This window comes from Leucoraja erinacea, chromosome 12, assembly GCF_028641065.1.
Source record: "Leucoraja erinacea ecotype New England chromosome 12, Leri_hhj_1, whole genome shotgun sequence".
In the NCBI taxonomy this organism is placed as follows: domain Eukaryota; kingdom Metazoa; phylum Chordata; class Chondrichthyes; order Rajiformes; family Rajidae; genus Leucoraja; species Leucoraja erinaceus.
In genome coordinates this window covers 12,487,334-12,631,239 of record NC_073388.1, presented here as the reverse complement: position 1 = coordinate 12,631,239, position 143,906 = coordinate 12,487,334, and the positions used below count along the sequence as shown (strand labels likewise).

General features: G+C 42.7%; 2 protein-coding genes across 2 annotated transcripts; one reads left to right on the top strand and one right to left on the bottom strand.

Moving 5' to 3' along the window:
• Nucleotides 1-23,978: 23,978 nt before the first annotated feature.
• Nucleotides 23,979-61,613, top strand: las1l (LAS1 like ribosome biogenesis factor). Its single transcript, XM_055643593.1, has 13 exons — nt 23,979-24,221; nt 25,883-26,008; nt 28,768-28,837; nt 32,050-32,131; nt 34,830-34,979; nt 36,448-36,494; nt 38,163-38,272; nt 43,569-43,654; nt 44,842-45,054; nt 48,110-48,257; nt 53,275-53,612; nt 56,115-56,265; nt 61,074-61,613. Exons 1-13 carry the CDS (start codon nt 24,055-24,057, stop codon nt 61,162-61,164), a joined length of 1,779 nt encoding a protein of 592 aa, XP_055499568.1. The 5' UTR covers nt 23,979-24,054; the 3' UTR covers nt 61,165-61,613.
• Nucleotides 61,614-62,711: 1,098 nt separating this feature from the next.
• zc3h12b (zinc finger CCCH-type containing 12B) lies at nt 62,712-143,579 on the bottom strand. The gene is made up of 6 exons (XM_055643592.1): nt 142,935-143,579; nt 76,625-77,409; nt 73,848-73,987; nt 71,650-71,884; nt 70,690-70,796; nt 62,712-69,340 (listed from the first exon to the last, which is right to left on the bottom strand). The coding sequence occupies exons 1-6, from the start codon at nt 143,103-143,105 to the stop codon at nt 67,989-67,991; spliced, it is 2,790 nt and encodes a 929-aa protein (XP_055499567.1). The 5' UTR covers nt 143,106-143,579; the 3' UTR covers nt 62,712-67,988.
• Nucleotides 143,580-143,906: the final 327 nt, after the last annotated feature.

The following is a 143,906-nucleotide window of genomic DNA, read 5'->3' as shown; positions in this document are numbered from 1 at the left end:
GCAATCAAAAAAGAAATTAAATCAAGTAAATAAAGTCGACATCTTACTGGGTATCAAAGGCCACGGAGAAGAGATGGGTTTTAAGAAGTGATTTAAAAACAGCCAGAGAAGAGGCCTGTTTAATGTGGAGAGGCAGATCGTTCCACAATTTGGGTGCCGACACACCGTCCAATGCCAAGGTAGTATCTAAATATATTATATGAACTAGTTTATTTGGGCTCACAATGGAAAAAAACACACTTGATTCCATATCAAAAACTCCAATACCTGTACCTGCAAAATGTATATTGCTTTTCTTAGAATAATTTTGGATCTAGAATCATGGACAACATAAATATAAGGCTTCCATTTTAGCCTTTATGCTAAATAGCCAAAAATGACACTGGATATGTGCCTAGACGAAAGTATGTAATGAAAAAATTACCTTCTAGCCTCTTTCATCTCCTCAGTTCTGGTGAGAGTCTTTAACCTGAAGCAGTAACTTTGTTGCTCTTCCTACAGATGTGCCTGACTTGCTGAATATTTCTAGCAATTTGCAATATTTCCAGCATCTGCAGTATTTTTGTTTTTCACTTTGTTTTGTGTTTGTGAATGAGCAAAGCATGCTTTAATGAAGAAAGTTTCACAAGGAGAGGGAAGCTGCTGAGCCTGGCACCTACGCATCTCCAAGGTCCGGAGAACTTCTTCCTGCGAATGAAACATAAACCAAAGGAATAGTTAGATCGCAAGCCGGGTGGGTTTTTTTTTAAATTTATTTTATTAGAAGCAATTATACAGGAATAAGGCAATCGACATGACAGTTATACATCTACTTTTTAAACAAAAGTTTATAAGGTTAGGAATTGAGTGGGGATTGATCTTGTTTGAGCAGAGAGGCGAATTGCTGAAATACCATTGATCTCCTGCAGGAGATTAATTGGAGATGAAGTGGTGGGTAAGGGGAGGGGAATAAATAGTGTGTGATGGGGGTCACGGTAGTGGTATAGTGGAAGACGGCTAGTCAACTTAGGATGATGAATCAACTGTTCTTTATGTGCTCTGCATCTTTGACAGAGAGGAAGAAAGAAAATAGGTCTTACAGGAAGCAATGATTTAATTTTTCATGAAAGCAACTCCCGACCAGCCATGGGCATGCCCTGACACCAGGCCTGGCTCATCCGCCATGAAACTGGGAACCTGCCTGGAGAGGGAAGCTGCTGTGCCTGGCACCTACGCATCTCTAAGGTCCGGAGAACCTCTGCTTCTTCTTCTTGCGAATGAAACACAAACCAAAGGAATAGTTAGATCGCAAGCCGGGTGTTGAGCAGCCAGGTTGTTGTCTCTGCGTCAATGTCTGCCAGGCCCTGAGCTCCATTTGTTGAGTGATAGAGCAGCCACCCAGAGATGACATGGAGGGTTGAAGGTGTCGGCAGTGGTGGCGGACACTGGAACAAAGTGGCGGTAGGAAGAAGCGGGGGGGCTTACCATCGCGCCCTCATGGTCGGCTGCTGGAGGCACCCCAGGGACAACAAAGCTAATGGTGGCCGGGCGAGGAGAGGGACGATAGTTTGCGGGATGATCCGGACTGAGGCAACGGCTGCAACGGACCTTTATGGTCCGCTGAGGCTGAGACTTTGAAAATGGCACCAAAACCTGGCGACACTTGCAAATAGACTTGCCGTGGGAACTTCAGCTGTTTCACCAGTTCTACAGAAAGCTGCCAGTCCTGCGCAGTCGCCAGGATTCCTGACAGATTCCTGGCTGCTGTGGTTCTTGGCAGCTGCACTACGGCCTTCACGAAGACGATCATCTGGGTGGTGGGGCGTGCTCGTCTGCAGCTGCTGATTCCCATGCTGATGGCTTCTGCAATGGGTTTAAGAACCTGGTTGTGACACCAAGTGTATCAGCCCTGCCCAAGAGACTTTGGGCAGCAGCTCAGGATGTGTTCCAACGTCCCCTTGCCTGAGCATTGCGGCAATCCGGAGAATCCGCTTTGCCCCAGATGAAAAATCTTAGAAAGTAATTAAAATCATTTTCTGCTGTATGTTTCTGGAAGTATTGATTTTGTGGGACATATGTCTCATACCTAAAAATAGTGGCCACCCTGTTGTGTGAGCTTCACATTTTCTTAATATCTTTGGTAAAATTGCAGGGTGGAACTTTGGCAGCTGATCACATTTTCCAGCAGTTACAAGGGACTAGTTACTGTTGAAATGGCTGCAGACAGAAATTCATTCAGAAAGCTGGAGGTGCATTCAGACCCTTGCAAAAATAGGCCAACCACCCTTATGGAAAGGGGAGAGGGTAATTTTATTAATGATCAGGGCGTGAAGAATCTCAGAATCTGCAATAGTGATCATATTGGAGGCTCCCCGAGGTGTCATGGGCCTAACTCAATGAAACACCAGTGAAGGGAGGTGTCCATTTGATAACCCCAATTATATACTTGTATCTACATGATTAGTTTTTTAAAATATGCTTGTTAACATATAGGTAGCATATTATTGCATATGGAGTTAGTTATTGCCCTTAACATAAGTTTGTGTAATCCGTTTAGATAGTACGATGGCTTGGTTTTCTTGGTTGAGTGCTTATCCTGGTGTTATAGCACAAGTACTTTGTGTTTTAAATGTAATCAGGTAGGTTTTGTAACATACCTACAATTATATACTTGTATCTACATGATTAGCTTTTTAAAATATGCTGTTACATAAGGTAGCCATAAAAAAATCGCGTTTTAAACCCGCCCCCTCCAAACAGCGCCAAAATCGCGGCCAAAACAAAGACCAAGACATCAGAGCAGTGAAAAACTTGGGTTTAAGTCTCTGCAATTGAGTGTAAGGGCCCAAGGTACACAATATTTAGTCATGAGCCTTGTTATTACAAACTATTACTAAGTTTGATGCATTGACTTTGCTGTTGATTGTGGCAGTTCAGCAAACCAGTGCAATCTCGGTACATGAGGAAGACACTCTTGAGTTGCATGGATTTCTCAAGAATGTCCTATGTTAGGGTCTATAAGATGCTGGTAAGGCTGCATTTGGAGTATTGTGAGCAATTTTGGGCACCATATCTGAGGAAGAATGTGCTGGCTTTGGAGAGGGTCCAGAGGAGGTTTACAAGAATGATTCCAGGAATGAGTAGGTTAACCAAAGATGAGTGTTTGGCAGCACTGGGCATGTTCTTGCTGGAGTTGAGAAGAATGAGGGGGGACCTCATTGAAACATAAAGAATAGTGAAAGGCTTGGATAGAGTGGATGTAGAGAGGATGTTTCCACTCGTGGAGAGTCAAGGACTAGAGGTCATTGCCTTAGAATTAAAGGACTTCTTTGAGGAAGGAGATGAGAAGAAATGTCTTTAGCCAGAGGGTGGTGAAACTGGAAATCGTTGCCACAGAAGGCTGTAGAGGCAAAGTCTGTGGATATTTTTAAGGCAGAGATGGATAGATTTTTGATTAATACAGGTGTCAGAGGTTATAGGAAGAATGCAGGAGAATGGGGTTAGGAGGGATAGATTGATCAGCCTTGATTGAATGGTGGAATAGATGATGGTGGAATAGCCTAATTCAAGTTCAAGTTCAAGATCAAATTCATTGTCACATTCACCAATTAAGGTACAGTGATATTTGAGTTACCATACAGCCATACTAAGCGAAAAGCAACAATACACACATAAAATAAATGTAACATAAACATCCACCACTGCGGAATCCACATTCCTCACTGTGATGGAAGGTAATAAAGTTCAATCATCTTCCTCTGTGTTGACCCGTGGTCGGGACCGTTGACCCCTCCACAGTCAGGTCCGATGGCCGAAGCCCTCGCGTCGGGATGATCGAAACTCCGGCGTTGTGACGGATTGGAACACTTCGCGGCATGGTGCTCCCTGATTGGCATCTTCTCACCGGAGACCGCGGGTTTCATGGTGTTAATGTCCACAGGCCCCGCGGTTGGAGCTCTCCACAATCCTCGGCAAAGGATCACAAGCTCCACGATGGTAAGTCTGCGCCCGCGGCTTGAAGCGCCAGACCGGCCAGGAAAGGCCGTACCACTCCACGTTGTTAGGCCGCGTGGGGGGGGGGGGGGGGACACACACGAAGATACGATACGGAGAAAAATCGCATCTCCGTCGAGGTAAGTGAAAAAAATTCTCCCAATTCCCCTCCACCCCCACATAAAACAGACCATGAAACACTAAAACATACTTTTAAAACATACTTAAAATAATAAATACAGAGAGGGGGCAGACAGGCTGTTGGCGAGGCAGCGGCTGCAGTAGCGCCACCCGGTAATACTACTCCAAATCATTTACGACCTTCAACAATTTTAAGGCAGGATATAAAACCAGAAGACATTTGCCATGCAAAATACATGGGTGTGAAATGTTACCAACATCATTGGACTGATTGATATCTTAATCTCAAAAGACGTCCTTTGTTCTGTAACTTGACTGTATTAGCAGCATGTTGGGATAACATTTTATGAGCATATGGAAATAATTTTAAGGGTAATAGTGTTAATTGTTTGGAATGACTATTGGCTATAAATACAAGGACAAGTTTGCCACAACTCGCGTTACTGACAATGCAGAATGTCGGTATATATTTCTCAAGATGACCATTTATTATGGTATGTTTATAGTGATTATGTTTGCAAATTTCCTCTCTCAGAACAAATTGTAAAGACTTTACTGGTTAGCAGTAAGACAGCTTAAAGGCAAAGAACACAAAACATAAAATTATGAGAGGCATAGATTGTTCAAGTTCAAGTTCAAGTGAGTTTATTGTCATGTGTCCCTGATAGGACAATGAAATTCTTGCTTTGCTTCAGCACAGCAGAACATAATCGGCATTGACTACAAAACAGATCAGTGTGTCCATAGACCATTATATAAATATATACACACATGAATAAACTGATCGTGCAAAAAACAGATAATGGGCTAATAATGTTCATAGTTTTGTCCGAGACGAGTTTAATAGCCTGATGGCTGTGGGGAAGTAGCTATTCCTGAATCTGGTTGTTGCAGTCTTCAGGCTTCTGTACCTTCTACCTGAAGGTAGCACGGAGATGAGTGTGTGGCCAGGATGGTGTGGGTCCTTGATGATACTGCCAGCCTTTTTGCAATAGATCCCCTCGATGGAAGAGCCGATGATGGACTGGGCAGTGTTTACTACTTTTTGTAGTCTTTTCTACTCCAGGGCGCTCAAGTTGCCAAACCAAGCCACGATGGAACCGGTCAGCATGCTCTCCACTGTGCACCTGTAGAAGTTAGAGAGAGTGCTCCTTGACAAACCGAGTCTCCGTAATCTTCTCAGGAAGTAGAGGCGCTGATGAGATTTCTTCATAATTGCATCAGTGTTCTCGGACCAGGAAAGATCTTCAGAGATGTGCACGCCCAGGAATTTGAAGCTCTTGACCCTTTCAACCATCGACCCGTTGATATAAACGGGGCTTTGGGTCCCCATCCTACTCCTTCCAAAGTCCACAATCAGTTCCTTGGTTTTGCTGGTGTTGAGGGCCAGGTTATTGTGCAGGTACCATATGGACAGTTGCTCGATCTCTCTTCTATACTCTGACTCATCCCCATCAGTGATACGCCCCACAACAGTGATGTCGTCAGCGAACTTGTTGATGGATAATGTTTGTTTGTTTTTACGCATATGTGTGTGTATGTGTGTGTGTGTATGTGTGTGCGTACACACATACGCATAAAAACAAACAATAATAGTACAAATGGACAAAACCAATGTCCCCAAGTTTATAGGTACACAAAAATGCTGGAGAATCTCAGCGGGTGCAGCAGCATCTATGGAGCGAAGGAGATAGGCAACGTTTTGGGCCGAAATCCTTCTTCAGGCTTTATGGAGTTTAAATTATAACTATTCTAAACACCTGATTTTGCTTCTTCATTCTGTGGTATTGTGTGTTGATCAATTTGATCCATTTTAAAATAAGGCTGCAACATAAAAAAATGTGGAAAAAGTGAAGGGGTCTGAATACTTTCTGGATGCACTGTATGTAGTATAACTATGTAGTATTTTTATAACTATATAGTAATATAGACCAAGTGCAGACCCGTTGGGTCTGTTCCCCCAACATGCGGTTGTGGGGGGGGAGGCGGCATGCAGCGTCACACACACTAACTATCCCCCCCCCCCTCCCCCCACCCGGCACTCACGCTAATTACCCCCTTTGATATTATATTAATATTATTAATTTGCTCCTTTTACCCCATAACCACCCTATTTACTGACGCATAGCCCCCAACTTGCAGTCACTTCTAGAGAGGGGGGGGGGGGAGTAGAGAGTGAGGGCAGAGAGAGAAGGGGCAGAGACACAGAGAGAGGGGCAAGAGGGAGAGGGGGGTGGCGAGGAGGAGAAGAGGGAGGGTGGGTTCCCTTCCCCCCCTTTTGCCCTCTGGGGGGGAGAGGGAGAGAGAGAGGGAGAGTGAGAGAGAGTGTGAGTGAGAGAGGGTGCGTGGGAGGGAGAGGGAGAGAGAGGGGGGGGGGGAGGGGGGGGGGGGGAGGTGAGGGGAGGGGGAGGTAAGGGGAGCAGGGAGGGTGGAAGGGAAGGGGGTAGGGGGGTGTGGAGGGGGAGGGGGGTTTAGGGGAGGGACGGTGGGAGGGGAGGGGGGAGGGAGGGGGAGGAAGAGGAGAGGGGGGAGGAAGAGGAGAGGGGGGAGGAAGAGGAGGAGAGGGGGAGGAAGAGGAGAGGGGGGAGGAAGAGGAGAGGGGGGGAGGAAGAGGAGAGAGGGGGGAGGAAGAGGAGAGGGGGGGGAGGAAGAGGAGAGGGGGGAGGAAGGGAGAGGGGGGGGAGAGGGAAGAGGAGAGGGGGGGGGAGGAAGAGGAGAGGGGGGAGGAAGAGGAGAGGGGGGAGGAAGAGGAGAGGGGGGGAGGAAGAGGAGAGGGGGGAGGAGAGGAGAGGGGGGGGAGGAAGAGGAGAGGGGGGGGGAGGAAGAGGAGAGGGGGGAGGAAGAGGAGAGGGGGGGGAGGAAGAGGAGAGGGGGGAGGAAGAGGAGAGGGGGGAGGAAGAGGAGAGGGGGAGGAAGGAGGAGAGGGGGGAGGGAGAGGAGAGGGGGGAGAGGAGGAGGGGGGGAGAGGAGAGGGGGGGGAGGAGGGGGGAGGGGGGGAGAGGGGAGGGGGGGGGGGGGGAGGAGATGGGAGGAGAGGGGAGGAGGGGGGAGGAGAGGAGAGGGGGGGAGAGGAGAGGGGGGGGAGAGGAGGGGGGGGGGGGGGGGAGGGGAGGAGAGGAGGGGGAGGAGGGGGGGGGGGGGAGGGCGGTGGGAGGGGGGGGGAGGGGGGGGGAGGAGAGGGGGGAGAGGAGAGGAGGGAGCGAGGGGGGTGTGCAGAGAGGGGGGTGAAGTGAGGGGAGGGGGAGAGGTGGGGAGCAGGGAGGGGGAGGGGGAGGAGGGTGGAGGGGAAGGGGTGTGTGCACATGTGTGGAGGGGAGAGGGGTTAAGGGGAGGGTGGTGGAGGAGGGGATGGGGGAGGGGGAGAAAAAGAGGGGAGGGAGAGGGGGGGAGTGGAGAGGAGAGGGGGAGAGGAGAGGGGGAGGAGAGGGGGGGGGAGGTGGGGGGGAGAGGGGGGGAGGGGAGGGTGGAGAGGGGAGGAGAGGGGAGGAGGGGGGGGGAGAGGAGAGGGGGGGGAGAGGATGGGGGGGGAGAGGAGAGGGGGGAGAGGAGGGGGGGGAGGAGAGGGGGGAGGAGGGGGGGGGAGGGGGGGGGGGGGGGGGAGGGGGGATCGGAGAGGGGGGGGGGAGGAGAGGGGGGGGGAGGAGAGGGGAGGGAGAGAGAGGGGAGAGGAGAGGAGAGGGGAGAAGAGGGGAGCGGAGGAGAGGAGAGAGGGAGGGGGGGAGGAGGGGGGGGGGGGACGAGAGGAGAGGAGAGGAGAGGAGCGGAGAGGAGAGGGGGGGAGAGGGGAGGGGGGGGAGAGGAGAGGGGGGAGAGGAGAGGGGGGGAAAAGGGGGGGGAGGGGGGGAGGGGGAGGGGGAGGGGAGAGGGGGGGGGGGGACAGAGAGGGGGGGGGGGGAAGAGAGGGGGGGGGGGGGGGGGGGGGAAGAGAGAGTGCCTTTTTATTTCAACCCAAACCCCCCAAACAACCATTTGCAGGCAGTGCTTTTTTACTTTAACCATATTTTCATTTTCAAACCACATTAAGGGTACTTACTCACAGTTGTGTGGACATGTGTTCAGTGTTATTCACAGCTCAGAGAAACGTGACCCTCTGCCTTCCTCCAGCTTGCAGACTAATTGAGGCACACCACTTCCTGGTTTTATAGTCCATCCCCCCTGCCGCCAGCGGGGGCAGCAGAGAGAATGGGGAATTTTGTAAAATCATTAATATCTCTGTCATTTTTCATCGACTGGAAAAATCCTCGGCACACATGCGGCGGAGGGGGGCTCTGAGCGAGGTGGCCAAAAATGACGGCCGTAGGTGGCGGCGTTCTCTCGGAAATCGCAGCACAGATCGCCAAAACCGGTCAAGATCAGACGTTTAGTAATATAGATATTAGATAAGTTTTATATATATATATATATATATATATAAAACTTATCTAATATATGACTATATAGTTATAAAATATATATATATATATATATACAGCCATACTAAGCGAAAAGCTTAGTTTTAGGAGTGGCTAAATTATACATCAGCCGCAACCTTTCTCAGAATCCCAAAATTGCAGGATTCACCCTGACCATCCAGGGATTAGACACAGTGGTTTGTGACAGTGATATATTCCACGATGATTCTGGACACATGATGATTCCCTGTCCGTGGAATGACAAAAAAAAAAGCCTTCAAAGGATAGAGCAGGAACCACAAGTCTCCTCAAGTCTCATGTTGCTGAAGGGAAAAATTGTTCGATATTATATTAAACTTGATAGCTTGTGCTGACATGCTTATTCATGAGACTTGCATTATTCACCTTTTACAATTTCAGGGAAAGAATTCTCTTCCCATTTATGACATCGATGGAAAGTTTAGGTATCACCCTTAAGCCACAAGCGTGAATAATAGCACCCTGCACCTGTGAGAGGTTGGACATTTAGGGGATATTAAAGTGTTTCAATCCTGCACTTTCTGTGCTGCTGGGTCCATGTGCTGAAATGAACTTGGAAACTCACCCAAACAATGCAACTGTGACGTGCCTAAAACCACAATGAATTGCTTACTGATTCATCACCACTAGAAGCTGCCAGAAAGATTCAGATTGCAATATAGACTATCTTTAGAAGGTTTAGGAAACTCAATATGTCCCCAACAATTCTCACCAACTACTACAGAAGTGGCATAGAAAGCATTTTATCGGGATGCATCACTGCACCATCCAAGACCGCAAGAAGAATTGAAGAGAATTGTGGATACAGCCCAGACTACCACACAAACCAACCTCGCTTCCATTAATAATAATAATAATAAATTTTATTTATGGGCGCCTTTCAAGAGTCTCAAGGACACTTCCATTGACTCCATTTAAACCTCACTGCCTCGGAAAGGCATAATCAAGGATGAGTTGCCCCCCCGGACACTCCCTCTTCTCTTCTCTCCCAACGAGCAAAAGGTATAGAAATGTGAAAACGTACACCTCCAGATTCTGGGGCAGTTTCTTCCCAGCTGTTAACAGGCAATTGAACCATCCTACCAGAGGCGGAAATCCCGGAGGGGCAGAGGTTTTGAGAGGTGGGGGACATCCCCCCCAAATTTTTCTCCGCTTTCCGCAAGACAGTGGGGGTGGGACTGCTGATCGAGGACGCCAATTGGACGAGAGAGACATCGGTCAGCAGGCAATGGGGGCGGGACTTGATGATTCAGGGCGATCATTGGAGGAGGGAGGTGTCGGTCAGAGGCAGAAGTAGTGGGGGTGGGAGTGAGGATAGAGCGCGGTGATTGGAGGAGGGAGACCTGCCCAGGTCATAGGGTCACAACGGCAGCCCTGGACACCAAAGATCTTTGCTGGAAACAGACCTGTGCCTCATCCACAGCCAGGATCGATCCCGGCCGGCTCTCCGGCACTGCAATCGCTGCGGAACCTCCATTGGATCATCCCTGTCCCCACCCGTCTGCCACCCCCCCCACGCACGGGGGTGGCCGGAGACGTCGGGAATCAGACGGGCGCGGTGCCCACAGCCAGCGCAGAGGAGTAGCGCTAAACCCAGCTCAACTCTGCCTGTCCCTCCCTGCCTGGACTTAAGGGAAATATGGCCCAGGGTTACAGCCAGTGCGGAGAAGCAGCGCTAGCTCCACGGCTCCGGACTGGTGTCCCGTCAGTCCAGGCAGGGCTGTAGGTTAACCCGGCGAGACAGGCAGAGCTGAGCTCTATTTAGCGCTGGGTTGAGCCCCCGAAGCCTTGCGTGTGTGTGTGTGAGTGTGCGCATGTGCTCGTGCCGCCAGGAAATTCTGTCCCCCCCGTCCCCTCCATATTTTGATAGCGATTTCCGTCACTGCATCCTACCAACAACTAGATTGATGTCCTGAGCTACTATCTACCTCATCGGAGACCCTCGGACTATTTTTGATTGGACGTTACTGGACTTTATCTTGCACTAAAAGCTATTCACACTATTCCCTTTATCATGTACACTGTGGATGGCTTAAATCTAATCTTGTATTGTTTTTCCACTGACTGGTTAGCTTGCAACAAAAGCTGTTAATTGTACCTTGGTACATGTGACAATAAACTAAACTCAAACTAGTGCTACAAAATACAAAAAATGGCAGCAAAGGTTATGGGGTGAAAAAGCAGGAATATCGCATTGTAATATTGCATATTGTATCTCCCTATGACTCCATGGGTTTTCCCCGGGTGCTCCAGTTTCCACCCACACCACAAAGACATACAGGTTTGTAGGTTATTGGCTTTTTGGTTAAAATTGTAAATTGTCCCTAGTGTATGGGATAGTGCTAGTGTATGGGAACGCTGGTTGGCGTGAACTTGGTGGGCTGAACAGCCTGTTTCTGCACTGTATCTGTTCTGTAAACTAAACTAAACTAAACTAAACTAAACTAAAATGACCAGTTAGTAATTGGCAATGGAAGTCATGGAGTCTTAGAATTATATAGTACAAAAACAGACCCTTCAGTCCACTGTGTTCATGCTTACCATCAACTTCCCTGATGCTAGTTTCTTGTGTCAGTCAAGAGGCGCTGAGCATTGCTCAGCAGATTCTTCAAATGTGACATTGTTCCAACTTTGGACATCTAACTGTTTAATTGAGCAGTGCAATTGCCAATTAAATCATCTGGAAATCATCCCTCCAGGAAATGTAAACCAACGACATTAATTAATCGTCACACCTACTCCCTACATATAAACATGGTGGTGCAAATGAAAAAGGCAATTACTGGATGAACTAATGATCTAGAGTACACTGGGTGTGTTTTTTGTCTAGCCTTTGTTAATCATTGCATAGTTTTGGACACCCACGTAGTTTACTCCAATGAAAATGACATCTATCGCTGAGAATTGCTATGAACATACAGCCGGGTCTGACTAATGTGAAATAAATTCAACTCGAGTAGCACGCTGTTAGCTTGGTGTCACGCTACTGATTCACCCCAAATAGAGAACTTCATCTCCAATGGAAATGTCGAGCATTGTTGATAACAACATATGATTTAAATGCAAATGTGTTGAGGTGATGAAATGGAAAGTATGAAGAACTAACTGGATTTAAAGCAATCACTTTCTGCAGGCATTTATTCATGAAATATTCCTGAAAAGTGCTGTAAGGATGGGAATCAATTCCCTATAAACAAAGAAATAGATTATCACACACCTTATTTTGGTAGTAGGTTGAAGACGTTATGGAGGAATATTAGTTTAGTTTAGTTTAAAAGATCATAAAGTCATATGTGATAGGAACAGAATTCGGCCATTCGGCCCATTATGTCTACTCTGCCATTCAATCATGGCTGATCTATCTCTTCCTCGTAACCCCATTCTCCTGCCGTCTCCCCTTAATCCTTGACACCTGCACTAATCAGGAATCTATCTATCTCCGCCTTAAAAATATCCATTGACTTGACAGCTTTCTGTGGCAAAGAATTCCACAAATTCACCACTCCCTGACCAAAGAAATCCCTCCTCATCTCCTTCCTAAAGGAACGTCCTTTAATTCTGAGGCTATGACCTCTAGTCCTAGACTCTCCCACTAGTGGAAACATCCTCTTCGCATCCACTTTATCCAAGCCTTTCACTTTTATTGCCACATGTACTGAGGTACAGTGAAAAGCTTTTTTCTTGATGAATGATGAATCTGAAATAAATACCTAAATGACAGATTATAGGAATGTAGTTGCTGTTAGCCTGACATTTACCAGACTGACGTGAGTTCTGTTTGATTTTTTTTAAAGGGCATTTGTTTGTGGCTGAGCGATTTGTGGCACATCCCTTGTTGACTTGGTTACAAAAGATGTGGCAAGGCCTGACTAACCTGATAACATCGTGGCTTGGTTAAGATTGCAGAAAGTTGTGACCACTGCCCAGTCCATCATCGGCTCTGACCTCCCCACTATCAAAGGGATCTAGCGCAGACGCTGCCCCAAAAAGGCTGCCAACATCATCAAAGACCCACACCATCCTGGCCACACACTCATCTCTCCGTTGCCATCGGGAAGAAGGTACAGGAGCTTGAAATCTGGAACATCCAGGTTCTGGAACAGCTTCTTCCCCACAGTCATCAGGCTATTAAACTAACCGTCATACAAACTCTGAACAATAACAGCCTATTGCACTTTATCTGTTTATTTTTTGTGTATATATATGGTTTATGGTAGGTAGACACACTGAACTTTTATCTCCTGTTCTGTATTATGTTTACATACTCTGTTGTGCTGCAGCAAACAAGAATTTCATTGTCCTATCTGGGACACATGACAATAAAACTCTTGACTCTTGACTTGGCATGAACAAGTGGAGATGCGATTGTTCAGCAGGCACCACCCATCCCTGTTCACAATCACATCCAGCTTTCAAAAGTCTCATTTGTTTCCTCTGTGATGACAATTGTCTTGCAAATCGAGTGGTGGCGTCATCGGGTGTGGCTGCCTCGCCTGCAGCTGTCTGTCCTCTCATCCTTTTTGTTGTTTTTAGTCTGTTTTAAAGTTTGTTTTTAGAGGTCTTTAGTCTTTTTTATGTGAGGGAACGGGGTGGGGAAGGGGAAACCGTTTTTCTTAGTAACTTCCTGGTCGAGGAATGCGTCTTTCCTCCGTGCCACATCTTCGCCCCCTCCTCGCGGCCTACCATATGGATTGGCGTGGCCTTTCCTGCTGGAGACCAGCCAGAGCTTCAGCTTCAGCTGCGGAATGAGCGATGCCTTACCGGGAATTGCCGTGTTGGAGCTCCGGAGCGCTGGGACTACCGACTTTAACACCGTGGAGCTGTGTTCTGTGGAGCTTCCAGCTGCGGGCGGCGGAGTTTCCAGCCGCGGGCGGCACTGATTTTAACATTGCGGAGCCCTGGGATCTCTCGCCAAGGTCGCCAGCGTTGAATCTCCGCCTACCTCGGCCTGTGGACTTCGGCAGCCGTGGTCTCCGGTAGGAAACGACCGATTCGGAGGCTCCGGGCCTCTGAGAGTGTTCTTCCGTTCAAGGGCCTGGATCATCGGGCCCCGTAGGGGTGACTGAGGAGGCCGCAATAGGCCCCGACCACAGGTGAACAGAGGAAGAGGACTGAACTTTGTTGCCTTCCCTCACAGTGGGAAACGTTGGTTCTGCTGTGAGGGGATGTTTTTTATGTTTTATGTTAAATTCTCAAGTGTTGTGTTTATCTTATTTGTGTGCTGCATGGTAACTCAAATTTCACTGCACCAATTGGTGTATGTGACGATAAATGTCCTTTGTCCTTTGTCCTTTGACTTAGTCCAAAGCTGGTATTAAAAACAGCACGTTTTGATCACAAATACTGCTGAGTGCAGGCTCACTCACTGAAGATTGAACAGCACAAACAACTAAAACAAGAAAATAGCTATCATTTTAGATTTGGGCACATTGCGTTTTCAATTGTGTGCTCAGAGTAGAAAACTTCATTGAATTCTAGGGCGTTATGCATGGTCCATATGGATGAATTATAGTTTTCATTTGAGGAGAGGATAATTGGATCAGAATATCAGTTGCCATATTGCAGTCACCAAATCTGTTCCTGATGGGAGTAGCCTTGACTCTATCTCGCAGCATGCTGATCATTCCTATCTCACTACAACCCAGATCTACAAGAAGTTGAAAAGGCCATCTGACAACTAAAATGCAACAGGATCTCGGTTCCTGTTCAAAACGCAACCATTTGGCAGAGAGGAACTTTTATCAATTAATAGACTGAACTCCCATACCTGGCAAGAGGAAGATATGGCAACTGTGGCACAGAGTATTTGATGATTAAGATCTCAAACCTGGCACAAAGCTTCTGGTTAACTGGGCAACAGTGATCCCTGTCTTCCAGAACACTGCTGAGACTTGGCCTAGGCATCTCAGGCACAAAGCACCAGATTTTCCACAAACCATTTCTGCAAAATCCAACCCTTCGGCCCACCGAGTCCGTGCTGACCTGGGATCTCCACACGCAAACACTATCCTACCCACTAGGGACAATTTACAATTTCACTATGCCAATTAGTTTACAAATCTGCACGTCTTTGGAGTGTTGGAGGAAACCAGGAGCTCCTGGTGAAAACCCACGCAAGTCACGGGGAGAACCGGGTCTCTGGGGTTGTAAAGCAACAACTCTACCGCTGTGCCAACGTGCCCCCTTAAATGGAGATCTCAGACTCCATTGGGCTCCAATGTGCAGATCACGTTATACACCAACCCAACAGCAGGACCTTGAAACAAACACTCTCCTTTGAAGTCCCTGATGGCAACAGGTTTGTAAAAGGATAACGGAAACAAATCAAGGATGTAACATCCTCACAGAATCATTAGACAACGATTGCTGAAAATGGTTGAAGAGTATTTTGGATAAGGGCGTAGAGCCTCAATTCCATTCACCTGCAGCACCACCTGTCTCTCAAGCTCAGTGCCTCTCAGTCCCTTCACCTTCTTATGCAATTTGACTAATTTCTCTCTCAATCCTCACACACTTTGATCTCTCAATTCGTTCTCTCAGACCAGCAGTTGCTTTTAATCCCAAGACTCTTTGTTCCCCCTCACAGTCGTATGTCATTTTAGTTCATTTCTGTATTTTTGTCTTGACCACTTACAATTTTCAAACTGTCCACTACCTGCAGTTCTCAGAATTGCCTTCCATACCATCCATCTTTCTCAAAACTTGTGTATCATATGCTTTCGAACAAGGGTTCCCAACCTGGGGTGAATTTACCCCCAGGGGATAAATTTGATGATTCTGGATTTGTACATATTTTTTCTCATTGACTAACTGTGTTTGGTTCTGGTATATCGGTATCTGTTCATCATGAGTTGTTCAGAAATAAGTGAAATAACATTGTTATGTGCTAGTAAAGTTGCCAGGGGTAAATGGGATGAAAAAGGTTGGGAACCTCCGCGTTAGAATGTATGTTCCAGTAAAGATGATAAGCAATTAGCCTTTCGATGAGACATAGGTTAGTTAAAGCCCTGTCCCACTGTACGAGTTCATTCAAAGAGTTCTCCCGAGTTTGCCTTGATTCGAAGTCGGAGATTTACGGTAATGGCTGCTCGTCGGTACTCGGGGCTCTCGTGGACATTTTTCAACGTTGAAAAATCTTCACGAGTCTTCCCGAGCTTACCGCGTTTCCCGAGTACCTGCCGTTAGCGTTACGAGCCGCTAAGAGACATCCCCAAGCTCCGACGTACCCGCTACGTTCATTCTACGTGCTTACCATGAATTTGATTTTTTTTTAAACTCGGGAGAGCACTTGAATGAACTTGTACAGTGGGACAGGGCCATAACATTTTAATTCTCTCCAGATATGACTAACCATTAAGTAACCATTCTCTCTCGCTATCTTTTCCATTTTTCTCAGAGATCATCCCTTCCGTGGCCTAATTTTTCCTTTCATAATGCAAATACTGAATTATTTTGCCATTAATATTTCCCCCTCACTTTCTACAGTTACATTGCCATACTCCCTGTCCTCTCCCCGAGCAAAGGTCCACCTCATTCAACCCCTGTGAACAGGGAGCTGCAATGTCCTGATCATTCCGAGTGACAGATTCCTGATTACTTAGCCCAGACAGTCCAGGGCACTCACCATCTCTTCCTCCAGTCTAGGTAATATCTCAGAATGCTGATCTCACTCCCCTCAGGCTTCATCCTGATCATCATCCCCTCCCACACACAGCTCTGAGCCGTTCATTTCCCGCAAACACCCCCTCAGCTCCCAGCCCAGCCCTAGTTCTGATTGGTGACTTTACTCAGACAACCCTGCCCTCAATCCTCTTCATGCCAATGAATCCCCATCCTGACTGTTGATCCAATCCCCTCCCACCAGTTCTTGACCGGGACCTTAATCACTGCTTCTCTGAATATATACATAGAATATATGGGTAGGAAGGAACTGCAGATGCTGGTTTAAACTGAAGATAGACACAAAAAGCTGGAGTACCTCAGTGGGTTAGGCAGTATCTCTGGAGAGAAGGAATGGGTGACATTTCGGGTCTGAAGAAGGGTCTCGACCCGAAACGTCACCCATTCCTTCTCTCCAAGATGCTATCTGTCCCGCTGAGTTCCTCCAGCTTTTTTGTGTCTATCTTAGATAGGATATATGTTGAGTACCTTGGACTGACTGAGCTTAGACTCATCCGAGACTTGGAATTTTCATGAGATTGGAGTCTAGACACACCTCCCCTGTTCACTTGGGCTGAATGAGGGGTGGGGTGGACTTTTGGTCAGGGAGAGGGAGGATAGTGTGACAGCGTGATGGAAAAATAATTCAGAATTCGCAATATTGAAAGGAAAAAAGGGGTCAAGGGAGTGATAATCTCTGAGAAAAATTGAATAAATAATAGTGAGAGAGAACGGTTACTTAGTTAGTTCTCCCCCCCTCCCCCCAAACTGAACCAACCTCAGTTTTGGATGTAACATTTTCTTTGCCCCTTCCACAGCTTGCAGTCAAATAAATGTTTAATGCACCCATGATGGCTCTCTCCGGTTTCTGTCCCCTATCTCTGATATCTGGTTGACATGCAGATGAACCTGAATTCCATGGGAGTAGATTGCCAAACGATGATCAGGTCCAGCCAGTCCACTGGTGGAGAAAGCGTGAGTCACCCTAACAACATCCACAAGAAAGAGGTAATTGTTACAGAAATAATCTAGCACTGTGGAAGATATGCCTCATATGCCTCTGGTCTTGACTTGCTGTATGCCTTTACTATTCTGACCTCATGTCTCTTTATGTTGCTTGGCAGCAACTTTTCTCTGTTAGTTCATTTTAATGTACTCCTATGAATTACCTGGGAGATTTTTTTGACACAATATAAGAGAAACTTGTTCAAAAGTCTGAAGAGACACACTTTCTAAGTGCGGTAATCCTGCATCTGGAATGTCTTGAAATTAACCCTTTCAATTACATGATCTGACCAGGTGTACCATTGCTTCCACTGAGGGCAATAGAAATTATTCCCTCCTAATCAAGGAGAATCAAGAGAGAGAGGACATGAGTTTAAGGTGAGAAGGGAACAATTTAATAGGAACCTGAGGGGCAACTTTTTCACACAAACGATATTGGGTATATTGAATGAGCTGCCATAGAAGGTAGGTACACAAAAATGCTGGAGAAACTCAGCAGCAGCATCTATGGAGCGAAGGAAATAGGCAACGTTTCGGGCCGAAACCTTTCTTCAGACTGATGGTGGGGGGGGGGGGGGAGGGGGGGGAGAGGGGGGGGGGGGGGGGAGAAGAAAGGAAAAAGGAGGAGGAGGAGCCCGAGGGTTGAGGGAGAGAGAGAGAGAGAGATAGGAAGGGGAGGAGGCAGCAAGGGGCTTGCAGTTGAGGTTGGTGCTATCATAACATTTAAAAGACATTTGGACAGGTACATGGATAAGAAAGGTTTAGAACATATAGGCCAAACATAGGTAGGTGGGACGAGTGGAGACACGGCATTTTGGTCGGCGAGAGTATGTTGGGTCTAAGGGCCAGTTCCATGCTGTACGAGTCTATGACTAATCATAAGTTGTGATACAAAAAGCATTGCAGATAATTTCAGGAAGGATTAATTGATGTAGAAAGATCGGCTTGATCGGCCTAGAAGCTCTGTCCTGATTCTAAAAGTGGGCAGATGTTCAAAAGTAATCTTTTCTACATGTTTAGAATCTCATCTCAAACTCTTGCCAGGCTATCGATGTTTCCATTTTTTAGAATTTTAATTTAGACTGCCCTCAAGTGGTTCTATGCTGAAACAGCAAGGGCAGGAACTGCCAATGGGAACATTTTCCAAGCTTGCATCTTTTTGAGAACAAGTACCTATTTGTTCAAAAATGAATTGCATTGCGAACAAATCATAATGGTGAGGGTTTAGGAGCATACACTGCCAAAAAATTCCTGGGATCAGTATTTATGCCACTTTGTATTTCAATATTTCAAAATCGTCACCCTCTTCACCATACACAACTGACCACAATTTAAAAGCTAGGTTTCTGTTTGATCTACACTGTAGATCACTATGATTAAAGAAAGGTTTGGCGCTGCAAATAGTCCATCAAAAGTCATTAAAAATCTACGGGGAATGGTGTAACCAATGCTGAAGAACCTATGGAGACACAAGAGACTGCACATCGGTCATAGTGCTTTACAGTATGGAAACAGATCCTTTGGCCCATCTTGTCCATGCCAACCATTGACATTCTGGGCACATCTCATTTACCTGCATTTGTCCCATATCCCTCTAAACCCTTCCTATCCTTATATCTGTCTAATAATGCCTTTTGAGCATCAGTCTAAAGAATTATGCCAACTCCAAAAAATCACTTATCCGTGTTCTCCAGAGATGCTGCCTGACCTGCGGAGTCACTCCAGCATTTTGTGTCCAAGAGTCATAGAGTGAAACAGTGTGGAAACAGGCCCTTCGGCCCCACTTGCCCACACCGGCCAACAATATCCCAGCTACACTAGTAGTCCGACCTGCCTACACTTGGTTCATATCCCTCCAAACCTGTCCTATCCATGTACCTGTTTAACTGTTTCTTAAATTATCGAATCGTCCCACCTCCAACTACCTTATCTAACAGCTTGTTCCAAACACCCACCACCCTTTGTGTGAAAACGTTACCCCTCAGATTCCTATCAAATCTTTTCCCCTTCATCTTGAACCTATATCCTCTGGTCCTCAATTCCCCTCCTCTGGGCAAGAGACTCTGTGCATCTATTCCTCTCATGATTTTGTACACCTCTATAAGATACAAGACAAGATAAGATACAAGATACAAGATACATTTAATTGTCATTTGGACCCCTTGAGGTCCAAACGAAATGCCGTTTCTGCAGCCATACATTACAAACAAATAGACCCAAGACACAACATAATTTACATAAACATCCATCACATTGCTGTGATGGAAGGCCAAAAAAACTTATCTCTCCACTGCACTCTCCCCCCCCCCCCCCCGATGTCAGAGTCAAAGTCAAAGCCCCCGGCTGGCGATGGCGATTGTCCCGCGGCCATTAAAGCCACGCCGGGTGGTGCGAGGTCGCACACCGGGTCTTGGTGTTAGAGCCCCCGGCGTGCGCTCGCAGAGTCCCGCGGCCATTCCAAGCCGCGCGGGGCGGTGATGTCAGGCCCCGCTCCAGGAGCTCTTCGACCCCGCAACTCGGGCGGGAGAAGTCGCCGTTGCGAGAGCCCTGAAAAGCGGTCTCCCTCCAGGGACCCGCGGGCTCCCGGTGCCGCCGTCCACCAGACCTGCAGTTGAAGCCTCCGACTCTCCGGTCGGGCCGCAGCAGCAGCAGCAGCAGCAGCACTCCTCCACCACTCCACCCGCTCCGGACTCGGCCAGCTCCGCGACGGTGACGTGAGTCGGCACCAGAGTCCCCGGTCTCTTCCTGTTGGAGGCCGCTCCTCATTGCAGCCCCAACGATAACGGAGACCCGACGAGAAAAGGTCGGGTCTCCCGTGCAGGGAGAGATTTAAAATTTTCCCTCTCCCTCCCACCCCCCCCCCCCCCCACACACACACACACACACCCCAACAGAAAATAACAAAAAACTACATAGAAACATAGACAAAAAATAATAAAACGTGGACGGGCTGCAGAGGCCGCTGCTGACAAGAGTCGCACCGCCCACCGGAAGTATTGACGATAAGACCACCCCTCATCCTCCTACGCTCCAAGGAATAGAGACCCAGCCTACTCAACCTTTCCCAATAGCTCACACCCTTGTGATTTACAAGGGTGTCCTGGTGACACCCTTGTAAATCTTCTCTTAACCCTTTCAAGCTTGAGAATATCTTTCCTATATCATAGTGCCTAGAACGGAACACAATATTCTAAATGTGGTCTCACCAACGTCTTATACAACTGCAACATGACCTCCCAACTTCTATACTCAATACTCTGACTGATGAAGGTCAATGTGTCAAAGGCCTTTTTGACCACCTTATCTACCTGCGCCTCAACCTTCAAGGAACCAGGAACCTGCACTCCTAGATGCCTCTGCTCTACAACACTCCCAATTCACCGTGTAAGTCCTGCGAAACATAATTTGTCCATTTCCTTCCACAGATGCTGCCTGATGCGCTGAGTCCTTTGAGCAATTTGTTTTTTGCTGAAGAACTAATAATAATTTCAGAAGGTAGACAAAAATTCTGGATAAACTCAGCGGGTGAGGCAGCATCTGTGGAGCGAAGGAAATAGGCAACGTTTCGGGTCGAGACCCTTCTTCAGATAATTATAATTTCAAGTGCCAATTTGTGATACATACCTGGGTAGGTGCTCAAACAGGAATTTAAATGTGTGCAGTTGTTGGACTTGTTCAGCCTACTGTTATTTGGGAAGGGAGGACAAAATACAATCAGCTTTCTCTCAAGAACATCAGAGACTTCTATTACCCAAGACTTTGGATGGAAGAGGAAGGTGATGGAGCAGGAGATTCACAGATTATATTAGATGTAGTTTATATTAGTTTTGGATTAGTTTAATTTCTTGTCACATGCACCAGGGTGCAATACAATTCTTTGTTCACATAAAGCTCACTGAGTAAACAGTATACATACAACAATGATAAATACAAAAATAAATACCACAAATGTAAAACAGCAGAATGTTAGAAGATTATTGTGCACTCTGAAATTGTGCATGTGGTAAAGTACAATAACGGAATAACCAAATGCAGTACTGATAGCACTGTTGCAGAATGATACTTAAGTATGGATGCCTATGCTTTCAAGCTCTTCTATCTTCTCTCAGAAGATAGAATACTGAAAAATAAAAGACAGATTCTTGATTAGTACAGATGTCAGAGGTTATGGGAGAAGGCAGGAGAATGGGGTGAGGAGGGAGAAATAGATCAGCCATGATTGAATGGCAGAGTAGACTTGATGGGCCGAATGGCCTAATTCTACTCCTATTCCCTATGCCCACGGTGGTAGACATCCTTGATGATATTTCTAGCCTGCCTGATGGAACGCACCGTGAAGATGGACTGGAAGTGGGATGGTGGGGAGAGGATAATGGGAGAGGGACTGTCTACCCTATCTATGCTTCTCATAATTTTATACACTTCCATCAGATCTCCCCTTTGCCTCTCACATTCCAGAGAAAACAATAAAAATTTGTCAGACCTCTCCTTATCACCTCTAGCCTTTGTCACTTACTCCACCCATTTGACAATGATCCCCTAACCTGCATTCATCTATCACTAAAGATCGACACAAAGTGCTGGAGTAACTAATCGAGTCAGGCAGCATCTCTGGATGAAAAGGATAGATGACATTTCAAGTCGGGACCTTTCTTCAGACTCCAGTAGTCCAGACATGATACATCACACATCCTTTTTCTCCAGAAATGCTGTCCAAACTTGCCGAGTTACTCCAGCACTTTGTGTGTAACTGGTATAAACCAGCATTGCATGGGTCATGACCCGGAACGTCACCGATTCCTTCTCTCCAGAGATGCTGCCTGTCCTGCTGAGTTACTCCAGCTTCTTGTATCTATCTTCAGTGTAGACCAGCATCTGCAGTTCCTTCTTACACATCTGCAGTTCTTTGTCTCTTCACCTATCACTTGCCAGACTTTGTCCCACCACCACCTCTGTTCCATCTTTCTCAGTCTGAAAAATGGTCCAAAACTAAAACATCACCTGTCCATTCCCTCCAATTATGCTGCCTGATGCAATGAGTTCCTCCGGGGCTGTGTTTTGCTCAGTTGTGCTGCTGCAAGTAAGAATTTCAGATACAGCATGGAAACAGGCCCTTCGGCCCAGCAACTCTGCGCCGACCAACGATCATTAGTACACTAGTTCCATCCTACACACCAGGAACATTTTACTAGAAACCAGTTAACCAACAAATCTGCACGTCTTTGGGAAGCGGGAGGAAACCGGAGCAACCGGAGAAAACCCACACGGTCACAGGGAGAACGTACAAACTCCGTACAGAGAGCACCCAGAGTCAGGATCAAACTTGGGTCTCTGGCGCTGCAAGGCAGAAACTCAACCACTGCACTACCATGCCACTTACATAGAAACATAGAAAATAAGTGCAGGAGGAGGCCATTCGGCCCTTCGAGCCTGCACCGCCATTCATCGCGATCATGGCTGATCGTCCCCTATCAATAACCCGTGCCTGCCTTCTCCCCATATCCCTTGACTCCACTAGCCCCTAGAGCACTATCTAACTCTCTCTTAATTCCATCCAGTGACTTGGCCTCCACTGCCCTCTGTGGCAGGGAATTCCATAAATGCACAACTCTCTGGGGGTGAAAACGTTTTTTTCTCTCCTCAGTCTTAAATGACCTCCCCTTTATTCTAAACTTTATTTTAAATGATGCTGTGAATTGGCCCCAGTGTGTAGGGTTAGAACTAGGGTACGGGTGATTTGCTGATTCGGGACATATGACAAATAAAACACTCTTGGCTTTTGATTCCAGTACTGTGTCAATCTCCCCTGTGTCTCGACCTTTCTATCAAACAAAGGAAATGGAATGAAGAAGCAAAATAAGGTGTTTAGAATAGTTATAATTTAAACTACATAAAGTCTGAAGAAGGGTTTCGGCCCAAAACGTTGCCTATTTCCTTCGCTCCATAGATGCTGCTGCACCCGCTGAGTTTATCCAGCATTTTGTTTTGTGTACCTGAGGATTGTTCTTGTTTGATAGAAAGGTCGAGACACAGGGGATTGTCACAGTGCTGGAATCAAAAGTCAAAAGTGTTTTATTGTCATGTCCCGAAAAAACTTTTTCAGCCAGAGAGTTGTGAATTTGTGGAATTCCCTGCCACAGAAGGCAGTGGAGGCCAAGTCACTGGATGGATTTAAGAGCGAGTTAGATAGAGCTCTAGGGGCTAGTGGAGTCAAGGGATATGGGGAGAAGGCAGGCATGGGTTATTGATTGGGGACGATCAGACATGATCACAATGAATGGCGGTGCTGGCTCGAAGGGCCGAATGGCCTCCTCCTGCACCTATTTTCTATATTTCTATGTAAGTGGCATGGTAGTGCAGTGGTTGAGTTTCTGAGAGAGTTAGATAGAGCTCTAGGGGCTAGTGGAGTCAAGGGATTATGGGGAGAAGGCAGGCACAGGTTATTGATTGAGTTCTTTTCTTTTTTCTCTTTTTTTGTTTTTATGGATTTATTGACATTTGATCTGTTCAATTAATTTAATCAATCTCTGGAAAGCACTTTGGTTCAAATACTGGTTTTGTTGAAAAGTGCTATATAAATAAAGATTATTATTATTATTATTATTCTTTTGTCTACCTTCGATTTTCCAGCATCTGCAGTTCCTTCTTAAACAAGAACAATCGTCATCAGCCCCGGAACCTTCTGTCTCCGACAACTGCGTCCACATCGGACCCATCTCGGTGCAACACCGCGTGGCCGTGCAGAGACCACCCTCGCCCCTGTCCCCCCGTCTGCCTGCCTCGTTGGCGCTGGGCCGGGCCGGGTCGGGTCGCACCCCCCGCTGCCGCTGCTGCCGCTGCTGCTGCCATGGGAGCGAGAGCGCGAGCGAGGGGAGGAGGAGGCGGCGGGAGGCCGGAGCAACTGGTGGCCTGGATCAACCGCGCCGAGTGGGACCAGGTCATCGAGTACCTGTACTGCGGCGACAGCAAACTGCAGCGGCAGGCGCTGGACAGGATCTCCGCCTGGAAATGCAGGTGCGGGAGGCTCGGCTCGGCTCGGTCAGGTCACTCCTGTGGTGATGGAAGGCACGGGCTGGGAGAGAGAAGACTCCGTTAAGTCGGGGTGACTTGGACCTAAACCCACACAGATCATTTTGCAGGCTGATCACAAGTGATAGGAGCAGAGTTAGGCCATTCGGCCCATCAAGTCTACCCCACCATTCATATCATGGCTCTCATATAAACATAGAGAAATAGGTGCAGGAGCAGGCCATTCGGCCCTGCACCGCCATTCAATATGATCAGGGCTGATCATCCAACTCAGTATCCCATCCCTGCCTTCTCTCCATACCCCCTGATCCCTTTAGCCACAAGGGCCACATCTAACTCCCTCTTAAATATAGCCAATGAACTGGCCTCAACTACCTTCTGTGGCAGAGAATTCCAGAGGTTCACCACTCTCTGTGTAAAAAATGATTTTCTCATCTCGGTCCTAAAAGACTTCCCCCTTATCCTTAAACTGTGACCCCTTGTTCTGGACTTCCCCAACATCGGGAATAATCTTCCTGCATCTAGCTTGTCCAACCCCTTAAGAACTTTGTAAGTTTCTATAAGGAGACAAAAGTAGAGGGGGAGAAGGGGATGGGTGACGTTTCGGGCGAGACCCTTCTTCAGACTGAAGTTTAAAGTTTGAAGAAGTCCATCTTTGGTTTAAACCAGCATCTGCAGTTCCTTCATACACACTAATCTATCTCTCCCTCCCAACCCCATTCTCCTGCCTTCTCTCCATAACCTCTGACACCTGTATCTTTGGATGTGCTGAGCCTTGCACATGCAAGAAGGGCCTCGACATGAAACGACACCCATTCCTTCTCTCCAGCGATGCTGCCTGTCCTGCTGAGTTACTCCAGCAGAAAACAATTCTGAAGCTAAATTTCTCGTTTAAAAAAAGTCGCAAACCATACGTGGGTTTTGAATTACATTTTACTCGGATGCATGCCAAGGAATGGCATAATTGTTAGCTGTTAATTGGACATAATCAACCTCAGCAAATTGACAATATCTTTGAAAGGGAGTTGGTGTTTAAGCTGTCAGGACATTTTATTATTTGCCAAAATATACATCTCAATAGCATAATGATAGAAAACTTACTTTTCCATATACTCGACCAATTTGCTCACGCCGAGTTGGTGCAGCCCGGGGTTGTCTGAGTTACTTAAAAGAGATAAAAGAACTGTATCATCTGAGTACATTAGAATATATTGATTCGGTGTATCTGTACGACAATCATCAGTATAAAAGGTAAACGGCATAGCTGAGCTCACACAACCCTGGGGTGCCCCGACGTTGGTTGTGATGGCAGATGAAAGGGTGTGCGCAGAGAAATGGCAGATGAAGTTTAATCCGGCCAAGCGCGAGGTGTTACTCTTTGGATGGTCAAATGTAAAGGGAAATTATACAGGTCATGGTAGGACCCTTAACAGCATTGACACTGATGTACAGTTAAGTACTGTAACTCCCTGAAAGTAGCCATCTGAGTGTTAAAGATGATGTATGGTATGCTTGCCATGATCGGTCGGGGCATTATAAGAATCAGAATGACACGTTGAAGATTTACAAAACTTGAGTTAGGCTGTCATTAACATTGGCAACTTATTTTATGACTCTTGATGGCAGTTCACTTTTTATTTCTTCAGGTATGGCAATAGCACCCCACTTGCTGTGGAATGCACGGCAAACCTAATTCTTTGCAAGCTTCATGATCACGCAGGGGAAACTGCATCCAGTGAACTGGTACTCTCGTATGGGCTTGCTCTTGTCAGGTAACATTTGTTTTTTTTCCCAAATGGAGGTTTTTAATCTTTTTGATATAACCTTTTTTACAAGTTGTCTGCTCTTCCATTTTCTCTGCTGTACACATTGTTTCCTTGCATGGGGTAAATTTTGTCAGTCCCAATAACCATTCGGTAATTTTCCCACTGATCTTTCTTCATTTGAGAAAGTCTTTACAGAAAATGGAGACCGGTCATTTTCCATGATGAACATCTCAGTGGATGGTGACTTTGATCTTGCCTTTAGGTTTAGGCTTATTATTGTCATGTGTACTGACGTACAGTGAACAACTTTGTTTTGCATGCTATCTAAACAGATCAAATAACTCGAAATACACTCAAGTCAAACAAGTCAAGTACAATATATGAAACAAAAGCAAAGATAAAATGTGCAAAATATGGTTCTCAGCATTGAGGCACATCAGTTTCTTAGAAAAAGTCCAATGTGATAGAAGTGAATTGAACAGTACCCTAATGTATGTAGATAGGGTGGTAAAGAAAGCTTTTGGTGTGCTGGCCTTTATAAATCAGAGCATTGAGTATAGAAGTTGGGATGTAATGTTAAAATTGTACAAGGCATTGGTGAGACCAATTCTGGAGTATGGGGTACAATTTTGGTTGCCTAATTATAGGAAGGATGTCAACAAAATAGAGTACAGAGGAGATTTACTAGAATGTTGCCTGGGTTTCAGCAACTAAGTTACAGAGAAAGTTTGAACAAGTTAGGGCTTTATTCTTTGGAGCGGAGAAGGTTAAGGGGAGACTTGATAGAGGTCTTTAAAATGATGAGAGGGATAGACAGAGTTGACGTGGATAAGCTTTTCCCACTGAGAGGAGGGAAGATGCAAACAAGGGGACATGACTTGAGAATTAAGGGACAGAAGTTTAGGGGTAACATGAGGGGGAACGTCTTTACTCAGAGAGTGGTGGCTGTGTGGAATGAGCTTCCAGTGAAGGTGGTGGAGGCAGGTTCGTTTTTATCATTTAAAAATAAATTGGATAGTTATATGGACGAGAAAGGAATGGAGGGTTATGGTCTGAGCGCAGGTATATGGGACTAGGGGAGAATACGTGTTCGGCACGGACTAGAAGGGTCGAGATGGCCTGTTTCCGTGCTGTAATTGTTATATGGTTATATGGTATGGAAGAACCATCTAGACGCCTGACAACAGAAGGGAAGAAGCTGTCCCAGAGTTTGGTGGTGCATGCTTTCAAGCGTCTGTACCTTCTGCTGGATGGGCGTAGGGATACCAAGTAGTAATCGGAGTGGGACAAGTCTTAGATTATGTTGTCTGCTTTTCCAAGGCAGCTTGAAGTGTAGATGAAGTAAGTGGTGGGATACTGGTCTGTGTGATCGACTGGGCTGCACCTGCAACTCTCTGCCATTTCTCGCAGTCTATTGACATTTGCCGTTATCATCCATTGTGTTACGAGCAAAACTTGATTGTCGTATCTTCAAAACTTTCCCCCCCCCCCCCCCCCTCCCCTCGTATCCCCCATACTTTCCCCCCCCCCCCCCCCCCCCCCCCCCCCTTCTAGCAAACAAATTCTTGGGATTATTTTTAACCCAGAAGCTTTGATCAGTTAACCTCATTCAGACAATGAATCAAGAATGAAATTTGTTGATCAATATGATTTGGTTATGCTTCTTTAGAATTGGGCAGGACTATTAATATTGTTTTTGTGTGTTTTACTGTAGTCTTTTCTAATTTAAAATTAAGTTCATATTAAGGTTGAAGTGGATGACTCGGTGCCAATTTAGATGTGCTCCATATTTTTTATCTCGTGTATGTTCGTGAAAATAGATTGGTTCAATAGAACGGCTTAATTTCAGAATACTTTGGGCTGGGATAATTCGGGGGTTGTCATGGTTTGTGGAGACGTAAAAGTCGAATCTTGAATATGTCCATAGAAAATTTAATGTTCCATTCCTCTGCCAACTAACGCTGGAACAGAGCGTTATAATGTTCAGGATTTCTAAACGTAAACAGTGTTACCAAAGTAATAAAAGGTCAGATTTCTTTTGTACTTCTCCATAGTATTTGTACATGATTTTAAAATTAAAAATGTCTTTAATTGCTTCCAAACTGGCTGAGGCATCTGTCTATTGAACCTGCATTGTTAGGGTTCTTTGGGATAACTTGCATTGCAGCCTAGTATAAACCAAACAGAATGTGGAATGTGGTTGTAACATTCACCACCAAATTCACTGGTGGGCTTTTTTAAGCTGTATCCAGTAGCTAAGAATGCTGCTGCTCAGTCTAGAAGCACGTTCAAAGTAAATTATTATTTTTTACATGAGCAATTGTATAAGAATTCTGTATTTGCTGCTACCCAAGTTCATATGTTCTAGGAGCAGAATTAGGCCATTCGGCCCATCAAGTCTACTCCGCCATACAATTATGGCTGATCTATCTTTCCCTCTCAACCTCCTGCATTCTCTCCATAACCCTTGACATCCTTACTGTCAATCTCCTCTCCACCTTAAATATATCCATTGGCAGTATGATTTTAAAAATTGGGCAATTGAATTGTGAGTGTTATTATGGGACAGGTGGGGATGGCAAAATGTAATTGGTGAAAAGCTTTTGGTTCCAATTTATTTGGTAATGCTAATTTAAGCATTGATTGGCACATCTGCATGATGATTGTAAGGACTGATCACAAAACTTGTCGCTGCAGTAGAATTTTTTAGACCATTTTACTAATTGTTTAGAATGGTTAACCAAATTTGGATAATTAATTTGTAGGTTTGTTAATCTGATTACTGAAAGGAAGCAGAAAAGATTTGTTGTGCCTTTGAGACGTTTGGCAAATGAGGTGAGTAATGTGATTTTGTATACATTTCATAAATATCACTAAATGTTTGTTTCTCTTGAGTCTGATTATTTTAACTAGTATTCTGTAGCCTGGCTTCAATATAAAACATAAAAAATAGGCAGTGGAGACTTCATGCCCAGTCCATCGTTCAATTGAATCATAAGTGATCTTTTATTTCAGTGAAACGTTTCCTATATTTGTTGATTCCTTCAATATGCAAAAATGTGGCTTTTATCATGAAAATTCTCAGCTAAATGAGCCTCCTCATACACCTTGGACAAATAATTCAAAAGATTGATTGCCCTCTGTGAAGAAATCTCTTCTCATCAGAGTCCTGAATGACCAATCATTATTTTGAGACTGAGTCCGTGTTCCAGATACTCTACTGTAGCTGCAGAATGTGTTCGCTTTATCATTCCTGTTAAGCCCCGCAAAAATAAAATTGTTCCAAGAAGAAATCTCTGATTCTTTTCCTCTTGACTCCAAGCATTGGCCCAGTCTGCTTAACTCTGCACAAAGACAACAATTTGTTAAACAAGGAATCAGTCTTGTGAGCCTGTGCTGCACTACCTCCAGTCTTTAAGTAGGAACAACTTGAATGTACAGTGCCCTCCATAATGTTTGGGACAAAGACCCATCATTTATTCATTTGCCTCTGTACTCCTCAATTTGAGATTTATAATAGAAAAAAAATCACACGTGGTTAAAGTGCACATTGTCAGATTTTATTAAAGGCTATTTTTATACATTTTGGTTTCACCATGTAGAAATTACAGCTGTGTTTATACATAGTCCCCCCATTTCAGGGCACCATAATGTTTGGGACACGTAGCTTCATAGGTGTTTGTAATTGCTCAGGTGTGTTTAATTGCCTCCTTAATGCAGGTATAAGAGAGCTCTCAGCACCTAGTCCTCCAGTCTTTCCAACACCTTTGGAAACTTTTATTGCTGTTTATCAACATGAGGACCAAAGGTTGTGCCAATGAAAGTCAAAGAAGCCATTATGAGACTGAGAAACAAGAATAAAACTGTTAGAAACATCAGCCAAACCTTTGGCTTACCAAAAACAACTGTTTGGAACATCATTAAGAAGAGAGCACTGGTCAGCATACAAATCGCAAAGGGACTGGCAGGCAAAGGTAGACCTCCACAGCTGATGACAGAAGAATTTTCTCTATAATAAAGAAAAATCCCCAAACACCTGTCCGACAGATTAGAAACATTCTTCAGGAGTCAGGTGTAGATTTGTCAATGACCACTGTCCGCAGAAGAATTCCTGAACAGAAATACAGAGGCTACACTGCAAGTTGCAAACCATAGGTAAGCAGCAAAAATAGGATGGCCGGGTTACAGTTTGCCAAGAAGTAACTAAAAGAGCAACCACAGTTCTGGAAAAAGGTCTTGTGGACAGGTGAGACGAAGATTAACTTGTATCAGAGTGATCGCAAGAGCAAGTATGGAGGAGAAGGAACTGCCCAAGATGCAAAGTATACCACCTCATCTGTGAAACACGTTGGTGGGGCTGAAGGAACTGGCTCACTTATCTTCATTGATGATACAACTGCTGATGGTAGTAGCATAATGAATTCTGAAGTGTGTAGACAAATCCTATTTGCCTCAAAACTCATTGGCCGGCGTTTCTTTTATATGCTGCAGAGAAAACTGAAGGGGAATAGCCCCCAAAACAAGCATAAACTAAAGATGGCTTTGAAACGCAGACGTCCATGAATCACAAACGTCAAGCAGTCATTGCATGCAAAGGATATGCAACAAAATACTAAACATGACTACTTTCATTTACATGACATTGCTGTGTTCCAAACATTATGGTGCCCTGAAATGGGGAGACTATGTATAATCACTGTTATAATTTCTACATGGTGAAACAAAAATGTATAAAAATGTTTTTTATTAGAATCTGACAATGTGCACTTTAAGCACGTGTGATTTTTTTTTTTCTATTATAAATCTCAAATTGTGGAGTACAGAGACGGATAAAAAAAATGATGGTACTTTGTCCCAAACATTATGGAGGGCACTGTATACAATATTGCAAGTACGGTCAGATTTGGACTAGTTTAGTGTCATACATGAGGGCGTAATGAAATTCTTTGTTCACACGAAGCTTGTATAATATACAAACACACGAATGATAAATCCAACAATAACTAAATGAGTACAACACAGCAGAATGGTGCGATGATTGCTGTGCAGCCTAATGTAGTGCAATCAAATACAAAAGTATATTAATGGAAGGACTGAATGAGATTGTTAAGACTAAGGATCTGTGGCAGCATCTCTGTGAAGGGGACGTGAAAGGGATTAATGGTTAGGAAATCGGATAATAGAGTGGAAGAAGCTGTTCTTAAGTCTGGACATGTAGGCTCTCGGGCTCCTGTACTTTCTCCCAGAAGAGAGAAGAGAGAAAAACTAATTGTAAAGGTGTCAGACATTCTTGATGATGCTTCCAACCGCCCTGTTGCATGTAAAAGTGAATGATAGACTGGATGGGAGGAAGTGATGAGCATATGATGGGCTGTGCTGATTTCAGGCAGTCAAGATGCCTTACTTGGACGTGGATCCCGTTAGCAAACACTAGCAAACCTGTAAACGTTTGAGGGAATCCTCGCGGACATGCCAAAATGTTCTCAGTTGCTCAAGAACATAAATATGCTGATGTGCTTACTTGATCACTGCACCAATCTGAATGGACCAGGTCTGCTGGTGATATGAATGCTAAGGAACCTGAAAGAACCTGTCTACCATCCTTGTAGCAGATCTGTTGATGAGGACAGGGTTATATTCATCACTCCATGTCCCCCCCCCCCCCCCACCTCCCCATCTATCCACTTCCTTAGGTCAATGCTGACATTAAGGCCTAGGTTGTTCTACCACCATGACAGATCTCTTTCCCATCATTGTTATTGATCTGTCCAACAATAGAGGTAACTTGCTCTTGTCCCCATTGCTTTAATGTTTACTAATATGAGTGCTGGATGGTGTAGTAGGTTACTGCAGATGCTTGGGATTAAAAATTAAATCCTGATTTAATAGGTTTGATGATATTTCTGGTTAACCACATTATTATGGATACTTTCCACCTAACGTAGACAATGTGAACAAAATTTTGTTTTTAATTTAACATTAATGAGTAGGCTGAAGTGAAATTGATCATAGCAGAAATGTCTACCTTTTTTTTTTTTAACTTTTAGATGAATATACCAGAATGGATAGTAAATCTCCGACACGAACTAACACACAGAAGACTGCCCACATTAGGGTGGTGCAGGAAAGGTAATAACATTTTCAATGTTTTTCATTTGCTGAACATGGCACTGTTTAAACATGTTTGGAGTGGCAGGTGGATACTGAAGAGTCAACAGGAGTCAGGAAAGTGTGTAGATAGTAGTTTCTGGGAAGTGGTCACATTAAAGATTCAGTTGGATAGATTGGTGACTTTCAGCAAAGGCAGACACGTAGTGCAGGGAAGAAGGACACAAAGTGCTGGAGTAACTCAGCAATTCAGGCAGCATCTCCAGAGACAAAGGATGGGTGACGTTTTGGGCCGGGACTGAGTAATTCTGAAGAAGAACCCTGACCCGAAATGTCACCTATCCACGTTCTCCAGAGATGCTGCCTGACCCGCTGGGTTACTCCAGTATTCTGTGTTTATCTTTGGTACAAATTAGCATCTGCAGTTTTTTGTTTCTACTAGGTAGAGTGTTCTGCGGCTATCTTCCCTCTTAAACATACAGTGCCCACCATAATGTTTTGTACAAAGACATATCATTTATTTATTTGTCGCTGTACTCCACAATTTGAGATTTGTAATAGAAAAAATCACATGTGGTTAAAGTGCACATGGTCAGATTTTAATAAAGACTATTTTTCTACATTTTGGTTTCACCATGTAGAAATTACAGCTGTGTTTATACATAATTCCCCCCCATTTCCGGGCACCATAATGTTTGGGACACGGCAATGTCATATTAATGAAAGTAGTCATGTTAGTATTGAAGCCAGTACCTTCAGCAGCCATAAATGCCCAGGCACCGTGTTTCACAAATGAGGTGGTATGCTTTGGATCTTTGGCAGTTCCTTCTCTCCTTCATACTTTGCTCTTGCTATCACTCTGATATAAGTTAATCTTCATCTCATCTGTCCACAAGACCTCCTTCCAGAACTGTGGTCGCTCTTTTAAGTACTTCTTGGCAAACTGTAACCCGGCCATCCTATTTATGTGGTTAACCAGTAGTTTGCATCTTGCAGTGTAGCCTCTGTATTTCTGTTCATGAAGTCTTCTGCGGACAGTGGTCATTGACAAATCCACACCTGACTCATGAAGAGTGTTTCTGATCTGCAGGACAGATGTTTGGGTTTTTTCCTTATTATATTCTTTGACTTTAATTGGCACAACTTTGTTGAGTCCTCATGTTGATAAACACCAATAAATGTTTCCAAAGGTGATGGTAAGACTGGAGGAAAGACTAGGTGCTGAGAGCTCTCTTATATCTGCATTAAGGAGGCAATTAAACACACCTGAGCAATTACAAATGCCTGTGAAGCCATGTGTCCCAAAAATTATGGTGCCCTGGAATGGTGGGGGATTATGTATAAACACAGCTGTAATTTCTACATGGTGAAACCAAAATGTATAAAAATACCCTTTAATAAAATCTGACAAAATGCACTTTAACCACATGTGACTTCTTTTATTACAAATCTCAAATTGTGGAGTACCGAGGCAAATAAATAAATGATGGGTCTTTGTCTCAAACATTATGGAGGGCACTGTATAGAAACTATGATCCTGGTCCTACAAGTCAGTTTGAACAATTATTTAGAACAAAATGTTTAAGAATTTTGTCCCTAAATGTAAGTTGAAGGTTCAAGATTTAAATTTCCATGTGGTCTGTCTAATGTTTAGTTTATTATCATTGTCCTGTGTACTGAGGTCATGTGTGTTGTCCAATCAAGGAAAAGACTACACATGATTACAATCAAACTGTCCACAGTGCACATATCCAGGATAAAGGGTATATCATTTAGTGCAAGATAAAGTCTAATTAAAGATGGTTCAAAAGTCTTCAATGAGGTAGATGGGAGTTCAGGACCACACTCTAGCAGGTGAGATGACAGTTTGGTTGTCTGATAGCAGCTGGGAAGAAACTATCCCTAAATCTGGAGGTATGCGTTTTCAAACTTCTGCACCTCTTGCCTGATAGTTGGGGAGAAAAAGGAGTAAGACAGGTCCTTAATTATGCTGGTGGCTTTGCCAAGGCAGCTTGAACTGCAGATAGAGTCCATGGACGGGAGCTTGGCTTGCATGATGGTCTGGGCTACGTCTACAACTCTGCATTTTCTTGCGGTCTTGGATGGAGCTGTTCCACAATAAAATGCTTTTGAAGGCATATCTGTAGAAGTTGGTGAGGGTTGTTGGGGACATGCCAAACTTCGTAAGCCTTCCAAGGAAGTGAAGGCGTTGTGTGTGTTCCTGGCCATTGCTTCAATATGGGTGGCCCAGGACGAATTACTAGTGATATGTTTTCATCAGAACTTGAAGCTTTCGATTATCTCTACTTTGGTGTTATCCATCCATACTGGGCTGTGTGTACTGCTTTGTTTCCTCAAGTCGATCGCAATCTCCTTTGTCTTACTGACATTGAGGGCAAGGTTGTTGTTTTGGCACAAGGTTACAGAGTTCTCAATCTCCCACCTGTACTCTGTCTCATCATTGTTTGATATCCGGCCTACTATGGTAGTGTTGTCTGCGAACTTAGAAATTGAGTTGGATTGGGTATTTGGTTGCACAGTCATGAATATATGAGGAGGAGGTTGAAAACACATCCTTGCAAGGCACAGTGTTGAGGATTATCGTAGAGGATGAAATGTCAACTATCCTCACTGAGTGGTGTCTAATAATGTATATTTTTTATAATGTATAAATTTTAATGATTTTTCGATGATTTTGTTTTTTTTATTTCTTCCTGAGGTTGTGAGTTTGTTTTGGAATGGCTGCGGCAGCAATATTGGAATCAACAGTTGGGGAATAATATTGTGGACACTTGGATCTTGGACTCGCAAGAAGAGGAAGATGATGAAGTACAATTACAGGAACAACTGAAACAGAAAGAGTTTTATGGTTTGTATTAAATTTTTAATTTTTTTAATAATTATTATAATTGCCCAGATTTCTTAATAGATTTTCCCCAATTTGTTTAATGACTTGGTACTCGTGCATTATGCAAAACCTAAATCAATTTAATTTAGTTTATTATTGTCACATGTACTGAGGTACAGTGAAAAGCTTTTTTGTTGTATATTATTCAGTCAGCGATAACTCTACATGATTACAATCAAGTTGTTCACAGTGTACAGGTACTATTTCAACTGTCCAGGCTCTCTTCTAAAATGGGTATTCTAATTTTTTCTATTTTTCACCTATTCCTACATTCGGCTGCCCCACCTAGACTCCAATTTCTCGCCTCATCCACCACCTATATTCCTGCCTCTGGCTTCACAATTTGCAACCCTTCAATCCCTTTGTTGCACACCTTTTTTTTCCATCTCTGGCCTTTGTCTAACCATCAAAACCAAAGATCCTATAGGATCTTTGATCAAAACCCCCCTTGCTTCTATTAACCTATTACCTGCTATGCTTTGCCCTGCCCGTGTTAGCTTTCTTCTCCCTCCCCCCCCACACACAATCAGTCCGACGAAGGGACTCGACCCAAAACCTCACCCATTCATTCTCTCCAGTGATGCTGCCTGTCCCTGCGAGGTACTCCAGCATTTTGTGTCTACCTTCCCAATTTCCTCCAAGCTGTTATCAAGTAACTGAATCATCCTACCACAACTAGAGAGCAGTCTATAACCACTACCGCATTGGTGACCCTTGGACTATCATTGATTGGATTTTACTGGCTTTACCTTGCACTAAACGTTATTCCCTAATCTATACACTGTAAATTGTAAGCATGTATTGTTTTTCCGCTGACTGGATAGCATGTAACAAAAGCTTTTAACTGTACCTCGGTGAACCTGACAATAAACTAAACTGTAAACTGTAAGTATGTGCACAGAAGGAAAATAACATTTTATCTTTAAATAATTGAGATTTCAGAATTTTTTTTTTTACACTGAAGTAAACTTGGCACTTACGCCAGCCATCACTTGGAAATACGAAATATTTTATTGATTTAAAAAAACATTGAATATTCATATCATCTTGCAGCCAAATCAGATGATGACTTGTTTTGGACCAGTTACCCAATGGCCCACAATATTCGATTTGTGTTGTGTTCAGCACAGAATTGTTTGGTTGCTGAGAGTTCACAGATATCTAAATTTCCTTTACCTAAGTTAAAGATCTCCCCCTCTGGGCTATAAATTTGGGCAAGCAATTTATTGATGAGGTAGATGAAGGCTGGAATGTGCTCTTTTCTCCCTGGGGTGAGAAAACATTCTAATTTGACAAATTTTCAATGTAAACAATAAATTTGAGAACTTGAAATTGCGATAAATTAGTGAAATATTTAATTTTAGAAAAATGCTTCTATTAAGTGTAATACATTTACATATCTAATAATTGTCCTTGTTTCTTTTCTTAGATAAAATCAGAGAGCTACTGACTTCCTATGAAAAAGAACAGTTCCAGGTATGATATTAATTAGAGAAGATTTGTATTTTCAATTAGATTTCAATAACTAAACTTTGCAAAACCTGGTAAAGTTAGATGTGGCTTTGCTTCACTTAAAATTGTATTTTTAAATACGTAAATGTTTTCTTGGTTCTGGGTACTTCTTGGTTTCTTGGTCCTCCAAAATATTCCAAATGGAGGTGGTGAATTTCAATTGGTTTAAAAGCTATTTATGTGACATAACTTTCACCTGGGGAGTTCTCCCATCTTCATGGAAATGAACTAATGACAACAAACTAATTTTTGTGAAAACAAACTTGCCTCACTCCAGATCTTTTGTTCTCCATGTGTTGTAAATATTTAGCTGAGGATTATTTGAAATGGGCAGGCAAAACATCTAATTGGTATATCCAATGCACCGTATTAGACACTAAAATGTTAAAGGTACACAAAAATGCTGGAGAAACTCAGCGGGTGCAGCAGCATCTATGGAGCGAAGGAAATATGCAACGTTTCGGGCCGAAACCCTTCTTCAGACTAAAATGTTAACCTTGATTCTGACTTCACCAATAACCAGAGATTGGGTTAGCTGAGCCAAGAATGTCGGAGGATTTTTTTTATCCCTTGATATTATACATGTTAATATTCCCAAAGCATTTCAAAAACAAGTGGAATATAAGAATGGAAATAAATTAGATGTTTTGTCTCTTTGTGGATGAAGGCACAAAAATATTCCAGAAATAATGGTGAACAAAAAATCTGGAGTGAGGGAAGTTCAAAGAAATTAGGATTTGTTTAAAGGGAAAAATAATCGGAGAAATTAACAAAGCTAAAATCAATTGGTCTAAGTCCTGTTAAATATGACTTAAGTTTCCACTTTCTCTGAACCATGGGTTAGGAATTGGTCCTTCTAAAACCCATGATCAATGATGACTATTCCCTTTTTAAATTCCTTTTTCTAAACTGCTACACGATTCTATCACTAATTTGTGGCATTCTGTTTACAAATTTGACCTACAGTAAAATGCTGACACTATCCGCTCATTAGGAAATCCTTGTGCTTTGCCATCTGGATCATTCTATAGTTGGGAATGTGAGCCAGTGGTCCAGAGGGCAAAGCAGGTATTTGGTCAGAGTTGAGGTCTGGAGTGCTGGCTGTGTCTGTGGTTGGAGCCAGGGTGGGGGTTGTGGAAAACCAACAGTCAGGAATGTGGGAACATGATTGATCAGGAATGTGGTTAGGTTTGCAGCTGGCAAAGAGCACAGAATGATTTTTACATTACCCGCTGTTTAAATTAATCGGACAATATTATTCTACTGTGTAATATGTAAAAAGCACATTTGATTATTAATAAGATTCGCATCCATTAGTCTGAAAATCTGCAAGACTGGATACAACCAAAATCTCAAAGGTGCCAGATTATCGATTGCAAGAAATGCTGCTTTGTATTTCTGTTGTTTTTTCAATATTCTCTCCAATTTTAAAATCAGATTAGTATTACCATCATTTAATATGCCAGCTGATGTACATTTATTGCTTAGTAGCGAATTAAATGGTTTTGGTTTGCAAAAGCAGTGACAGTCATAACATTTTACCAACATACCAATTAACAGCTACTTTGAGAATTTTAGTTGCACTGCATACTGATGATAGTCCTACTGAAATTGTGGAATTCTGTTTCACAGGTTTTGACAGATCAGAAATTAGTCTCCAAAACAAAGACACTTTGGAATACCTTACCGTCTGAAGTTGAATGGATTTTGTCACAAGTTAAAAGACTTGCCTGGGAAAACAGGTACTTAAAAATGAGATTGGGTTAAGGTTCATAAAAGAACAAATCATATCGTAGTCACTCTACTTTTAAAATGAAATGCATCTTGCAAGTTAAAGAGGATATTGTGCAGAAAGAGGTCACTGATGCCACATGCCTCCCCCGCAATCCATATACCTGAAGTATTTTTTAACTGTGTGCACTTTAGTAAAACTTGATTGCTCTTTAAAGAAATAAGAACAGTTATTTATCAGCCCAATGTGATTGTAAATTGCCCTGAGATTGGTTAGTGACCACCAGAGGGAGTTTCATCACAGAAAGATGCCAGGTTAATTGGAAATCCTTTCAGAAAATCTGGAGTAAAATTTCTCACTGAGCTTTAAGAACCAAGCGGGTCGCTTTGGTTGAGTATTTTCTGCTCCACTGTGGTGGGTGTTTTTATTTTTTGGTGTTTGTACAAATACATTTCCAGCTTGGGTGTCTATTAAGAAAGTCAACTTACATTTTGCTGTTCCTGGTGGAGTTTCTGCCTGTTGTCAAAAAAAAACAACATGCAGCAACATGGGTGATAGTAATGCCCCTGTCCCACTTGGGAAACCTGAATGGAAACCTGTGGAGACTTTGCGCCCCACCCAAGGTTTCCGTGCGGTTCCTGGAGATTTTTGTCAGTCTCCCTACCTGCTTCCACTACCTGCAACCTCCGGGAACAGCACGGAAACCTTGGATGGGGTGCAAAGTCTCCAAAGGTTTCCGTTCAGGTTTCCTAAGTGGGACAAGGGCATAATAGACACATTGTTTCAGTAGCTCTACTCATCCATAGTCTGTTCAAGAGACTTTGCTCCCTATTACTGTGTGCAAGTTTGGTTTTCAATAAAAAAAACTAATTATTCGAAAGATGGAGGGGCATTTGAGTCAAAGTCATACAACAGTGTGAGGAGATATAGTGTTAATGAGGAGAATTGTAGTAGGAAATAAGGAAAGCATGGGGTAATACAAGGATGAAAGGTCTGGGAATTGTCTTGCTGAGACCTTGATGCATACATTAAATGTAGGCCATTAGGGATATAATTGAAGGATTTGAGATGATAAAATTATTTGAATTGATAGAAAATACCAAGTGTAATCTATTCCAAGTATACTGATGAGCTTTATTTGCATGTCTTTTTTCTGAAGTTTAAAAAAAAAACCGTCTTAGCTTGTATACCAAAACCACAACTGCCTATGCTTTAATTACAGAAAAAAAACACCTCTGAAGAGATGCTTATCATCTTTACATTTTAATTTGGGTTAAATTTGACGCTTCACTATTTCCTGTGTTTTCTTGTTTTGTAAAGAGAGTTAGTAAGTTCAAAGGAGTCTAAGGCAAAGCGGTGATCTAATTGAAATCATGTAGACAGGCTGTTACTGGCTAAAGAGTGGGACCATGAGACATAGATTCATGCATAGACATTAGGGACAGATACAGAGAACAATTTTTTAATGAAAAGTGCGACTGCTGTCCAACTCTTTACCTATGAGGCTTGTGGATACTCAAGGATGTGATTCTTACGTTTTGGGGCACTAAGAGACAGAACATATTGGAAGACAGATGATTATGAGACACAGCACTAACTAACTAGTCAGGGACTAGTTAGTCAGTCAGGGACTAACTACAGAACGTTTTTCCTTCCATTATTTATTATGTAAAAGAATATGTGTGTTATGATTGTGTTTATAATTTGTTTGGTTGTTTTGTTGTTTGTCTTCCAAAATCCAAAAGGAGTCGTGTAGATTTAAAACAAAAGCCAAGCATTGACTCCTCATAAAGGTGATACAAGGAAGCATTACATGAATGTTGAAAATAATGGAATTTCTCACTCTAAAATTATGCTTATGTAGACTAAAGGGATAAAGCATTTCATTTGGAAAAATTGTAGGGAAGCAATATTAAGAGTTAATTAACACAAATTCATAGATAAAGTAAAACAACTTAAAGCCATCTAACTGAAGAAGGGTTTTGGCCCGAAACGTTGCCTATTTCCTTCGCTCCATAGATGCTGCTGCACCCGCTGAGTTTCTCCAGCTTTTTTGTGTACCTTTAATTAAATAGCAAAGTAGGTTTGAGGCCAATGTGACCTGTTTTTGTTTCCATGGTTCTTACTGGATTATTATATTACACTTTTTTTCCTGGCTCTATTGTTAATCTAAAACTTTTAATAATGCTGTAAAAAAAAAAGGTTCCATATTAAATTACTAAACTTCCAACTATTTGAAATGCTAATTTTAGGGCCAGCACAATGGCGCAACTGGTAGAGCTGCTGTCTCACAGCGCCAAACACTTGGGTGCTGTCTGTGTTAAGTTTGCACATTTTCTCTGTGACCAAGTATTTCTCCTCGGTGCGACGGTTTCCTCCCACATAGCAAAGATGTGCAGGTTTGTAGGTTAATTGGCCTCTGTAAATTGCTCCTTATGTGTAGAGAGTGGATAAGAAAGTAGGGGTAACAAAACTGATGTGAACAGGTGATCGATGGTCAGCATAGGCTAGTTGGGCTGAAGGGTCTGTTTCCATGCTGTATCTGAATTCTAATCTTTACTTGCATGTCCTTTTCATGTTGATCTTAAACCACATAGTTTTATGTCAAAAACGTAATTGACTGTACTGATCAAATACCTTATTTTTTAATGTAGTGATTAATATTTTGATGTTAATATTAAGATTTTGAAATATTAGAAATTAATTAAAAATATTTAAAATTATAATTTGAGAAGGAAGACACAAAAACTGGAGTAACTCAGCGGGACAGGCAGCATTTCTGGAGAGAAGGAAGGAATGGGGGATGTTTCGGGTCGAGACCCTTCTTCAGAGAAGGCATCTCAGTTTGGCATGTTAGTACAATTGAATGGCGGTGCTGGCTCGAAGGTCCGAATGGCATACTCCTACACCTATTGTCTATTGTCTATTGACCTCGGTGATAAGTCCAGTGATGGAACAGTGAGTCAGCTCAGTTGGAACAATAAATAAAAATGTAAGAGTCACCACGCAGGTCAGGTAGCAGCTATGGAAAGAGAGTTAATGTTTCAGGTCAATGACCCTTTATCAGAAATCGGAGAGAGAGATAAAACAAATTGTGTTTTAAATTGCAATGTGTGGAATGAATAGCTAAAAGAAAGGGAATACTTCTGATGATTGAGGATAGGACTGATGACAAGCTAATGAAGATGTGCAGTTGATATCTTTAACATGCAGATAACTTCAATAGCTATCCTTGCACCAACATTTGTCCTGGTGTATCTGATATATTCCCTTTGTCCTCTTTCTCCACCCTTCCCCCATCCTATTTGTAGATTCAAAGTTTTTCTCTGTGTTCTGGCAAAGAGTCTTGGCTCTTTTTCCACCTGCAGATGCTGCTGGCTGTTTCCAGCATATGGTTTCTGATTATCAGCATCTGCAATTTTTCTTCTTTGTGGAACTGCTGGCCAGAGTCTAGAATGAATTGGCCTAATTTCCCTTTATAGAAGAATGTTTGTTTAACCCAGTTCTTCTGCAAAATACAATTTGCTGCTCATGTAATACTTTAAATTTATCTATGATATTTCTACTTTTACCACCAACACTTAACAGAAGCATCACACAGATCATATGCTGTCCCACTTGCAACCTAAGTTGAAAGGAAAGGAAATCTACTTCACTGCTTATTTTGACGGTTGTGGTGCCTATTTTTACATTTGCTTCATCATGGAATTCCCCTTTATTAAGTTTCAAGTTATATCTCAATGTGATATAATGGAAAAAAGGTGCAGCTTACCACTGGTTTTGATGCACGTATACTTCCTTTTCCGTTTTTATTTCAAACCACGGGATTATTAAAAAATGTATATAGCCAAAGGTTTATATATACATATATAATGTTTTTCCTTGTTACAGTCATGGGCTTTCTTTGACAATGATTGTTGAGGAAAATGTTGCTAGGGAATTGTTATCTGGTGAATTTCATTTTGTTAGCAACTTGTGCATTAATTCAAACACATAAATTGCAGTAAATTCTTGATTCTTTTATCTCATGAGGTAGATTTAATTAAATAAAAGGTACTGGTCAAGTGGCTGTCTATTTGGTAAAGGAAATAATCGTCATTTTGCCAATGCAGAAATTTGCGCTGAAGAAAACTTGAGTTATTAATTTGTTCCATTTTTAATTTTTCAATATCATAATTATTAACAGACATCATGAAGTTTATATTTAAAGATAATTAAACATTACTCCATTTTATGAGTTCTTTTGGTAGATGTTGGGGAATGACAGGGGAAGTTGATATCCTAACCTGTAACATGCTGCTTACACACCTCCGTGATTTTCCTACATGTCTGCTCCTTTATTTCTTGCTGACTGGAAAGGTGCACGATAGTGAACACCCTTTTTTAAATTCTAATGCTGTACCCACATGGCCTCATTTAAAGAACCTCCTAAGGCATCCTCCCTTATTCTGAAGAAGGGTCTCGACCTGAAACGTCACCCATTCCTTCTCTCCAGACATGCCTTTTCCTCTGAGTTACTCGAGTTTTTTGTGTCCATCTTCCCTTATTACTACAATGATCATCAACTTGATCAGTAATTTGGAGCCTGCTTTTCCGTTACATCATGCACAAGAGCATTCAAAATTAATGCGGTTGGGTTTTCAGTTGAAAGATTTTAAAATGTCATGATTCTGTTTTACAAAATGATTAAAATTGCCATTAACCCACCACTTATTTCTTAATCATGACATTTTTTTCTTTCAAGTTTAATTTTTCTTGTTTTGACTACCAAGGTTTTTGTCATCAAACCATAGATCGATGATTAATTAAATGTTTAAAAGCAAATCACTTTATTTTGCCCAGTCTTGGAACATGGGGAGAAGGCAGGTACGGGATACTGTTGGATGATCAGCCATGATTATATTGAATGGCGGTGCAGGTTCGAAGGGCCGAATGGTCTACTCCTGCACCTAATTTCTATGTTTCTATGTTTCTATATATACACAGTTTGAATTAAGTATTGTGTTAGTAGCTGCATCTGTGTTCAAACAATAAAAACATATTTGATTGCAATTAAATTGTATTAATTTGGTTGTGAATAGAATGAAGTGACTGGCATTGAGACTTTATGAGGAGGTTGCCGGACGTGGTGGGAAGCTTGCAGAATTTCTAGTGTGTGGAAAAAGCTGATTGCCTATTTGCATCAGATCTTTTATGTTAATTTATAAGCACTGGCCTATGTTTTAAAATTGGCTATTTGCTCTCTGGACAGGAACACATATGTTCAGTGTCATTAATCATAACATTGTTTTCTTCACAATTTACAGAGAGATGGTAGTGGAAATTCTCCTGGATGATGGGTTTCTTATTCCTACAGAGGAGCAGCTAAAATCTTTAAACATTGAATGTCCAGGTAACAGAACAGCTTTTGTAAAGCTGGTTGCAATCGATTGCATGTCCTATTGAAATAAGGTTTCAATTGCTGACCACCAGTTGCTGGCCACCAGTTATCCTAAAACAAAAACAGTACTTACAGTACCAGGAAGCAAATCAGTTCTTACTGTCCCATGGAGTTATTAACCACAAAGATGATAAAGTCCTAGTTCACAATCCCATTCTTACTTTAGTAATAAGCAATGGCGTGCGTGGACCAAAGGCAGGGTTTTTTTTCCCCCGTCGCTATGACTGTCTGTTAATGTAATTTGAAGATACAAGATATTGCAGATGCTGACAAATTGAGCAAAAAACAGACTGCAGAAAGAACTCAGCAGGTCAAATAGCATTTGTGGAATGAAATGGATTGATGATGTTTCGGGTCAAGATCCTTCAGCCTGAAGAAGAGTCCTGACCCTTAACATCACCTGCAGGTGCAGCCTGATCTGCCGGGTTCTTCCTGCAGTTTAAAAAAAATCAAAGATATGTAGCTTATTCAAGGTAGTTTCCTCAGAGTGAAGAAATCACGATGTGGGCTGTGAACAAAATTAATTTTGGTCGGTACTGTGGATAAACAGGTGACTGATGCCTAATGATAGTCAACCCCATCGGTGTTGTGGTGGGGGCGCAGGGGGGAGGAGATGTGGGGGAGAATAGTGAAAACAAATTAAATCCTGCTTCTTGTAATTCACTGGTGTAGTACGGTGTGATTACCTTCAATTTAAAATGTTTGGACCTTGAGAGGCGAAAGATTCATATTATCTCACTATATTACATTTTTTGTTCTTGATATTGTTCACCCTTTGGAAAGAATGTTACACATGACGTCAAAGAAGATGTTTCTTTAAATTTGTACAATACGATGTTTTCCTTTTGAGATTCCACCGGCTGCTCCAGTATCCTGGCACAGCTTGCCGATGTGCTTTGAGGTTAATTGGTTATTGTAAATTACACCAGTTTAGCTAAATGGCAAATGAATCAAAGGAGCATTGATGAGCATGTAAAAGTGAATAACTTGTGGGATTACAGGGAAATATGAGTGGGAAGTGTTCTGATGGGTTATTGCCAGGGATGGGAACCAGTATGACCGGATGGCAGAATGGTTGTTTCCTTTGTGTTAAAGTTATGCATATTTTAACTCGGAAATGTTGAATTTTTGTTTTGAAGGAGAGTTTGTAGATTTATCAAATCCTGGAATTCCTTCAACATTTTGTCGCTTCTGGCAACCTCTTTTAAAGTGCCTACATTCTCGATACTTCACACCATTACTGCTGGAGAAGCTGTTTACTGAGCTGAAGCATTGCTGTGATTCTTCAGGACTAAGGATACAGTACGTTACAGGCTGGATCACAGAGATACTTGCAGCCAATGCAAAAGCAGGTACGTTCCTATGTAAAAAAAAAAAGGTTCTGGAAAGACTTAGCAGGTCAGGCAGCATCTGTGGAGGGAAATGGTTAGTATTTTGGGATGAGTTAAGAGAAAAAACATGTTTAAATTGTTGAGAAAGAGTAGGAAATTGTTGAAAATTGGGTGAAGGAAACAATATGTGCGATAGAGTGCAGAAAAATAAATAGGTGGACATAACTTGATATTTGCCGAGAATACGAACAAACAAATCAGGCAAAAGTGGGCCGCTTGGCTCTTCAATCTTGCTAATGGCAGCTGATTGCTCTGAAGATGTAAATAAAGTGAGCACAGAAACTCAATAAACAAACATTACTTGAATAGTGAGGTATAGAATACTGTATTTGATGTAAATCTGAAATCCCCAGTGGGGCAGGTAGAATCTGTAGATGAGAAAAACTGACAACGTTACAGTTCAGTGAATTTGCATCAGAAATGGTCAGATATCGCTTAGTAAAAAAACACAAGAGGCTGGAAATTTGAATCACAAAGTGCTGGAAACACATAGCAGGCCAGGTGATATTAGCAGAGAGAGTAAAACGCAGCCTAATTCCCAGGTTGAAGATGTTCAAGTTTACTGTCATATACACAAGTACAGACAGGCGCAGGTACAACGAAAAATTTGCTTGTCGGCACATAATCTCGAGCAAACACTCTCCACCGGCGATCCACCAATAAAAACTGGAGATATTCACAAAATACTTGCGGAATAGGTGATGTTTCAGGTTGAAAACCGTCTTCAGACCCTGAAGAAGGGTTTCTACACAAAATGTTACTGATTCCATTTCTCCAGAGATGCTGTCTGATCCGTGGAGTTATTCCAACATTTTTTTGTCTTATCTTCGGTGTAAACCAGCATCTGTAGTCCCTTAGGTAGAAGGAATGGGTGACTTTTTGGGTCCAGACCCTTCTTCAGACTGAGAGTCGGGGGAGAGGGAGACCCAGAGATAAGCAAGTCTATGGTTGAAATTGAGACATCACAAGAGATGTGGTTCATGGAAAATGTAGAATAGATCATTGTTAGCTAGGAGAAAGTGACAACAAAGGAAACAAATTAAAACAATTCATTATAGGGACAGTCAGACTGATCAGGGAACTAGGAAGGGGGATGGAGAGAGGGAAAGCAAGGGGTTACTTGGTTAGGTAAATCAATATACTGCTGGGGTGTAAGCTGCCCAAGCGAAATATGAGGTGCTGTTACTCCAATTTGGGCTGGGCTTCACTCTGACAGTGTAGGAGGCCCAGGACAGAAAGGTCAGTGTGGGTATGGGAGGGTGAGTTAAAGTGTTTAGCAACATGGAGATCAGGTAGGTTTAGGCAGACTGAGCGGACATGACAACGAAACAAACATCATAGAATCAAAGACATACTGCAGTAGGATGTGCTGTGCTGCTGCAGCTGACCTCGACTAGAGCATAGAGAATTACACAGATTACAGCCCAGTGCCTCGTGTGCAGTACCTAAGAACAGCGTTGGACTGAACTGTGTTACTCTCTATTAATAAATGGCTTGGTATTCATTGGGTTCACTTGTCAATCAAATCAACATAATTGGTAACAGAAGAAATGTCCCATTGTCATGGAATTTAGGAGTGGCAAGTGCAGTGAGAAACTTGACCTGAATTTTGTGATGCACCATATTTGTAATGCTGTTTGATATGTAAAATATTATGAAATGTCTGAGTGCAGTTACTTGATCTTTTTGATGAGGGTTGCAGGTCTTGGAAATATGCATTATATTCCTGGGAAATCCTTTCAGAAAAATCTGTTTTAAATAAAGCTGGAATGAAGCAAAACAACATATTTAGAAACAAGGAACCGCAGATGCCAGTTTACAAAAAAAAAAAACCCACATTGGGCCACGCAGCATGTGAGAACAGGGATCGGTGATGTTTTGGGTCAGGACCTATCAGACTGATTGTATGTGTGTGTGTTGGGGGGAAAAGCTGGAAGAGAGCACGGCAGGACAAAGGCTGTTGGATAATAAGTGCTTACATGTAAGGGAAGAGGGTGATAGGGTGTTTGGTTAAAGTGTAGAGATGAAAAATAGGAAGGAGTCCCAAAAGTATTGAAGCGTTGCAAACTGAAGCTTGGGGAACAAATGTAGGTGGAAGGGGAAGAGAGAAATAGGAGCAAGTCCAGGTGGGGCCATGGGGTGAAGAGGGGGGAGGGGGGGGGGGGGGGGGTGTTGTGTAGTTGCCTAAAATTGGAGGATTCAATGGTAATACCGCAGGGTTGTAAACTACCCAAGAGGAATATGAGGTGCAGTTCCATCAGTTTGCATGTGTCCTCACTCTGGCAATGGAGGAGACCCAGAACAGAAAGGTCAATATGGGAAAGCAAAAAGGAGTTAAAGTGGTTAGCTACTGGGATGTCAAGTAGCCCGAGGGTTATTTGGGGGGGGTCATTGGCAACATTTTAGTTGTATGGTTGCTTTATTTGGTAAGTTTAGAATTTTACGCACTCAATTCTAAAGTGCCTCACTCGGTGCCTATATAGCCCTGGTTGTTCAGCCTCCGTAAACAATAAAGTTGTGAAATTAAGACTTTAAAGCTGCATGTCACTCCAATGATACTTAGAAATTCAAAAGTAGTAGGAATAAACTAGAAGAATAAGCAAAAGTACAAGTCATGGCAGGAGTTGTTGAGAGAACATAAAATTGTTAGGAATGCATCTGGTGGAATGTAATCACATGAGGAAGTAGGTTTGCGGGGAACCTGTAAACAGTTGCTAAGCAACTCGTGGTCTGTGCGTAAATTGGCACGTTATGAGTGACGCAGACATTCTGGTTTCTTTACAACAATTTGCAATGGCAAATTGCTACATTCCTTTCCAATAATAACTTACAACTATATCACTGTTAATCTAATAATAGTTCAAGGTGTTATGAACTACATAGTTTTAGAATTTCTGGTTTAAACTGATTTATCAGGCTAGCCATGAAAATACTGCTATCAGGATGAGTGCCTAAAAAGCACTTTGGAGAGATTAAGTATTATCGCTTTAATTTGTTCTTTGCTTTTTCTGTGTAGGGAAAAGTGTGAAGGGCATTCCACGAAGCCAGAAAATAAAGAGGAGCATGTGGCAGTTGTTTTTATTTCCATGTCTACTAGATTGGCAAGATCTTCTTAAAAGTTGTCTTGCAGCACCATGTCAGGCTACACCTCATCTCCTCCAACAGTGAGTTCAACTCTTTATTTTGTTTATGCTTTATAACGGGTAATTGTGATTCAGGAAACCCAAGACTAAAAATGCTGGATAAGCAAAAAAGGACTAGTGTGTGGGAATAGAATGAAAGGTGGGAATGCTGTTCAAAAGGATATCAGGGATTTTAGAAATTATTTAAAAAATAAATTGGAAAAGAAAATGAAGTAACATAGAAACATAAAAAGTAGGTGCAGGGGTAGGCCATTCGGCCCTTCGAGCCTGCACCGCCATTCAATATGATCATGGCTGATCATCCAACTCAGTATCCCGTACCTGCCTTCTCTCCATACCCTCTGACCCCCTTAGCCACAAGGGCCACATCTAACTCCCTCTTAAATATAGCCAATGAACTGGCCTCGACTACCCTCTGTGGCAGAGAGTTCCAGAGATTCACCACTCTCTGTGTGAAAAAAGTTCTTCTCATCTCGGTTTTAAAGGATTTCCCCCTTGTCCTTAAGCTGTGACCCCTTGTCCTGGACTTCCCCAACATCGGGAGCAATCTTCCTGCATCTAGCCTGTCCCAACCCCTTAAGAATTTTGTAAGTTTCTATAAGAACCCCTCTCAATCTCCTAAATTCTAGAGAGTATAAACCAAGTCTATCCAGTCTTTCTTCATAAGACAGTCCTGACATCCCAGGAATCAGTCTGGTGAACCTTCTCTGCACTCCTTCTATGGCAATAATGTCCTTCCTCAGATTTGGAGACCAAAACTGTACGCAATACTCCAGGTGTGGTCTCACCAAGACCCTGTACATCTGCAGTAGAACCTCCCTGCTCCTATACTCAAATCCTTTTGCTATGAAAGCTAACATACCATTCGCTTTCTTCACTGCCTGCTGCACCTGCATGCCTACTTTCAATGACTGGTGTACCATGACACCCAGGTCTCGCTGCATCTCCCCTTTTCCTAGTCGGCCACCATTTAGATAATAGTCTGCTTTCCTGTTTTTGCCACCAAAATGGATAACCTCACATTTATCCACATTATACTGCATCTGCCAAACATTTGCCCACTCACCCAGCCTATCCAAGTCACCTTGCATTCTCCTAGCATCCTCCTCACAGCTAACACTGCCCCCCCAGCTTAGTGTCATCCGCAAACTTGGAGATATTGCCTTCAATTCCCTCATCCAGACCATTAATATATATTGTAAATAGCTGGGGTCCCAGCACTGAGCCTTGCGGTACCCCACTAGTCACTGCCCGCCATTGTGAAAAGGACCCGTTTACTCCTACTATTTGCTTCCTGTTTGCCAGCCAGTTCTCTATCCACATCAATACTGAACCCCCAATGCCGTGTGCTTTAAGTTTGTATACTAATCTCTTATGTGGGACCTTGTCGAAAGCCTTCTGGAAGTCCAGATACACCACATCCACTGGTTCTCCCCTATCCACGCTACTAGTTACATCCTCGAATCCAATGATTTCACCATGCTTACTTTGTCCAATGATTTCACCACTTTCCAAATGTGCTGCTATCCCATCTTTAATAACTGACTCTAGCAGTTTCCCCACTACCGATGTTAGACTAACTGGTCTGTAATTCCCCGTTTTCTCTCTCCCTCCCTTCTTAAAAAGTGGGGTTATGTTTGCTACCCGCCAATCCTCAGGAACTACTCCAGAATCTAAAGAGTTTTGAAAGATTATTACTAATGCATCCACTATTTCTGGAGCTACTTCCTTAAGTACTCTGGGATGCAGCCTATCTGGCCCTGGGGATTTATCGGCCTTTAATCAATTCAATTTACCGAACACCACTTCCCGGCTAACCTGGATTTCACTCAATTCCTCCAACTCCTTTGACCCACGGTCCCCTGCTATTTCCGGCAAATTATTTATGTCTTCCTTAGTGAAGACGGAATCAAAGTAGTTATTCAATTGGTCCGCCATATCCTTGTTCCCCATGATCAACTCACCTGTTTCTGACTGCAAGGGACCTACATTTGTTTTAACTAATCTCTTTCTTTTCACATATCTATAAAAACTTTTGCAGTCAGTTTTTATGTTCCCTGCCAGTTGTCTTTCATAATCTATTTTTCCTTTCCTAATTAAGCCCTTTGTCCTCCTCTGCTGGTCTCTGAATTTCTCCCAGTCCTCCGGTATGCTGCTTTTTCTGGCTAATTTGTACGCATCATCCTTCGCTTTGATACTAGCCCTGATTTCCCTTGTTATCCACGGATGTACTACCTTCCCTGATTTATTCTTTTGCCAAACTGGGATGAACAATTTTTGTAGTTCATCCATGCAGTCTTTAAATGTCTTCCATTGCATATCCATCGTCAACCCTTTCAAAATTAATTGCCAGTCAATCTTGGCCAATTCACGTCTCATACCCTCAAAGTTACCTTTCTTTAAGTTCAGAACCATTGTTTCTGAATTAACAATGTCACTCTCCATCCTAATGAAGAACTCAACCATATTATGGTCACTCTTGCCCAAGGGGGCACGTACAACAAGACTGCTAACTAACCCTTCCTCATTACTCAATACCCAGTCTAAAATAGCCTGCTCTCTCGTTGGTTCCTCTACACGTTGATTTAGATAACTATCCCGCATACATTCCAAGAAATCCTCTTCCTCAGCACCCCAGCCAATTTGATTCACCCAATCTATATGTAGATTGAAGTCATCCATTATAACTGTTTTGCCTTTGTCACACACATTTCTAATTTCCTGTTTGATACCATCTCCAACTTCACTACTACTGTTAGGTGGCCTGTACACAACACCCACCAGCGTTTTCTGCTCCTTAGTGTTTCGCAGCTCTACCCATACCGATTCCACATCCTCCAAACTAATGTCTTTCCTTTACATTGCGTTAATCTCCTCTCTAATCAGCAACGCTACCCCACCTCCTTTTCCTTTCTCTCTATCCCTCCTGAATATTGAATATCCCTGGATGTTCAGCTCCCAGCCTTGGTCACCCTGGAGCCATGTCTCCGTGATCCCAACTATATCATAGTCTAAGTAGCTATTTGAAAAGATGAAAATATTAATTTTCTTGCTGGAGATGTATCAGTTTTGTACAGAAAAGCAGTTGTTGAAATAAACGGATGTAAGAGTAAGAATGGCAGCAAAGGGAAAGCAAGTAGTCCTGAAAATAAAATCCGTCCTCCGCTTGGAGGTGCTGACTACTGATTGCATACTGAGGTCAAGAGAGGGAAGAGCAGAGGAGGTAACTGGAAATGTTTGGTTATGTTTCAATATAGAAGTTATTCTAAAGAAACTAGAACATTGCTGCTGAAATGTCTTTGGTCATAAGTGTAGAAAATTAGTAGGTAATTTCCCAGGCCAGCATTAGCAAGTAAGTTTCCAGACGACATTGTGTAATAAAATTGGTATTCATTTAGAAAATCATTCATTATTAAAGAAACCAATATGGATTTATGAGTAATGAATCAGATCTGACAAATGTTGTAGTTCTTTAATTATAAAAATACTATTTCAGTAAAGTAACAGCCATACACCAAATGCAGGGTTTGCTGACAACTGCCTTTGTTAGTAAAGAGGGATGGAATTGCTTGACAAGCTAGTATCATCTCCCTGGGCCAAATGGTCTCCTATGTTGTAATAAAATCTGATTTATATCCACAAAATAAGTGACCTATGATTTTTCTCTAAGAGCAACAATTGCTATTTATGTTATTCCAGTCAATGTGTGGGCAGCACAGTGACACAACGGTAGGCTTGCTGCCTTACAGCAGCAGCCACCTGGGTTTGATCCTGACTAAGGGGGGTGCTGCCTCTACGGAGTTTGTACGTTCTCCCTGTGGCCGCGTGGGTTTTCTCCGGGTGCTCCGGTTTCCTCCCACACCAAAGACGTGCAGATTTGCAGGTTAATTGGCTTCTGTACATTATCCCTAGTGTGTAGGATATTAGTAGTGTACGGGCAATTGCTAGTTGGCGTGGACTCAGTGGGCTGAAGGACCTGTTTCCATGTTGTATCTTCTAAAGTCAAGCTAAAATAAGCCAAAAATTACCTAGCTAACGAATACCTACATCAGTGTCACGTGGCTGAGATAATTAGCACCAATAATAACAGCTATCTTTGTGCACATATTAAGTTTTTAAACAGGCAAAACCTGATTGGGCATCAAAAATAGATCTTGCCACTCTGCACAGAACTTCCATTATTTATGCCCTCCCTACCCCCAGCCACTGTGGCTCAGGACATATTTATTGAAGAGTCTGAAGAAGGGTCTCAACCCAAAACGTCATCCATTCCTTCTCTCCAGAGATGCTGCCTGTCCAGCTGATTTACTTCAGCTTTTTGTGTCTATATCTTCATATTTATTGGATATTGTCCTTTGCAGTCCCTTGATTTTTTTGCTACACTATAGGCAACTTTATGAAAACCATATCAAGGAATCACTATAGACTTTAGTTATGAAGAAAGATTAGTGATAAAAGGAAGTTTAGTAGATGTCTGGTAGAAATCTTCATTTTTGAGGGATTTTGACGAAGTGCTTCACAAAAACTATTCCCTTAAGGCTGGTAAAGCAGCATTAGAGGAAGCAAATTAAAAACCTTCAACATAGATTAAGAAAACTTTTATTTTTAATCAATATTCCAGAATTAAGTAGAAGGACAGTGCGAGAATGATGCAGCAGGCCAGGCAGCATCTCTGGAGAACATGGATAGGTGGCGTTTCTGGTCAAACCCCTTCTTTGTTTCAAAAATAAGTATGCTCAATGCCTTTATTGAACAAAACAATCCCGTTTTAAGCTATTTTTACTAGAAGACCATGTTAAAGCCTTGTCCTAATAGCCTGAAAAATGTATTGTAAACTTATAGTATTTTTGTTTGAAGCTTGAGTTTATGCTACTTATAAATCATTGGCTAGCTTTTATTATGATCAGAATCCTTATTTTTAATATAGCTCTTGCAAGCAACCCATAATTGCTATTTTAGATTTGTTATATTCTAAAACTGATGAGCATGGAATCAAATGAAGACAAAATAAGAGCTGACTTTTACTGTATCATTTCAGGATTTTAACTGGCACGGACTCCCCATTGCCCATTACCACACAACAGAAACTCCTCCAGCTCTGTTCTATATACATTCAGGAACCAGGGTCCTTCAGCATTTCTGACTTTCCAATTGGCTGTAATCATCTACCGGTACACACAGTGGAAAACCTACAAGTGATGAATGGGTCCGAGTCATCAAACCAGTTAACTAGCACAGTGCATACTGACTTCCTGATGGACACTGAACCTGTGGTGGTCCACACCACTGGAGAGGAGCAGTCACAATCGATCAACCTTGAAATGTTAACAGAAACCATTCAATCCCTGGAGGGATCCGTATGGCAGTTATGTACAGGTGTGCTGTGGTTTTGATCGTTCCGCTTTGGTTTATCTCAAATGGTTAATTTATGTAGAATTTGCGTTTAAGTATTATGGAATGGAAACATTTTCAGTTTAAGTAATTAGTGACTACTCCAAAAACTCCCTTGTTGAATAAGGCATAGAAAATAACATTGTAGACTTCCTCTTCATTGCGTCAACAGCAATCTCATAAACAGCTGTGTTTTTTTCAAGTTCCAGTGCCTGTGGTTTCTCTAGGGTTGAACCATTTTGGGTATCTTTCACACAGAATGATAAATAAACATCTTCACTTTAGATAAACTGGTTTAAGGTTGTTAGCAAAGGAATATTATATCAGTAGAATAATACTTGCATAGGAAATAAAACTCAACAGTCAGCTGCACCAGATTTTGACAATCACAAACAAACTGATATTACAGACTTTTAAAAAGAATCGTTGACACATCTGACCTACTTCTAATCATGAGTTAAATTATTACAGTAATACCATGCACTTCATCAATTTTGTCATGGCAAATTTCTCTTTTTTAAATTTTAATACAGTTACGTCTCTGTTAACTATTCCTTCCAAAGCTGGCCATTATTTATTTAGTTTTTAGTGCAGCATGGAAACGGGCCCTTCAGCCCACCGAGTCCACGCCGACCATTGGATCACCAGCTCATGCGAGTTTTACCTTATCCCACTTTCACATCCACTCCCAACACACTAGGGGCAGTCTATTTAACCTACAAACCTGCATGTTTTGGGGATATGGGAGGAAACTGGAGCACAATGAGGAAAACAGTGCAACCACAGGGAGAATGTACAAACTCCACTCCAACAGCACCTGAGGCCAGGATCAAATCCAGGTCTCTAACACTGTGAAACATAGAAACATAGAAAATAGGCCTGCACCGCCATTCAATATGACCATGGCTGATCATCCAACTCGGTATCCTGTATCTGACTTCTCTCCATACCCCCTGATCCCTTTAGCCACAAGGGTCACATCTAACTCCCTCTTAAATATAGCCAATGAACTGGCCTCAACTACCTTCTGTGGCAGATAATTCCAGAGATTCACCACTCTCTTGTGAAAAATGTTTTTCTCATCTCGGTCCTAAAAGATTTCCCCCTTATCCTTAAACTGTGACCCCTTGTTCTGGACTTCCCCAACTTCGGGAACAATCTTCCTGCATCTAGCCTGTCCAACCCCTTAAGAATTTTGTAAGTTTCTACAAGATCCCCCCCCCTCAATCTTCTAAATTCTAGCGAGTACAAGCCGAGTCTATCCAGTCTTTCTTCATATGAAAGTCCTGACATCCCAGGAATCAGTCTGGTGAACCTTCTCTGTACTCCCTCTATGGCACGAATGTCTTTCCTCAGATTAGGAAAATTAGGAGACCAAAACTGTACGCAATACTCCAGGTGTGGTCTCACCAAGACCCTGTACATCTGCAGTAGTTCCCTACTCCTATACTCAAATCCTCTACCAGCTAGCTGTACCACTGTGCTGCCCAAATTATGTTCGACAATATGAGCAGGTTACTAATTTACTTAAACATTCATGTAAAGACAGATAATTCAAACTTATAAAATAAAAATTACATCAATATTTGCCTAAAATGTAATTGGCCTCCAACAATACTAACTGTGAGGACATTACCTAGTGTAGTGTTTATTCATAATAACTGACAACCATGGATTCAGTTTTACCAGTACTAGTTAATTTAGCTGGGATCAGACACTGGAGCTACATTATGAAATCAATTGCATACCAGTTTCCTTTACAAGCTGCTTTATCTAGCATCGGACACTGAAATCGTTATATTATCTAATCAATTGCACCATCTTAATTAGAGTGGGAAGAATCAGACATGGTGGATGCTTTTACCTGTGTATACCTTTGTCAGTCTACTGATTCACATGTGTGCATGTCAGATAAGGCGAGGTACAATTTGCAACTGACTTCCACATAGTCTGGTAGCCTGCCAAAATTGACTAATTATGTACTTGAGAATGTCAGATAAATCTGTGGCATTTTACACTAGTATTTTATATTTTAAGAATGTGAGGAAAGCGGAGGATGTCGGTAGACTAGAGGTCATCATTCTGTTTTGTTACCAATCCTTGTGGAAGTTCATTCAACACTGGAGGGAAACCCAGCCGCAATGAAGTAGGTTGGGATATTGGGACTGCACGTTTAGGATATGTGAGAATCGTTCGGTAGCCTGATAACTGTGGGGAAGAAGCTGGCCGTGAATCCAGTGGTAGATGCTATCATGCTTTTGTATCTTCTGTCTGACAGGAGGTAAGAGGCAATGACCAGGGTCTAAATGGTCCTCGGTTATTTTGGCTGTTTTGCAAGTATAGATGGATTTGGTGGTGGAGAAGCTGGTTTGTGAGATGCACTGGGCTGCAGCCACAACCCTCTCTGATCACTCAGACACGAGACAAAGACGTATGCTGTAGAACAATCATTGACCTATAGTAAAGTATAATTCTGGCTTTTTGCAGATCAAATTGCATGGAAGAATTATCCTTTGGGTAAAGTACCAGGCCAGAGTGACGACCCAAACTGCTTTTTAGTGAACAATTACACCTTGATGCCAGTGTTGCCGCAGCCAACGACAAAGGAGACCATGGATCAAAAGAATACTGAAATTAGGTAAATGATCAGCCTGCTGAAAACGTGGGGAATGATTTGCGCTCATGATTGCAACTTGACCACCTTACTGGTTAACGTACAGCATTTTTCTTAAAAATGATAAAGACGACTTAAATTCACGAGTCGTCTTTAAATTCAGGAGTGGTGCCGTAAGACTGGAGGGAGGCAAATGTTGAGCCTTTATTCAGGCAGGGAAACGGCTGGGAATTATAGGCCAGTGAGCTTAAAATCAGTCTTTGGAAAGTTACTGGAGGGTATTCTAAGGGATAGGATATACGTGCATTTAGATCGCCAAGGCCTGATTCGGGATAGTCGGCTTGGTTTTGTATGTGGTAGGTCGTGTCTCACAATCTGATTGAATTTTTTGAAGACATGACCAAAAGTCAACGAGGGCAGAGCTGTAGATGTATATATGGACTTCAGTAACGCATTCAGCAAGCTTCCTCATGGTAGGCTGCTCTGGAAGGTTAGATCGCATGGGTTCCAAGGAGAGATAGCTGAATGAATAGAAAATTGGTTCCACGGAAAGAAGCAGAGGGTGATGGTGGAAGGTTGCTTCTCAGACTGGAGGCCAGTGACTAGTGGTGTGTCACAGGGTTCAGTGCTGGGCCCGTCACTGTTTATCATCTATATCAATGATTTGGATGAGAACATCCAGTGCAAGATTAGCAAGTTTGCAGATGATACAAAAGTGGGTGGTTTTACAGATCGTGAAGATGGTTGTGAAAAATTGCAGCAGGATCTTGATCAATTGGCCAGATGGGCTGAGGAATGGTTGATGGAATTTAATGCAGAAAAATGTGAGGAGTTGCATTTTGGGAAGTCTTAACATGGGCAGGACCTACACAGTGAATGGTCGGGCTCAGGGGCGTGTTGTAGGGCAGAAGGATCTAAGAGTCAGGTGCATAGCTCCCTGAAGGGGGAGTCTCAGGTAGATCGGGTGGTCAAAAAGGCTTTTGGCACATTGGCCTTCATCAGCCAGAGTATTGAGTATAGAAGTTGGGAGGTCATGTTGGAGTTGTATAAGAGGTTGGTGAGGCCACATTTAGAGTATTGTGTTCAGTTCTGGGCACCATGTTATAGGAAAGAAGATGAAAACTGCAAAGTGTACAGAGAAGATATACGAGGATGTTGTCAGGACTAGAGGGTCTGAGCTATAGAGGTTGAGTAGGCTGGGACTTTATTCCTTGGAGCACAGGAGGATGAGGGATGATCTTATAGAGGTGTATAAGATCATGTGAGTAATAGATCTGGCTGATGCACAGAGTCTCTTGCCTAGAGTAGGTGAATCGAGGACCAGAGGACACAGGATTAAGGTGAAGGAGAAAAGATTTAATAGGAATCTGAGGGTAACTTTTTCACACAAAGGGTGGTGGATGTATGGAACAAGCTGCCGGAAGAGGTAGTTGAGGCTGGGACTATCCCAACATTTAAGAAGCAGTTAGACCGGTAAAGTCAGTCAATTTTATTCGTCACCTTGGATAGAGTGGATGTGGCTGGGACTAGAGGTCATAGCCTCAGAATTAAAGGATGTTCTTTTAGGAAGGAGATGAGGAGATCTTTTTTTAGTCAGAAGGTGGTTAATCTGTGGAATTCTTTGTAACAGAAGGCTGTGAAGGTCAAGTCAGTGGATAGTTTTAAGGCAGAGATGGATAGATTCTTGATTAGTACGGGTGTCAGATGTTATGGGGAGAAGTCAGGAGAATGGGGTTAGGAGGGAGAGATAAATCAGCCATGATTGAATCGCAGAGTAGACGTTATGGGCCGAATGGCCTAATTCAACTATCCCTTATGATCTTATGGATGACTTTTAGGGTCGAGACCCTTCTTTAGACTGAAAGCTAGGGGAGAGGGAGATATGGAAGGGTACAAAGAGCATGTAAGGTGTGAAAAGGGCAGATGAAAGTAGACGATGATCATTGATATGTACAATGGTTCGTTGTTAGCTGTGGGGAAGGTGGCAACATGACAAACAGTAAAATTAACCAGGAGGACGGTGAAACTAGTCAGAGAACTAGGGTGGGGTAGGGAGGGAAATCAAGGGTTACTTGCAGTGAGAGAAATCAATATTTGTACCGCTGGGTTGTAAGCTGTCCAAGCAAAATATGAGGTGTTGTTCCTTCAATTTGCATTGGGCCACACGCTGACTGTGGAGGAGGCCCAGGACAGAAAGGTTAGCATGACCAAGAGTTTCACTGTTCGTATCCCTTCATTATCACCTCTTCCACAACCAACAGTGGACCATTGTGAGCTCCACCGTTCCTTGGTCTGCGGTGCAAGCTCTCATTTGTTCTGTACCTTTTCATACCTCTAGTTTCCCTGTCCCCCGACTCTCAGTCTGAAGTAAGGTCTCAGCCCAAAACTTCACCTATTCCTTTTCTTCAAAGGTGCTGCCTGACCCGCTGAGTTACTCCAGTATTTTGTGTCTACCTTCAGTGTAAGCCAAAATCTGCAGTTCCTTCCTACACTGTATTTTAATAATTGTACGTCTTTTGGTAACCAAACAAAATGGTACCACAGCAGAGTGGGATTGCTTTCCTTTTTGTGCTTTAAGCTGATACTTACTATTTAATTTATGTGACTAGAGCAAACTATTGGAATAAGAATAATGCATATGAGCTAGGAATTGATAACACTGGCCATGGAGGATTAGACAGTTTTGGAATGGTTTAAATATTATTTACTGTTAACATTTTACAAAGGATATTTCATGAGATAAAGCAAAGCATACATAAATGATTTACATCAGAAGTAGATATGTTTGCTTTGGGCAATGACAAATAGTTTATGAATAGATGTGACATTTTTCTGGGTTCTGCTATTAATGAAATGGGAGTTTTTCATAGAAAGGTAGGGACAGTATTGGTCAAAGAAACCACAATAAGGGAACGTCTCCCTTAGGTCTGTGGAAAAGTAACGCATTATGGACAACTGGTGATGCTTTTAACATGCTGTTTAATGCGTTCTGGTCTGAAATAAACCCTGTATGATAAGGATGGAAACTCTGAAAGTAGTTCCTGAACGAAGCAAATGCAAGCCGTATGCAAACTGTGCCGTTCGTGTCCTTTTTGATATCTCCAAAAAGAGTTTCACAACCAATTAAAGCTGGAAAGAAGATTTGAGGATGTTGCCAGGACTAGAGGGTCTGAGCTATAGGGAGAGGTTGTAAGCTGGGACTCTATTCCTTGGAGCACAAGTGGATGAGCAGTGATCTTATAGAGGTAAAAAAAAATCATGAGAGGAATAATCGGGTAGATGCATAGAATCTCTTGCCCAAACTAGGTGAATCGACCACCAGGGGACATAGGTTTTGAACATAGAAAATAGGTGCAGGAGTAGGCCATTCGGCCCTTCGAGCCTGCACCGCCATTCAATATGATCATGGCTGATCATCCAACTCGGTATCCTGTACCTGCCTTCTCTCCATACCCCCTGATCCCTTTAGCCACAAGGGCCACATCTAACTCCCTCTTAAATACAGCCAATGAACTGGCCTCAACTACCTTCTGCGGCAGAGAATTCCAGAGATTCACCACTCTCTGTGTGAAAAAAGCTTTCCTCATCTCGGTCCTAAAAGAATTCCCCCTTATCCTTAAACTGTGACCCCTTGTTCTGGACTTCCCCAACATCGGGAACAATCTTCCTGCATCTGGCCTGTCCAACCCCTTAAGAAATTTGTACGTTTCTATAAGATCCCCCCTCAATCTTCTAAATTCTAGTGAGTACAAACCGAGTCTATCCAGTCTTTCTAAGATGAAGGGGAAAAGATCTAATAGGAATCTGAGGGTGACTTTTTCACACAAAGGGTGGTGAGTGTATGGAACAAGCTGCCAGAGGAGATAGTTGAGGCAGGGACCATCCTAATGTTTAAGAAACAGTTAGACAGGTACGTGGATAGGACAGGTTTGGAGGGATATGGGCCAAACGTCGGCAGCTGGGACATGTTGGTCAATGTGGGCAAGTTGGGCCTGTTTCCATGCTGTATCACTGAAATTTTTTTGTGTTGTGATTTAATGGCCTCTGTTAGGATCATGGTGCTTCACCAAATTTATTGCCGATTTACATCATGGGATAGAAAGCCACTTGAGCTGAAGATGTGAAAAGTGATACCATAAGTGGTATGGATAAGAACATGAAAGTACAAAGGATAACTGAGCAAATAATTAAAGCTGCAGCCTGTGGACTCAACGAATATAAGCCTAAAAAGGACAGTCATTTTTGAATGATCCAAAGCTAGAAACTTGACTTCATTTGTTGTAAGAACCACAAGAATTGCCCTTGATGGTCCCCATTGAAAATTAATTTATGTATTTATAACCACTTGCTAGGCAAATGGGCTAACGAATGACTAATGGAGTTTATTGCAGTTAAATGTGTTGCATTTTGCGAAGTTCAGCCAGAGCATGATCTTCACTCCCTGGGAAGTGTTGTAGGGCAGTGGGATCTAGGAGTTACAGGTGCATGGTTTTCTGAAAGTGGTGTCACAGATAGATAGTCTGGTACAGAAGGCTTTTGGTACACTGGTCTTAATCGATCAAGGTATGAAGTATAAATATTAGACTGTTTTGTTACAGTTGTACAAGACATTGGTGAGGTTGTATTTGGAGTATTGTGCTCAGTTTTGTTCTCCCTGCTATTTAAAGGAAGGATGTTATTAAGCAGGATTTATGCTTAGAATGCAGAGATTTATAAGGATATTGCCAGGACTCATGGGCCTGAGCTATAGGGAGAGATTGCGCAGGCTAGGACTTTATTCTTTGTTCTTTATATAATAAATAAGTACTTAACTCTCCGTGTTTCTTTTACAGTACCACAGGATTGCCTTGCGCAGACCCAGAAGGTTTATGGTGGAACCAGGGTGACCTACACAGACTGAAAGCTGGTTTGAAGTTGTTCTAATGAAGATTTTATTTTTCAAATCTTATTATTCCCTGATCTCATCCATCATTCAGATGTGTGTGTGAATGTGCACACGGTTTCACATTTATCCGATATTCGGCTGTTTGTTGAAGGTTCCCCACTTATTATTTTAAAAACGCCTACAACCCTGTTGTATATTTTCAACACATATACCATGTATTCCAAAGTCCTTGTAATTTGCTTATGATGGTCTCTTAGAGTAAAGATGAAAAATTGATCTAAATTTAAATTTCCTCCAGTCCCAAAATTGGAGCTGACAATCTGATCATCGGTTATGGTCTGCCCTAAACGGGTTTATTTTACATTAAGTGTTGAAATTTCAATTGTAAACAATCATATGTGTTTATGGAATTCTGTAATATTATATGCATGTAAACTGGTAGGTGGCTGCCATTTTTCTTATTGCAAAAATAAATTCTAGCATCTAACTCGGTCCCAGTGCTTTTTTTAAAAGTTACTTGTGGTTTGGCCACAAGGTCATTGATGAGATATCAGGAATCACGCCTCTTGATAAAGCTCTCTCTATTAAAATATATTTAAATGATATGTTTACAGGGGTTGTAAATGCATCCTTGATGCTTTCTGAGATAATTCCAAATCTAATATGAAATGTAACCAACTAATAATACTTCTTGAAGACAGACACAAAAGGCTGGAGTAACTCGGCAGGTCTGGCACAATCTCTGGAGAAAAGGAATAGTGACGTTTCAGGTCAAGACCCTTCTTCAGACTGAGTCGGGGGGAAAAAGGAGAACGAGAGATATAAACGGTAGATAATCAAGGAAATGTGGAGCACATAATGGGCCACTGTTGACTGTGGGATAGGTAATAAGTCTACAGACATGAACTCAACTGGACAACAGTAAAACTACGACGACTAGAGTTGGGGAGGGATGGATAGAGAGTGGAGCAGGGGTTACTTGAAGTTAAAATCGATTTTCATACCACTGGGTTATGGGCTGCCCAAGAGAAATATGAGATGTTGTTCCTCCAATTTACATTTGGCCTCACTCTGAGTAATGGAGGAGGACCAGGACACAGAGGTCAATATGGGAAGGGAAGTTAGTGTTTGGCAACCGGGAGATCATGTAGGCCGAGGAGGATTGAGCAAAGGTGTTCAGCAGGTCAGGGAACATCTGTGGAGGGAAGGGAAGTCCCTCCAGTGGTTTAGTTTAGCACCTGAACCTGAAAATTGTTCCAAGAATGAGTGCTGGAGAATTATTACAAAAGTTAAAATTGTGAATGAGGAACAAATCAATATTACAGTAGAAGTATATAAACTGGGGACTAATAAATGTAAAATGATAAGCCAAATGTGAATAGCTTTCCACATAAGAAAGAAGCAAAAATACCAAGAACAGTCAGGTTATTAGATATTGTGAAAATCTGATCTGATGTATCCTGGTAAATCATGATGTATCCTGGCATCAAACGGATTTAGTTATAAACCTTTAGGACATAGTATTGTGAAAGCAAAGATAAGATTGTTTCCTATCCTCAATAAATAATGCAAAAAACAAGCATAATTCCCACAAAGCAAGTTTTATTGAAATACATGTAACATAAATTGAGTAGGAAATTACATTTTAAAAATTATTTAACTACAGTTTGGTTATATTTGGCACTAATAATAATTGTGAACATGTAGGGCCTTTTTTGGTAACTATAATCTCATGCAAACATCAAACACTGTAAATTTAAAACATTCTTAAATTGCACACCTATGGAACACATTCCAATGCAGAAGTACCAAACTATTTAAAATTGTGTCCATAATTCTTCTTGAAAAGGCACAGAAATCAATGTCATAACCCTGCTACTCCTAGAGTGCACTCACCATAAAGCTGTGAATGTATTAATTACCTGAATACACACTCCATATACCATCTTGAGCAAAGTCTTTTAACATTTATTGTACACTTCCAAGGAAGGCAACACTGCAAAATTATCGTGTATGCAAAATTGGTTTTGAAGGCCACTTTCAATTAATGCCAGGATGACATTGAGTGCCATGAAATATGGTGCAAAATACTAGATTGCCAATCTTGCGGTGTTATCCTAAGAATTGTGTAAACTGTAGTTGTGGGGGGGCCTATGTGTGAAATATATACAAAGTGTGGTAAACATTACACAATACTAAATACAGGGCAAGGTTTGTCCTTTCTTAACGAGGAGATAACCATTTTATGCTGGAGTTTACAGGTCTGGCATTGTTAGTTATACGGATGGAATATCTCAGACATGGTATTGCACACTATTATAAACATATTGGGTTGGTTTTAATTATAGCAGATAGGTACCAGTAAATTAGTGTCAGGATGACTTTGTTTAGAAATGGTCACTGAAAAAAGCGCACTTGTCACCGACTTAAATAGTTACTGCTGTGCAGAAGAGAAGCAAACAGCTGTAGTGATCAATCTTATGAATGCACCTATTTGAATATTTACATTTGTACAAAAGCCACTTAGACAAAGATTTGCTTTATGACTGAAAATTAATTAAACTCATTAGCAGCCTTTTTGTAACTGATAAATATAACAACAGCTAGAGTCAGCTGTGTGTTCAAAATTAGGAACATAATGATACCATTCAACACTTGGCTCAATTTAGCACATTATCCATACATGTTGCGCATTTAAAGGTACTGATTATAGAGAGCGCTTAAAAACATATCTGCTTTTTTTTTAATTCTCAAAGAGACAGAGACACATTTTGTCATTAAGACTTACATTTTGTTTGGGACTACAAACCCAAAGTTTTTTTTTTCGTTTACTACAGATAAAAGCTAACGTGTTCATTTTGTATGGAACAGAACAAAAACTAGATCAATTAAATAACTGGACTAACCTAATAAAATATATATACATTAGGTATATATATTTTTACACAATACCAAACTATCTGTACACAAGTTATCTAAACACAGTATATCTACCACAAACCATATGATCTCTTCAAACAAGTTTCACTAAAAATGGTACACTTCTTAGATAATATCTGGGAACATGTACAAACTCCAGATATGTAGCAAAGAGAAAGTGATTAACCAATCAAAATTATTTTTACAAACTTTATACAGGAAAAATAGGAATTATTCTCTTCCGATTAATAGATAAGATTGTAGATGCAACCAACAAAAGCAAGAACTAGAAGGGTCTCACTGAACAGCACCCAGAACATTCGACTAGTGTTTAACTTGGACAGTGCAACGCTTATTTAGCTCAATAATGCAAATAAGCTCAATAATGCAAATAAAGCCATTCTTACAATTGGTTGAAGAGACCATCTGACCCTACCTACCCGATGCAAAAATAACCATTCCCAATTTGTACAGGATGGTTATTGCCCCTATCACTGGGTTTCTGAATCTTCACATAGGCGGTAAGGGTACAGAATGTTCTATGTAAAGACATGGACAACAGAAACAAAATCTCATTCTTGATCTCAACAATATTGCTTACAGCTGCAACATTCCTTTGTTTGGCTTCACCAGCATTTTTAAACCATATAGAATTTCCTATGGATCCTTATAAATAACTAAACATCATTTTTGTACTTTAAGATTAATTCTTTCCAAATTAACTTTTAATAATCTAAAATGTTTAACTGTCATTATAAAAATTGTTTGAAGAGGTAATATCAATTTGTGGTCTGGTATTCTAATTAAGCCAACCAAAAGAAGAGGCTCTCTTGAACTCATCCTTATTTCTTTTGAAGACAATTTTAAAAGATTTCCTTTGCAGAGGAGCCCTCTCTCATAATAAGAGCAAGCATTATGCAGGCAGTAAATTTAAAAATATTGTTTCCATTAAAAGTGACATTTATTATACCACCACAGAAGGTGGTGGGTATATAGAATGAGCTGCCAGAGGAGGTAGTTGAGGCAGAAGCTGTAACAACATTTAAAAGGCATTTGGACAGGTGCATGGATATGGAACAGTTTGAAAGGATATGGGCCAAAGGTGGGCAGGTGGGACGAGTGTAGATGGGCCACCTTGGTCGGCATAAGCAAACTGGATCAAAAGGGCCTGTTTTTGAGCTGCATGGTTCTATATACATTAGAAAATGAATGGAGTAACCTTGCCCTGCAGCACAAAATGTAGCCAAATCAAAGTGAGATCAATATCAGTGAAGTAGTCTGCAATACCTACATAATCTTTATATTGCAATACATTGAAAAAAAGTCAACAGAATACAAAACTCTGAATCATGTAACGTATTTTCTCAAAGAAGCTAAATGCATGATTCCCTGAGAGGAGGCAGTGTCAGTCTTCGACCTGTATGTGTGTATATCCAAATTAGCCTACAATTTTAGAATGTAATTTTTGGTTAACAATGTTCCCCTTGGAATAGAGAAAACTAAGTAACTTCATTAAGTAAAATACTCTATTCTTCGATCAGAACTGTGAAAAATTCCCAGAAATAAAGCAGTGGGTTCAGGTTTTCCAAGGATGAGATGCAAAGATGCAGCATTTTGAGCTTTAAACTTAAATTTTAAAGAAGCGGTAATTCTTTATAAAGTCTACACTGGTGGTGTTGAGAGCAAGAATTATGCAGGCATCATTATGCAGGCATCATTCCAGAAACAAAGAATATAAATAGGCTTAGTAACCATTTTTCCTTTGGTATTATGCAACCAAGTAAATTAATCTCAACAATTCCACTGAGTTAGCTGCACATCTTGTGCATTGTCAGAGCAGATGCCACGGGGAATTGAGTATAGATCTCTGGCATTAGCAGTCCTCATCAACGACAAAGTCTTGGTCAGTGAAAAGGAGGGTGCAGTGAGGTAACAGAATGAGATAAAGTCAATGGATGCATCTTAGAAACCTGTTTCTGATGCATCATGTTTAGAGTAGACATACTGTGACGGTGAAATTTGCAAAACATTGGTGGTTAAAGTCAAAACAGGTTTTGGTCTCTGCTTTTAGACAGATAAAGTGACTATTTAAAGTTGGCATGTGTTACAAAACAATACTGGGTGTGTTGAGGTATCAATGGAAACAATATTTTTTTAATCCTAATAAATACATAACAAATAATGATACTAACATTGTACACAACGTGTGTGTACATTTGAACAACGTGAATTAAAAATTCAGGTCTACAAACTACGATGCCCAGTAAAAATTTATACATACCCATGGGCTACTCCCAGTGACACATAGTGTCACAAACATTGTGGCAAGATTTGATAAAGCTATTCTACCGATGATAACTGTACATTTAATAAATAATTTTCTACAATCAAGAAAAGAGATACAATTTGTATCAACAAACAAAGGTCATTTCTGATCATTCGAGGCATTGCTGTTTGCTGTATTGAATCGTAAATTATAATATTGTTGGGTGTGCAACCAAAATGAACTGTATTTTTTAATCTATCAGCTATATCATCAATTTTCTCTACGCTTGTGCTGAATACTGGCAATAGTCATCCCTGGAAAACACTCCCAACAGTGTAGAGAATGTTAGGAGTTAATGCGATAGCATAGGTCCATTTTAAACTGATCCTTTCCAATCTCTATACTGACCCAGGTTCTCTCTCCAGAGTGGCCACAGGTTACCAAAGAAGACTAGGATCCCTAGATAACTTTTATTCCCTCTCCCACTAAGGTTAATATTAGTGCACCTTCTACCAGCCTGGCTGTGATCAGCAAACTCAGCAGACCAAGATCTTAACCTTAGACTCTCGTGGTCTTGATTAAATCACGTCATTACAAAAGAACTGCAATTATCATCTTATACTAACTAGATACAGAAGGTCTTAGATATAATTGGAATCATATCTAGAATTCCTTCTATTCTTGGAATCATATTAATTTAAGATGTTTACATTTTAAAAATGTTAACATTCCTGTCAGTGCATTTTTCAGTAAAGAATTTTATGACAAATTGGTAGTTTTAAACTAAAGTGATTGTATTGTCATTGTAAGAAATAGAAACAACTACACAGCATTTGCAAGCCATTGGCAAAACGTCAGAAATAACCCTGACTGCAGCCTCACATTCCATGTGTTTCACAGTAAGAAACATTTAGGCAGTGTCAGACCTTCTCATGAAGAGAAACAAAGGCCCCAAAAGACCTTCTCAACTTCCATGAAAAACTTTTTTTTTTCCAGACCTAGCTTGAAACATATCAAGCTCGTCAGATTTCAGCAATACACATTGCTTTTTAAAGATAGTGGCACGTCAGTGCAGCCTGAAGACAAAAAATATAATGCTTTTAAAAAGGTGGTGTGGCTGCAAATTCTCCGCCCTTACGAGGAGATCATGGTCTAAAGGAAATGGTTTGACATGCCATACACCAAGAAAGCTCTTTTGGCTGGGAACCTTAAACAGAAAATGGATACCTTAGACAGGATCATCATCTAAATCCATGCAAATGGGTAAATATTTCTGCTTTAAATTAGCTCGGTGATGTCATTAGACTCTCTCAGTGGTTTCAATACTTCCAAATATTGTACTACTTAAAATTACACTCGTTTGGAATTTGAATAATTTTAACATACATTTTCTTGTTCAAAAATGGTATGTACACTTTAAAACTCACGCTGAACAGTGAATTCAAGAAAAAGTAAAAATTCAGAATTGAAGTCAAAAATCAATGAGGAAAAACAAAAAAAGTGAAAGGTATTCATTCCCTTTTCAAAGCTGCCTCAACTCCCTACAGATAATTGAACACCATAAAGATATTTATAACATTTCAAACCCACTGTGTTAGGCAACTCATATTTCACAAATGTTGTGCATTAAACGGACTTCTCTTAGCTGGTCCTGTGTTCGGCCTTCAGTCTTCCAAATTACCTCCCAGATCGCAGTTGCTTGGCAACAATCTCTGCAGCAAGATGCTGCGGGTCAGTCACGTGAGGGTTCTTTTCCATGACCGCATGGACTATGTCGGCTGGGAAGATGTTACAGAGGTTACGATAGGTTTGGTACTGATGCTCTCGAATTGTCAGATGGTCCTGGTGCTCTGCAGGCATTCCCTGCCAGGGTGACCTCCAGATCTGCTCTATCTTTTCCGGCATACTCCTGAACATGCCAGGCTCATAACTGGGTTGCATCAGGTTATTAGTCAAAGGGTATGAGGGGTACCTGTAAGAGTCCGTGACGCAGGGCAGGTGGTCCCAGCTGGTATGTTGCTCTCTGCAGAGTGGAGGCCTTCGTTGCCTCATTGGATTGTTCTCATAGAGTCTTGAATCAGAAATACTGTCCAGCCTGGTCATTATTAGAGCCCGACCAGAGTGACTATTAGTGGAGGGATGAATGTTCTGAGGGAAAGGGTAGTCTCCAGGACAACTGGAACGAGCCCCAACTGCAGAATGCTGGATATGAGGAACCAGGTGGGAGATGGACTGCTTACGCTGGGGTTGTTTCGGTTCCTCGGGTCCATAGCTCTGAACTCGTGTTATGGGTTCATGGTAGCCATGAATGAAAGGCTGGAGCCTATTCTGTGACTGCGATTGATGAGACTTCACATTCTCCTCTGGGCCAGTATCCACAGTGCCAAGGTATGCCAAGTCATTGTACGACGAATAGGAATCATTTCCTGCAATGCAGGTTTCTGAATGAGGACTGTGGTTTCTGGGATACAAAACGTGTTCCGATTCTAACCCATAATAACTATCGTGGTTACGCATACTGTTGATGCTTAAATTCGAGAAGTCATTTATCATGGAATAATAGCCAGTGTCCAGCGTAGAGTCATATTTTGGGTACTGCTCTGTGTAACTCACAGAGTTCCCATGGCTGTTTGTTACGAGGATGGGGGGATAATGTAATGTGGATAAATGCTCTTGTGAAGACTTCTGGTGACTGAACTGTTTGGAACCGGGGACAGGACTGACCAAAGAAGGCACAGAGTTAGTCTCGAGTCTGTGAGCTGGCGCCAGTCGCTCCTCTGGCTCGCAAACCACAGCTCGTATGCTGGGGTCAGACTGGCGCTTTGGGGCGACCCGCTTGATCTCGGACACGGCTTCGCCTTTCACGCCCGATATGGCGATGCCGCATTTTGCCAGTGCTCCTTCGCTCATGGTTTTCACAGCGGACAACTTAGCACTCGCACGAAGCTCATCAGCAACCGAGCGCTGCAGCTGGTTCACGCGCTCCGGGTGGTAGTATTTACACTTGTGGCCGTAAGTGCACTTCTTCCCTGTGGGGTCACAACCAGAAACAAGAATGAACAGGAATGAAAAATAAACTTCCCTTCAACTAACATCTATCATCACAAATCTATAAAAGAATACTGTCTTTAAAAAAATCAACATCATTTCAGAATGTATTGTGAAGCTTGGTTTTATCTGTTCTTGTGATCTAATGACGTTACCGAGATCTGAACGTTTGATGCTTGATCATTTGGGCGTGGATGTAGACTCGCAGTTTGTTCCTGATTGTTACTGATCCCTGCATATATCATTTTCGTCACCAACTGTAGCCTTCAGCAGTAGAATGGTCATGTTGCAGTTATACAAGACGTTGGTGAGTATTATGTTCAGTTTGGGGCACCATGTTATAGGGAAGATGCTGTCATGCTGGAAAGGGTGCAGTGAAGATTTATGAGGATGTTGCCTGGACTTGAGAGCCTGAGCTACAGGGAGGGGTAAAGCAGGCTAAGACTCTTATTTCTTGGAGCGCAGGAGGATGAGGGGTGATCTTATTGAGCTGTAGCAAAATCATGACAGGAATAGATTGGGTAGCTGCACAGTCTCCTGCCCAGAGTAGGGGAATCGAGAACCAGAGGACTTAGGTTTAAGGTGAGGGGGTAAAGATTCAATAGCAACCTGAGGTGTAACATTTTTTACACAAAGGGCGGGGGATGTAAGGAACAAAGTGCCAGAGAAAGTAGTTGAGGTAGGTGCTATCACAATGTTTAAGAAACATTTAGACAGGTACATAGATAGGATAGATTTAGAGGGGTATGTGTGAAATGCAGCCAGGTTGGACTAGTGTAGATGGGGCATGTTGGTCAGCATGGGCTTTGTTGGACTGAAGGGCCTGTTTCCACGCTGTATGACTCTTAATACACCTGTCCACATGTAACTCCACCGACTCATATACATGGAAGCACCACTTGGATGTGACAAAGGACCGCCAGCCCCCTTGCTGGCAACAATCAACGTTCATCAGGACAGGAGTGAAGGGTGATTAATGAGGACATTTTTTCTTTAAACAGCAAGTGGTAGGTGCCCGGATACGAGCCGGCAAGGTGTCGTAGTACACGAGGAAAAGTTAGTCATGTTTAAAAGCATTTAGACAGGCACATGAACAGGAGGATAAATGGGGGTGGGGGGATATAGACCATGTGCAGGCAAATGAGATGAATTTAAATTGGCATCATAGCACAGGCATCTAAGGGCAATGGGACTGTTCCTGTTGTAAGCTTTATGTTCTATGTAATAGTGCTTTAAACCAGACGATATTTCAGAATTTCTGTGAACAAATTCAAGATTAAAGCAATTATCTAGATTTACAGGTCTGATTTGCAGCGTTGCAAAGACTTACCGTAAGGACAAGGCTGCTTCTTATGTTCAGGAATAACGGGCCGCTTTCTAAGGAAGTTATCCAAGCTGGGACCATGACGTCCTAACGGATCATCGGGTGGCATGAACCTTGAGGTGATGAAACAAGCCTTTGGTCATTTATGTTCAAAATACAAATGTTACTTTGTGTAACGATTTCCTTGCTGGTTGTTCAGTTTTTGTACCCAGGTTCAATTCAAGCTCAAACTAAATGTACAAATGGAGTGCATGTGACGAATAAAACTGATTGATTGATTGGCTGATGTGGAGGTGTTAGTATGGCATTAAACCAGTTGAACATAAATTTATCATCACATGCAGATACCTCCTGATTAGTCTGGAGATATAGGATTATAATATTTTTGCAGCACAGAAAAGGCCAGTCTGCCAGCCAGTGGAGAAAGGTTCACTTTTAGACTGAAGCTAACTTTGTTAGGACAGAATGAACAGATTTTCCAGCATGGTTCTGTTTTCCTTCTAACCTATTTCTTTACCTCATTTGGAAAATGTTGATATTCGCAGTTTTGTTTCGTTCAAAGACACATCATGGAAATAGGTCCTTTGTCCCATCGAGGCCACACTGACCATCGATCACCCGTTCACACTAGATCTATGTTAACCCACTTTCTCATCCTCCCCCCCCCTACACACTGGGGGGCAATTTACAGAGGGCCAATTAACCTACAGATGCACATATTTGGGAGTAAACCGGAGCGCCTGGAGAAAACCGAGGCGGTCACAGGGAGAACGTGCAAACTCCACAAAGGTCAGGACTGAACACAGGTCTCTGGTGCTGTGAGGCAACGATTCTACCAGATGCACTATTGTGCCTCTCCTAATGTTGGAAATATAATATTTTCCTTTCAGCATGTAAGGTGATGGGTGCAAAATCAGAAAAGAAAAAAAATACAGAAAAAGATATAAAAATGCTAACATTACTCACTTGTCATTCACAAAGGAATACATCAGAAGACGTTCCTCTATAAATTTCTTCCACTCGGGCTTTTCATTCTGCAGATCCCTGTAGTTGTCGTTTGACACAATAATGCCATCCGAGTCAAAGGCCAACTTTACAATGAATCGATCATCATAACAGACCACTCTCCTTCCTTGCACCCTCCGGGATGGTGTGAAGACCAGGATTTTCTCTTTCTCAAGTTTGCGTAATATTTCTTGATCTGCAGAATGGAATGATTCGGCTTTTTAAAACACACACACACACATATTCAACATGGAGTGAGTGGAACTAAAAGTTGTAATCATCAACTCGGACTTAAAACAGCGCTGCCATTGTCCTGAACTTACTCAAATTATAAAATGTGAAAATACAAAGTGCAATATAAATACCAAAATTAGTCATTTTCAAAAATTGTCTGACCTATTTAATTGTAAACTAAATATATTTCAGCTTTGAATCGTAGGCAGCGCTGATTTAGCAAAATATGTAGTAAGTGCTGTGTGAAAGTTCTCTGGTACCGGGGACTGATCAAAATAGATCTGATACTGTAAGCACTCCCAATCAACATTCACTGATTCTTGGAGAGAACTGAAGGGTTGTGGATCCCAAACAAATGTCCACATTATTGTACTGCACTCTACCCTGCCTCCATGGATTTCAGAGGCAGTGTGCATATGATTACATATGACAATTCCTTTCCACCTGCTTGGCCTGCTGAGTTCCTCCAGCATCTACAGTATCTTGTGCCTCCACAGTGCATACTATACTGTCAGCAAGTGAGGAGGTGAATTATTAAGCTTCTCAGTCTGTAGAAACATGAAAGTTCGGCCCTCGAGCCTGCACCGCCATTCAATATGATCATGACTGATCAAAATCAGATCCCGTACCTGATCTCTGTAACCCACTGATCCCCCCAAGGGCCACATTCACTGATATCAATGAACTGGAGATCTGTGGCAAGGTTCCAGAGATTCACCATCCCAAAAAGTTGTCCATCTCGGTTTTAAAGGATTTCCCCTTTTATGTGACCCCTTGTCCTGGACTTCTGCACATCGGGAACAATCTTCCTGCATGTAGCCTGTCCAACCCCAGAATTTTGTAAGTTTCTATAAGATCCCCTCTCAATCGCCTAAATTCTAGAGAGTATAAACCAAATCTATCCAGTCTTTCTTCATAAGACAGCCCTGACATCCCAGGAATCAGTCTGGTGAACCGTCTCTGCACTCCCTCTATGGCAATAATGTCCTTCCTCAGATTTGGAGACCAAAACTGTACGCAATACTCCAGGTGTGGTCTCACCAAGACCCTGTACAACTGCAGTAGAACCTGCAGTTATGACGTTATCCAAAATACAAGAGTGCACTGACATGCAGGCTTAAGTTTTGTGGGGCAGTTCTTGGTGGCTGATCATTAGGGTGGAGGATTCCATTTACCTGCATTGCCCTGGCCTAATCCTCCCACATCCTCAGGATTAAGACTAAATTCCTTTTGTGAAGCTCAGTGTATTTCTGACATTTCCAGCTAAGCTATCTCGTGAAACACGGAAGGAAACCATACTGGCGCACAATGTAGCAAACCGTGCCAACTTAAATATATTAGGTCTGAAATTTACACTCTCATATGGCATCAAGCTTGTGATATAGAAACAAATATTCACCAAATTCTGTTTCTGAAATTTGGTTCCAATGACTTCACAGAACAAACTTCAGGTGTGTACTTCAAAGTGTAGAAAGTGCATCTAGTGAATATGACACTTTGCAAGTTTCTAGCATGTATTTTTATCCCTTCATTACAATTGAATTGTTTGTTCTTTTCCCAGGGCTTTATCTACTCAAGAATGATCACTGAAACATCACTGGAATTGGTATATTGTACGTACCCACTGAGCTCACTAGTATACTCATTCTCCAGTATAAAATACTCCAAGTAGTGGTGGTGGCCAGGGACTTGTCAGAACAGCTCAGAGTGCTTCCCACAATTATCCATTTTGAAAATGCTTTGATGGTTTGCAATTGTAAAGTTGACCTTTCCCAACCCCCAATCCCCAGCTGCGATGGAGGTAGTGGTACACTTCCACTCTTTTCTATTTTTACTTTAGGCTACACAGCTTCATCATCCCTTGAAATGGCAGCTATTTTTATACGATCAGATCATTAAGACGTCATACTCGGATGCTGCGTTACCTTTGATCGGTGCATCTGGCCTGGACTGTTCTTTCCTCCAAGCAGGAACAAACACTGTGATGTCTTTGTGTCCTTTTTCCAGGAAATATTCTGCAGCCAGCTGAATTCCAAGGCAAGAGAAGACTTCCTTGTTTCCATGACTACAGGAGGAAAATGAAAGCTTTAGTCATTTTTGTGTTCCAAGTGTGACCTTGGCTGTCATTACACCCCATGAAATTGATAAGCCACTAGAGTGAACAACATGGGCACTGAGAATTATTTAAATTATTGAACATTTGTGGCACAATCAACACTAATAAATACATTTCAGAACTGAAGTAAGGAAATCAAACATTTCTTCATTGTACAATATGGAGGTTTTGCAACAGGATTGCAAATTAGATGCACAAGTTAATTAAAGATTACATGAAAAAAGCTTGGCATCAATCTTGGTCACATCCTGATTACGAACAAAGGTTTCCAAAGCTGCAAGGAAAACCGTTACCTCAGTCACTCCAGAAAATTAGATTTAAGAGAACAAATGTTGCCCACCTCATTAACAAGTGCCTTGCTTTTTGGGAAGACACAGATGATGTCATGAAAAGCATCACCGTGCGTAGGCCTTTGTGGGAGGAATTAATTATATTCTCTGGAATATCAAGAAATCTATAAAAAGTACCAGCTGCGGTATTGCACATTTCATATTGCTGCATTCAACATTTGATGCCTTCATTTTTTTAACTCTATTTTCCCCCTACCATGTAAAAACACCTTCAATTAATACATCATAATGCTGACCGTCACTATTTCATATCATAGGAGAGGTTTGCCTTTTTCATTTTACTTTTTTTTTTTTAATTTTGTATATCCTTTGGCCAGGATTGGCTATTCCTGAAACAAGATGTTGTATTGTGTAGGAAGGAACAGCAGATGCTAGAAAACACCATGCTGGAGTAACTCAGCCGTTCAGGCAGCATCTCCGGAGAAAAGGAAAAGGTGACGTTTCGGGTCGAGACCCTTCTCCAGACTGAAGGCCTGAAATCAGCCCCCTCAGCACGGAGGGATTTTGGTCCTCGTTTCTTTTTAGATCCGCTTGGCCTCGGCAGACTCTGTGAAACTGAAATTATGACTAAGCTGTGTGTGTGTGCTCATGAAAAAAAAATTAAAGGTTGTGGAAGTAGGTCAATAATTGTGTTATTTTATTCACTTGTTGATTTTCTCCCCTTGACATCATCCAACTTATCATGTGCAAGCCTGGACAACAACTAGCTGGCGATCCACTATCACAAGCGGAGTGCATTGGAGCCAAACCTAAACCATCTTATCTGCCATCCACACTCACTTGCTTTCCAAAGCAGATGGTACACAGGATTGCAAATAGATTTGTTCATTGGCCCAGCCCAAGGTGCTGAGCCTTACTATACCCGGTGGGCCGAAAGCCTATTTCCACGCTGTATCCCTAAACTAAACTAAACTAAACCAGCCAATTGCTGAAATCAGCCACCTCAGCACAGAGGAATTTTGATCCTCGAGGTAGACACGAATACCTGGACTAACTCAGCGGGTCAGACAGCATCTCTGGATAGAATAGAAGGAATGGATAATGTTTCAGGTCGAGACCCTTCTCCTGGAAACATCACCCATTCCTTCTATCAAGAGATGCTGTCTGACCCGCTTAGTTACTCCAGCTTTTTGTTGATCTTCAGTTTAAACCGGCATCTGCAGTTCCTTCCTACACAATTTTGATCCTTGTTTCTTTTTAGATTTGCTTGACTCTGGCGTGACGATGAACACTATTTTTACCAAAAGAGTTGGCAATGTATTTTCTCTTTTCATTGGACATTTGGACATTGGTCATTTCATTATTAGTGGTTCCAAAATTAGTCTTTGGCAGAGCATAGGAAACATGGGTGGTTTTCTATTACAGTATGCAGATCGCAGCTTATAATTCATGTAGTAATAATATTTCCAAAGAAAGACACAAAGGAATATTGAAGTCGTTAAAAGTCTGAAATAAAAGCAAAAAGTATCTGTGGAAAAGGTAACACAGAGAATATCTCAGGTCCACAATCTCTCATTAGACCCCAAAACATCTGGGTATAAAACTAGTTATAAAATGCAGAGAATGGAAGGTCGCAAGTAGAAAGGTCTTTCGTAAGGTACAAGCTTGGATGGAGAGAGTATATATATATATATATATATATATATATATATATATATATATATATATATATATATATATATATATATATATATATATATATACACTTTTTGCACTTAGTCTCTCTATCAAAGTTTGTATCTTACAAAAGACCTTTCTACTTGCTATATATATATATAATGAAAGAAGGCAGAATTTTTGTCACCAAAGGATTAGAGTCATAAAGTCATATAGCATGGCCCTTCAGCCCAACTATTCTATGCCTACCAAGATGCCCCATCTAAGCTCGCCCCATTTGCCTGAGTTTTAAATTTTATCCCTCTCACCTTAATGTATAGGTAATTCCCAGCAGTACCCCTACACACCTTTGGTACCTTTGACAACAAAATATAACATTTTCCTTAACTTGTTTTATCAGTAGCTATCATGCCATCAGATGGCCCAAGATCATGAAAGTTATTATACAAATACAAACAATAAAAGTAGAAATTGCGGCAAGCACTAGGCAGGTCGAATCATTGAGAATGGTGACCATTGACAGAAGTCCTTTACTCGAAAGAAGAATTATCATCTTGGAAAGGATGAGGGTAAAAATGTACACTTAAAGTGAGACAAGTTCAATTAGCTTGGGTCTTACCTCATTGCCACATTACTTCCATCGATGACTACAGGTCTCAAATTGTCAGAATCGTCCACCACTTCATCCTCCAAAGACAGTTCTGGGCTGGTGATCTCCTTCACACACTGGCCCCTGGCCACCAAGGTGCCCGTAGTGGCCATACTGTTGGGTTGTGGCTCAGATTCACTTTTGTTCCCAAGTCTGACCAGCTCAGCTAGAATGTCATTAATAAGAGCATCTGATCCCAGTTTATTGAGCACAGTTTGTATCTGTTCTCCCGAATACCCGAGTTTTAAGGCAAACTCCATCTTGGCCTGGTATTCCTTATCCAAACTTGCAGATTTGCAGCCCTCATCGAGTTTGGATTTGTTGTCCTCACTTTGAAAATCCTGCAGGACACCGCCTTTGGAAAGAACAGGTCGTTCGAGGCAAGGCGAGCGGCAGAGCTGTCTGTGTGGTTTGCTCACAATCTCCTTCCCTTTCCTTTTGTGAGGGACTTGTTCTGAATCACTGTCAGAGCTTGTCCAGTCCTCAGAATTTGTCCGACAGTCACCAATCTCGAGATGAAGCTTCTTATCTTCTTTGGAGGAGCTGTTCTCCGTGTTCAACTTCTCAAACATTGACCAGGCAGTCATTACGTTAATTTGGCCTCCCGTGATTTCTATACTCTTCTCTTTTATTTCTAGTACTGCTAGACTCTCATATTCAATGGTATCCTTCAGCTCAATTAACTGCTTCCGCAAACTTGCTGTAATACTCTCGCACTTCTTGTGGTCTGATGAGCACAGGGATAGTATATAATCCTGGAAAAGAAGGAAGATAATTTAGAAGAGTCTGTTACATCCCCTGAAGAAAATACACATATAATTTAGCAATCTTTATCTGAATGCAATGACCACTTGCTGATACGGCTTTCTTCCCTGCTAATTTACATAGAAAAATATGGAACAGTACAGTACAGGAACAGGCCCTTTGGCCCACAATGTCTGTACCACACATGATGTCAAGATAATCTAATTTCACCTGACTGCATGATCCATATCACTCCATATATATGTGCATATCTCAAAGCCTCTTAAAAACCACTATAATATCTGCCTCCACCACCACCCCAGCAGCATGTTCCAGGCACCCACCATCCTCTGTATGAAACATTTCCCCCGCGCATCTCCTTTAAACTTTGCCCTTCCCACCTTAAAGCTATGACCTATAGACTAAGAATTCAATTCAATTTCCCTTTAGAAGAACAAATTTGGTTGAAATTCCCTTTGCACTCCTAACGGCATGTCACACTTGGGGGACCTAATCCGCGAGTTCTGGCGAGTTTGCCCTCGACTCATACTCGCAGCATGGTCGACACGAGGTCGTCGGAGGTCTTCGTAACTCTCCTTCATGCTAGAGCGTGGTCTCCGCGTACTCGAGACCTCAACTAGGTGGCGGCGTTTTTTTAAATATGTTAAAAAATGCCCGCCAGTAAAAAAGGTTGCCATGGAAAAAATCGATACTTTTTTTTAACCCGTAGGCTTAGTCGTAGGTCGTAGCAAGTCATCATGTTAGTCGTAGGTAATTGAGGGTAGACGTAGATAGTCTTCATCATAGTCAAAGGGAGGTCGATGGGAGGTTGAAGGAGATCGAAGGAGATTGAAGGAGGTCGTCTTCACTCTCCAATTTTCCCAAAGTTAGTCATAGCTAGTTGAAGCTGGTCTTCAACATAGTCGAAGGAGGTCGAAGGAGGTCTTCTACATAGTCGAAGGAGGTCTTCAACATGTCATTTTTTCAAATTCTTCTAAACTCGCCAATTAGGTCGCCCAAGTGGGACAGCCTCCTAAAAACTTAATTTGGCATTGAACTAGCACTGTTATCAGCATCAGAAACTAAACTGAGTCCCTATCCAGCACTTGAATTCGCAGTGTGGCAGGGATGGCTCAGCGGCACTAATGGAACACTCTATTGTTATGATATCTTTCAGGCGAGTCATTCAAATACTCTTATTCATGCAGGTCAAAGAAGTGCAGATGAGGCAGCCGAGCTAATATTCATCCCTCAGTTATAACCACCAAAACATATTCAGGTCTTTCACTCGTTTGGTAACAGTTGAAACTTTCAAATCTATCAAAGGCACATTTAAAAAAAAATTCTAAGCTTTCTCCCAGCTATGTGGCTCCTTTGACATTTTGAACATATTTGCCTGGATCAGTTTTGTCAGTTTTCTTTATCATTTTGACAACTCTACTTCACCTCCAAACAATCTTGACAATGAAAAAATTGTCAATGAAACAAGCGCATTCAATAAAGTGACAGATTGCTTTGGCACGAAAATGATAGGTGGATTCAGTTAGTCAGACAACTCTGTTCTTGGGAGAATTTTCATTACTGTGTACTGCACAGTTACTTGTAAATACAGTTCATTGCTGATTTCTCAGGGTGATTAGGGATGAACAATAAATTCTGCAATGAATGATTAAAAATGTCAAAATGGCTGAGATAAATGAAAGAAAAATGGAATAGACAGAGCATCCCAATTATCGATATAATTTTGATCAATTCTTTTTTATTACGGTCCGATGCAAATGACCAATCAATTTTAAAATAACAAATTTAATGCAGCAATTGGGAGAACAGTTTAAGAAACGTTTCCTTTCTTTTGCCATAGCTCTTCCACCCTGAAGCTCTTTACAGATGGGTACTCGCCATGTCCTGAATGGATAAAATCCTTGATGGCAATTTAATGATGTCGATTGAATGCTGGCCTTTCCAGCAGCATTCAGTGTAGGGCTACAAAAAAACCCAACACTTAATGTGGACTTTACACACTGCTCTGCGCTTGTCAGCTGAAAGAGGAAGATGTGGTGAGGATGCTATGTCAAATCATAACGTAAGAGAGGTCACAAAAATTTCTTGTTTCCTTGCTCTATTACAAAATGTTTTGCAAGTCATTTTAGTTAAACTACGTCTGTTTTTGAGGTTGATCATGTCAATTATTGCAGTTTTTAAATGCGTAGAAAACTAAAGTTACCAAACTTCAAAGTATTCAACTGTATGTGGGGTACTAAGACTCTGATAGATAGAAACATAGAAATTAGGTGCAGGAGTAGGCCATTCGGCCCTTCGAGCCTGCACCGCCATTCAATATGATCATGGCTGATCATCCAATTCAGTATCCCGTACCTGCCTTCTCTCCATACCCCGATCCCCTTAGCCACAAGGGCCACATCTAACTCCCTCTTAAATATAGCCAATGAACTGGCCTCAACTACCCTCTGTGGCAGAGAGTTCCAGAGATTCACCACTCTCTGTGTGAAAAAAGTTCTTCTCATCTCGGTTTTAAAGGATTTCCCCCTTATCCTTAAGCTGTGACCCCTTGTCCAGATAAAATACATAAATCAAGTTTGCCTCGTAACAATTTAGTAAATCCAAAAGACATAATGAAATTTAGATTATAAAAATATCCTGGTAGAAACATGTAGCCATCGTCTCCGCTGTTAAGTCTAATGCCATTTCTGAGCTTATCATTCCTCTTTTTTCCAAAAGACCAATTTGTAATAACTTTGGTAATAATCTCCATATTTCAAGGTTTCAAGGTCAGTTTAGTGTCACATGCACCAATTAAGGTACAGTGAAATTTGAGTTACCATACAGCCATACTAAGTGAAAAGCAACAATACACACGACCACATAAAAATTAACATAAACATCCATCACAGTGGTTTCCACATTCTTCGCTGTGATTGAAGGCAATAAAGTTCAGTCTTCTTCCTCTTGTTCTCCCGCGGTCGGGGCAGTCAAACCACCCGCAGTCGGGGCGATCAAAGCCCCCGAAGCCGACGATCGAAGCCCCCGTCGGGGTGATCGAAACTCCCACGTCGGGCAGGTTGAAACTTTCTCCGCGGCTTGGAGCTCCAGAGTCAGCCTCTTCTTACCAGAAACCGCGGGCTTCATGATGTTAAAGTCCACAGGCCCCGCGGTTGGAGCTTCGATCCCTGGCAAAGGGATCGCATGCTCCACGATGTTAAAGTCCCGCAAACTCCTACAGCTTGGAGCTCCCGTTGGTCTCCAGGAAAGGCTGCCAACTCCACGATGTTAGGCCGCAGTGGGGACGGAGATACATTACGGAAAAGAATTACATCTCTGTCGAGGTAAGAGATTAAAAACAGTTTCCCCCAACCCCCTGCCCCCACCCCCACATAAAACACACCAAGGAGCACTAAAACCTACTTTTAACACATACTAAAAATAACAAAAAGAAGAAAGGACAGACAGACTGTTGGCGAGGCAGATATGTTGGGGGAAAGGGAGGGAGAAGGTGGAAAGAGGAAAAACTGAGATTGTTCAGTATTAGAAAGTTCCAAACTTATCGCATGGTCCAAGACCTGCAGTTCTATACCTCCCTTTGCAACTGGATCCTTGATGTCCTCATCGGAGAACCTCGACCAGTGACAACGATAACAACATCACCTTTACATCAACTGGTTCACCTCACAGCTGAGTGCCAAGCCCCTCCGACACGCCTCTCTTTACACCCATGACTGTGTGGTAAAGCACAGCTCTAATGACATCTATAAATCAGCCAACGACACCACTGTTGTAAGCCGAATCACAAGTGACGATGAGTCAGCGTAAAGGAGAGATAGCATACGTACTTGAGTGTTGCCACTACAACTACTTCTCGCTCAACGTCAACAAAACCAAGGAACTAATCGCTGACTTCAGAAAGAGGAAGTCAGGAGACAAGGCAATAATTTTCAGATTGGAGAAGTATGGTAATGTGAAATGTCATCTGTCCATTCCCTCCACTGATGCTGCCTGGCCCCTTCATTTCGTCCAGCAATTTGCTTTTTACTCATGATTCTAGCATCTGCACTCTCTTATGACACCAGTTTTCGTTGGTGGGTCGGCAGTGGAGAGGGTTAGCAGCTTCAAATTCCCGCTCATGAACATTTCAGATGATCTGTCCAGGGCCCAGCACAAAGTTGCAATCACGAAAAAGGTGCAACTGGGCCTCTGGTGTCTTAGAAGTTAATAGTGATTTTTCTTGTCACCGACTATTCTAACAAACTTCTATGGAAGCATTGGAGAAAGTATCCTGACTGGTTACATCAGGAATAATGCACAGGAACACAAGATGCAGTTGAGAGTGGTGGACTCAGCCCAGTCCATCATAGGTACTAATCGCCCCATCATCTGCACAAGGCACTTCCTCAAGACTCTAATCCTAATCATGGTGCTTCTATCATCAAGGATTATCACCATCTGCTAGGATGGTCACCATGCTGTTATCATCGAGCATAAAGTACAAAACCTTGAAGTCTAACACCACCAGGTTCATGAAGATCTACTTTCCGATGACTATCAGGTTCTTGAACCAACCTGCACAACCCTAATTCTACCCCAGCAGCGGAACACTATGGACTACCTCTTGCACTAGCATGGACTTGTTTTTTTCTAATTGTGTTTTGCACTAATGTCTTGTTTTTTTGCACACTGTTTCTTTACATTGTCTTGTAGAATTTGTGCAATGTATAATTGATGTTTTTTGTGTATTGTCTTAGTCCATGTGCCAGTGATGCTCCGACAAGCAAGGTTTTCATTGTGCCTGTACTTGTTTTGCACTGTACTCCTGCATTGACAATAAACTCGACTTGACTTGTTCCAGGCAATTAAATATTAAAGCAGATAATAACTGTCAAATTGTGTCATCAATTGGTGAGGCTATTGCAGTTGTCACCTCTTTTCTAAACCTATGAAGATGATACCCACAACTTCATGATCAGAGCAGTGAGGCACACAACATTTATTGTCGTGTATTTTGGTTGTCAAACAATAAAATGAATAGATGTTAGATATGGTCACAGCAAGGCAACAAGCTCAACTTTCCCATGCTGACTAAGATGCCACAATTACACTAGTCCCACCTACCTATGTCTGGACTATGCCCCTCGAAATCTTTCCTATCCAAGGTTTCAGGTCAGTTTATTGTCACATGTACCTTGTTGGATTATAGGGTACCAATAATTCTTTATTATTTAAATATTTATTTATTATTCCTTAAATATGGCTTTAATTGCCCAGTTTACTAATTGGTACTTCAACTTTTTTTAAATTTATGTTTTGATTTAATTAATAATTAATAATTGTCATAGAAAATTGGCTTTCTGACAAATGGAAAGGAAATTTGAGATTAATAAAAGCTTTCTTTCTCCTTCAATGAACACACGATGAGATTGTCAACCCAAATATCATAACTCATTTTTATCCTTTACAAGTCTGTCATTTCTTTCCAGTGTTTTATAGTTTTTAAATCGAAAAAAAAAATCCATAAGACTTGTAAAACATTACCAATATAAGACTGAAATTCTGAGTAAAGAAAATAGTCTCCAATGCTGCACTGTTTGTGCTGCTAATTTCTGTGATTCCACCATCCATAAAATATTTATTATAATGGCAAGAATTAATTATTACAGTATTAAAATGAAGTAGATAATATAAGTGGAAGAGTTTGTTTTTGAACAGCTTACAACTGTTGCTGATAAGTTTGAAACCGGTTGTCAAATGGACATAATTTAATGATCATAAACAAGCTCAGTGCATGTGAAGAGGAAATATATGAAAGGAAAACCATAAATATTAACTATTCAAGTTCAGGGACATATTTATGCCTAGGACCTTGAAGCTCTCAACCATCTCCGGGGTGTGTACACCATCTCGCCTCCACAAGCCAATACGCAGGTACGCAAATTGGTACATGTTTTTTTTCTGCTTTCAGTGACAACAAATATGTTAAATGGACTTGTAAAGCAAATGTATCCAATGACATTGGTTCATTCTTCTAAATAATTATTTTGAAGAATAAGATCCAAAATATTGACATTCAGGAAACAAACTGACTTCAGGAACAAATCAATGTTGTCAATATGTTGCTACTGTAACTTTACAGTACCCTGACTATCATTAACAGATCTGTGATCACTGGTCTGTGGAGGATTTGAGTGAATAACTGTACATTTAAGTAGGAGTTTTCTTTTTTCTATAGAAGTCTACAGTATTCCCCTCATATTGATCTATTGAAAGAACATTTAGTTACAGGACAAAGTTCCTGTGGGGCAGGGGGATTATTCAGCACTCATTCATCAACCGTGATCCCAGATTAGGATGTTCCATATGGAGATAGGAGGGTAATGTTTCATTTTTCAGTCCAGCTAATTTAACATCAACTTGGTCTCAATGGCTCAATAAATGCTCTCTTTACCAACTGAGGCACAAATGCAGTCACATACCATGTGACCAATGCCTAATCTTTTAACCAAAGTCAATGCAAGAGATTTGCTAGTCTCCAACATCAGCCATTTTAATGCCAAATGATTCTAATGTTTCCATTGTTCCTGATGTTACCAGATATTACCGTGACCAAAATAATTGTTTTTTATAAATTACAGAGATTTTCCTTTCCACAAAAAATATGACAAAAGGTAACTCAGCGGGCCTCTCTGGAGACATGGATAGGTGACGTTTCGGGTCAGAACTTTTATTCAGACTGATTGAAGTAGGGGGAAAAATTGCAAGAGGGGTGCGGGCGGAAGAGGGTCCTGCAAGACCACTCAAGGGCATGCACACACCACGTCTGAGTTTTGAAGCTAAACTCTGAATTTATCACTTTTCCAGTAATAATGAGATCATTAATCAACCTCTGTTGAATCAACTTTGTAACTCTGATGATGTATGAAACATATCTTGTAACGTTCCTCATTTGACCTCAAAGCCAATAAATGCCATTCTCCACTAATCATCATGGCATTGTTACCTTACCCACAGCTTCTCTGCCATCAGTCTGTCACCAATCACACAGCTGAAGAAATATCCTGATCAAACTGGAAATATCAGCCGTTTTGTAACGGCAAATTTCGAACTGCACCAGCTGTTCTGGTAATGTAACTGCTGAGTTCCAAGTTATACGCCTGAGATGACTGGTAAGAACTATCAGCTCTTGCTTCTTTTCGGAAAGAAGCAGTACTTTCAAAACGTAAATCCTTCCTAAAGCATTGGCATATGCATGATTTTAAAATCCACCCCCACTTTATTGTTCAGAAAATAACCCGAGGTTACTGCTTTCCTCGAGTGCCATAGTATATCTACTCAAATGAAGAGCGTTTTCAATTAGGTTTCAGTTTCCTAAATTTCACATTTTCACTCTTTTTTTAATAAAAATTTAAATTGCAGCAAAATATTTTATGTCATGTCATGTCAAACAGGAAAAAGATAACCAAGTGTGAAATTAAAGATAGGCAAATTGTTCCCCTGAGAACACTTATCTGTGCAATACCACAAGTCAAATCCCTCCAGCATTTAATAACGTTGAACAAATCTCTGGCATCTTGGTGTCAATAACACACAAATCATATCTGAATTTTCAAAACCCCAATATCACCGACTTAAAATCTATGAAACAAGCACAAACAATGAAACCACCACAAATGCACTCAACTAGCTTAACTGTACTATTCAGCGATTCATTTCAACTCAGCCTAACAGATACAACAAACTAATTTTTCCATACATTTCACATTTAAAATGTTCAATAATCTAGGGAAAATTATTGGTCAAAAGTGTGAGAATATGAATATAGTGATTTTATTAAACTACATGTGTGGGAAAGAACTGCAGATGCCGGTTGAAATCGAAGGTAGACACAAAATGCTGGAGTTATTCAGAGGGACAAGCAGCATCTCTGGGGAGAAGGGATGGCTGACGTTTCAGGTCGAGACCCTTCTTCAGATTAATGTCAGGGGAGTGGGTAGTACAGAGATAAAATGTAGTCGGAGACAGTAAGGCTGGCGGTCTTATCATATCATTCCCAATCTGACCTGGGCCTCCACGATTGTCAGAGCGAGGCCCAGCGCAAATTGGAGGAACAGCACCTCATATTTCGCTTGGGTAACTTACACCCCAGCGACATGAACATTGACTTCGCTAACTTCAAGTAGCCCTTGCTTTCCCTCTCTCTGTGTCAAATCCAACGGGATCCCAATCTGACCTTTGTCCTGTCACTATTGTCAAAGCGAGGCCCAGCACAAATTGGAGAAAGAGAACCTCATATTTCGCAGTGGTATGAACATTGACTTCTCTAACTTCAAGTAGCCTCTGCTTTCCCTCTCTCTCCATCCCCTCCCCCTTCCCAGTTCTGCCACCAATCTTACTGTCGGGGGTAGTGGTGGAGACAGATACGATAGTGGCATTTAAGGGGATTTTGGATAGGCATATGGATATGCAGGGAATGGGGAGGTATGGATTATGTGCAGACAGATAAGTGGATTTTGCTATCATGTTCAACACAGAGATTGTGGAGCGAAGGGCCTGCTCCTGTTCTTTGTTCTAGGTTCTATGATGCCGTAAGACAAACCAGGGTACGGGGGAGAACAACTGGTTAAGGGAGGTCAAAGGCTTCTATGTGAGGCTTCTGAATGTGGTATGTCCACTGAGCTTTTGTAAATGAACATAAAATGCGCCAGTGAAAGACAAGAGAGAGTTGATCAGCTCTAGCTGATACAAGTGGGCTGAATAGAATTCTCCACTTCTCGAAATACTATTGACCGGTTTAGCACTTCTGATTCTGCTGGACTGCAAAAACATTTAAAAACACACAGCACCAGCTTGTTCTAAAATGTATACAATCCACTAAGATACTAGCATTAGTAGCGCCTTCTTGCAACTGTTACTTCATCGGTAAAGATTGCGAAAGGTCAAGTTCACATTTAACAAGCAACGCTACCAGCACACTACCATATGTTATGAAATGCTATTTGTTAATATATGACGGGCAGTATTTAGTCATAAAACAAAATTATAATTCCAGGAACAATACAGTTAAACAGTTAGAAAACCGGGACAACATATTCTATTAACCAATGAATAGCACTTCTAGAACTAGAGGAAGCCATTCAGCCCACTTGTGCCAATGTTAGCTCTTTGACTGGAGCTGATTAAACCTCTCTGAGATTTCACCACAGTATTTTTTCATGTGCTCAGTATTCTGTCCATTGCATGAAATGATTTCATTGCAGTCATACGTTTCCCATTCTGAAATTTGTAACATGTCTTCCACTATCTTTATTCTCCTCCTATGTCAAATCTTTGTGTAGGCAGGAACTGTAGATGCTGGTTTAAACCGTAGACACAAAATGCTGGAGTAACTCAGCGGGACGGGCAGTATCTCTGGAGAGAAGGAATGGGCGACGTCACCTATTCCTTCTCTCCAGAGATGCTGCCTGTTCCGCTGAGTTACTCCAGCTTTTTGTGTCAATGTCAAATCTTTACTGCTTTATTAACAACTGGTCAATCATGGCCAATCAAGCAGAAATACAGCCTTTCAAAACAGTTCACAACTTCAAATATATCTGCATAGTCTCTGTTTCAATGTTTAAGCCTTTCTACATAACAAAACCTCTGATCCTCGGAATTCATCTAATGATCAAAATAAACAAACTGAGAAAGTATAAGCAGACTGTTCCTCTGTGAAATTAAATGCTAAAACCAAAATGAAACTGAAGCACTTTCTATTTTTAACATATTTTTGTTAAAACCACCGATACGGTTAGTTTCTATGTAATACTACGACCATATGTTGCACTGCTCAATAAAGTTTTAAAAACATCTAGTTAGGCTGGCAGGCAGGAAAGGCAACTAAACCTTTTGTAAAAGTATAGCCATAAACATACTCACAGTGAAACAGCAGGTCTGAGCAGTGCTTTGTGGAACGGAGGACTGTTTGCAAGCGTGTTTCTCCTGTCCTGGCAAGCAGTATCTAAATGCTTTGGGGGATTACCGGCCATTCCCCTTTATTACACTAACATCCGCCCACATCTGTGACGCAACGTCATTCAGTCAACTACAAATCGTGCTCTGGTGCCTGTGCTATTTCTGTGACGTCTATATCTGTATCAGCACTTTCACATGCCAAGCCCCAAGATAGGTAATGAATACTAATTGCCAGTGGTTCACTCACAACATTGAGAAATAACTACGAGACCGAAATTGATCAAACAGGCAATATTATTATTTTTTTTTTAAGCAGGAGATTTCAACATTTAGTGAATTGAGTATTTTCAACCGAACCCATGGGTTGCTATGCATTAATCATAGCGCTCATTCCTGTGTTTAGACTTCATGTTTGCAATGTACTTATGCATCTTGTGTACTCCACGATATCAGGGTGTGAAATATACAGAGCAAGGTCCCAGTTTAAACCTCTTTGTTTTCTGTCACGCTAACAGGTTGCAGCATCATTGGCAAGCTGAATTCTGGAGCACACGATTGTCACACAGGGAAGTGGGCTTGCATGTGCCATACACAGCCAGCAACAGCTGTGACGCCCTCCACAGTCGAATATCTCAACACTGTATTAATGCTTTCAGAGATTCTGTGGCAGCAAGTCCATATATTAAATGACTTTTCAGCAGAACACCCAACGCTTCAGCACACAACCAAAACTTGCCAATTTAGTGGGTGAACACATTAATATAACTTAGAAAGAATGCAACCAGCTGACATCAACCTTCAGGATTGAGTTCAACCCACATGCCTTTGCAAAACTCATTCACATTATAGTATATCAAATCTACAACTTGTATATTTTATAAATGAATAGATATTTTTTTAACCAATTAACAATTCCACTTAGAAAATAATTGATTTGAGAATTTAATTTATCTCTTTTAAAATTATTTGTGTATCTGAGAATCACCAAATATCCCAGGCCAGCACAGTGGTGCTTAAGAAGGAACTGCAGATGCTGGAAAATGGAAGATACACAAAAATGCTGGAGAAACTCAGCGGGTGCAGCAGCATCCATGGAGCGAAGGAAATAGGCAACGTTTTGGGCCGAAACCCTTCTTCAGAGTTCTTCAGACTGATGCACAGTGGTGCAACTGGTAGAGCTGCTGCCTCACTGCGCCTGAGACCCAGGTTCACTCCTGTCTGTATGGTATTTGCTCGTACTCCCTGGGACTGCGTGGCTTTCCTCCTGGTGCTCCGGTTTCCTCCCACATCCCATGCGGGCTTGTAGGTTGATAGGCTTCCACAAATTGCCCCTTCTATATATAGAGTAGATACGAAAGTGGGATAACGTGCAACGAATGTGAACGGGTGATCATCGGTCAGCGTGGTCTCGGTGGGCAGAAGGGCCTGTTTCCACGCTGCATCTTTCAATCAATTTGTCAATCTTTGTCAACGAAAAGATCTGCATCTTTTAATCAATTTCAATCAATACTCAAGGATGTTCAAATTAAGATGAGGATTTATTAGGCAGCAGGGATGAAATACCAGTTCTATGTGAGCTGCCCAGGCTCAAAAGATATTAAAATACGACTTCCTTTAAGGAATTTGTGCAAATATCATATCATTCTGGAAAGGGAAGATTTTGGAGAAAATAAGGCAAAGACCATACTGGGGCAATGGGGAGATAGGTAGGGTGATGACCATTTTGGAGGTATGGGTTTGGCAGATGAAGGTTAATTTATAGCTTGTTGAGATGATGCCCCAATCATAGACTTACTCCTCTAAGTCTCATTATGAATCAGGCTAAGCATTTATCACTTGAGGTGTTGTGTATAGTTTTGAATCGTAGAATCATACAGCATGGAACCAGGTCATTTGGCCCAACTCGTCAACACCAACTGTACAAACATAACCTTTGTTCCACCAAGTCCATGCCAACCATCAACCACTCATTTTCACCAATACTGCATTAATCCCGTTTTTTATTCCCCCCACATTCCCCCATTAACCTGCTCTCCAGATTCTACCACTCACCTATGAGCAATTTAAGGACTAAGGACAATTTACACCAGCCAATTGACCTAGCAAACTGCAAATCTTTGGGATATGGAAGAAATCCAGAACATCCGAGGGGAACTCATGTAGTCACATGTAAGACGTGAGGCTCTGTACTAAAAATAGCTGAGGTTAGGATTGACCTTGGTCTTTGCACGGAGGCAGAGGCTCCACCCACTACGTCATCATGGTCCATTATCTAAAGAATGACACACATGCCAAGAAGGAAGTACTCAGAATATTCACTGAACTGATTTTCGGGATGACTGATTTGCCACAGGGTGAGAAATTTAATAGACGATGCCTGTATTCTATGGAGTTTAGAAAAATGGGAAATCTTATTGAAACATATTAATTCTTAAGATTTGCAGGCCGCATACAACAAGGATGTTTCTCTTGACTGTGGAGTCTAGAACCAGGATTTAGCGTCTCAAAATGAAAAATTGCCCATTTAAGACTGAGATGAAGAGATATTACTTCATGAAAAGGGTTGCAATGTTTTTAGATATCTCTAGGCCAGAGATTAATTATGATTACCTTATTCGATTTACTATGTTGATCTTGAGGAGTTCCTGGTATACTTTTTCTGCATGGTAATGGCTTGTGAATATATTTGCTAGCTATTTAATGAACTGCTGGTGAGTTGAGGTTTCAATTCCTGATTGATGCCAATCCAGTGATGTTTCCATGATGCCAGTGAACACCATGGAGACAACATTCTGGAGCAGAGGCGTTTAGTTTTGTGTATTGTACTGAGATACAGTAAAAAACATTTTGTTGTGGACTATCCAGTCAGCGGAAAGATTATCCATGAATACAATCAAGTCATCCACAGTGTGCAGATACAGGACAAAGCGAATAACATTTTGTTCAAAGTATAGTCCGATTGAAAACAGCCCAAGGGTCTCCAATGGGGTAGATGGGAGTTCAGGACCGCTCTCTAGTTGGTGATAGAGTGGTTCAGTTGCCTGATAACAGCTGGGATAAAACTGTCCCTGAATCTGGAGGTGTGCGTTTTCAAACTTCTGTACCTCTTGCCTGATGAGAGAGAAGAGAAGGGAGAGTGTCCAGGATGAGACTCATTCTTGTTTATGCTGACTACCTTGCTGAGGCAACGTGAAAAGTATGTGGGGTCAATGGAAGGGAGGTTGCTTTACATGATGGTCTGGGTGAGTCCTCAATGCTCTGCAATTTCTTGCGGTCTTGGATGGAGCTGCTCACGAACCAGGCTGTGATGCATCCCGGTAAAACGTTTTCTACAGCACATCTGCAGAAGAAGGTGAGAGTTGTCGGGGACATGTCGAACTTCCGAAGCTTTTTAAGGAAGTAGAAGCATTGGTGTGCATTCTTGGCCATTTCTTTTGATATGGCTGGTCAAGGACAAGTGGGCCTAGGTTTCATCCTCGGTTAGCAGGTGGCATGAAGCTGGAGATGAGGATGAGTCTTCATTGTTCTTCTCGCACAGTGTGTTAGGTTGGGGTGTGAGTGAAGCTTGTTTTGCCAGAAAAGCTTCCAGTGGAACATTCATACTTGGAGAAATACTCCCAAGGCAAATTTAATTTTACTTTTATGTCTATTGCGTTTTATACACTAGAAGATGGTATATCCATTTTTCATTGACATGCATGAATATATGCAATTAATCTGATATCTGAACTTATCAAAAAACGTTGTTGATACAAACATAGAAAAAGCAAGAGCCTCAAGAATAAGCCTCAAATTCAGTCTGCGATTCATCAAGGTCCTTGATGATTTCTATTCCATTGCCTTCCTAAGCAATTCTCACATCCTTTGATTACCTTAATGCCCAGATATCTATTGGTTTCTGTTTTGAATTAGCTCAATGAACTTAACAGTTCTCTGGCCTAGAGATATCTAAAAACATTGCAACCCTTTTCATGAAGTAATATCTCTTCATCTCAGTCTTAAATGGGCAATTTTTCATTTTGAGACGCTAAATCCTGGTTCTAGACTCCGCAGTCAAGAGAAACATCCTTGTTGTATGCGGCCTGCAAATCTTGTAAGAATTAATATGTTTCAATAAGATTTCCCATTTTTCTAAACTCCATAGAATACAGGCATCGTCTATTAAATCCCCCCCTCCCCCCCCCCCCCCCCCCCATGCAATGCCGCCATGTTCCTGAATAATGAACAAATGCTCCATGGAGCACCACACGTTAATGCATTGTCAGAAACATTGTATTTCAACAGCCTATGTTTGCATTCGTGCAAATAGCCCTTTATCGATTAAATGACCTAATACTTAGCTTTGTTAATTACTTCAGTTGCTTACTTAATTACTTCCGACCCTTAGATATTTCTCAGAACCTCTACACTTAGCAAACTATTTTTATCGAGAGAATGTGCTTCAGGGTTTGGAAGGAACAATTTGGAACACACAATGTGTCAGGCGAGCAGTAATCACCAAGTTTACTCAGCAACAGCTACAAAATCTGGGTTGGAACAAAAGCAAGTTTGTCAAGGAGATACTTGGTTTAGAAAAAGAATGACCTATTAATTATCCTTTTAAAACCCATTTATTTCCAGGAACTAGAATCGCCTATAGTTTAACAATACCTAGGGCAAAATGACAAACTAAGGCAAACATTCTCCTCAATGAAAAATGGGTTAAGCTCACGTTGTAGAGATTCCTGTGCGTCAGAATCACGTATTCACAACACACATTTAAATGTGTTACAAAGATTCACCCTGATGACAGGGATTACGAAAGTGAAATCCACACGTGCATGTTTGATTACTTAGTTACGGTGCTAAATATAAAAATGTGTGAACAGCAAACAGCCAGTTAGATCAGAGACTCAGTGAGCCATCTACAGTCCACTAAGGGCCTTGACCCCAAAACGTCACCTATTCCTTTTCTCCAGAGATGCTGCGTGCCCTGCTGAGTTACTCCAGCTTCTTGTGTCTATCTACAGTTCACTAAATCCAAGTGACATATGTTAAGTGCCATTTTTAACATTCACCAATGACATTTTCCTGATGAAAGCTGCCCTGATCCTTATCAGTAGATCTCAGGGGTGATTTTACAGGAGACTCCGATGAAGAGTTTTGGACTTGAAATGTTAAATGCTCTTCATTACACAGGTGCCGTCTGACCCATTAAATGTTAACACCATTTTCTGTTTTATTTCAAGCAGTTACTTTTGCTTCTCCAAAGAATTCCAACCATCTGCAAGGCACTCAGGAGTGTGGCAGAATAATACCTATCTGTCTTAATGATGCAGATTCAACAATCAAGTTCAACACCATTTAGGACAAGAAGATGAACACAAAAAGCTGGAGTAACTCAGCGGGTCAGACAGCATCTCAGGAGAAAATGATTAGGTGACGTTTTGGGTGGCGAGTGAAAAAGGGTCTCGACCCGAAACTTGAGTCTGAAGAAGGGTCTGGACCCAAAACGTCACCTATTCTTTTTCTCCAGCGATGCCGTCTGATCCGCTGAGCTACTACAGGTTTTTGTGTCTATCTTCAGTTTAACCAGCAGCTGCAGTTCCTTCCTACACAAAGTGGCCACTTAATTGGCATTTCATCCGCAGATAACAATTCACTCTGTACCAATCTGTTCATCTCAGCTGCATTGTGTATGTATTGGCGCCAAAACGTGCAGCAACAACTTGCCAACGTTTCTTCAATAGCTTCTCTCAAATTTGTAAGCGGTGCTACAAGACCAGGGTAGCCGACCTAATCTTCTTCTCCAGAGACGCCTGACCCGCTGTACTGTAATGGCGTTGGTCACTGTACTCAAACATAAGAGTGTGAGATATGGGAGAAGTTGTTTTTTTGTGCTGCTTTGCCATGCAATAAAATCCCAATTAATGTTTTACCTCAATGCTATTCTCCTGCACTAACCTCATATCTAATGATTCTTTGTATATATCCAACAATCTATCGCTCTATCTTGAATATTCAGTGACTCACGTTGCCACCACAATCCTCTTGAATAGAGGATACTCCAATGATTCACTGCCCTCTGGGTGAAGACTAGCCTCGAGTAAAACCACACCCAAGGGAAGTCGCACGTAATGTGGGTCACTCAATTCCTACCTAATAGTTCTCTGGGAGTGCCGGCACTTGCATGGGTTGCACAATGGATGGGACAGCAAACGTGAGGTGGAAGTTGCTAGTTTCACAAGGTAAATGCCTTGTCCAGTACTGCCCTGATTGCAGAAGGAAGCCTTTACCACATAGTCACTGAATTCTCTTTCCTATCGTCACCAATCATTATTTCCCCTCCCTCCACCAACTGACTATAATCACAAATGATCACACGCACTCAATCAGACTTGCAATCCATTTTGATATAGTGGTCCCGCAATCCTCCATTGGTTTGGTTTAGTTTAGTTTAGAGATACAGTGTGGAAACCGGCCCTTCGGCCCACCGAATCCACACTGACCAACAATCACCCTGTACACTAGTTCTACCCTACACACTCGGGACAATTTGGAGGAGTCAATTAACCTATAAACCTGCACGTCTTTGGAATGTGGGAGGAAACCTGAGGACCCTGAAAGAATCCACACGGAGATCGTACAAACTCCGTACAGACAGCACCCTTCTCAGAATTGAACCCGTGTCTCTGACGCTGTAAGATAGTAATTCTATACAAGGATAGTATGGTGCAACACAATTTTGGAGTTAAATCTAATTACGGGTTGGGTGATGGGTGATGGGTGGGGAGGGATACGAAGCAGGTATATCATCACCTTTTGTTTTTCTTTCGGTTTTGGTCTTTTTATTTCTCTACGTCTTTCTTATTTCTTTTACTTACTCACTCTTTGGCTACACCAAGTTGGTAGTCTAGGGGTTCTATTCCTGCACATCCACTTTTTCTCTCTTGCTTTTTCTCTCTTCTTTTCTCTCATCTTTAGCTAAACATTAAAATTGAAGCTGTACAATAACTGTATTTTGTCATATGCCGCTGCTTATATTTTCTACACTGCTTCTAATAAATTAATTTAAAAAAAAAGATATTAACTCTACCGCTGCGCCACGGTACCTCCCTGGTTCTGGTACCTCTGTCTCTTTGTTACCACCATGCCCTGAGGTCCTCCACAAACCTCTCCCCACTCCTCTACCATTCATGATTTCTTCGTTTTCACTTTATCCAATGTGGTCTCTACCCTTTGGCAATTAGAATTGCACTGTCTTCTCACCAAACAATCATAGTTACCTTTGCTATTCACAGTCCCCTCTTAGTCTTGCTTCATGCTTTCGACAAAGTCCCACATAAGAGATTAGTATACAAACTTAAAGCACACTGTATTGGGGGTTCAGTATTGATGTGGATAGAGAACTGGCTGGCAGACAGGAAGCAAAGAGTAGGAGTAAACTGGTCCTTTTCACAATGGCAGGCAGTGACTAGTGGGGTACCGCAAGGCTCAATGCTGGGACCCAAGCTATTTACGATATATATTAATGAATTGGACGAGGGAATTGAATGCAACATCTCCAAGTTTGCGGATGACACGAAGAGGGGGGCAGTGTTAGCTGTGAGGAGGATGCTAGGAGGCTGCAAGGTGACTTTGATAGGCTGGGTGAGTGGGCAAATGCATGGCAGATGCAGTATAATGTGGATAAATGTAAGGTTATCCACTTTGGTGGCAAAAACAGGAAAGTAGACTATTATCTGAATGGTGGCCGATTAGGAAAAGGGGAGATGCAACGAGACCTGGGTGTCATGGTACACCAGTCATTGAAAGTAGGCATGCAGGTGCAGCAGGCAGTGAAGAAAGCGAATGGTATGTTAGCATTCATAGCAAAAGAATTTGAGTATAGGAGCAGGGAGGTTCTACTGCAGTTGTACAGGGTCTTGGTGAGACCACTCCTGGAGTATTGCGTACAGTTTTGGTCTCATAATCTGAGGAAAGACATTCTTGCCATAGAGGGAGTACAGAGAAGGTTCACCAGACTGATTCCAGGGATGTCAGGACTTTCATATGAAGAAAGACTGGATAGTCTCGGCTTGTACTCGTTAGAATTTAGAAGATTGAGGGGGGATCTTATAGAAACTTACAAAATTCTTAAGCGGTTGGACAGGCTAGATGCAGGAAGATTGTTCCCGATGCTGGGGAAGTCCAGATCAAGGGGTCACAGTTTAAGGATAAGAGGGAAATCTTTTAGGACCGAGATGAGAAAAACATTTTTCACACAGAGAGTGGTGAATCTCTGGAATTCTCTGCCACAGAAGGTAGTTGAGACCAGTTCATTGGCTATATTTATTGGGAGATAGATGTGGCCCTTGTGGCTAAAGGGATCAGGGGGTATGGAGAGAAGGCAAGTACGGGAGGGATATTGATTTGGATGATCAGCCATTATCATATTGAATGGCGGTGCAGGCTCGAAGGGCTGAATGGCCTACTCCTGCACCCAATATCTATGTTTCTATGAAGACCAGGGATTCATTTCCCACCCCATCAATCTATTACTCTTCACATTCTCACCCCCACAGCGATGCTTGTCCTTTTGTAGGCCATAATGACATGTGTTGAAAGAATGGATCGACTGGGGTTATATTCACTGAAATTTATAAGGACGTGAGGGGACCTTATACAAACATATAAAATTCTTAAGGGATTGGACAGGCTAGATGCAGGAAAATGTTTCCTGATGTTATGGGAGTCCAGGACCAGGTGCCACCGTTTAAGAATAAGGCGTACGCCGTTTAGGACGGAGACGAGGAATAACTTTCTCAACCAGAGAGTTGCTAATCTGTGGAATTCTCGGCCACAGAAGGTAGTGGAGGCCAATTCACTGGATGTATTTAAGAGAGAGTTAGGCCTAATGGAATCAAGGGATATGGGGAAAAAGCAGGAACGGGGTATTGAGTTTAGATGATCAGTCATGATCATATTGAATGGCGGTGCTGGCTTGAAGTGCCGAATGGCCTACTCCTGCTCTATGTTTCTATAACAATTGGAAAAGGCAAAATCCCTCTCTAATAACTCACAACTTGACTTTCATTCTAGCTAATGAAAACAGAACAGTATAATTATTAAATTCAATAGGATGCCTTTGTCCAGGCTTCACTAGGAACCTTAACCCTTAGTAGATCTACCCCTCCTCCCCCTTCCGCACCACTCTCCATGACTTTAAATGCATAGATGGCCAAATGTTTCCAAAGTTCTTCTCTAGATTCACAACAAAGATTCCATGATTTCCACCTACTTGCAGCCAAAGTCAATTTAAGAGATGTCAGCCTTTGTCACAGCATAAAGAAACAATTAAAAAAAAATTGTTATACTGTACCTGTCAGACAGTCATTCAAAGGTACAGTACTGAAAAAGTGCCTTCAGCCCAAAGAGCCCACCTTTCCCACCACTAATATACACTATATACAGTAATCGCACATTAACCCAATGTTTGTTATTCTCCTTACTTTCTCATCAACTCTCTCAAGAGTCTACTATGCAACTCTACATGAAGGACAATTTACAGTTACCAATTAACCTAACGACCAGCAGGTCTTTGGGATGTGGGATGAAACTAGAAGAAATCCACACAGCCCACAGGGAGGACCTGCGGACTCCACAGAGATAGAACACAAGGTCAGAACTGAATGTATGTCTCTGCTATTGTGAAGCAGCAACTGTAATAGTTGCCCCATTGTTCCGCTCAGAAATGTAAAGCATTTTACAAGCTACTCAGCATTTTTCCAAATGTGGTCAATGTTGTTATGTAGGAAGAGTACCAAACAATTTGCATTGTCTCTCATAAGCGACAATGTGGTAACGGCCTCACAATTTCTCTTCACTCACATTGATTGGGGGGGGGGATATTGGCCATATATTAACACCCTGCTCTTCAAAAATAGTATTTTGCATCCATCTGCGAGACTTGGTAGGATCTCATCTAAAAACCAGCAACTTGACCAACGTTCAATACGCAGAGACCGCTCCCTCTGTAACTCCCTGGTCAATTCGACCCTTCTCACCCAAACCACCCCCTCTCCTGGCACTTTCCTTTGCAACTGCAGGAAATGCTACACTTGTCGCTTTACCTCCCCCCGTGACTCCATCCAAGGACCCAAGCAGTCTTTCCAGGTGCGGCACAGGTTCACCTGCACCTGCATTGGTGTCGGCATGGTGATCGCTTCGCCCAACACCTCCGTTCGGTTCGCAATAACCATCCTGATCTCCCGGTGGCTCAGCACTTCAACTCCCCCTCCCATTCCGAATCCGACCTTTCTGTCCTGGGTCTCCTCCTTGGCCAGAGTGAGTCCCACCGCAAATTGGAGGAGCAGCACCTCATATTTTGCTTGGGTAGTTCACACCCCAGCGGTATGAACATTGACTTCTCCAATTTCAGGTAGTCCTTGCTTTCTCCTTCTTTCACCCTCCTCTTCCCAGCTCTCCCACAGCCCACTGTTTCCGCCTCTTCCTTTCTTCTTCCCGACCCCCCCACCCCCACATCAGTCTGAAGAAGGGTCTTGACCTGAAACGTTGCCTATTTCCTTCGCTCCATAGATGCTGCCTCACCCGCTGAGTTTCTCCAGCATTTTTGTCTACCTTCGATTTTCCAGCATCTGCAGTTCCTTCTTAAACAACGAGAACAATGTAGTACAGGTGCACAACCTTTTATCCGGTGTTCCAGAAACCGAAAAGCTCCGAAAACCGGCCATTTTTTCCAGATGTCGTCTGCGCACCAAAGCTCGCGTTTGGCGCCAAACCTGACCCAAAACGACCCACGGTCAACCCAGGTCTGTACTACTGTAGCGGCTGCCTCCTCCCTGGAGACCGGGAGACGCTTAAACATCTGTAAATCATTGCTTAAATGTTAGTCAGTTAGTTTGGAGGGCTTTTATGTGAAGGGGGGTGAAGGGGTAAACTTTAATTCTTAGTCCCCTACCTGGTCGGAGAGGCGGGGAGCGGTCAATGCCTTACCGGGTCGCCGTGCAGTAAGCTCCGCAGCGCTGTGGCCGGTGGGGCAGCGGGCGGCGCCGGTTGTAGCTCCGACCCCGGCAACTCTACCCCTGGCTGCGAGGCGCTCCAAAGCCCCAGCTCCGCGAATGTCGGGAGTCGGCGGCATCGCAGCGCTGGGATACCAGCGCGGAGCGGGCAATGCCTTACCGGGTCGCCGTGCGGCAAGCTCCGGCGCGCTGTGGCCGCCGACACACAACATCGCGGAGCGTCGCTGGATTTGGAGCCGCGCAGCCAGGGTAGAGTTGCCGGGGTCGGAGCTCCAACCGGCGCCGCCCGCGGCCGGAAGGAGCCCCCAGCTCCGCGGCTCCAAATCCAGCGACGCTCCGCGAATGTTGGAAGAAGGCGGCCACAGCGCTCCGGAGCTTGCCGCACGGCGACCCGGTAAGGCATTGCTCGCTCCCCGCTGGTATCCCAGCGCTGCGACGCCGCCGACTCCCGACATTCTCGGAGCTGGGACGTCCCGCCGCGGGCCGCGCTGGATTTGGAGCGCCTCGCAGCCAGGGGTAGAGTTGCCGGGGTCGGAGCTACAACCGGCGCCGCCCGCGGCCGGACGGAGACCCCAGCTCCGCGAGGTTGGGAGTCGCCGACCAGGTAGGTAGGGGACTAAGAATTAAAGTTTCCCCCTTCACCCCTACACCACCACCACCACATAAAATCCCTCCAAACTAACTGACTAACATTTATGCAATGATTCTCCCGGTCTCCGGGGAGGAGGCAGCTGCTCCAGACTTTTCAAGCCGCCCGCGCTACCTACCTAATCTACGCTAAAAATCTTCCATTCTGAAATCCGAAAATGTCCGAAATCCGACAAGTGTCTGGTCCCAAGGCTTTCGGATAAAAGGTTGTGCACCTGTACTCCATCAATGTTAACATTCAACCTCAGACATGTCCGTTTACACAGCTTTATATCTTGCATTCCGGTGATGTTATATATAGATATTGATTGGAGCATTTCATACTAAGTCCATCGGAACAGTTGAACAAACACAATAGCATCTCATTGTAGCGATTCTTTGCCCTCTACATGAGCTGCGCCTCAGGTTCGTAAACTTTAATTGCCTTATAAGTGTCAGTTAACTCTTAATTCAAGTATTTATGCACTCTTTTAATTTGGACAATAGGGCACCTTTAATTTCAATATTAAATGGTATACCTTACTGTAGATAATTAAAATAAAAAATATGTTGGTCAGGGAAATGCAAAATAAAATATCAATAACCAAAATATGGTGTTTTACTGGTGTTTCTCACACAGATATTCAAACACCACCACTCAATAAATCAATCTTTTATAGTACCTTTAAGTATTAATTGCTATGTGGGCCCACACACTCACTCACACAAGCCGGCAACATGAAAAACAAAACAAGAATAACCCCACGTTGCAGGCCTGGTCGAAGCTGGAGAGCGTCGCGGCCAAATACAGTTGAAGCCGACAAGTGCACAGTGCAGAAGCTCACAAGATGGCGGGCGAAAGGCACGTTGCTGGTGATGACGGCTGGCGGGCGAATGGCGAGCTGCTGGCGAGTTGGCTGACCAGAGAGGACCCCATGTGGCAGAAATCTTCCTTCTCCCTCGTTGTCTCCAGGGCTCAGCTAACCGCTGCTCTCACTCTCCCCGTAATCACAAAGTCCAAACAGCGACAGTCTTTAATCCACACCTCCGAGCTGAAGGGGTAGCAGCTAGGCTACGGCTAACTACGCTAACGACGGAAGGCAGCGGCAGAGGAAAGGTCTTTGAGCTCAGCAAGCCGCTGCAGCTCACAGTTCTCTGTAAAAGTCTTTATCTTACCTCACCGCAAGGAAAGATATTTAAACTGTTTACTGACCGAGTAGGACAGTCAAAACTTATTTTTCTAAGTCTCTGTTCTTCGTATTTCTCTCTGTGCCGCCCATGGACTTCTTCCGTCTCCCTTCCGTTCACCGATTACCCACAATCCCCAGCTCTCGCCCCCAAACCAATCACCACACAGGAAAAATGATCTAACTCATCAAATGCATTTAAATCCATCCACATAGGTTGTATGCTGTTTACCACACATGTTCACCAAGTACACTGCAGAAAACTATTTAAAGGGGCAGTAATGCATATCAATGTGAACCAGCTAATGACATCAAAACACATATTCACAGTAAAACTTATATAAATCTCTTAATAAGAAAACTAATGAAAGTCATGGATATGAAGTTACACAGGGCTACACCATATTTTGCTTGGGCAGCTTACATCCCAGTGGTATGAATATTGATTTCTCGAATTTCAAACAACCCCTGCACTACCTCTCTCTCTATCCCTCCCCCAACCCAGTCACACCATTTCCGTTCTAGCAAACAGCTGGCAATGGCCTGTTTCCTTTATCATCGTTACTTTTTTACATATCTTTCATTCATTTGTTATATCTTTCCCTACATCACTGTCTATTTCTCCTGTTTCCCTTTCCCCTGACTAGTCTGAAGAAGAGACTTGACCCGAAACATCACCCATTCCTTCTCTCCAGAGATGCTGCCTGTCCCGCTGAGTTACTCCAGCATTTTGTGTCTATCTTCGGTTTACACCAGCATCTGCAGTTCCTTCCTACACAATAGTTTAATCCGTATTTCTCCTTCCCTTCCCCCTCCCCTTCCCAGCTCTCCCACAGCCCACTGTCTCCACCTCTTCCTTTATTCCCCCCCCCCCCCCCCCCCCCCCCCCCCCCCCCCCCCCCCCCCCCACACGCCCACATCAGTCTGAAGAAGAGTCCGTATTCCTGAACTCAGATTGGATCTGATGGAAGAGTTTTGAATTGTATACCGCAAAACTAAGATACCATCATTTAAAAATGTGTGACTGATGGTTATAGTAATTGACAAACAACATACAAGACCAAGCAATTGATACATCCAAGTATATATTTTTATTGCCTAAATCAGTTCTTTCACTATTTCAGGTACGTTCTGTAAAACATTGACAGCAAAAGTATGATATGTATACGTGGTAAATATAGAAATTCACAAGATCACTAAATGTAATTATAAGTATGGCATAATGCCCAACCCATAAGATTAAATACTTTCCAACCTGTTGGCTTTGTAAGATTAAACAGACCTAGCAACCACATTGCATTAATCACCAGCAATAAACCCTGGTACCGTTGATTTATCCATCATGCAATCTGCAGATGTAATTAGTGGCTGGAATTCAAAACGATTGAAACTGCACCATAAATTTTCATTAGCATTTGTGAATTCACCCATTTGGAATATGATATCACCGTGGAGAAATACTGGAAATGACAAAGGGAATACCCATTAATGAATCATGACAAGAATCTAATTACCAGACCAAGATACAATTATGTCAGAAACCCAAGGCTGAACAATTGAATTATTCCTGTGTCTGATTATAACTATTTTTTCAACACAAATTATTATTTTTTAATATTTTTAAGGGATGTATTTCCCTATTTTGTCTCTTAAAAATGCTGATTACATCATTTAAATTGTGTTTAGAATTATATGTATGTAATTATATACACAATATTAAATAAAGTAGTAATTTATAATTGTTAAGGTTCCTGATGGAGCGGTTAAAACTATTCAGTTCCCTTCGAAAACTTAAGGAGTCAATGATTTAAAAGAATGAATGGTTCAATGGTACTTTAATGTCACATGTTCCTAGATATAGTGAAGTTCTTTGTTTTGCGTAAAATTATACTATACGTAAGTACAATCATATTTACCGTAGTATAAAAGTGTAATAACTGTAGTTTAAGAATAGTAAAATAATAGGCTTAGCTAAAGAATTAATAGGGAGCTGAGGAGTAAAGCTTTCATAGAACATAGAAAATACGTGCAGGAATAGGCCATTTGGCCCTTCGAGCCAGCAATGCCATTCAATGTGATCATGGCTGATCATCCAAAATCAGTACCCCGTTCCTGCTTTCTCCCCATATCCCCTGATTCTATTAGCCCCAAGAGCTATATCTAACTCTCTCTTGAATACATCCAGTGAATTGGCCTCCACTGTGGCAGAGAATTCGACAGATTCACAACTCTCTGGTGTTTCACCCCAGAGTAGTGAGAGGTCTACAACTCACTACTGGAAAAGGTGCGGGCGGGGGGGGGACACTGCATTTGGGTGAGCACTTGCAGTGCTGTAATTTACATTACAAAGGAAAGTGTGATTAAACTGTGCAGCTATATTTTGCATTGTCATGGTGACAAAATATGCTTAGACTTCATGCTAAGGACACATGATGTAAAACATCCTCCATGCAATCAAAGTGGCTTTTCGCACAGAGCAATGATTGGAATAACCTGTTCTGGTATGGAAATCACTAAAAGCAAGTGCATACATATAAAACGTAGTCAATACAGGTTGAACACTGATTTTCCAGCACCCTCGGTTCCGGCTCCTTTCTGGATTATTTGTTTTACTGGACCAACAAAGGTCATGCGATAATGAAATGACAATACACCCCTGGCTCGCTAGGGACACCCCTCCCATGTCTCTAAAGCACCACGGAGTGCCAGAAACTTAAATAAAACAGATATAAAATGTAAACTAAATGTGAATGGAATGACCTGCCGACCCATCCCGGCTCAATCCGTCTCAATAGACAATAGGTGTAGGAGTAGACCATTCGGCCCGTCGGTCTCCCCGGCCGTTTAGAGCCCCGGTTTCCGACCCTACTCTTGACTCGCATAACAAAAGGATTTGAGTATAAGAGCAGGGAGGTTCTACTGCAGTTGTACAGTGTCTTGGTGAGACCACACCTGGAGTATTGCGTACAGTTTTGGTCTCCTAATCCGAGGAAAGACATTCTTGCCATAGAGGGAGTACAGAGAAGGTTCACATGACTGATTCCTGGGATGTCAGGACTTTCATATGAAGAAAGACTGGATAGACTCGGCTTGTACCCGCTAGAATTTAGAAGATTGAGGGGGATCTTATAGAAACTTACAAAATTCTTAAGGGGTTGGACAGGCTAGATGCAGGAAGATTGTTCCCGATGTTGGGGAAGTCCAGAACAAGGGGTCACAGTTTAACAATAAGGGGGAAATCATTTAGGACCGAGATGAGAAAAACATTTTTTACACAGAAAGTGGTGAATCTCTGGAATTCTCTGCCACAAAAGGTAGTTGAGGCCAGTTCATTGACTATATTTAAGAGGGAGTTAGATGTGGCCCTTGTTGCTAAAGGGATCAGAGGGGTATGGAGAGAAGGCAAGTACAGGATACTAAGTGGATGATCAGCCATGATCATATTGAATGGCGGGGCAGGCTCGAAGGGCCAAATGGCCTACTCCTGCACCTATTTTCTATGTTTCTATGCAAGGTGCACCAGTGAGGCCTCCTTCACCCACCCCATGTTCAGGTGCTACGGCTGTCATTGCGGCTCAATTGTTGTAGCCCCTGGTAACAATGCTTTCTGCGGGCCACCGCATGTTTGTCCTTACAAGTGTTGTTTAAATATGATTGGAGTTTGTGTCGCTAGCATTAGATTTAGTCATGCTCCACTCTATGGAACAGCACAGCACAGGAACAGGCTTTTTGGCCCACAGTGTATGCGCCAAACATGATGCCAAAATCAATTCCTATCTGCCTGCACATAACCCATACCCCTCCGTACCCTGCATATCCAGGTGCCTAACCAAAAGTCTATTAAATGGCATTATCCTATCTTCCTCCACCATCGTCCCCAACAGCGCCTCCAGGCACTCATCACCCTCTGTGTAAAAAACATGCCCCGCACATCTTTAAACTTTGACTCTCTCACCTCAAAGCAATGCCCTCTAGTATTTGATACTTTCATGCATGAAATATCATTTTTTCCCCTCATTTTCTCAATGTTTCACCAATAACTTTAAATCTGTGGTACACAAAATTGCTGGAGAAACTCAGCGGGTGCAGCAGCATCTATGGAGAGAAGAAAATGGGCGACATTTCAGGCTGAAACCCTTCTTCAGACTTATTCTTGAACACTTTAAATCTGTGCCCTGGTTTCTGGCCCCATTGTTTAAAAAAAAAATCAGGTATTTTCCTGTGTACATTTCAGATCGTCACGAGTTTATATTCCTCAATCAAATCTCCCTTCAGTCTCCTTTTCTAAGATACTATTCCAGCCTACCTGATTTTTTTTCCTGGCTAAAATGTTCCCATCCTAACAACTTCCCTGTGAATTGCCCTCAATGTGTATGCAGTACTCAAACTGTGTGTTGATCTAGAATAAAAGTCCTGTTGGCACATCTATACCTGAGCTAATAAAATGAAGCTTCTGTATATTTTAAGCAATCTTTGACTTGTCCACTACCTTTAATGATTGTTTGCCATTAACCGAGGCCCTTGTTTTCTTTCACAGTGCTCACTATCTTTCTATTTATTGTATATTGCCTAGCCTTTTGTACAATCTCAAATGTTGCATATGCTCATTTCTCTGCATTGTATTCCATTTGCCACTTAATTGTCCAACTAATTAGACCTTCTGCACCATCCCGCAGTCTATAGATCTCCTCCTCACTGTCAACAACATGACCACATTTACATTATCTGAAATCTTCTTTATCATGTTTCCTAAATTTAAATCCAAGTCTTCACACCTCGCAACCTTTCCTTCCCACCAATGAACCAGCTTGCCATTCTCTCTTAGTCCCATTGACTTTTACTATTCTTGACCAAACAGCTGAGTGGGACCTTGTCTGTATCCTTGCTATCATCCAAGCAAACTTCATTAAATGTACTCCCTGCCTTGTTACTGCTCAATAAATTAATGATCATCATACAAGCCCTCTGAACAAATTCTAATAATTTTCCCTCTATGGGAGTTAAATTAATTGGACAGTAATTTGCTTATTTCTTCCCATTTTTTAAAATAATGGTACAACAATGGCAAAGCTCCAATCGTTTGGCATCAATTCTATAGGGAAGGAGGACTGAAAAATAATGATTAGAGCCTCTGCAATTTCCTTGCTTTTTTTTTTTAAAAAGCACAGCCTGAAATATATTTTATCCATGCATGATGATTTATCCATTTTCAAACAAGCTAAACCACTTAAAACTCACTCTTTTGTTTTGTTTATCTCATTTAACATTTCACACATCCTCCTTGAGTACAATATTACCCTCAGCTCTACTTTTGCAAAGACAGGCACAAAGTATGTAAGTACTTAACCAAAGTCATCCACACCAGTGCACCGGTTATCATTTTGGACACTTGCCAGACTTAATGGTTGCTTAGTTAATTTTTACTCTTAATAGACTCATAAAATGTCATTTGATGTTTAGATAATCCCTTTGGGTCTATGGATAAGGGAGGGGAACCAGGTGAGACTGCAAGATTACTGGTTGGATAAGAAGCAGAGAGATGAACACAGATGATATGATATACAGGTAAATGGAAAATTCAATGTTTACACCATACAAATGTTCAGACCCACCCCACCCAATACACCAATACTCAGTTTCCTCCCCCTCACACCCTCACGTGGTTCCAACTTTGTATTGCCTATCTCCACTCTACACCCTCAGTCCTGATGTAGTGTCTTGAACCAAAATGTTGACTATCCCTCTGTCTCCACAGACGCTGCTTGACCCACTGATTCTCACCAGCAATTTGTCTTTTGCTCCAGATTCCAGGGTCCCTATTGTCTACATATATAGGGAACTCACACACACGCACAGCAGTGTTGATGACTTACTGCCTTTTATAAAATTTCCTCAAGAGCATTGGTGTTTTTTGCCGATATTATCAATAACTTCCTTCAGTTTTGCTAGTCATACTTTCACAATGTATCCTGAGGTATTCGTTCCAAAATAATTACGGGTCTTGAGTCATATATCTAAATGTCTGCCATAATTAAGTGTAAAATACAAGAAAAGAGAGATGAAGCAAGAGAAGCAAATTAAGACAGAGAGTAGGACTCTTAAGAGACTGGGAAGGTTATCGGTGATGGGGAGTTGTGGAAGAGCAAAAAAGGAGGAAAGAGAAAACAGTCACGACGGCAAGAGAGAGTAAAAGGACTAAAAGTAATGGAAGCATAAAGAAAGAAAATGAGATCAGAAAGTTATAGATAAATGATTGAGGAATGGATAACGAAAAATAGATGGCAAAAGGCACAGATTATAGACATTGACTAACGTACTGTAAGGACCTAGAGGGTGTGATATATAATTTGGGGAGGAAGGGAAGAGCGATAAAGAGCAAGAGAGAATGAGAGCGAGCGAGAATACATGAGCACGAAGAGAAACAGCAAAAACAATTCAAACAGGAAATTTAAAAGCAATAAACGCATACATACTTCAACCCATACATGCACATATACACACACTCAAGGAGGGAAATCAAGAGGGACAATGAGAAATATGAGGGAGAGGGGGAGAGAGAGGGAGAGAGAGGTAGAGGGGAGAGGGAAACAGAACAGGAAAAAACATTGAGAATGAAAAGAGAAAATCATAAGTTGAGACAGTTGTGAGAGACATTAGAGATAGAATAAGAGGGCAGAATGAAAAGAAATAGAAAGAAAAGTGATTGAATCATATCAATGAAGAGAGAAATGATTAACTGAGGGAGAGTGACGGTTTAGGCGATCAAAATCAGTGACAAAGCAAGATACAGGAACAGAAGTGTGGAAAAGCAAAAAATCAGAGAAGCAGAAAAGGAGAGAACTAGAAATGAGGATGGGAATAGGGAAATTAAGATAGTAATATGGATGATGAGAGAGGGATATATCACACGAAGGACAGGCACCAAATGGGGGGGAAATGGGGAAAAAACAAAAAATAAAAGTGGCAATACAACATTAAATAGAGTTATACAGGAAACAGGCCCCTCGACCCAACTCATCGATGCCAACCAAGATTAAAGGAATAGTAAATAATGTATTCATTTGATAGTTAAAGTGTTAATATGGCCTTCACATTGAAGATTACCTGTTAGTGGCCCTACTTAAAAAGTAATAAAATGATTGAAAAATAGTATCCAGTTTCTACCAGTTGTTGGTAAGCTCACTTGCACCCCTTGCTGGGGAAACATAGAATTACAAACATATTCTGTTGCTCTACACGAATCCGAGGCAAAGTTAATGTTCAACAAGAGAAAGTCCACCCATCATCCCCTGACATTCAATAGCTTTACCATTCATGAATCCCCCCTCAATGCCTTTGAGATTACCAGTAACCAGAAACTAAGCTGGGATGGCCATATACATAAGAGGCTACAAGAGTAGGTCAGAGGCTAGGAATCCAGCTTCAAGTAACTCACCTACCAACTTCCCAAAGCCTGTCCAAGCATCAAGTCGTGTGTTTGGTAGAATATTTTCCTCTTGCCTGCAGCTTCAGCAACATTGAGGAAGCTTGACACCCGTCAGCTCTTCGATAGTTCTGCCTGGTTGAGAAGCACTCCATCTACAATCATTCATTCACTCCATCACTGATGTAGAGGACCAGCAGTTTGCACTGTCTACAGGATGCGCTGCAGCAACTCACCAAGATTCCTCAGACGACACCTTTCAATCATACAACCTTTGCCAGCTAGATGGACAAGGGCAGCAAAAGCATGGGAACTCCACCAGCCGGGAGATGCCCCCCACCTCCCCGAATCGAAAGATTGGAGTCAAAACTCTGAAACACTCTCCCTAACAACATTGTGAGTATATCCACAAGTAGAGGACTACAGCAGTTCAAGGAGGCAATTCTTAGCAACCTTCTCAAGGCCTGTTAGGGAAGGGCAATTGAATGCTGGCTCAATCTGCGAAGCCTGCATGTCTTGAACAAATAAAAGACAAACATTTCATATTTCGATTGAGCAGCTTACAGTGGTATGAATATTGATTTCTCCAATTTCAAGTAACCCCTGCTTTCCCTCTCTCTCCACCCCTGCACCAACCTAGTCTTCCTGCCAGTTCCATTGTTTGCATCCATACATCTCTTCGTTAGCACCTCTTCCACAGCCAACAATGGACCATTGTGCGCTCTATCTTTCCTATAGGTGCCGGCTCTGATTTGTTCTGAACCTTTTCATACTTCTAGTTTCCCTCTCCCCTGACTCTCAGGTTGAAGGGTTTCGACCCGAAACGTAACCTATTCCTTTCCTCCAGAGATGCAGCCTGCCCTGCTGGGATACTCCAGCTTTTTGTTCCTATCTTTGGTGCAAACCAGCATCTGCAGATCCTTCTTAAACATTTCTCTATTTGATTCCATCTAAATTATCTGATGTTTTCCTAATCATTATATCCACAGATTCCATGTGTGTTCAATTGCATTTATTTGTACATTTAGCTCGCTACTTCCAGCAATTCATTTCTTCCAGCAACTCATGGGTCATGGCAATCCACTTTAATTGGTCATTCATACATTTGGTCATGCTACAGGATTCCATTTGTCACTTTTCCATATTTCCAATCACTTGGAACGGAGGTTGACACATTTGATGAAGTTATGTTAAACTGAACATTGGCCCTTTGGTACAGTTTTGCTGGTCACTTCCGTGGCTTAATAGGAACAGTCCAATGTTGGGCAAATTGAATGCATGTTAACTGCGGCATCAAATATATTCACCTAGTTCAGGTCAGTAAACAAACCCACATTCTACCGTCTTCATCCACACCATGCTAAGATGACGGGTATAGAGCTAATTAGACTAAAGAGTTTGAAGAAGAGTCTCGACCCAAAAGGTCGTCCATTCCTTCTCTCCAGAGATGCTGCCTCACCCGCTGAGTTACTCCAGCATTTTGTGTCTGCCTTCGATTTAAACTAGCATCTGCAGTTCTTTCTTATACATAACTTAAGACTTATCCTTGAGGGGCACTAAGAATAACAATTCAGTGGGCCCAGTTAACATATCTTTGATTTGTAGACAATCCATGTCTTCCGAGGTAGAAACACGCTATGTCCATAGTGATTCTGGCATCAAATTCACTGCAATCAGGTCACGCATATTCATGGACCTGCTTCAGAACGATATGTTTTCCGCAGACCCTTGTGCTTTCTTCAGCTGCAACTGGGAAGTTATATTTGGAAAACAGCTTCTTTAGGATGAATTGTGCTCTCTTTGTACAGGTGCATTGTGTGGGCATCTGCTTTACACTGTGATATACTGCTTTGCAGTGTGATCATCCAATTATTGTCATACGGAGACAAGAACACACTTTCTTTTGAACTGCAAACGAAAAATGACCAGCAGGTGTTTATTATAGAAACAAGGAACTGCAGATGCTGGTTTACAAAGGAAGACAAAAAGTGTGGGAGTAACTCAGCAGGTCAGGCAATGTGGATAGATGACGTTTCAGGTTGGGATCCTTCTTCAGACTGATTGTGGGAGGGTGGGAGAAGAGCTGGAAGTGAGGAGGGGCAGAATAAAATATGGCTGGTAATAGTTTGAGGCAGGTGACGAGAATGGTAAGATAGGAAGATGGTTGGACAAAGGTAAGTTTGTGGAGAACGCCACCCGACCCGTGGAGCTGGAGAACACCCCGGAGCTGGAGACCGCCACCCGACCCGTGGAGCTGGAGACCGCCACCCGACCCGTGGAGCTGGAGACCGCCACCCGACCCGTGGAGCTGGAGACCGCCACCCGACCCGTGGAGCTGGAGAACACCGCGGAGCTGGAGACCGCCACCCGACCCGCGGAGCTGGAGACCGCCACCCGACCCGTGGAGCTGGAGACCGCCACCCGACCCGTGGAGCTGGAGACCGCCACCCGACCCGTGGAGCTGGAGAACACCGCGGAGCTGGAGACCGCCACCCGACCCGTGGAGCTGGAGACCGCCACCCGACCCGTGGAGCTGGAGACCGCCACCCGACCCGTGGAGCTGGAGAACACCCCGGAGCTGGAGACCGCCACCCGACCCGTGGAGCTGGAGACCGCCACCCGACCCGTGGAGCTGGAGACGCCGCCACCCGACCCGTGGAGCTGGAGACCGCCACCGACCCGTGGAGCTGGAGACCGCCACCCGACCCGTGGAGCTGGAGAACACCCCGGAGCTGGAGACCGCCACCCGACCAGGGGAGCTGGAGAACACCGCCCGACCCGTGGAGCTGGAGACCACCACCCGACCCGTGGAGCTGGAGACCACCACCCGACCCGTGGAGCTGGAGAACACCAGGTAAGGCCCGGGGCTGGAGACCATCAGCGGAGCCGCGGGGCTGTAGACCGCCTGCGGAGTAACGCAGAAGCGGAGCAACGGAGCGGCAGAACACCAGCGCGCACCAAGCCAGCTCGGCCCACCAGAAGACCAACAGACGGCGACGGGTACGAAAACACCGCCGGGGACGCAGAGGTGGGTTAAAGGCCAGGTTAGAGCTAGCCACACACAGGGCAGCGATTCCTAGCCTTTTCCTCGCCAACGTGCGCTCACTGGCAAACAAAATGGATGAACTCCGGCTAAGGATCACCTCCCACAACCGGATCAAGGACTGCAACATCTTGATCTTCACTGAAACTTGGCTCAACACTGACGTTCCTGACAGCGCCATCCAGCTATCGGGGAGTCATTTACTCCGAGCGGACAGGACATCAGACTCTGGTAAGACCAGAGGGGGGGGTCTGTGCATTTATGTAAACAAAGCATGGTGCACGGACTCCACCATCATCGAGAGTCACTACTCAGCTAACCTTGAGTTCCTCTTGGTTAGATGCAGACCGTTCTATCTGCCCAGAGAGTTCACCTCCACTGTTGTGACTGCAGCCTATATCCCTCCTGATGCTAATGCCAAGCTTGCAATGAAAGAGCTGCATACTGCCATTAGCAAACAACAGACGCACAACCCCGAGGCAGCCTTCATTGTTGCGGGTGACTTCAATCACTCCAACCTGAAGACTGTACTCCCCAAATTCCACCAACATGTATCCTTCCCCACTAGAGTAGACAAGACACTGGACAAAGTCTACACCAACATGGCTGAAGCTTACAAAGCCATCCCCCTCCCCCACCTTGGTCAGTCTGATCACGTCTCATTGTTCCTGCTCCCTAAGTACTCCCCACTCATCAGACCGGTTAAACCAACTGTGAGGACAGTTAAAGTCTCGTCAGAGGAAGCGGACTTCACACTTCAGCAGTGTTTTGGAAACACTGACTGGAAGGCGTTTGCAGCCCAGGCCACCCTTGACTCTCACACGGACATTGATTCCTACACATCCTCTGTTCTGGACTTTATAAACTCCACCATCAATAGTGTCACCGCCCTCAAACAGGTGACCATATACCCGAATCAGAAGCCATGGATGAACAGCGAGGTCAGGCTACTGCTGAAAGCACGGGACACCGCTTTCATGTCAGGCGATGCTCGAGCCTACAGTTCATCCAGGGCTAACCTGAAGAGGGGCATCAGGAAGGCCAAGCACTGCCATAAGCTCAGGATTGAGGAGCACTTCAACAACAACTCCGACCCCCGACGCATGTGGCAAGGCATCCAGGCCATCACGGACTACAGACCCTCCAACATCACCCCCACATCCAGCGACGCCTCCTTCCTTGAGGAGCTTAATCACTTCTATGGCCGCTTCGACAGGGACAATCTAGAGACAGCCATCAAGGCTGTGCTACCTGCCGATCACCAACCCCTCACACTCACCCCCTACGACGTGTACGTGGCACTGAGTAGGACTAATGCACGTAAGGCTGCTGGCCCTGACGGCATCCCCGGGCGCGTGCTCAGTGCCTGTGCTGCGCAGCTGACAGACGTCTGGACTTGCCTGTCACTTGCCCAAGCAGTTGTCCCCACTTGCCTTAAAGCCACCTCCATCGTGCCAGTGCCAAAACACTCCACTGCGGCAAGCCTCAACGACTTCCGCCCAGTTGCACTTACCCCCATCATCACCAAGTGCTTCGAGAGGCTGGTCCTGGCACACCTCAAAAACTGCCTACCCCCCACACTGGATCCCTATCAGTTTGCCTACCGCAAGAACTGGAGTACGGAGGATGCCATCTCAACGGCACTTCACTCCGCCCTCTCCCACCTCGACAACAGAGACACTTACGTAAGAATGCTGTTCATCATTACAGCTCAGCATTCAACACCATTATACCATCAAAACTGATCACCAAACTCAGTAACCTGGGCATCGACCCCTCCCTCTGCAACTGGATACTGGACTTTCTAACCAACAGACCCCAGTCTGTGAGGTTAGACAAGCACACCTCTTCAACCCTCACCCTGAAAACCGGCGTTCCACAGGGCTGTGTGCTGAGCCCCCTCCTCTACTCCCTCTTCACCTATGACTGCACACCTGTACATGGTACTAACACCATCATTAAGTATGCAGATGATACAACGGTGATTGGCCTCATCAGCAACAACGATGAGCTGGCCTACAGGGAGGAGGTCCAGCACTTAGCAGCATGGTGCGCTGACAACAACCTGGCCCTTAACTCCAAGAAGACCAAGGAGCTCATTGTAGACTTGAGGAAGTCCAGAGGCGGCACGCACACCCCCATCCACATTAACGGGACGGAGATGGAACGTGTTTCTAGCTTCAGGTTCCTGGGAGTCAACATCTCCGATGACCTCTCTTGGACCCACAATACCTCTACTCTGATCAAGAAGGCTCATCAGCGTCTCTTCTTCCTGAGGAGACTGAAGAAGGTCCATCTGTCTCCTCAGATCCTGGTGAACTTCTACCGCTGCACCATCGAGAGCATCCTTACCAACTGCATCACAGTATGGTATGGCAACTGCTCTGTCTCCGACCGGAAGGCATTGCAGAGGGTGGTGAAAATTGCCCAACGCATCACCGGTTCCACGCTCCCCTCCATTGAGTCTGTCCAAAGCAAGCGCTGTCTGTGGAGGGCGCTCAGCATCGCCAAGGACTGCTCTCACCCTAACCATGGACTGTTTACCCTCCTACCATCCGGGAGGCGCTACAGGTCTCTCCGTTGCCGAACCAGCAGGTCGAGGAACAGCTTCTTTCCGGCGGCTGTCACTCTACTCAACACGTACCTCGGTGACTGCCAATCACCCCCCCCCCCCCGGACACTTATTATTTTTTTATTCAAATCGTTTGCTATGTCGCTCTTCAAGGGAGATGCTAAATGCATTTCGTTGTCTCTGTACTGTACACTGACAATGACAATTAAAATTGAATCTGAAACTGAATCTGAAGTGATGAAAAGACAGAAGGATTGAAGAGTTGCAAATTGTGAAGCTAGAGGACAGAATGTAGGTGGAGGGGGAGGGGACAAATAGTTGCGAGGACAGGTGCGGCACAGGGGAGGGGGAGAAAAAAATATGAACATTGATTTCTCCAATTTTAGGTCAATACATACCCCCCCCCCCCACCCCTCCCCCTTCTTCCTCATATACCTTACCTCTAATTTTCCTCCTCGCCCACATCAACCTATAACCTGCCAGGCTTTGTCCTGCTCCTCCTCTCTTCCAGCTTTCTTCCCCGTACAATCAGTCTGAAGAAGTGTCCCAACCTAAAATGTCACCTATCTTCTCACACTATGCTCACATGCACAAAGCAAATATTCAACAGCCGATTTCCAGCAGTTGCAGTTTTTTTGATTACCAGGCACAAGCTCCAAGCACTCGTGACTCATGCACATAAAATGAGTGATGAGATTTCTAGCACAAAATCTAGAAGCATTCCAGTAAAGTCCCCGTGTCCTTTTTATGTCCCAGTGGACCAGGAATGACTGATTATCAAAACCCGCCATTCATTAATATCACTCCTTATTCCAATGCCGAGATTCATCCATGCTTGGTAACACTAGAGAGGTGTTAATGTTGTGGCAAAATCAGGTACATAATTAGTGTTCAGTTTATTCTATGGGTGTTTAGTATTTTTGCCCTTCTCTCTGATAAACTGCAGTTGAATCTCATCCATATTTGAGTCTTAATACCTCCAATATATCTGTTTTGCATAATACCAAATAGGTATACTAATGCAGACAAAAGTGCTGGAGAAACTCAGCGGGTGCAGCAGCATCTATGGAGCGAAGGAAATATGCAACGTTTCGGGGCGAAACGTTGCCCATTTCCTTCGCTCCATAGATGCTGCTGCACCCGCTGAGTTTCTCCAGCACTTTTGTCTACCTTCGATTTTCCAGCATCTGCAGTTCCTTCTTAAACAGGTATACTAATGCTGCAGTAGGAATCCTGAATAAATCCCTGTTTTGCATTACAACTTGTCCAGATGAGATGATGCCATACTGAGAGTAAATCTATCTCTAATATCTAAGGGTCTTCAGGAAATCTCTCTAGCGTTGAAAGATAGAGCCCAATGTCTGCAACAAGCTAGAATGGGGGGTGGGGACCGGATCGGGAATACATCCTCAGCTTATTTGAGGTCTGTTCAAGTCTGATAGCCCCTGGTTTCCCCAAGGCAGCATGAAGTGTAGAGAGAGTCAAGTTTATCCATTTGGCGTCTGGTCTGCCATATTTTCCAAGCACATCAGGTTTCTCCCTTTTTTTACCCTCTGGAAGTGGAGCAAATGCACATTTTCAGCCATGATCACTTTGAAAGGCAATGCTGGCTCGAAGGGCCGAATGGTCCACTCCTGCACCTATTGACTATTGTCTGACCTGCTGGGCATACCTTCCCAACTCCCCACATTGTTGTACCTATGGCCTTTTGTCTGTTTTCATTCTCTAATTGTTCCCATTCACTCATGACCACATGACCTTGTTTATACCTTATTCCCATGGCCACTCTGGTTTTACCGTATGAGAGACATCCACCACCCCCTCCCCCCACCACATGTCAACAAGCTTCTTTTATCACCTTCCCAATTCTGAGGGTCTTTGACCTGAAACATTAACTGTCCCTTTTCTCACATATGTGGCTTGACCTGTTCATTATTTCCAGCATTTCCTGCTTTTTTAATTTCAATAGAGACATACAGCGTGGACACAAGCCATTCGGCTCAATATGCCCACACCAACCAACATGTCCCATTTACACTAATCCTACCTTCCTGCGTTTGGCTCATATCCCTCTAAACCCATCCTATCCATGTATCTGTTTAAATGTTTCTTAAATGTTACAATAGTCCCTGCCTCAACTACCTCCTCCAGTAGCTCATTCCATACACCCACCCCATTTTGTGTAAATAAGTTACACCTCAGGTCCCTATTTAATCTTTACCCCCTCACCTTAAACCTATGTCCTCTGCTTCTCAATTCCACTATTCTGGGCAAAAGACTGTGCATCTACTCGATCTATTCCTCTCATGATTTTGTTCATTTTCCTGCATACATTGTACAATTATCAGCATATGCAGCTTTTTTTTTTCTATTTTCACATCCTTGTACGTAGTCTGGTGACTCCAGATAGTACATCGTTAAGTGCATTTATAATCAGCTTCAACTTCCCTGAAATGGGAAAGAAAAGCAAAATGCAACCCACTAGGATTGCAACTTCAAATGACTCACTGCATGCTGGCTTATGGGTCCGTGAACTTAAGAAGGCAAGACATGGCACAGCAAGGGTAGTCCAGCCACATACAAATAACCTGCTGAAAAATTGATATTTACTGTATAGGCATGTAGATTTTTATTTTAGATAAAGTACGACTCAGGAATTAAAAACGTTTCCATTCTCCAGTAAAGGTCCTTCAAATCTCTGCGTTGGGGGGGGGAGAAGAGGTGTGGCAACAAGGAAGCGCGAGAGAAAAAATGTTGATGAAACAGCAAAACAATGAATAGTTGAAATACTAGTGGGTCATTTTACCATCAACCAATGATGGGTTCATGTAACATCTTGCATGCTGAACAGCACACATCAATTGCCGGAGTTGAGCACTCAGGAAATGCAATGCAGCTGAATGATCTTTGCTGCCTAGCAACCAGGTTGCAAGTATTTGGATACTACCTGATTAAAGTCACGAATCACTAGTAGACCATATGACACATCAGTGTGATTTTTTTTTTTGAGCGGTGCAAGATGATAGGGAGCAAATACACAGAAAACGATGAAAGAAAGCTGCTGTAAAGCTTGGCAAAATATAGTGAAATGTTAATACAATGCATGTCAAATTGCATCTAGTGCATTTGTATGAGTGCTGGTCAAAATAATACTTGAAGAGACATGCTTTTGTCGTGATGTGCATTGTGTGCAGTTGCTAGTATTGTATTTGAGATTCTACTTAAAGTACTAGTATACGTACGGATGTCTGGTGGAATGGCATGTCATTATTAAATGGTGTTTAGGAACATGTGCTGAACAAACTGTAAACATTCTATAATTAGTAAAGTAAAATATAATTTCAGACTAATAGTTATAGTTACAAACTAGACTAAGTGGGACCCGTTGGGTCCCAGCATCACACGGGAGGGCTGGTCATCCAACGCAATATTCCACCTCTCCACCAATTCTAATATTGGTGGCCAGTTGGGGGGGGGGGCTTTCCGGAGCTCTAGTATGGGTGTTGTGGGCAGAAGGAACTGGTTTCCAGAGGGCTAGTATGCAAATTGTGCGCCAAATGGATTCTTGGGCTGGCGTCTCAGTCAATCAAGCCTGTTGTGCTGGCAACTCACTCACTCACGGCTGGTGGGCTGGTAGTTGACTCACGGCTAATCCTTGAAATTCTATTTCAAGCAGGGTATAAGGCCACCAAATTCAAGTGCAGTTTCTTACCACTTCTAGCAGGGTGCAAGGCCACCAAATTCAAGTGCAGTTTCATACCATTTGAAGTAGGGTGCAAAGCCACTAAAGACAGCGAGTCGTGACCTCTCCCTCCTCCATCTTGCAGAGACTGAGCCACACCCACATTTCCGGGTTTTATAACCCCCCCCCCCCCCACCGGAAAAGGTGTGGCTTTCATGGAGTGATTGACAGGAGAGAGATTCTCAACATTTAAAAAAAAACTAATAACACTTTTATTTTTCATTGATGGGAAGAATTCGCTGCACCTGCTCAGCGGAGGGGGACTGAGTAAGATGGCCAAAAATCACAGCCTTAAGTGGTAGCGTTTTATCTAAAATCAATATACAGTGCAAACAGGAACTAAGTGCATTTACAGTAGTGCCTTTTAACTTCAAGCCAAAGCACCCAAGCCACCATTTGCAGTAAGTAGTCCATTTCAACTTCATGCCACCATTTGCAGTAAGTGGTGCCTTTCAACTTCAAGCCAATGCACCCACGCCACCATTTGCAGTAAGTAATGCCTTTTAACTTCAAGCCATTGCATCCAAGCCATCATTTGCAGTAAGTAGTGCCTTTCAACTTCATGCTACCATTAGCAGTAAATAGTGCCTTTCAACTTCAAGCCAATGCACCCAAGCCACCATTTGCAGTAAGTAGTGCCTGTCAACCTCATGCCAACCTTCATCCCAAGCCACCATTTGCAGTAAGTAGTGCCTTTTCTACTTCAAGCCAAAGCAACCAAGCCACTATTTGCAGTAAGTAGTGCCTTTCAACTTCAAACCAAAGCTCCCAAGCCACCGCTTGCAGTAAGTAGTGCCTTTCAACTTCACGCCACCATTTGCAGTGCCTTTCAACTTAATGCCAAAGCTTTAGAACCAATTGACATTTTTTTTGCAAGCTTTAGAACCAATAGACATTTTTTTGCAAGCTTTAGAACCAATAGACATTTTTTGCAAGCTTTAGAACCAATAGTTTTTGCAAGCTTTAGAACCAACACAGACATTTTTTGCAAGCTTTAGAACCAACAGAGAGATTTTTTTGCAAGCTTTAGAACCAATAGAGATTTTTTTGCACATTTTTCTGCAAGCTTTAGAACCAATAGACATTTTTTTGCAAGCTTTAGAACCAATAAGCATTTTTCTGCAAGCTTTAGAACCAATAGACATTTTTTGCAAGCTTTAGAACCAATAGACATTTTTTGCAAGCTTTAGAACCAATAGACATTGTTTTGCAAGCTTTAGAACCAATAGACACTTTTTTGCAAGTTTAGAACCAATAGACACATTCTGCAAGCATTTTAGAACGACTTACATTTGAGTAGACACGTGTTCAGTGTTATTCACAGCTCAGAGAAACGTGACCCTCTGCCTTCCTCCATCTTGAAGAGACTGTGTGGCACACCACTTCCTGGTTTTATAGTCCCTCCCCCCTGCCGCCAGCGGGGGCAGCAGAGATAATGGGGAATTTTGTAAAAACATTCAATATCTCTGTCATTTTTAATCAACAGGAAAAATCCTCGGCACACATGCGGCGGAGGGGGGCTCTGAGCAAGGTGGCCAAAAATAACAGCCGTAGGTGGCGGCGTTCTCTCGGAAATCGCAGCACGTATGGCCAAAACCAGTCAAGAACAGACTTTTAGTAATAAAGAAGATAGATACTATCACTAGTACCATTTGCAAATCCTTACCATTTGCTTTTAGCGACTCTTTCTTGAACTGTAATAATGCCAATTGAAAGCCATTTAGCCACCATGCTATGTTTTAAGTTATGCTGTTAAATTTCCTTAGGACCACCTTCAAAAGCAGGCCCATACACCCTAGAGTAAAGAACATGTTTTTTGCACCCCCATATTTGATAAATGAGGGGCCTCTTAAAATTATTTGTCAGCATTCTTTTATTGACTTTGCTAAAAGACTGTTTGTAACCTCATAGGTTTTGGAGAAGGGTAGAATAAATTTTCAACCTCTGAATGTAAAGTATGATATATTGTTTTAAAAAGCCTTGGAGTATAGCGAATAATACAGAATTGTGGCTCGCATCTCCACAGAGGTTCAGAGAAATATGGGCCAAATGCAGGCATGTGATGCTAGTGTAGATGGGACATATTGGCTGGTGTGGGCAAGTTGGGCTGAAAGGCTCAATGACTCTATCTCTTTGCATGAAAAGTAACAATAGGAATAGTCACTAATTTTACTCATGTAGCTAATCCCAGATCACCATCCATGAGATGAATGTGAAGCTTTGTCAAACATGCAGCAGCTTCAATCCCTAACTCATTTGATAAGATTTCTGCAAGTCTGGCAGTTTCTTTGAAGCTACTTGCTTTTGTACAAAAATCCACTTGCAAAGCTTAAAGTCCCAAGTGACCAATTTCATACTGTAAAATGTATTCTCTGCAGCTGGAAGAGCATGCTGTCAACAACCAAAATATCTGGGCAGATTAATCACATCTCCGAAAGGCAATTTAAAGAAATATGGAGTGGGACAGTCAAAATGAGATGGTTCACTTGGTAGAGATGGTGGTGATGTAGGAGGGGATGGGAACGGGCAGTGAGAGACACATATTTTTTTGTACAAAGATGCAGGAGTCCATAGGGGTCATCAGACCATATTCAGCTTTTAGTGTGTAGCCTCACTAGTCCTATTCCCCATTTCCTTATTTTCTTCCACCCTGCAACTTATTCTCTCTCACACGTACACACCAATTCCCCTCTGGATTTCTTTTGTAATTAACCTACACTAAGTGGTAATTTCAGATTGCTAATTAATCTTCCGGCATGTTTTTAGAATATAGGAGGAAACAGAAGCACCTGACGAAAACCCACGTGGCCACAGAGAAAACACACAGATACAACGCAGATAGCATCTGAGGTCAGGATCAAACTGGATCGCTGGTCCATGAGGCAGTAGCATGAACTGATCCTGATGAAGAACCGTGCGCATCATCGTGACAGGGTTCCCATGCCACTGTAGCTCTCGTCCTCCATTACAGAGGTTCTGGGATTAAGGGGTGCAGTTGGAGTGGACTTAGCAAGTAACTGCAATGTCTTTGTAAATGGTTTCAACTTAGCCACTGTATGTCAGTGGTGGAGTCAGTAAAGAGTGTGGTGGACTCTATCTGTTGGTATTAAGCTCTAAGTATTATTGGAACTCCACCTATTCACATACAGTAAGTATACAGACTTCCATCCCATTCTAATGTGTCTTACAAATGGTGAGGAGAATTTCTGAAAAACGTTTTACCAACTATACGTTTTACTGACTATACGAGTACGTTTTAAGTTCTGAATATTTTGCATTCTTGTTTATGTACACTTCAAAAGCACTTCTTTGGCAATTACGTCATTTAAGACATTGTGGGTATTTCTGTAGAAAATAAGCTTACAAAATGGTATTTCAGATCTGGTGGCCATTGGTAGTGCAAACTAATGGAATATACTTGGCCACAGAAGGCTGTGGATGCCAAGTCAATGGATATTTTGAAGGCAGGAGAATGGGGTTGAGTGAGAAAGATAGTTCAGCAATGATTGAATGGTGGAGTAGATTTGATTTGAGACCTAATTTGAGGAAGGACATTCTTGCTATTGAGGGAGTGCAGCTTAGGTTTACAGGGTTAATTCCTGGGATGGCGGGACTGTCATATGCTGAGAGAATGGAGCAGCTGGGCTTGTACACTCTGGAGTTTAGAAGAATGAGAGGGGATCTCATTGAAACATATAAGATTGTTAAGAGTTTGTACACGCTAGAGGCAGGAAACATGTTCCCGATGTTGGGGGAGTCCAGAACCAGGGGCCACAGTTTAAAAATAAGGAGTAAACCATTTAGAACGGAGACGAGAAAACACCTTTTCTCACAGAGAGTGGGGAGTCTGTGGATTTCTTTGCCTCAGAGGGTGGTGGAGGCAGGTTCTCTGGATGCTTTCAAGAGAGAGCTAGATAGGGCTCTTAAAAGACGAATATGGAAAAACTTAACTTCCTCACCCTTTTACACTGGGACAGCTCCTATTCAAGTTGCAGATGCCGCTTGATTTACAAAGCAAACTTTTCACAAGCAATGATCTATGGACATTAGCAATGGGTGCATTTCTGATGCAAGGTATTAGTGAGTGGGTGAAAAGTTCTCTAGATAGTTAAGTGCCCCACCATCACTCCTCGTTCTTTCAATAATTATAAGTAACATATGCTAATGTGGCTTTCTATAACGAAGAATGAAAAGTAAAACATCAGCCCACAGAAAGAGATATGTAAGCTGATATGACACCATTAGGCAGCAACAACATAAAAATAGAAATGAATATATAAATATCCCACAAATTTTAGAAATCTAACTGCTGAACTCTTGAAATAGTATTTTTTTTTTGCCATTTCTCCAGAGTCCCTAACCATGGATTCTGGCAGTAATAAGGTGTATTTGATGAGTATGTGACAACAGCCTGCCACTTCCATCTGTTCTAAATTAGACATGGGTATTTCCCCAAATCACAAGTTTCTGTAAGCAAACAGAGTGTGCGTTAAAGTAATCAAAAGTTTCAAGTAATCTGCTCCTCTCCATTTTCTATTCTGAAAAACCTTATTTGTACCTGTAGATAGGTGACTCCACGCAAAATTAACTCCAGATTTTATGCACCATCAATAAACAGCCAATATACTTACTAAAAAGTGCCTTGTAACTAAATTGCATAAAGCTTTGAAGTGCCGAATTAAACAAACTATCATTTTTCCTGTAATATTGCTTGCAACATGCCAGCCAACGCACTACATCATACCAGAACCATGATGCTATGTAATGCAACAAATCCCATAATAAATGTGTCAAGTCAAGTCACTTTTATTTCTATAGCACATTTAAAAAACCACTCTTGTTGACCAAAGTGCTTTACATTGGTGGAGGTACTAACGTTATACAACAGTGGTTCATAGATTAAGTACATACATAAATACATACATATAGCCCTCCCTCAGAGGACGTCAAGAAAGACTTGAGAGTAAAGATGAGTTTTAAGTCTCAACTTATACGAGTCGATGGAGGGGGCAGTTCTGATGGGAAGAGGGATGCTGTTCCACAGTCTAGGAGCTGCAACCGCAAAGGCGCGGTCGCCCCTGAACTTATGCCTAGACCGCGGGATATTCAGCAACCCCAAGTGATAGCATTCACATCTTGCTCACCTTTTTCAATCAGCTGACAATTGTTGTTGTGCTATATGTGGTCTTTCAAGAAAAAAAGTACAGTTCAAATAAGCTCACCCTGAAACAAATCAAACATTGATTGCAGTTATTGAGGCAAGCCGAGTCCAAAAGTCATTTTGCTGCTTTTGGAATAAGTTATGGGCCTGTCCCACTTGGCAATTTTTCAGGTGACTGCTGGCAACTGGAACGGCGTCAGAGTGGAACACACACATCGCTTCCTTCACCAGCCCATTATGCAGGTGGGGGACAGGGCAAGCGGGGGGAGCGCTGTCTGAGTGAAACTTACACGGTGCAAAGTCAATGTGATACAGACACACACCGCGATGAACAGGAAAGTTGGCACTGTAATTAAGACAGTGAAAGCACAGTGTACGGGAAGGGTCACGTAAGTCCTTTAAAAGAAGGGGGGGGAAGAAGGAATGGAGACAACTTTTAAGAAGCCAGAGATACACGGATGTGAAGCTCGGCGGACATTAACATTACCGGTCGGTTATAGAAACATAGAAAATAGGTGCCGGAGTAGGCCATTTGGCCCTTCGAACCTGCACCGCCTTTCAATATGGTCATGGCTGATCATCCAACTCAGTATCCCATCCCTGCCTTCTCTCCATACCCCCTGATCCCTTTAGCCACAAGGGCCACATCTAACTCCCTCTTAAATATAGCCAATGAACTGGCCTCAACTACCTTCAGATTCACCACTCTCTGTGTAAAAAATGATTTTCTCATCTCGGTCCTAAAAGACTTCCCTCTTATCCTTAAACTGTGACCCCTAGTTCTGGACTTCCCCAACATCGGGAAATATCTTCCTGCATCTAGCCTGTCCAACCCCTTAAGAATTTTGTAAGTTTCTATAAGATCCCCCCCTCAATCTTCTAAATTCTAGCGTGTACAAGCCGAGTCTATCCAGTCTTTCTTCATATGAAAGTCCTGACATCCCAGGAATCAGTCTGGTGAACCTTCTCTGTACTCCCTCTATGGCAAGAATGTCTTTCCTCAGATTAGGAGACCAAAGCTGTAGGCAAAACAGTATCCTCGGAAAACTACTGCTTACGTTTTTTTTCCCCAATGAACCAATGAAAGTCACCGGACAGCAGTGGCTACAACATACGAGAACCTTTGACCACCTGGCAACCCACTACCACTGCAAATACGGCACGAGAATTCTCGCTACTCTCCATGGCGGCTTAATTCTGGTCTCCTCACAACGATGAAGGCAACTACTCGGCAACCACCCACGAACATGTGGCGACCATATAGGCTCCTGCCGTCGCCTAAGTGGGACAGGCCCATTAATGAGGTGGAATAACATTCAAACGTGGCTTCCAAATTTAATAAGCCCATGACATGCGAGAGCAAAATCTCAAAAATCTTCTCTGCATAACGGCACGGCAGTAGTGAGCTCTAGTTTGTTTTGCAGACGGAGTCAGAATGACAAACGGAAACACACAAGGTCAGGGAAGTCCCAAACTTTCTGAGGGATTCTTGCTTTTATCACTCAGCTGCCGGATAACTCCCGGAGTCCAGAACTGGATTGGCAACTTCCTGCAATTTCACAGCACTGGATGTTGAACAGATACCAGAATAACCATATACCCATATAACAATTACAGCACGGAAACAAGCCATCTCGGCCCGACAAGTCCGTGCCGAACAATTATTTTCCCCTAGTCCCATCTACCCGCACTCAGACCATAACCCTCCATTCCCTTCCCATCCATATACCTATCCAATTTATTTTTAAATGATAAAATCGAACCTGCCTCCACCACATCTACTGGATGCTCATTCCACACAGCTACCACTCTCTGAGTAAAGAAGTTCCCCCTCATGTTACCCCTAAACTTCTGTCCCTTCATTCTAAAGTCATGTCCTCTTGTTTGAATCTTCCCTACTCTCAAAGGGAAAAGCTTGTCCACATCAACTCTGTCTCTCCCTCTCATCATTTTAAAGACCGCTATCAAGTCCCCCCCTTAACCTTCTGCGCTCCAGAGAATAAAGACCTAACTTATTCAACCTTTCTCTGTAACTTAGTTGCTGAAACCCAGGCAACATTCTAGTAAATCTCCTCTGCACTCTCTCTATTTTGTTGACATCCTTCCTATAATTGGGAGACCAAAATTGTACACCATACTCCAGAATTGGTCTCACCAATGCCTTGTACAATTTTAACATTACATCCCAGCTTCTATACTCAATGCTCTGATTTATAAAGGCTAGCATACCAAAAGCTTTCTTTACCACCCTATCTACATGAGATTCCACCTTCAGGGAACTATGCACAGTTATTCCCAGATCCCTCTGTTCAACTGCATTCCTCAATTCGCTACCATTTACCATGTACGTCCTATTTTGATTTGTCCTGCCAAGATGTAGCACCTCACACTTATCAGCATTAAACTCCATCTGCCATCTTTCAGCCCATTCTTCCAAATGGCCTAAATCTCTCTGTAGACTTTGGAAATCTACTTCATTATCCACAACAACACCTGTCTTAGTATCATCTGCATACTTACTAATCCAATTTACCACACCTTAATCCAGATCATTGATGTACATGACAAACAACAGTGGACCCAACACAGATCCTTGAGGCACCCCACTAGTCACCTGCCTCCAACCTGACAAACAGCCATCCACCATTACTCTCTGGCGTCTCCCATTCAGCCACTGTTGAATCCATCTTGCTATTCCTGCATTTATACCCAACAATTGAACCTTCTTAACCAACCTTCCATGAGGAACCTTGTCAAAGGCCTTACTAAAGTCCATATAGACAACATCCTCCACTGCTTTACCCTAATCAATTTCCCTAGTAACCTTTTCAAAACATTCAAGAAGATTAGTCAAACATGACCTTCCAGGCACAAATCCATGTTGACTGTTCCTAATCAGACCCTGTTTATCCAGATGCTTATATATATATTATCTCTAAGTATCTTTTCCATTAATTCCAAGAATAGCTCATGTATTCCTTAGGTAGGACATTAACAGCTCCAAGAGAGAAAGGCACGTTTCAAATCATTCACCTTTTTTTGAATTCATTGAGTTAAAACATATCCTTAAGTACATTGGACTGATTCTGATCATTTTCTAATGCTGTAATTAATTTCAAGTTTTTTAATCAATTAAAAGCTTGTTGGTATAAATTTATTTTGGACCTTTGATTATCTATGAAAGTTTTTGAACCTCAAGCATGATCATAGACATTTAAACAGCTCTAACAGTTGCTTTTGCCTGGACCATGAATTAACCAACTACCAAAGCTCCACAAGGCCTCAATTTGCCTTCAGCAATGAGAGTTAATGTAGAATTAGCCTGTTAAGAAGGTCACTTTTAACCAATGGCAACCATGCTGGGGTCTAGGCCTTCCTCAAGGTGCTGCAAGTAAGTGCAAGATAGCAGTGACACGTTAGGGTGGCTGAAGAAGAGCCTTTTCTCCAGAGATGCTGCCTGACCCACTGAGTTACTCCAGCATGTAGTGTCTATCTCTGGTGTAAACCAGCATCGATAATTCCTTTCTACACAAGTTAGGTGGCTTGCTGCCTATCAAGGAGAGACAAGGAGAACTGTGTCATCAATAGTTCAATATATATATTGTCACCTATGCAATTAAAAGAGAAAAGGTTATGGGGAGAAGACAGGAGAATGGGGTTAGGAGGTAGAGATAGATCAGCTATGATTGAATCGCGGAGTAGACAAGATGGGCCGAATGACTATCTCTTATGACTTTATGAAAATTAGTTTGCACATAATGCAAAATGTCATGGATTATGCATTGTGTATTACAGTTAGGGTTGCCACCTTTTTTCACTCGCAAATAAGGGACAAAAGGTCAAAATAAGGGACAAATCCAAGACGGGATAAAGTACAGAAGGCCTTCATTGAGTCACCGCTGACGGGCTTAACCCACGTCTTTTTAGCTTCCCATTGCATGTTATAGCTGCACAGTCTTTTCTTTTGTGCAGGTTTATCCATATTTGCACATGTCCAAACCGACCGAACAACACCAGACGTTACTGAAACTTTTTGTTTTGGCAGGAATTGGCAAAATATAGCGTACAATTGATGTGCATAAGGGGGCCTGTGATTGGATAACAGGTGAATCACTCGTGCGTGGTGTCAAGAGCACATGCAACGTGCACGCACGCTGTTGTATCAGATCTAGGATCTGTCTGTAAGCGTGCCCTCCGGTGATTACAGAGTACAGATGTTCCTCGACTTACGATGCACCGACTTACAATATTTTTACTTTACGATGGTACAAAAGCGATACGTGTTCAGTAGAAACCGTACTTCAAATTTTGATCTTTTCAATGAACCAGGAGTGCAACTGATGCATGGAAAGTGACGGGACGTCAACCAAATCACCAAGTCCGGGACAATTGACCGACTCGGCCGCGGCTGGGTGAATGATGAGTTGGCCTGGGTGCTGGACTACACACAAAGCCCAGTCTGCGGGCCAGCTGAGGAGTTTTGGCTCGGGCCGCGCTACATCGCGTGCAAAGTCTGGTGCTCGGGCCAAAACTCCTCAACTGGCCAGTCGAAGGGTTCCAACCCGAAACGTCACCCATCCTTTTTCCCCAGACATGCAGCCGCTGAATTACTCCAGTACTTTGTGTCTATGATGGAAGGTGTCCTCAGTGCCAGGACAGTTCCCTGTCCCTATAAGGTGTGGTACTCACATCTTTCACTGCTATCATGGACAGATACATCTCTACAGGTCGGTTGGTGAGGATGTGGTGATGCTTATTGATCATGTTGATTAGCTGTGATCTGCTGCAGAGCCAATCTGGTTGATATATTATTTCGGACACAGCCAGCTTTGTCTGTGGTGATGTTTCCAGGTCACACTTCGTGAGGAACCTTAAAGTTACCGTAGCCAGAGTACATGCTGTCCCCTGTCGCTTCCATTGCTATTGCCAGATATTGCTTATCATTGATATGGATGGATTCATCAGCTGAGGGAGGACGGTGGATAATAATCTGAAGGAGCTTTCCTAGCCTGCATCTGTTCTAATACCCCAAGATTTAATGGGACGAGATGTTAATGTTGAGGATGACAAGATTATCCTCTCTTGCCTATATACCACTGTGTTCTTATAGTCCGTGGGACAAAATGTCCCCACGCATTGTGATGGAAGAGTTTGCTATGAAGTCCGTAACGTATGGTGTTCCGAGTGTGATATGTCAGGGTGTTGCTCAACTAGTAGGACCTCCCTCCCAGATTAGACACCGGTGCAGGCTCGAAGGGCCGAATGGCCTACTCCTGCACCTATTGTCTATTGATACCAGTCTCCAGTTAATTGCAAGGGGAATTTTCTATGTCAAAATGCCGAAGTCAGTGTCAGGTGGTCCATCAATTTAGAAGTTTGAGGGGGGATCTTATAGAAACTTACAAAATTCTTAAGGGGTTGGACAGGCTAGATGCAGGAAGATTGTTCCCGATGTTGGGGAAGTCCAGAACAAGGGGTCACAGTTTAAGGATAAAGGGGAAGTATTTTAGGACCGAGATGAGAAAAACATTTTTCACACAGTGGTGAATCTGTGGAATTCTCTGCCACAGAAGGTAGTTGAGGCCAGTTCATTGGCTATATTTAAGAGGGAGTTCGATGTGGCCCTTGTGGCTAAAGGGATCAGGGGGTATGGAGAGAAGGCATGTACAGGATACTGAGTTGGATGATCAGCCATGATCATATTGAATGGCGGTGCAGGCTCGAAGGGCCGAATGGCCTACTCCTGCACCTATTTCCTATGTTTCTATGTTTATTCGTTCAATGCAGCACACATGGTGCAACCTAGTAGTTTAATGGGCCATTTAATAGTTAACCATGTTGGTGGATCTGCAATCACATTCAGGTCGGATCAAGTAGGGATGTCAGATTACCTCCCTTGAAGGTCACTTGTCAACCAGATGTATTTTTCATGACAAAGCAGTAATTCTGCGATCAATGATACTAACAACAAGCCTGTTTGATTCTTAAATTTCACTTCCGTCACTGTCATGGTGGGGTTGGAACCATGGTGTCGGGATCAAATATCAAGAGTCAAGAGCATTTAATTGACATATGCGCAGGAACCGAACAATTACATTTTTACTTGCTGCAGCTTTACAAGCACATTAACACATAGTGCAAATCGGACTATGTAGTATAACCGAAACAAAGTCCATAATAGATTATTGCTGAGGCAGGGTTGTGAAGGGTGGTTCAAGAGCCTAATGGTCGATGGAAAGAAGCCATTCTTCAACCTAGAGGTCACAGTTTTCAGGCTACTGCATCTTCTTTCAATGATAGCAGCGAGATGAAAACATGGTCAGGTTGTTGGGTCTTTGATAATATTAGCTGCCTTTTTGAGGCAGTGTTTCCTGTAGATCCCCTCAATAGTGGGTCATACCCATGATGGATCAGACAATAGTCACCACTTTCTGCAGCCTAAATGAGACAAAAATGCTGGAGAAACTCAGCGGATGAGGCAGCATCTATGGAGCAAAGGAATAGGTGACATTTTGGGTCAAGACTCTTCTTCACACCTGAAACGTCACTTATTCTTTTGCTCCGTAGATGCTGCCTCACCTGCTGAATTTCTCCAGCATTTTTGTCTACCTTTGATTTTTTCAGCAATCTGCAGTTCTTTCTTAAACTTTCTGTAGCCTACATTGGTTTGAGCGGTTTGAGCTACTGAACCAGTATGGTCAGTACGTTCTCTACCATACACCAGTAGATGTTCGATAGAGTATTTAGCGGCATGCCAAATCTCCTCACACCTCCAAGAAAGTAGAGGTGTTGATGAGCTTTATTAGCGATTACATTCATGTGTTGGGCCCAAAACCGATCTTCAGAGTTATCCACACCCAGGAACTTGAAGCTGTTTCTCCATTGCCATCCCGTTGATGAAGACAGGTTCACGGATCTCAGAATTAGACAAGATTATTAGTTCAGTAATATAACCACCAATTCTCCATCATTTCCTCCTTCTCTTTGACTTAGTTATTATTAAACATTGACCTTCCTTGGTTACTGAAGCTTCAAAATGTAAACTTGAATGCTTTCTATATTTATCCACATAGCAGTTAATCCCTCCTCTAATTTTTTGGAATGCTTTTCCAAGATTAGATATCACCTTCTGCATCAACAAGAACTTAAATCTTTCAATATCTCATAATTCTATATCTCCCCCTCAACTATCAATAACTCACATATACTTTTAGACTTTACAGATAGAATCTGGAAACAGGCTCTTTGGTCCACTGAATCTGGAAACGGGCTCTTTGGTCCATCTTCCAGCGATCATCCCGTACAATAACACTATCCTACACTCTAGGGAAGCGGTGTCAAACTCATTTTAGGGCACGAGCCGGATTGGGCAAAATGCAACTTCATGCGGGCCGGATCAGATGTGCACACGCGAACGTCAGTCAGCCAGCCCAAGGTCAAGGAGTGCTCAGCGGAATCACCTTGTCTGTTTGACAGCGGTTGTTGGGGGGCAACCATTCCCATGGTAACCACGGGCCAATCACAGAGCGGACGACGGGCGTGCCCCGCCGCCATCTTGCCTATTTGACGGCTGTTGCCCGGGGCAACCATCCCCTTGGCAACCGCGGGTCAATCACGGAGCGGAGGCCGAGAGCGCCCCTGCCGGCGGCACAGACAGCGGTGGGATAGAGAGCGGCAAAAGAGAGCGGCTGTCGTACAGATACATAATAAAGTCGTGAATATACTTTTTTCCCCTCAAATCATCTCGCTGGCCGGATTGGACCCCTTCGTGGGCTGGATGCGGCCTGCGGGCCGATAGTTTGACACCCCTGCTCTCGGGAGAATTTACAATTTGACTGAAGACAATTAACCAACAGACCTGTACGTCTTTAGATTATGGGAGGAAACCGGAGCACCGGGACAAAACGCACGCGGTCATAGGGAGAATGTACAAGCTCCATACAGACAGCACCTGTAGTCAGGATCGGTCTCTGGTGCTGCAAGGCAGCAACTCTACCACTGCACCACTGTGCCGACCACTATACGTAGTGCTTTAAGGATGTCCGACACTCTGCAACTTTACAAAATAAATTTAGCACAAAGTCACGCAAGGAGCTATGTGGATAGAGAGATGGTAAGATTATCAGGAAATTGAGATGGAGACGTGGAGTATCATAGTATTTCTCATTTAATTTTCGGCAAAGCATTTATTGTTGCTTTTTCTCTCTGGTCTCAGTCTTATATTTTCGGTGTCCCTGTTACATTCAGCTGCTTATTCATTCAATTTGCATTCCCTCTAAATATACTTTGATCGTTCTTGTTCCTAGAATCAGTCTATTCCAAGAACATTACACTGCACCAACCACAAGGGTACACATTGTCCTTAATAGTTGGGACTTCGTTAAACCACCCAGCAAAAGACACATTTCAGAGATTACCATCTGCAAATTTTTATTTTAATCTGTGGAATTCTATTAAATACATACTGCATGAACTGAAATGCACCTCCTTATGCGTTCTACTGAAGCCTATACGTTTTAACTCTAGGGGTATTAGTGCCAGGTTAAAAATAAATGGGAATTAGATAAAACTGGAAGGATACCAATGGAAAACACGATACATCTTTCTGTATTATACACTGGAGTAGTAAAAAAATAATGAAGAATAGGTAGTACACTACACTCGGAACTACACCCTGAAAGTAGCCAGGGTGGTCGAGATGCTGATTAAGTAGGAAGTCAGACAAGAGGTGCATTGTATTCCAAGACAAATGGACACTTATGGTACAACAAGCTAAACAACTTTAGAAAGGTATAGAAGGTTTCAGAGTGTCCATTACTTGGAGCTAGGCCAATGTCGTTTTTGAGAGCTGTTGTATTTTGAAAAGCAGAAAGATTGTGGCTGTAGGTGAAGAACAAGTAAGAATAAGAATAGCTGCATCGGTAAATACCAGGACAATATTCAAAACTATTATTATTCAGTCAATATGTTTTAATTTAAAATGTGGGGCCCTAAGCTTGGAGAATACTTGGGAAATAATCACCCTTAAAAATTGGGCTCATAGTTAAAACAAAAAGGGAGCCAACAAACATGAGAAGATAAATAGAAACAAAATACTGTCAATGCTGGTTAATACACAAAAGGACATTATGTGCTGGAATAACTCAGTTGGTCAGGCAGCATCTCTGGAGGACATGGATAGGTGATGTTCCAGGTCGAGACCCTTCCTCAGATGGATAGTAGGGAGTTTAGGGGGCGGGGGGTGGAATAGAAAGCTGGAAAATGGAAGACCCAGGACAAAGCATGGCAGGTAACAGGAGAATTGAACCAATCAGGCTCTTGTACCTATTCTACCATTTCAATGTTACCATTTCTGGTTCTATACCTTAAGCACATTCGGCTATTTGATCCACATAAACATAGACTGCTTTTCTATTTTAAAATCAAAGGCACTCAGACCTGAATATATTCATTAGCTGACCATCCACAGCCTTCCGAGGACAGAAAATTGCAAGCTTTTACAAACCTCTGACTAAAGAAATCTCTTTCGTCAGAGGTTTCAGTTCAAGTGGCTGACCCCTTATCCTGAAAATGTCTTCTGTTCTAGAAACTCCAGCCCGAGATAATGTCAATGATCCAATTTCAGAGAATTGAAAGGCAAGAGAACCCAGATTAATTGAATGAAAAAAAAAAACCAGATCAACATAGTTGGGCGGCACAGTGGCGCAGCGGTAGTGTTGCTGCATTACAGCGCCAGAGACCCCAGTTCAATCCTGACTACGGGTGCTATTTGTATATAGTTTGCACAATCTCCATGCGACTGCGTGGGTTTTCTCAAGTTGCTCCGGTTTCCTCCCACACTCCAAAAATGTACAGGTTTGTAAATCAATTGGCTTTTGTAAAATTGTAAATTGGCCCTAGTGTGTAGGATAGTGCTAGTGTATGGTGAGATTGCTGATCAGCGGGGACTCAGTGGGCCGAAGGGCCTATTTCTACGCTGTATCTCTAAGGTCTAAAGTCTAAATAAAAAAGCCAACCAGCAGTGGGAGATACTTCTGTTGTGTCTCTCAATATCTTATCACACAATCATTACCACACAAAAGATGACCATTTTGTTGTTGAGCTCACTATGTGATCACAGTCCATACCGACCGACTGCCTGTTTATGAAATCTCACATAATTTTCTAAATGAACTATCTGCCATATAAGAAGAAAATGTAGATTTATGTCTAAAATTTCAACTGTAAGGATGGAAATATATCAAAGTTTAAACGATAATTGGAAATTTAAGCAAAGTGGGAGATAAAATAATCCTTGATGTTTAGTAAAAACAGAAACAGATTTGGAAAACTAAATTGAAAGTAGAAAGATTGCCAATTAAAATGGACAGAAATGGTAAACCATAACCAGTAAACTAAAATCCAATGAAACATGGAACTAATTAGAAAAAGAGGGCATCAGGCACTCTTGTGAGGGCATAACAGATGGCGTGCAGTTTGACAATTTTACAGAGGAATGGAAAATCCAATTGTATCGAGAAGGCTGAAGAAAATTCAAAAGGAAAATAATATTACAAATTAACTTGACTACATTCAGAAGAATTAACAATTTATGCATTTCCTAATAATAAGGCAAGTACATAACAATTAAGATTAGATTAATTTTCCAAAATATGTGGAGAAAAGTGGTTTCTACAGAATGAGTGTAGTAGCATGTATAACAAAATTGTACAGGTAAGGAATAAATGTGGAAATTAAAGGTTGTTTGAACTTACTGAGTTATGGGTGAAACTTTTACTATATGAAATGCAATAAGCCTACCAATATAAAAAGGTATGGACCAAATGTAATCATTAGAGAAAAAAAAAATATTGGAAAATCCCAGTGCCTAATTAAGGGAGATCTTGTGGTATGTGCAGAAAATGGCTGATACGGTGCAATGCAAAGTCCTTGTAAGGAAGAGCAGAAAGGACAATGAGTAATGGCATGTTAGATATCTGCACAAAGTCCAAGAGACACCAAAGGAATAAAATCAAAATATGCAAACACCCAAAGAAATGAGCATGACAAACTGGAGGAAACTGATCACACAATGACAGGTTTGTGGCAGATGGTTAATGTTGAAACAGATTAAACCAGTCCACTTGGAAATGCATAAATATCAAGAGGGCTAAATGGGTTAACCTGTGCCACTTCATTCCGTGGAGGCAGCACATCAAATAATTGCTGCTGATTTCAATATTCAGTCGTTGCTAATCATGCTGTTCACAGGCTTGTCATCTCAGCAGTGGGCTGAAATCTGAGAGTCACTATCACCAGTTAAAGTTAGCCTGTACCAGGTAAAAACCAGGCTGTAATTGGCTTTCATTCTGAAATTGAAAATTCTGACAGTGTTCCAATGGAGTCTATGTACCAGAGGTTCGAAGGAAGAGATGTCCTACTTCAACAAGGGCCCACAAGGTCCTCTATGAAGACCTTCTGAAGTCGATGGGAGATAGTGGGGAAAATCAATGCAATCCTGAATAAGGTATCATCATAAATTCAATAATCTCACATACAGCGAGTGGCCACATCAAAATCAGCACAACAGCAAATAACAGCTACTTCTTTTCTGTTATCAGACTTCCAAACAGTCCTGGTATAAGCTGGGGCACAACTGACCTCATTGTGGACATTGGACTTTTTCCTGTGGAACTATTATGCTGCAATGTTGAGAACGATATTCTGTATTCTGGGGTAGACACAAAATGCTGGAGTAACTCAGGCAGGATCTCTGGAGAGAAGGAATGGGTGACGTTTCGGGTCGAGACCCTTCTTCAGACCTGTATTCTTGTATCTTTATCTTTGCTCTACATTTATTACCCGTGATTGTATTCATGTACGGTATTATCTGAGTTAATTGGATAGCATGCGAACAAAAGCTTTTCACTAGACCTTGGTAGACAAGACAATAATAAACCTAAAGTTAACAAATTCATCAACCATATTACATAACTTCCAGTTATTCGATCATTTCTTAAATGTCCTCTCCCAGCATTTTGTTCCTCCATATATGCATCCTGCTCATTCTTTCTGCTTTCCAAACTGAATGCCTGTTAATGCATCCATATCAAGCTGCAAATTATTGATGATCCTTCTAAATAGTGATGGTGTAAGGGGTCTTCCTGGTCCTGACCAATGTGCAAGATTAAAAGAGGACTTTAGCCAGACCACCTAAATTCAACGCAGTATCACGTGCCAACTACTTCAGTATCCATTGGGTCCAATAATAGGTGCCACGGGGGCAGATAAAAAAAAAAAACACAATTCCTGATTTCACGGTGGCGCAGCAGTAGAGTTGCTGCCTTTCAGCGAATGCAGCGCCGGAGACCAGGGTTCGATCCCGACTACGGGTGCTGTCTGTACAGAGTTTGTACGTTCTCCCCGTGACCTGCGTGGGCTTTCACCCACACTCCAAGGACCTACAGGTTTGTATGTTAATTGGCTTTGTAAATGTAAAAATTGTTCCTAGTGTGTGTAGGATAGTGTTAATGTGCAGGGATCGCTGGTCGATCGTGGACCTGGAGGGCCGAAGGGCCTGTTTCCTCACTGTATCTCTAAACTAAACATTGGGCAAGAGGTATAAAAATAATATTTGAAGAAGGGTCCCAACCCTAAAAGAAATTTCACCTAACTACTTGGAGGGGAGGATGCTCATCAAACTGCAGACCATCTTGGACAATACAGCTCACCCCAGTGGGATACCTTCAGCAACAGACTGGTTCCACCAAGATGCAGGACAGAACGCCACAGGAGATCCTTCTTACCTGTGGCTATCAAATTGTACAACTCCTCCCCCTTTGGTCGTCAAGTAGATTGAGACCGACGCCCCTCCCCCTCAATTTTTGCACTTCCCCGATCCTTTCCACTCATCACTTTAATTTCATGTTTCATTTATTTTGTGTTTTTATGACTATTGGCAGATCGTATAAATAAAGTTCTATTGTATCGTATAGTTTCTCCAGAGATGCTGCCTGACCCGCTGAGTTACTCCAGCACTTGGTTTCCTTTTTCTGTAAACCAGCATCTGCAGTTCCTTGTTTCTACATTCTAAAATGAAATATTGCCACATCTCAAACATTGCAGAGTTTTCAAACCACATTTTTGAAAGAATAAACAAAATTGTCATCATAGGGATAACAGCATGGTTGAGGGTATTGAAATCAAGATGGCTAAAGGGGTCTGACAATGACTTAAATAAACTGTTTGAATCTGCAAGACGCCTACAAGAGGAATACACACCTCTCTCTTAAAGAATATGCGAATGCCTTGGTGACAGCCCTATAATTAGGTATGTAGGGAAATTTGCTACTGCAGTTGTTTATCTGCTTTTAAATCCACCCCAGCCTTTTGATAAGTCTCTTCAGCCTGGTGGCCTGTAAGAGTTCTAAATAAAGCACATGAGGTCTTGTGTCAATCCAATGTTGCCAGGACTCTAGGGTCTGAGCTATAGGGAGAGGTTGAGTAGGCTGGGACTCCTGGAGCACAAGAGTATGAGGGGTGATCTTATAGAGTTGTATGAAATCATGAGAGGAATAGATCGGGTGGATGCATACAGTCTCTTGCCCAGAGTTGGGGAATTGAGGACCAGAGGACATAGGTTTAAGTTGAAGTGGAAAAGATTTATAGGAATCTGAGGGATCACTTTTACGCACAAAGGGTGGTGGGTGTATGGAACAAGCTGCCCGAGGAGTAGTTGAGGCAGGGATTATTGTAACATTTAAGAAACAATTAGACAGGTACATAGATAGTACCGGTTTAGAGGGATATGGGCCAAACACAGGCTAGTGTAGACTAGTGTAGCTGGGACATGTTGGCCGGTGTGGGCAATGCTGAGCCGAAGGGCCTGTTTCCACGCTGTATGACTCTACAACTCTAATACTAGAGAAATGAGCCAAAAACATATAACTGCCTTTAACTAATAGGAAAATAGGATTCTTTTCAAAATCCACTAAAGTCAATGAAAAATAAATATCACATTCATAGGTGGTCTTTCAAGTCTGGAACTGAACTACATTGCTATGGGAAACTAAAGTGAATGTGGCAAATTCATCTGTGAATTTGCAGAGTGAAAAAGCCAAGTCTAATACAAAAAGAGTTGAGAACATATTGTTCAATGATGAGAAACACTTGAGAATAGACCCCTCACTTCTGCTGAAAAGCAAATGAATGAAGGACGTAAAAAGTGCCAATGTTTATCAAGTAGACCGTGCGACAAATAAGATGGAAAGTTACTCATACTGCACACAAGCAACATTAAAAATACGATACGATAAACTTTATTCATCCCCGGAGGGAAATTGTTTTGCCAATAGTCACAACACACGACAAGGTACACAAAAACTTGAAATTAAAAGTGAAAAAAGGATAAGCGACTGTTGGCTGGCTGCCGTGTGCACAGCACCTAAACCGGAACGAACAAACAAACAAATACAGGCTTATCCCCTGGTCAGAGGATTCTAAAACTACAGTGCTCCACCCTCCCCGGGTCCCCTTTGTTCTTCCACCGTCCCTCATGGCAGTTCCCCCATGCCGGGTCCTCCATTGTTCTTCTCGGTGGTCCCTATTGTCTTCCCCTCCCCCCATCATGCTCCACCACCGCCAAGGTTCTCACTGCCGCCGCCAATGCTCCGTTGCTGCTGAGTCCCCAGTTGCCGCCGAGGCCCCCGTTGCACCTGAGGATGGCATTGCTGTCGAGGCTCACAATACTGCTGAGGCTCCCGCTGCCGCCGCCAAGGCTCCCATCACCGGCACCATTGAGGCTCCTTCGGCCCAGACAGGCCTCGCCGACCGGCTTCCCCGCAGTCTCCTGGGAGGCCTACCGGGGTGCGTTCCGGTCGTCGCATCAGCGCCACGTTTAAATCGGGGCGGCAGCTCCCCAGGACACTCCGGCCGTGCACGCGGCTCCCCAGGACACTTTTTAAACATTTGAGTGTGATATTTATTACGGAGTACATTATTTAATAATCCAAAATGAAAACTTACAGCAAACAACTTTGATTGTTGAGTTTGCAAACAAAAAGCGGAAGAATTTGTACAATTCAAAATGTTATTTTGACCACAATATTTCACAGAACAGTTCTCAGGTTATTTATTACAATGAAGCAAACCCATTAATTTACAAATGATCTGTAAACTAATTTTAAACATATATATTCAGAATGTTTTAAATATATATGTCCCAATAATCTATTCTTGTTTTACAGCCCACAACTCTCCCAAGAGTTGAAAACCGCTCCAACACGTTGGGTGGAGTAAAATCCAGCAAGTTTCTGACCGCATTATTACAAGATAAGAGCACATACAAATCTAAACTATCACTTATTTCTAGGAATTCAATGTTTAACTGCTTTAAACAGAAATAATGTTGAGAGACGGCAAAAACTGAAAGATTTTATTAAAATCATAGTTCAGAAGCTGCTTGTTCCAGAAATCAAGTGTGTGTTAACCATTGCGTCACAAAGTATGACACTGACTCTACAGAATCTAATGAAAATAAATATAGTTAAACCTCGAGGAGCTAGTAGGCATTTAATCATCTTTATCTTGCTACTTTGAAGGCTAATCAGTGACCATAGAATATATGGTTTACCGTGGAGCCGCCAACTCAAGTTAACATTATATCTCAGAACAGCATAACTTTTCACTTCATTCCTTATATCAGCAATATCCAAACATTTAAAACTCTATCAGCCATCAACCACAGGCCCAGCTTTTGTCTTTATTTTCCCAAAGAAAAAAATGCTAATAAGATAGTTCCATTTTACATTCAGAAAGATATAGCAGTCTGGTCGTTTCTCACAAAACAATCAGAAATTATTGTTTTGTGAGAAATTTGTATTTGTAAGAACTACAGTTGAAGTAACCATCTATTAGAAACAAAGAACTGCAGATGCTTGTTTATACCAAAGATGCTGGAGTAACTCAGCGGGTCAGGCATCATCTCTGGAGATAAAGGATAGGTGACGTTTTGGATCGGGACTTTTCTTCAGACTGTATACAATCATCATCTATTTGAAATAAGCACATCTACTTTTTTCAAACATACTTTTAAAATCTTCAGGAGGGCGCAGCCAAAGCATACACCGCTCAACATTAGTGGCACTGCAGTGGAGAGAGTGGAGAGCATAAAGTTCCTCGGTGTGCAAATAACGGACAGCCTCACCTGGTCCAGGAACACCACTGGGACCGTCAAACGGGCCCATCAGCGACTGCACTTCCTGAGGAAACTAAAACAGGCCTCACTCCCCACCAACATCCTCAGGACTTTCTACAGGGGCACGGTGGAGTCTGTACTCACGTACTGCATAAATACGTGGTACTCCACCTGCAACTGTTCGGACAGGAAGGCTCTGCAGAGGGTAGTGAGGGGAGCAGAGAGGATCATTGGCGTCCCCCTACCCTCGGTACAAGAACTGTTCCAGAGCCGCTGTCTGAAGAAAGCACAGAGAATTGCCAAGGACAAACTGCACCCCCTCCACGCACACCTGGATCTCCTGCCATCAGGCAAGAGATATCGTAGCATCAAAGCCCGGACTACAAGACTGCTAAACAGCTTCCTACCACAGGCTGTGAGGCTGCTAAACAGTCACTCTGCACCCACAGTCACTTGACTGGACTCTGCGGCTGGCACGGACACTTTAATACTGGCACTGGCCACTCGAATCAGCGGCCCCGGACATTTTTTATGATTGGTTTATTGAATTTTAACATTGTGTTTTTTTTACCTGCTTTTAACTATTTATACTGTTCCATCAGGGACTGGATTGTTTTTAGTGTTATTATGTGTGAAGTGTTTAAATTTCATGTGCGATGCTCCGCTATTCACTGGGAAACGTCTTTTCATTTTGCACTGTAACAACTGTTGCTTGCAAGATGACAATAAAGGTTGATTGATTGATTGATTGATTGATTGATAATGACAAGGAGAACACTATGGCGGCGCGTACAGTCGCAGCGGCTCGAAGCTCTCCCTTTCGGTGCTTTTTTTGTGTGATTTTTGTTTGTATGTCTGTTTGACAATGTTACGTTTTGTCGTGCGAATCTCACCTTCAGCCGACAGGATCTGATTATCGGATTACAGTGTAAACAGGCAGTTAAGTATGTTTTTCTGCATTCACGCAACATACCGGAGGAGATAGCCAGGACACCAGGCTCTCCGTCGATTGTTGTCGGCCCCAGCAAACGCCGGAGACGGAGGAGGCACAGGAATCAAAAGCGTGGTTGCCGGCCCGGACTACTCGCTAGGCTAAGGCAACAACCACATAAACCACCGCTACCCAGCATCATTCTCACCAACGCCAGATCTATCACCAACAAAATGGACTAACTAAGACTACAGGTCGCCGCAAATAAATTCATCGCAGACAGTTGCATTCTGCGAATAACAGAGACGTGGCTACACGCACTTGTACCAGATGGAGCCATTGAGCTAGCAGGCTGCACAGCATTTCGCTGGGATAGAAACAAAGACTCCGGTAAGAGCAAAGGAGGGGGGTTATGCATCTACGTTCACAACAACTGGTGCACAAATACCACAATCATAGACAGACACTGTTCTGCTGATTTGGAGTACCTGATAGTTAGATGCAGGCCTTTCTACCTTCCACGTGAGTTTACCGTGGTCATAGTTACAGCTGTGTATATCCCACCGGATGCTAATGCTAGCATAGCCCTAGGCTACCTCCATAGCGCTATCAGCAAACAAGAGAACACCTACCCCAAAGCAGCCCATATCATAGCTGGTGATTTCAATCACGCAGACTTAAAATCAGTTCTCCCCAAGTTTGAACAACACATCAAATGTGCAACCAGGGGAGAAAATACATTAGACAAGGTCTACTCAAACATCAAGAAGGGGTTTAGAGCCACACCACTACCACACTTAGGCCAGTCGGATCACCTATCCATTCACTTAGCACCAGCATACACCCCCCTCAGGAGAAAAGCTCAACCCACCACCAGGACTGTTAAAACTTGGCCTGAAGGAGCTTCCTCACAGCTACAGGACTGCTTTGAAAGGACAAACTGGGACATTTTTGGAAATCAGGACTTGGAGGAGTACACATCCACGGTACTCTTTTACATCCAGAACTGTGTTGACAACGTCACCGTCGACAAACTCATCCGGGTGTACCCCAACCAGAAGCCGTGGATGACAAAAGAGGTCCAAACTCTCCTCAAGGACCGCAACACCGCCTTCAGGTCTGGCGACAGAACCCTGTACAGCGCTGCTAGAGCCAACCTGAAGAAAGGCATCAGGGATGCCAAAGTGGCCCACAAGAGGAAGATAGAGGACCACTTTAACAACAACGATCCACGGCAGGTGTGGCAGGGCATCCAGCACATCACCAACTACAAGCCCAGCAACAGCACGACGGCCGACGGCGACGCCTCACTGGCAGAGGAGTTGAACTGTTTCTTTGCTCGCTTCGAGGCAGAACCAGAAGAGTTCGTCACCATTCTCCCACCAGCCCCTAACAACAACAACTACACCCTCACTGTGCAGGAGCATGAAGTGAGGCGGGTGCTCAGGGCGGTGAACCCGAGGAAGGCTGCCGGCCCGGATGGCGTGACAGGAAGGGTTCTGAAGGAATGTGCAGACCAGCTCTCCGAGGTCTTCACGAAAATCTTCAACCTGTCCCTGTCCAAATCCATCATCCCACCGTGCCTGAAGGCTGCCACAATCATCCCACTACCAAAAAAGCCTGTTATCAGCGGCCTTAACGACTACCGACTGGTCGCTCTCACACCAGTCATCATGAAGTGTTTCGAGAGGCTGGTCCAGCAGCACATCAAAGCCAGCCTCCCGCCCACCTTCGATCCACACCAGTTTGCCTACAGAGCAAATAGGTCCACTGAGGATGCCATCGCCACTGCTCTTCACACTGCACTGACCCACCTCGAACACCAGGGGAGCTATGTGAGGATGCTTTTCATCGACTTTAGCTCCGCCTTCAATACCATCATCCCCAGCAGAGACTGGTCACCAAACTCATGGATTTAGGACTCTCCCAACCCCTATTCATCAATGGGGACTGTGTGGAAAGGGTCTCAGACTTCAGATTCCTGGGCAAACAAATTACGGAGGATCTCTCCTGGACTACAAACACCACCACAGCAGTCAAGAAGGCCCAGCAGCGACTCTACTTTCTGAGGATCCTCAGGAAAAACAACCTGGAGGAGAAGCTGCTGGTGTCCTTCTACCGCTGCTCCATCGAGAGTGTGCTGGCGTACTGTATAACCACATGGTATGCCAGCTGCTCTGCAGCGGACAGGAGAGCCCTTCAAAGGGTCATCAACACTGCACAAAAAATCACTGGCTGCCCACCGCCTTCCCTGAAGGACATCTTCAGCTCTCGCTGCCTTGGCAGGGCAGCCAACATCCTGAAGGACCCTTCCCACCCTGGACACAACCTGTTCCACCTGCTGCCCTCTGGCAGACGGTACAGGTCTTTCAAAACTCGCACAAACAGACTCAGAGACAGCTTCTACCCAATAGCCATACGTGAACTTAACAATGCAAAATAAGAAATAACACTCACATTGAACTGAATGGTTCTACCTCAGCTGCTATTGTTATTTATCTGTAATTTTTTTTTAAAATGTATATATTTTTACCTTTTCTTATATATTTAAAATTGCTCTTGTGAATCGCACCATGGGATTGACTTTTAAATTTCATTGTACCATGTGCAATGACAATAAAGAGATTCATTCATTCATGAAGATCCGCAGGCTGCACAAACTACAAAGGCCATGAATTATTCACAATTTAAAAACAACTTTTTTTGCTATTAGTAAATCATTATACGAGTGTTAAACAGTTAAAAGTACCCTTCAATCATATCAACAGAAATTGCACAATATGTTAAAGATACCAATGGAAGCTAAAATATGGAGTTTTGCTTCACTGATAAATACTCCAATCTTTTTTTTTTAAATGCCATTTGGTAATCAAAAATACAAATTATGGGAAGAGCAATTACAACTGTTTATTATGTGTTATCCAAGTCAATAAACACTGTCATGATTTGTTTTACAACTGAAGGATAGAAACAATGTTTAACATGTCAGGCCACAAAGCACTTCATCAAGAGGCCTGAGACAAAATAAGGACTGAACCTTTCAGTGTGTAAAACTCCCAACATTAGTTGGTAGCAACGGTGGATTCCTTATCTTCCTAGAACATCTTTCTGCCTCTCGAAGATATAAAGTCGAAAACAGTCAACTATTTCCACTTCTTTCAATATTGAGAAACTTGCTCCTGATATAACAGTTTTTAAATTGTAGTACATACAAAAATAACAGTCAACGTTTACAGATTACTTTTTTTTTTTTTTTAACTACTTAATTATACGTGCAGGATGACTAAATTTCTTAATGTTAACATAACATGATCTGCCTATTGAATCACAATTGATCGTGCCTTTGAAAGGTGAGCTCATCAGTCAGAAATATAACAGTAACACTTGATTTTTCGAGCATTGATTTTGATCCATTTCAAACAAGGTTGTAAAGAGATGGGAAATCAACCCTTTCCAAGTTAATGTTTTGTTTATCTCGACCTTTAAAAGACTTCCCTTGCACCAAATGCACTGTCCTTGCTTCCAGCTCCAGTACAAAGCCAGAGATCCAGAATAAGGCAGGGGCCTGGCTGATCCATGGAGGCCCAGCCGGTGCTTCTTGTGCGTCTCATAGCAACAAGTGCAGTTTCCCATCTCTCCAGCCCCGCTGGGCAATCTCAATGCACAATGGACCGAGGTAAGATGAGCCGGGGGAGCAGTGGCTGTGGTGGGAGACTCACCTTTGCTTTCCTGGGCCCCTCCTGTGCCTCTGCTGCCTGCTCGATGTGGACCCATCTGCTGCTCTCCGCCGCAGGCCCGACGCTCACTCTCACCCTGAACAGCCTCTCGATGTGAGGGATGAGCTTCTCCAGCCTGGCGCTGCTACTCAACGGGATCACGAAGTCCAGCATTATCCTCTACACGCCTCGACCGTGCAAACCGGAGAGGCTTTTAAATTTCGTTCAATAGGTGACAGCTCAAAAATAAAACCCCACCGAGCCGGCTTTAAACCTCCTCCTCCTCGTTCTCTCTTTGCCCTGTTACAGCTACAGCAGGAAACGGCTGATCCTCTGCTTCTGCCTCCTCCTCTTCCCCTCGATGCTACCTCGTTCGTTCATGATCCTGCGGCTCTTTCTCTCTGCTTTTTCCCCCTCGTATAGACTTCAATACTCGACACTTCCCTCTACAGGCTCAAAATTTGCCTATTTGTTTACAACCCCATGCCTTGACTTGCCCATTTTGCTTGGCTATTGGCCAGCTAACATTTGATTTAAGCCTCTATCAATACACTCCAAAAAAAAAAATGATTTGGGTAATAAAATGCATTGGGAATCATGTGATTAATATAGGCAAAACATGATCATATGTGTGCACTTGTATGTCATGTTGTTTTATAAATCCCATAATTCACAATTTCAGCACCCAAATTAGCAAAATAATCAAAATGATATTGATGATATATTGATGTTGATATTTTAATACCAAAATAACATGATTTAATTAGGAGGATTAATAATTTACAGATTAAGATACAGATCGTGTGTGTCTCAGAAATGTTTTAAACGGCTTCGGAATGAAAGAATTAGTTTGAAATTCAGTGATTGTTGTAATAAATGCCACCATTTATAGAATAACTGGACTAAGTGGGACCCATTGGGTCCCATGGTCACACGGGAGGGCTGGTCCTCAAATGCAATATTCCACCTCTCCAC

Excerpts from the sequence above, each read along its gene's own strand:
- las1l (XM_055643593.1), top strand. The coding sequence starts at position 24,055 with ATGGGAGCGAGAGCGCGAGCGAGGGGAGGAGGAGGCGGCGGGAGGCCG. Across the intron at positions 26,009-28,767 it reads TATGGGCTTGCTCTTGTCAG|GTTTGTTAATCTGATTACTG; the intron begins GTAACATTTGTT and ends ATTAATTTGTAG. Across the intron at positions 43,655-44,841 it reads TTTAAACATTGAATGTCCAG|GAGAGTTTGTAGATTTATCA; the intron begins GTAACAGAACAG and ends TTTGTTTTGAAG.
- zc3h12b (XM_055643592.1), bottom strand. The coding sequence starts at position 143,105 with ATGCTGGACTTCGTGATCCCGTTGAGTAGCAGCGCCAGGCTGGAGAAG. Across the intron at positions 77,410-142,934 it reads AGGGGCCCAGGAAAGCAAAG|GATTATATACTATCCCTGTG; the intron begins GTGAGTCTCCCA and ends CTTCTTTTCCAG. Across the intron at positions 70,797-71,649 it reads TATTCCTTTGTGAATGACAA|GTTCATGCCACCCGATGATC; the intron begins GTGAGTAATGTT and ends CATCACCTCAAG.